We start from the raw sequence: 144,179 nt of genomic DNA, 5'->3' as shown, positions 1-144,179 counted from the left end.
TATAGGGAGACCCCACAGGGACTCCCTAACCAAAGGAACCCCTCCACAAAGATCCTCTAACTAAAGGAACCTGCATAGAACCCCCCCTAAGGGCAGATACTCCCAAACTAAAGGGGAGCCCCAGGGACCCCCTGACTAAAGGGATCCCCCCTGACAGATTTCCCCCCCTCCCAGAAAAGAGACCCTGTCTGGAAGCTAGAGAGTCAAGCACAAACATGAGTGATTGGAATGCACGTACCTCTCTTTGATGTGGTTGATGTTTGTAAATATTGGGATTTCAGCATTTAGAGTCACTCATCAATGAAGGGAAATTAATGAATAAAAACAGCTGCAGCTGTTTTGTGGAAACTAACAATCACAGCCCATTCCTTAAAACAAATGAATGACTTGCAGCTAATTGATCTGAGGTGTTGAAACAGCTCACAGCTGTTTTCCTTCCAGGAATGGACACGTGGAGCTTCCAGGTAAGTGTTACAGCTGAAATTGATTTAACTGCCCCTGTCTGGACTGCTCTCTAGCTTCAAGGCATGGGGTCTCTTTTCGAGGGGGAGCGGTCTGTGGGGTAGTCCCTTTAGTCAGGGAGTCCCTGCGGGGGGGGCGTTCCTCTTTAGTTATGGGGTCCCTATGGGTGGCATCCTTTAGTTAGGGTGTCTCTTCTGTTAGGGGGGTCTCTGTTGGGGGTTCCTTTATTTAGTGCGTCCCTGTGGGGAGGCTCCTTTAGTTAGGGGGTCCTTGTGGGGGGGGGGTCCTTTATATAGGGGGTCTCTGTGGGACATTTGTTCAGTTAGGGGGCCCTGGGGTGGTCTCCCTTTTAAGAGGGTCCTGGGGTTCTCCCTATTAAGGGGTCCGGAGGGGGAGGGGTGTCCGCCTATTAAGTGGGTCTCAGGGGGGACTCCCTATTAAAGGGGGTCCCTGGGGGGTCTACATAGCTAGGGCATTCCTGGGGGGGGGGGGCAGATCGGGTCACCCCAATACTTGGGGGAAGGGGGCACCCAGGCAATCCGGGGGTGGGGCTGATTTGAGGTGTGCGAGCGATGTTTTATTTTAAATGTCGTATGTGCTTTAACATTATAGATCCCACATTCCCTTTACCACATTTATATAAACACATAATTATAAAACAAAATGATTGGTTTTCCATTATAACATAAAATGCCACCTTCCAATGTTGATTCCCAAATTTCTTTCTCTGTCAGTCTGGCCTCAATAAAAGTTGAGATGGATTTGCACATAAAAAGAAGTTATTTATTTAGCTTGCAAGCTTAATTCATCTTACAGAAACATAAGAGACATCCAGTCTCTTACACTCCAGAAAGCGACTGAACAAAGAGACAAAAGGATCTCTGCAAAATCAATTCAAATGGTATCAAGTTTCACATACTCGACGCCCATAGGTCAGCCTATGTCCCTCCTGACCTGTTTGATCTATTCTGATTGGCTCACTTCCAATCCCTTTCTCTGGCCCCTATCAATGCTGCATCACTCTCATAGACAGACCTCTTCCTGCTTTTTCCATACGGTCTCAAATCCCTTTGTCCCTAACTGCCAGAATCAAAGTGGCTTATTTCTACATTACATTAACTAGTATCTCTAAAGTAACTATTTTATATCACATTCGTCATTCCCTCCTTTTATCATTCCATGATAACCGAACTATCCAATCCATAGCTACGGTTCCTCATCTAAAAAGATCCATCGCTGCATTTCCAATTCCTGTCTTAGCCCCCCTTCATCTGCCTCACCCTCATGGATTTTAACAGTTAAATTTTTTTTTTCGGTGATTGGGGCGGTGATCTGATCCAGTGCACCCCGCATTCTACCCATCACACATTTAAGGATGGCCAGGCCCACAAAGATGCAGCCGATAGCTACCACTAGATACATGGCCATATTTATCAACCAGTCCTTCCATCCTCCAAATCCCCAGTTACCCCAAGAGCCAGGATCCTACATCCCGTCCAAGTGATCCCGTATGCGATCCATAAATTTAGTGATGTTAGCGGTCAAGTCCTGAACTCCCATGATACACTTGCCCTGTACTATGGCGCATACCCCACCCTCACGGGCCAGAAGATAGTCAAGAGCATACTGGTTCTGCATTGCAAACAACCGTAGCTGAGACAACTCCTTAGTTATTGCCCCGAGGGCTCCCAAGGTTTCATTTCCCAAGATGGTAAGGCCGCAAATAAAATAATTCCGATCACTGACAGCCAAGGAACCCCCCACACCTCCCAGTGTCAATACACTCAGAATGCCCCACCCGGCTGAGTGGCCCCGGTTGGGTGCAAGAACCTGAGGTTTTTTCCAGTTCTCGCAAAATTCAGCAGAGACTGCCCGGCGTGCTAACTGATTATGCAGGTTCCACGCCGAAGGGCAGGGGACTGTGGTAGGGACTAGAGTCCCTATAGCAATTCGGCGGGGAAATGGGGGTGACAAAACGTTGGTCGCTGTGCCATTAAATAAAAAGTAGTATCCTTGTTCCGTGTGGAGACTAGCATCACAATCAGCATATCGGTTGCGTAAGGACCTCCCAGTAGCCCAGTTTATCCAACTTTGAAATGCCCATTCGGGCCGCCCAGCAATGCGGAAAGCCTTAGTCCCAACAGTGATATGAGAGACATTCGCCCAGCCACAGAGGAGCTGGAGGCCAGGGTTCAATGGAACGCAAGTGGTGTTGTAACAAACGCATTGGCCAGACGCCTGGGTGATATGGCACCTCCTGTCCGTACAGGTGGGAACCAGACATGTTATATTTGTGTCCACCTCTACCAGCAAACAGCCATATCCTTCACTGCTGAAGCAATTCTCGTACGACCGGGAATCCCTATTGGGAGTGAAGTGGCTAGGTATGTACGCCCTCCACCGTCGCAGCCTATCGTACTGTGAATGGGAATTATCCCGAGGAAGGGGAAGGCAAATAGCCGGTGGTGCTGAACCCGGATCGTAAGGAAGAATGACCTGATCGGGCAGTGGTTCGGAATGCTGACAATGAACCACCGTTTGGGGAGTGCCCCAAAGTGGTGAAACAGAAAATAACCTAGACACCGCTGCGGGGTTTGGGTAGCAGACAACCCGTCCCTGGCCATACAGGCGGTGGTAAATCTGGTAGAAGAGATTCATACTACCCGGGTTTTCCTCAGTTTGGCCTTTAATTAACTTAAGTGTATCTCCCGGTAACCTACGTTCTAGCTGTACTTCCCTTCTCATACGCCCCGTCCTCTCTCTAGTCCCTTTCTCTTTCTCATAGCCTCTTCCTACACTCTTCTGACAGCCTGATTTTACCTTTATTGTACCACTCTTAACACATCCAAAATCAAATTTACATGTATTCCAAAAACAAGGCAATGTCCATATAATGTTCCCTTCCCATCGCTGGGACCGGTGCAACTGCTTCATGACTCCTGCATTCTCCTTAACTTTGATGACCTTCCATGAGTCGATACCATGTCCTCGTATATGGGGGCAGAGAAGAACATCACCTTTGCATAGGTGATGTATCCTTGTAGATTGGTTGGGGCTACACAGATACATAATATTCCCCTTTTCCATGTCCATCGCCAATAACACGCCAAGCGAAGTGAGGCCAAATATCAGACAGACGATGCGTAGCCACTCCATCATGCTCCACACCTGTAAAATAGCACTGGAGAAGGGAGGCAGGTTAGTATCCGACCTTTTACAGTAGTGGAGATGGACTCAATTTGCAGTGATGTAGGTGGACCCAAGCACTTCGCCCCTCCACTTTAACTGCTGTGGGGGTGGTAAGGAGAACTTGGAAGGGCCCGTCCCATCGCGGCTCCGACCCCTTCCTAGTCCAATTTTTGACCATGACATAACTACCGGGCTGGACTGAAAGTGAGCTAGGTACTGGGGGCAATGGCTGGTGAGCCGCGCGGACTTGGCCATGGAGTTCCTTGAGCACTTGCGTAAGGGCTAGAACATAGGTGGTCATTTCTTCAGACATCTGATGAAACTGAACCCGTCTGGGAACCTGCAGGCTCCAAGGAGTTCTAAGAGGCCTGCCATAAAGAATCTCGGCGGGAGAGAGCCGGGCTGGTCCCGCAGGTGTAACCCGCAGCTGGAAGAGGGCAACGGGGAGCAACTTAAGCCATGTCAGTCCCGTGTCTGCTCTTAATTTAGCCAATTTAGTTTTGAGGGTCTGATTGTGTCTCTCAACCAACCCGGCCGCCTGCGGTCTGTGAGCACAGTGTAACTGCTGGCGTATGCCCAACTGGGAGCAAAACTCCTTGTTAATTTGTCCAATAAAATGAGGCCCATTATCAGAACTTAACTGAGCTGGTATACCGTACCGGGGAATGATTTCCCTCATCAAGACTTTAACCACAGTAGCAGCTTTATTATCGATAGTCGGATACGCCTCGACCCATCTGCTGAACACATCCACAATGACCAAAACATATTTGTAACATTGACACCTTTCCAACTCAATGTAATCCATTTGGAGCGTCTCAAAGGGACCACTGGGCAACGGGGTTTGCCCCTTCCCACAAGGGATACCTTTTCCGGTGTTATATTGCTGACAAATCAAACACCGATTACTGATACTTTGGGCCAACCCCTGCATTTTAGGGTGCCACCAAGTGTCCAGCAACAAATCACTAGTCCCTCGAGCCCCACAATGAGTTGTAAAGTGTACACATTCAATGACCCATAAAGCCAGCACATCAGACATACAAGTCTGATGTGCAGTCGTGGTCCATAAAGAGCAAACAGAATCATATGTACAACTTAACCGTTTCCACATTTGTTTATCACTCTCAGGAGCGTCCTCCTGTAACCTTATGACGTCTTGGATGGTTGGCATTGACTTGTCAGAAGCAGACATATTTATAGTAGATCGTTTAGTCTGACTTAACATTTTAGGCACCATCACTTGCTGAATTTGTGCGGCTGTGCGCGCTGCACGATCTGCTCGTTCATTACCAACGTCAACTGGGGTTGTACCATTCGTGTGAGCAGCGCATTTAATAACGGAAATCTGCGCTGGCAGAAGGAGGGCCTGCAGTAGGTCATTAACTAAACCCCGGTTGGATATTTCTGTGCCTGCCGAGGTAAGGAAACCCCTATTCTTCCAGAGTTGTCCGAAGTCATGAACTACCCCAAAAGCATATCGGGAGTCAGTGTAGATATTTACCCGGCGATCTCCCCCAAGTATACATGCACGGGTGAGGGCAAAAAGTTTGGCTTGTTGTGCTGAGTAAGGGGTCTGGAAAGCTGCCGCTTCTAAAATCAGACCATCCTGATCTACGAGTGCATAACCGGACTGTCTCCGGCCAGTGGGGCTTACTAATGCACTGCCATCAACATACATAATCATGTCAGGTTGTTCTAACGGAATATCACTCAGATCGTCCCTTATTGTTGTAGTTTCCTGAATCAAGGCTAAACAGTCGTGACCAGGCACATCTTCATGGACAGGGGGACCGCTAAGAAAGCAGGCTGGATTGATAGTGGTACAATATTTAAATGTCAGACGTGGATTGTTCAAAAGGTATATCTCATACCTATTCTGACGAGCTGCGGTAAGATGCTGAGTCTGCAGTTGCCCCAATAGTGCGATTACCGAGTGGGAACTATACACCGTAATATCCTGTTGGAGAGTGATGCTGGCAGCAGCCTGCAAACTATTGTATATCGCTGCCAAGATCTGGGTGCAAACAGGGTGGCCCAACGCCACTGGGTCGAGTTTGGAAGAGTAATATGCTACGGGCCGGTGCTTGTCCCCATGTTGCTGGGTGAGTACCGCTGTTGAACATCCTTCCAGAACAGTACAGTATATCTGGAATGGTCGGTCGTATAGGGGCCTACCGAGGGCCGGTGCTTGTAGCAAGGCCTGCTTCAGGCAACGGAAGGCCTCGAGTGCCTCGGTGGTGAGAATAAAGTTTCCCTCTTTACTCGTGTAAGGCGTCAGCAGCTTTGTATAGACAGCGATGTTTGGTATCCACTGCCGACAATAATTCACCATACCCAGCCAATGACGAACCCCCTTGGCTATTGTAGGGGCGGGGAATTGGCATATTGGTTCAATCCTACTGGGTTCGAGACTTCTTTCTGTGGCTGTAAGTAAAACTCCTAAGAACTTAACTTTTCTCTGAGCCACCAAGACCTTTGCTTGTGAAACAACATAACCCAACGAGGATAGGTGGTTCAATAATTGGATCACATCATCCCTATTACTGGGCTCGTCAGGACTTGCCACCAATATGTCATCTACATACTGCACTAGAGTGGAACCATGCTCCAATGTCAAGGCCTGGAGTTGGGTCTGCAGACATCTGGAGAAGAGTGTAGGTGAATTGACGAACCCCTGTGGCAGTCGGGTCCAGGTATACTGCTGTCCATTGTAAGTGAAGGCAAACAAATATTGACTTTCAGTCGCAAGTGGGAGGGCAAAGAAGGCGTGCTGAAGGTCAATTACGGCGAAGACCCGGGCTTGAGCTGGAATTTGAGCCAGTATGTGGGCAGGGTTAGGGACGAGAGCATGTAACGGCTGTGCGATGGCATTAATTGAACGTAAATCCTGTACTAATCGGTACTGGTCTGGTTTGGCTGGTTTAGGCACAGCAAGTATTGGGGTATTACATTCTGATTGGCAAGGGACCAAAATACCCTGTTTCAACAGTTCTTGAATTAATTTATCTATTGATGGAGCTGCTTGAGATTTCAGGGGGTATTGCCGAATGGAAGGTAGCTTTACATGATCCTTAATCATTACCTTGATAGGTGTAACATTTGTCTTTCCCACTTGTGGTGGGTATTCCGCCCAGACCTGTGGATTGACATATTCCAACACATCATGTCCCCTGTGATGCTGCAGTCGAGTGTTAACCGTTTCAGGGACCTCAAAATATTTTATGGTAGTGCCGTCCGGCATGACTTGAAGTGCGTAGTCTGTTGGATCTGAATGATCCACTGCCCTCCTGACCATTCGCCCCATATCCCTGGCATGGTACTGGTCATGGACCTGACGTGTAATATGAGGGCTTACCGAAGCTGACTGTGGCCATAAATGTGGTGATATTGTAACAAAATCGGCTGTACCTTCTTTTCCCGTGACTGTGGCTGTAACCTTGACTGGCCATTCGGTCTCAAGTAATGGCCGGTATTTGTCCTCCAACTCCCTGTTTCGTCCAGTTCTGTCATAGGCCAGGGTAACGTGATGCAGTGACTGTTCAACGTCTAACGTCCACCACTGGGGGGGTGATAGAAATATAGCACTGTTGTCTCATCCTCCATGATGTAACCGTTACCCCCTCATCTCCGCATTCTAGCTGTAGCTGGAAGATACACAGTAAATCTCGGGCCAACAAGTTACAGTCCAATCCAGTAGTCACTACAAACTGATGCTCTGCAGACGTATTCTCGTAAGTGACTGTCACAGGTTCAGAAATAGGATACTCACACACCTGTCCTTGGAACCCTGACAATTGCTGCGTGTGGTCGGATATTGGTAATTTAAGTGTTGATTGCACAGAAGACATAGCTGCCCCTGTGTCGATTACAAATGAGTGATGTTGATCTCCTATCTGCAGAGAGATAATAGGTTCCCTGTCGGATTGGAGAGTCCTTATGGCTAAATTAGCTAGTCAATCCTGTGTTGGGAAAGGGTTTTCCTGGGAGAAGTCAGTGTATCTCATCTGTCCTCCCCTTGGTGGGTACCCTCTCCTTTGGGTCGAATAATCTCCTTCTACTGTCTGTCTTTTAAAGGGGCATTCCTGTTGCCAGTGATCTACACGGCCGCAATTAAAACATGCATTGCTCCCTCTATTTCTGCCCCGTCCTCGTCTTCCAGTAGACCAATGGCCCCTCAGAGGGGGCTGCGGTTGTAGAGCTGTTGATTCGTTGGGTGGGCCATAAAAATGGGGTGAGGGTCGCTTTGGGTGGGTTTGGTATCCTCCTCTTCGCTGATCCACCCACCCAAAGTCACTATATTGGGGCTCCTGCTGGTAAACTACCATTTCTGCCGCTTGCTGGGGTCGCAGATCATCCTTTTTCATTACATACTCAGTCTTAACCTTTGTAACTGAGCCTCCTTCTTGGCCTACACCCTCCTTCCAGTAAAATCTGACTGCCCTTGCCATCTGGGAAGGGTCGATCTCTGTCCAATTCATGTTATTACATTTCACAGCAGTAACCACAGAAGGTGGTAGGCAATGCATTAACATAGCACAGTATTGAGGGGAATTCTGACCATTTTGATACAGCAAATCGCCTGACTGCCCCCGGTAGATTTCATTAAAACGCTCCAGAAATTCCTCTGGCTCTTCAGTCTTCTTAGGTTTTAGGTCTAAGATAACAGAAAGATTTATGGGCCTTTGAAATGTGCTATTCAACGCATTCAAGATCTGTGTCCTTCTATCGTCGTCAAACGCATAGGCCTGCTGGAGTGCGGCATGACTAGCATAATTCAGGTGGTTAAGATAATTGCGGTACTCTGCTGGGGTTAAAATCTGCTGGACTAGGGCCCAGAGGTCCCTTGAATCAGCTTGATAAATTGAGATGGTAGTTCTCAAGGAATCCACGAAGGCAGCAGGAGATTTTTTTCTATCTGTGATTGTAGCCATAATAGCCATCATCTCACTGGGTGTCCATGGGAAGTAAACGTCTATCGTGGGGTTCGCTGCCGCAGTCCCTGGGTCGGGGTTTCGCATCTTCCTAATCGGTAACTGTCTCCGAATGTCACCAGGGGGCACTCTAGCTATTTCCCCTGGTTGTTCCAAGACTTCAACGTCTCTCCCTGTCACTAGGGGCAGTTCTTTCTCTTCAAACGAAGTTGTTTCAGCTTTCTTTGTTCCCAAATCTTGTGATTTTTCCTTAGTTTGGGGAGACTTAGGTGATATGCTTAATTGTTTCTGGTGAGCGTCAAGCCCCTCTCTCGCTGTCCGAGATCTTGTCCTAGAGCTAACTGGGCTTGTGGGACAGAGTTCCTTTTGCTCTTTCGGTTGTGAAGTTGGTAAATCAGGACCCACACTATCACCCAAAAGGGCTTGAGTTTCTGGCATATTTGAAATCTGGGGAGCAATGGCTGGGTATATATTATTGTACTCTGGTGGTTCTGGAATGAGCGCAGACCATACTATGGGTGCAGATGGAACTTTTACTGACTTTTCCAAATTATTGAATTTTTCTTCTTCTGTCAATTCAAGGCCAGCCATTGAACTACGTAGTTCGTCTCTTGTGTGACCCGGGTCCTTCCTGTCTCTATTTGCTCTTTTTTTAAATGCACATTCCTTTTTCAAGATCTGTAATGTTTTTAGGTTACCCTGTTCACTAATTGAAATCCCCATTTTAAGGGCGTTATCCTGCCAGCTGGACAACATAATCTTATCTTTTTCCTCTTGACAATATTGCCTCCATAATCCAATTAATTCTTTAGTTTTCGTACCTTGATTTTTTCTCAATATTTGTCCCTGGATTTTCTTAACCATTTCTAGGTCTTTGGTTCCCCCTAGTGGCCATTCATCTCCCATTTTAGTTCTTAACTGTGCTGACAATTTTCTAAAATCCTTTGCTTTGTCCGGATACTTATCACATAATATTTGCAGTGGCATGCCTGGATCATTTGTGCTATCCAAGGAATTTCCCATAATCTCAACTAGTATTTGGAACTGCGTTTCTTCGCCACTACAGTCCAAAGAGAAAATTTTAGCTTAATCAACTATATTTTTAACACACAGACATATAGAGGTGAACCATTTTCAATTTCAAATGTTACATCTACCTCTCATAACGTAACCCAACCGAATTAACTCACAAATAAAGTTGAACCATTTATATTTTAAATGTTACATCAACAATACAGCCTACCCCAGCCGAATTAACTCACAAATGAAGTTGAACCATTTATATTTTAAATGTTACATCAACAATACAGCCTACCCCAGCCGAATTAACTCTATGAAATCCCATCAATTAAAATGCTAATCCCCAGACTGACCTGTGATTTCGTCGAGGCGGTCTTTCTGTGCCAACCGCGAGTGACCAGACTAATCAGACGATAAGAAGAGGGGAACAATCAATGCGCGGTCGTTTTCCAGTTCTACATTGAGGGCCCTTTGTTCCCCATCCTCCTGTTCATAATCAGTCTAATTCTGATTTCGCAGTTGGATCAGGATCGCCCTGAGAAATCCCAGTTTTCGGCACCAAATGTTGATTCCCAAATTTCTTTCTCTGTCAGTCTGGCCTCAATAAAAGTTGAGATGGATTCGCACGTAAAAATAAGTTATTTATTTAGCTTGCAAGCTTAATTCATCTTACAGAAACATAAGAGACATCCAGTCTCTTACACTCCAGAAAGCGACTAAACAAAGAGACAAAAGGATCTCTGCAAAATCAATTCAAATGGTATCAAATTTCACATACTCGATGCCCATAGGTCAGCCTATGTCCCTCCTGACCTGTTTGATCTATTCTGATTGGCTCACTTCCAATCCCTTTCTCTGGCCTCTATCAATGCAGCATCACTCTCATAGACACACCTCTTCCTGCTTTTTCCATGCGGTCTCAAATCCCTTTGTCCCTAACTGCCAGAATCAAAGTGGCTTATTTCTACATTACATTAACTAGTATCTGTAAAGTAACTATTTTATATCACATTCGTCACCAATACATTTTGCAATTTCTTGGAGCAGGCATTTCTTTTCATCAACCCATCGTATCTCAGAGATTTCCCTTCTCTCTAACATTTCTTTTATGCTAGCCAGGTCTATTCTTGGCCATTTTCCAGCGACACGTTTCACTGAGTGGACATTGTCCCACAGGGGTCAGTTATCAAACTCTGGACAAACATTTCTCACTTTTCCATTTGTATAGTACGTCTGTCAGTATACTTGAAGAAGTAGATCCCACATCAACTGTTTCAGGTGCTTTGCTCTACCCTTTTAATTTTTTTGCCTTTCCAAGCCAATGTGCTACATTTATCACTCTTTCCCATGAAGAATATGATGAACTCCACAGTGTCGGAAGATTGGCACGTGAAGCATCGCTCTAAATGACCAACCTCGCATCATCTGGTTCGCCAAAGACTGGAAATCTGAGTGTGCATTTCTCTAAATTCTTTCATAACAAGAACGGAGGATGCTGCAAAAACTCAGCAGGTCTGGCAGCATCAGTAAGGAGAGAGCAGAGTTAATGTTTGGAGAACTTTTGGATCTTCATCAGAACTGAAGAGAAGGAGAATGTATTAGATTTTAAAGTGTCGCTGTGAGAGATTGCAACAAAATGTAGCAACTTTAACAAGAAAAGACGGATGGCCTGGTGTGAGGGGAGGTTTGCATATATTCCAATACATGTATGGAATATTTTCAAAAGGGGGGTTAAGATGGAGGACAAAGAAGTTGATGCCGAAGGCTGCAACATGCCAACCAGAAGGTGTGATGCTGCTCCTCTAGCTTGTGACGGACTTCACTGGAGTACTACAGCAGGCCAAGGATGCACATGTGGGCAGGAGAGCAAGGTGCTGAGTTAAAATGGCAAGTGACAGGAAGGTTGTGGGTCATGCTTTCGGTCTGAGTGAAGGTGTTCCTCAAAGTGGTCACCCAGTCTGCATTTAGTCTCCCCAATGTAGAGGAGACCACAATGGGGGCAGGGAACACAATAAACCAAATTGAAGGCGGTGCAAGTGAAATGCTGCTTAATCTGAAAGAAGCCTTTGGAGACTTGACTGATGAGGAGGGAGGCAGTAAAGGGGCCAGGTGTCATACCTTCTGCGATTGCAAGGGAAGGTGCTGTGTGAAAGGGATGAGAAGTTGGGAATGAACCAGGGCTTCATGGAGGGAACGGTTTCTGTGGAATGCTGAATGTTTTATCTAGTTTGCCACATTGTCCTGTATCCTATGGGCTTTCATTTTCTTGACTGATCTGCCATGTGAGACTTTGTCAAACATCTTGCGAAAATCCATGTACACTACATCCACTGCACTATCTTCATCAACCCTTCTTGTCACTTCCTCAAAGAATTCAATCAAATTTGTGAGGCAAGGCCTTCCTTTAACAAATCCATGCTGATCATCCCTGACTAGTCCATATCTTTCTCTGACAGTTAATCCTCTCTCTCAAGATTGATTCTACTAATTTGACCACTACTGACGTAAGACTAACTGGTCTATAATTGTTTGTCATTTCCTTCAATCCCCTTTTAAACAATAAAACCACGTTTGCATTTCTCCAGTCCTCCAGTACCTCCCCTGTATCTAGTGAGGATTAAAAAATCATATTCAGAACACCTGCTATCTCCTCCTGACCTCTTTCACTAGCCTTGGAAACAATCCATCTGCCCAGTTGAATCATCAACTTTCAAGGTTTTCAACGCTTCAAGTACGTCCTCTCTCTTTATGATTTTCCCATCCAATATTTCACAGTGTTCCTCCTGGACAACGATATCTACATCACCCATTTCCTTTGCAAACACAAAGACAAAATATTCATTTAAAACCCTTGCCACAGCCTCTGCATCTGCATACAAGTTCCCCTCATCTCTGATGATCTGCTTCATCAAGAGACTCCAGGTAGCAGTTAATCCAGTCCACCCCACACACTGTGGGAACGCAACCACTATCCAAAACTGAAGATTGAATGAATCGGCCATCAAATTACTCATCACGAGATTCAAACTTTCAGTGACCAGTATTTTATGACTGTCCCATCATCATTTTGAGCCTCGGAATTCTCTGTTCCATACATTATTTGAAAAACTTGATTTCTTCACTGTGGACAACGCATTGGGTAATGAAACTTGGAATCACACTGATAACATTGATTAACCATTCCCCATGAATTTCTCAGGTTTAAGCATCTGCGGTCAACATTCCAGACCCGTTTTTCTTCTCAACTCTCAAATTGGTGAAAAGTACCACCATCTTCAGACCACCTATTAATCACCCCATCTTTGTACTGAAACCTGCATCCAATGATATGTCGCCTCTAAACTGGGCCACCTTCGAATACTCCATCCTTGGCTTTATCACACAGTCGCCTGTTTTCAAGTAAAGTAGTTGGAAATGATTGTCTTCCTTGAAATGTTTTGAGGACAGCAATTATCTCATCTAAACGAGAGTCTTCCTTCTGCGAACACGGAGATGAGGCCAGCCGTCTGCTGGCTCACCAGCTGAGAAAGCAGGCAGCCTTGAGAGAAATAGCTCAGGTTAGGGACAACAATGGCAGACTAGTCGCCACGTCAGAAGGGGTCAATGAGACCTTCGCAACTTTCCACCGAGGGCTGTATATTTCCGAGCCCCCCGAGGGGGACTCGGGAGTGAAATAGGTCCTTGATGCGCTGGACATGCCAGTCGTGGGGGAAGAGAAAAGGTGGGGTCTGGAAGCACCACTGGAACTGGGAGAAATCATGGAGAGTATCAGCTCTATGCAGGCAGGGAAGGCGCCGGGGCCAGATGGATTCCCGGTGGACTTCTACAAAAAATTTGCATTAGCACTGGTCCCGCACCTGCGGGAGATGTTTGCAGACTCAGTAGTAAGGGACTCCCAGCCACCAACACTGGCACAAGCCTCAATATCGCTGATACCCAAACAGGACAAGGACCCAACAGAGTGCAGGTCCTACAGCCCCATCTCACTGCTCAAAGTAGATGCAAAGTCCTGGCAAAACGGCTGGAGAGCTGCGGGCCAGAGGTAGTCGCGGAAGACCAGACAGGCATTGTCAAAGGCAGGCAGCTAACAGTGAACATCAGGCACCCGCCGAAGGTGATAATGACCCCATCCAGGCAGAGAACACCAGAAGTGATCATCTCCCTGGACGCAGAAAAGGCTTTGACAGAGTCGAGAGGAAGTACCCCATCGAGGTACTGGAATGGTTTGGATTCAGCCAGGGTTCACCTCCTGGGTGAAACTACTCTACAGTACTCCCATGGCAAGCGTATGGACAAACACCACCAGCTCTAAATACGTCCAACTGCACAGAGGCATGAAGCCAGATGCCCGCTGTCCCTGCTGCTGTTCGCTCTGGCAATCGAACCACTGGCGATTGACCTCAGAATGGAGAAGGGGTGGAGAGGTATCCAAAGGGGGGACAGAGGGCATAGAATTTCACTCTGCATGAATGATCTGCTCCTCTACATCTTGAACCCCCACGCCAGCATGGAATGGATAATGAAACTCCTAATAATGAGCCTTCTCGGGCAACAAACTCAACTCTCCCTCACAGGGAGAACACAGACGATCAAAATGAACGTACTGCCCTGGTCCCTCTAGCTGTTCAGATCCCTCCCAATCTGCACCCCAAGGCCTTCTTGCCTTCTTCAACACGGTGGACAAGCTAATCATGTGTGTGCGTGTGTGTGGTGGTGGTGGGGGGGGGGGGACTGTGCGGGCCAGTAGAGGCAACTGTTGGAGGAGGTACACTCCTCCCTGGACAAGACAAGGGAAAATCTATCAAAGGCTGATCAGACTTCATCTGCCTCCAGTAAGTCATCCTTTTTGCAGAATTTATCCAAAAACTGTAACAGAAGGTCCAGTCCCATTGAACTCTGAAAACACATTTTAAATAAAATATTTTTATTCAGATTTTCAACATTTTTACATTTTTACAACACACAAACCCAACACCAGCACCCCGCCACCCTGCCCAAAAAACTGTCCCGTTTCCCCTCCCCCCCACCACCACCCCTTGACGGCAACCAGATCCCCAAAATGAAAGACACCCAAACTCCATCTCTGGTGGAGCCCCTGATCTGCCTCTCTCAGAGCAAACCTCACCTTCTCCAAACACAGGAGCTCCATTAGATCCCCCAGCCACGCCGAGGCACAGCGGGGAGAAGCTGACCTCCACCCCAACAGAACACACCTGCGAGCAATCAATAAGGTGAAGGCTAAAACATCTGCCCCCGCGCCCGTCTGCAGCTCCAGCAGGTCTGTCACCCCGAATATGGCCTCCAGGGGACCCGGCTCCAAATCCCCCGTGCAGAATCTCAGACACGGGGCTGAAGAACGACCCTCAAAATTTCTCCAACTTCGGGCAGGACCAGAACGTATGGACATGATTGGCTGGGCCTCACCCACACCTCTTGCAGCTCTCCTCCACATCCTCAAACAGCCGGCTCATCCTCACCTTCGTTAAGTACATAACTTTTAATTGAAGCAACGCCAGCCTGCGCACGAGGTCGAGGCGCAGCACTTGGCACCATAGTCCTTTCTCCAACACCATCCCCAACTCTTCCTCCCACTTGGCCTTAACCCCTCCCATGGATACCTTGTCCTCCTCCATACTACTACCATAGATCACCAAAATGACCCCACTCTCCAACCCCCCCACTGACAGCACCCCCTCCAACAACGAGGAGGACAGTGCCACCGGAAATTTTGGGAGGACATTTCTTGTGAAATTCTACACCTGCAACCACCTGAAGCCCTCCTCCCACTGGAGCCCAGACTTCACCCCCAACTCCTCCAGGCTTGCGAACCGCCCCTCCAAAAACAGATTCTTCATCTCCTTCACCCCTATCTCCTCCCATCCCTGGAACCTCACATCCATCCTCTCTGGCTCAAACACACGATTCCCTCTTATCGGCATCACCCTCGAAACTGTCTTCATCTTGAAGTGCTGTCGGAATGGCTTCCAAACCTTCAGCACGGCTACCACCACAGGACCACCCAAGTACTTCTCCGGGGCCGAACGGTGGCCGCGCCGTTACCAGCGCCCGCAACCCCAACTCTTTGCAAGAACCTACCTCTATCCGAGCCCACAAAGTCTCCGTCCCTCTACTCCAGCCCCGCACCTTCTCCGCATTCGCCACCCAGCAATAGGACAACAAGTTCCGAAAGGCCAAACCCTCCGAGTGACGCCCCCTTTGGAGCGCCGCCTTTCTTATCCTGGCCACCTTCCCTGCCCAGACAAACAATGAGACCAGCCTATCCATTCCTGCGAAAGAATGACCTTGGCAAAACGATCGGCAGACCCTGGAACAGAAACAAGAACCTTGATAAAATGTTCACTTTTACTGCCTGCACTCAGCCTGACAGTAACAAGGGGACACTATCTCTGAAAATGACTGCTAAGTTTACTTTTTGCTGAAAATGAAAAAGGCAGAGACGTACCTTTCTCAGTCAAACATGGCATGGATCATTTATTTGTCACATCTCTCAATTTGCTCAAAATGCTGAGATCCCAGCGGAAGCCTAAAAACATTCCAAAGCACAAAAGTCAACGGAAAGGAAAGCGCCTCGGACATCAGAAAGATCGCCATCCTCCTCACCACGGCAGGTCAACACGCCATCCACGTCTACAATTCCCTGGTGTTCTCGGAAGGCGAGGACAAGACCAAATACAAGACGGTCCTTCTCAAGCTCGACCAACACTTCAATGTCGAGGTCAACGAGAGCTTCGAGAGGTATCTCTTCCAGCAGCGCCTGCAAGGTAAGGATGAGCCCTTTCAGTCATTCCTTATGCATCTCCGCATCCTCGCGCAGTCCTGCAGTTACGACACCACCTCCGATTCCATGATTCGGGACCAGATCGTTTTTGGGGTCACCTCGGGCACCCTACGCCAGCAGCTCTTAAAAATAAAAGGCCTTACCTTAGCCTCCGCAATCAAAGCCTGTGTCCGGCACGAAAACGCGACTAGCCGTTATACCCAATTTCAGGCAGCATAATCGGCGCGGCGGGGTCCTACGCGGTCGAATCGGCGAGGCAGGCGCCCTACGAGGCCGAACGGGTCCAGGCGATCGAGTTCCTCCCGGCCCGCGGCCTGGACGAGGGCGGACATTTCGCGCGCTTTTCGAGGCCTCCCGCACTTGTGCGCACCAAAACTACGGCAACACTGAGGGACGTGATGCGCAGGCGCGCTCGACGCAAGACCGAACCACGCATGCGCAGTGGCGCAACGAACGCCATGACGTCATGACGTGCGGCAACTGTGGAGCCGCACATTTAAAGCGGCAATGTCCCGCAAGAACCCGACAATGCCTCCGCTGTGGCAAGATGGGCCACTACGCTGCTTGCTGTCGAGTAGCTGAACCTGTCAATGTTCCCCAACTCCGACAACCTCGCAGGGACGTGTAGACCATTCAGCCTCCTTATTACGAATCGTGCCCAGACGATGTCCAGACCAGTGACACAGACGACCGGACGCCTTCCGTGTTGTGGTCATTGATGGGAAACGAATGTCTTCACCCAGGACCCACCAGCCGGTGCAAGTTAACACGATCAATCCGGGTGATGAATGGTGTGCCACCCTAACGGTCAACCGATCACCCATAACGTTCCGCCTGGACACTGGCGCCTCCGCCAGCCTCATAGCATGGTCAGCCTTCTACGCCATGAAGGTCAGACCATCAATTCGGCCGCCCCGTTGCAGGATGGTTGACTACAACGGGAACGTTATCCCGGCTATGGGATCCTGCCAGCTCCAGGTGACACACAACACACGCACGGCCACACTCTCATTCGAGATAGTCGGCTCATCGAAGGACTCCCTGCTGGGCGCACAGGCATGCAAGGCTCTCCACCTCGTGCAACGAGTCCACTCTCTCTCTCCAGACGGCACATCTGACTTCCCGGATGCAGAGTTCAGCGCACAGCTCCAATCGCTCCTCGCCCACAACCAGGAGGCATTCGAGGGCATGGGAACACTGCCCTACACCTACAGAATCCGGCTCAAACCGGACGCCACCCCGGTCATTCACGCACCTCGCAGGGTCCCAGCGCCACTCAAAGACTGCCTCAAGCATCAGCTGCAGGATCTCCAGGACCAAGGGGTCCTATCCCGGGTCACGGGGCCCACGCCATGGGTCAGCTCCATGGTGTGCGTTAAGAAGCCCTCCGGCGAGCTCCGGATCTGCATTGATCCAAAAGACCTCAACAACAACATTATGAGGGAACACTACACCATACCCAAACGGGAAGAGATCACGAGCGAAACGGCCCGGGCTAAAATCTTCACAAAACTGGATGCCTCAAAGGGTTTTTGGCAGATCCAACTGGATCCGTCCAGCCGAAAGCTGTGCACCTTCAACACCCCTTTCGGCAGGTTCTGCTGCAACCGAATGCCATTTGGTATCATCTCGGCATCCGAGGTCTTTCATAGGATCATGGAGCAGATGATGGAGGGCATCGAAGGGGTGCGCGTCTACGTGGACGACGTCATAACTGGTCCACCACACCACAGGAGCACATCTATCGTCTCCAGCGCGTCTTTGCGCGGATACGGGAAAACGGCCTGCGCCTCAACCGAGCCAAGTGTTCTTTCGGCCAAACCGAGCTGAAGTTCCTGGGGGACCACATTTCCCGGTCAGGGGTCCGTCCGGATGCAGACAAGGTGAGCGCCATTACAGCCATGCCGCAGCCGGCAGACAAGAAAGCAGTGCTACGCTTTCTAGGCATGGTCAACTTCCTGGGGATGTTCATTCCCAACCTTGCCTCCCACACGACGGCTCTGCGCCACCTCGTCAAGAAGTCTTAATAAAATTCTTAATAAAAACATATATATTTTTAAAAGACTATGTGTATGGTCTCCTTGGTTTACCGTTGAGACTGACCACCGCCCCCTGGTCAGCATCATTAATAAGGACCTAAACGAGATGACCCCTCGCCTCCAGCGCATCCTACTTAAACTTAGGAGGTATGACTTCCAACTGGTCTACACCCCAGGTAAGGACCTTATCATTGCAGATGTCCTATCCAGAGCAGTGAGCACGCCGCCAGATTCGGAGGGGTTCGTCTGTCAGGTTGAGGCGCAGGTGGCTTTCACATCAGCAAATCTGCCAGCTGACGACTCCAGTCTGGCCCGTATTCGCCGGGAGACTGCGGCTGACCCACTTCTACAACGTGTGATGCGCCACATGACGGGAGGGTGGCTCAAAGGGCAGTGCCCGCAGTTTTACAATGTCCGGGATGACTTGGCCGTCATTGATGGTGTCCTTCTAAAGCTGGACCAGATTGTGATTCCACACAGCATGCACAAGCTCGTCCTCGATCAACTACACGAAGGCCATCTGGGGGTCGAGAAGTGCAGACGGAGGGCCCGAGAGGCGGTATACTGGCCGGGCATCAGTGATGACATTGCCAATATGGTGCTCAACTGCCCCACCTGCCAAAGGTTTCAACCGGCGCAACCTCCTGAAACGCTTCTGCCCCATGAGCTGGTGACGTCCCCCTGGGCGAAGGTGGGTGTGGACCTCTTTCACGCGCTCGGCAGGGACTATGTCATCATCGTGGACTACTTCTCCAACTATCCAGAGGTCATACGCCTGCACGATTTGACATCATCCGCTGTCATAAGGGCCTGCAAAAACACCTTCGCTCGCCACGACATTCCGATGACAGTCATGTCGGGCAATGGGCCCTGTTTCGCCAGCCAGGAATGGTCATCTTTTGCTGCCTCATATGGTTCACACACGTGACGTCCAGCCCTCTGCATCCCCAGTCCAATGGAAAGGCGGAGAAGGGCGTTCACATTGTCAAGCATCTCCTCTGCAAGGCTGCTGCTGCCGGATCGGATTTCTGCCTAGCCCTGCTGGCCTATCGCTCGGCCCCACTAGCCACTGGCCTGTCACCAGCCCAGCTGTTGATGGGTCGCGCCCTCAGAACCACAGTGCCTTCCATTCTGGCACCCACAACCAACCATGCTCCGGTACTACACAGAATGCAACTGCAGCGCGGTCGCCAGAAGAGGGCATATGACACACGGGCAACTGATCTCCCGCCCTGGCCCCTGGAAATAAAGTCCGCATCCACCAACCAGAAGGTGGCTGGTGAACACCTGCCGAATTTCTCCGACGCCTGGCTCCCCGCTCGTTCCTGGTTCGCATGCCTGATGGATCCATTCGTAGGCACAATCGCCGGGCTCTTCGCCTACTTCCACGCTCGCTACGGGAACTTACACCGACACCGCGCCCTCCTGTTGTTCCTGACATCGACTTCGTGGAGCTGCCTGCCACCATGCCCCTTCCGACGTCGCCCGTGGCCAGGCCCATTCCTCAGCCGGTGGTTCCAGACCCACCCTTGAGGCGGTCAACCCGAATTCGTCACCCACCTACTAGACTGGACTTATGAGACTGCTTGTACATTGAACTCATACTACCACTGTGTTAATATGTTTATGTTCTTATCGTTATAGGAATTCGTTTTATTGTTCAACCGTTCCTTGTTTATGGTACAACCTCGGTGTTATGTCGCACCCAACATCGCCCCTTGTATATAGTTTAGCCCCATGTACATGCTGTAAATATTGCACACACACACATTTAGCTACACTCAGTACACATCTCTATTTATGACCACGTAGGCACATGTTCTTGTAAACAAAGGGGGATGTCATGATATTCAGATAAACATCATAGCACATACATACATACTGATGGACAGATCAACGGACCAATCAACACACACAACACAACAGCCAATCACAGGCAAGAGCATACACAGTACAAAACAGGGAACACAACACTTCCTGGGCACTGGAGCAGGAGACAGCTCAGGGTACAGAGCTCATTGCAGGCCACTCAGAAATGATGAAAATTGCTTATTGTCACAAGTAGGCTTCAAATGAAGCTACTGTGAAAAGCCCCTAGTCGCCACATTCTGGCGCCTGTTCAGGGAGGCTGGTACGGGAATTGAACCGTGCTGCTGGCCTGCCTTGGTCTGCTTTCAAAGCCAGCGATTTAGCTGTGTGCTAAACCAGCCACTATGTGGTCCACCATGTGGACAAAGACATCCACCATGTGCTGAATGCCACTACAAGATAGAATTAGGAATAGGTCCACAGAATTAAGGGTCACGATCGAACCTCAGTAAACAGTCTACCAATGTAAATAGATGTTTGGAATAAAACTGCGTTGTACCATTCACAACCGTGTTGGTTCATCTAAAGTACTTTAGTAATGGAGAGGGATAGGTGCGTACAACAGGGCAAGGTTTACAATTGGGGGAAGGGTAAATATGATGTTGTCAGACAAGAATTGAAGTGCATAAGTTGGGAACATAGGCTGGCAGGGAAGGACACAAGTGAAATGTGGAACTTGTTCAAGGAACAGGTGCTACGTGTCCTTGATATGTATGTCCCTGTCAGGCAGGGAAGAGATGGTCGAGTGAGGGAACCATGGTTGACAAGAGAGGTTGAATGTCTTGTTAAGAGGAAAAAGGAGACTTGTGTAAGGCTGAGGAAACAAGGTTCAGACAGGGCATTGGAGGGATACAAGATAGCCAGGAGGGAACTGAAGAAAGGGATTAGGAGAGCTAAGAGAGGGCATGAACAATCTTTGGCGGGTAGGATCAAGGAAAACCCCAAGGCCTTTTACACATATGTGAGAAATATGAGAATGACTAGAGCGAGGGTAGGTCCGATCAAGGACGGTAGCGGGAGATTGTGTATTGAGTCTGAAGAGATAGGAGAGGTCTTGAATGAGTACTTTTCTTCTGTATTTACAAATGAGAGGGGCGATATTGTTGGAGAGGACAGTGTGAAACAGATTGGTAAGCTCGAGGAAATACTTGTTAGGAAGGAAGATGTGTTGGGCATTTTGAAAAACTTGAGGATAGACAAGTCCCCCGGGCCTGACGGGATATATCCAAGGATTCTATGGGAAGCAAGAGATGAAATTGCAGAGCCGTTGGCAATTATCTTTTCGTCCTCACTGTCAACAGGGGTGGTACCAGGGGATTGGAGAGTGGCGAATGTCGTGCCCCTGTTCAAAAAAGGAACTAGGGATAACCCTGGGAATTACAGGCCAGTTAGTCTTACTTCGGTGGTAGGCAAAGTAATGGAAAGGGTACTGAAGGATAGGATTTCTGAGCATCTGGAAAGACACTGCTTGATTAGGGATAGTCAGCACGGATTTGTGAGGGGTAGGTCTTGCCTTACAAATCTTATTGAATTCTTTGAGGAGGTGACCAAGCATGTGGATGAAGGTAAAGCAGTGGATGTAGTGTACATGGATTTTAGCAAGGCATTTGATAAAGTTCCCCATGGTAGGCTTCTGCACAAAGTAAGGAGGCATGGGATAGTGGGAAATTTGGCCAGTTGGATAACGAACTGGCTAACCGATAGAAGTCAGAGAGTGGTGGTGGATGGCAAATATTCAGCCTGGATCCCAGTTACCAGTGGTGTACCGCAGGGATCAGTTCTGGGTCCTCTGCTGTTTGTGATTTTCATTAATGACTTGGATGAGGGAGTTGAAGGGGGGGTCAGTAAATTTGCAGACGATACGAAGATTGGTGGAGTTGTGGATAGTAAGGAGGGCTGTTGTCGGCTGCAAAGAGACATAGATAGGATGCAGAGCTGGGCTGAGAAGTGGCAGATGGAGTTTAACCCTGAAAAGTGTGAGGTTGTCCATTTTGGAAGGACAAATATGAATGCGGAATACAGGGTTAACGGTAGAGTTCTTGGCATTGTGGAGGAGCAGAGAGACCTTGGGGTCTATGTTCATACATCTTTGAAAGTTGCCACTCAAGTGGATAGAGCTGTGAAGAAGGCCTATGGTGTGCTCGCGTTCATTAACAGAGGGATTGAATTTAAGAGCCATGAGGTAATGATGCAGCTGTACAAAACCTTGGTAAGGCCACATTTGGAGTACTGTGTACAGTTCTGGTCGCCTCATTTTAGGAAGGATGTGGAAGCTCTGGAAAAGGTGCAAAGAAGATTTACCAGGATGTTGCCTGGAATGGAGAGTAGGTCTTACGAGGAAAGGTTGAGGGTGCTAGGCCTTTTCTCATTAGAGCGGAGAAGGATGAGGGGCGACTTGATAGAGGTTTATAAGATGATCAGGGGAATAGATAGAGTAGACAGTCAGAGACTTTTTCCCCAGGTGGAACACACCATTACAAGGGGACATAAATTTAAGGTGAAAGGTGGAAGATATAGGAGGGATATCAGAGGTAGGTTCTTTACCCAGAGAGTAGTGGGGGCATGGAATGCACTGCCTGTGGAAGTAGTTGAGTCGGAAACATTAGGGACCTTCAAGCAGCTGTTGGATAGGTACATGGATTACGGGAAAATGATATAGTGTAGATTTATTTGTTCTTAAGGGCAGCACGGTAGCATTGTGGATAGCACAATTGCTTCACAGATCCATGGTCCCAGGTTCGATTCCAGCTTGGGTCATTGTCTGTGCGGAGTCTGCACGTCCTCCCCGTGTCTGCGTGGGTTTCCTCCGGGTGCTCCGGTTTCCTCCCACAGTCCAAAGATGTGCGGGTTAGGTGAATTGGCCAATGATAAATTGCCCTTAATGTCCAAATTGCCCTTGGTGGTGGGTGGAGGTGTTGAGTTTGGGTAGGGTGCTCTTTCCAAGAGCTGGTGCAGACTCAAGGGGCCGAATGGCCTCCTTCTGCACTGTAAATTCAATGATAATCTATGATTAATCTAGGACAAAGGTTCGGCACAACATCGTGGGCCGAAGGGCCTGTTCTGTGCTGTATTTTCTATGTTCTATGTTCTATGCTCTATCTGTGTGGCAGAGCACCCTACACTTCACTTATTACTTGCAGTGTGGCTCTCTGGAGCAGTTTTACAGCAGTTCTGGTTGGAGTATGCAAACTAATTATATCAGGGGTCCCTTTATAATTTGCACCCAAGCAAACAGTGCACCCCTGATGCGCATGTTCTTTAGTCTGTAGTTTCTGGCGGTGTGTGTGTGTGTAGTGTGACCTGCCTGGCATCCTTCCAGTTGCTCTCCTGACATTCCTGCAATCGGCAAAGATACAAGAGGATTATCATTGGGAAGCCTACAGTGGCAATCTTGCAGCTGTTGGTCAAGATGTTAGGAGAGAGGGAGGGGAGCGGGGGGGACAGCAATGGCAAGCAGTATAATCGACACAAGGCTCCTGAAAATTTAATAAAGGGAAATAAAACAAGCAAGACTGCTGATAAATTGCTTTACAACTTGGCAATTGTTTATCTCCTTATACTTATTTCTTTATAAGCTCAGTGTCTAGCAGCCTATTTTGTATGAAGAATGGTAATATGCTGGAAGTATGAGAGAATGCCATAATTTTAGCTTTATCTGCTTCTATCTGGCCACAAGCTGCCAGATGCTTCCTGCACAGATTAAAAATTGGAGTGAAAATGCTGACAGATCCAAAGGTGGTTGGAAATTCAGTCTAACGGACATTTCCGAATGAGGTTATGTGATGCTTCATGTTGAAATAATCATACAAAATAACTACTGTCCTAGGTTCTTTGATGGTACATATCTACCGTTAGATACTTTTTCCAGCATGTGTCTGATGTGTTGGGTAGGCTGGGTTGATGTAAACTGCACTTGATGCAGTGTGGCGAGAGTCAGACCTCCAACACTTGATAAGATGCAACACAATTTTATTTAACATCTAAACTATTATACATGTTCAACTGTGGGTTGACACTATGCTGACTTGACTGGAGACCTGATACTAGCCTAACCAGACTTACTAGCTACCACATGGTGTTTGCACTGGCCAGCTCACTAACTCTGACTGTCTCAGAGGCTGGGTCCCGAGAGAGCTGGAAAACTGGTGCCCTCTGGCTTTATAGTGGCCGTGTCCTGTCTGGTGATTGGCTGCTCTGTTCTGTGTGCTTACTGGTCATCCTGTGTGTCAATCACTGCCTGTCTGCACTCCATTGTATACATAGATGTATATTATGACAGTGTATTTTCTATATCTACTCGCAAGGACAAAAATGGGCTTAGCAGAAGTCAATACCTACAGGTTGGAGGAGGGTCCCCCAAGCTGCAAACTCGAGTGTCTTTGAGAAGCATCAACATAGCCAATAGAAGGGGAAGCTCCTGACATCCCAAGTGTAGACAGCCTCATGATATAATGTACCAGAGCATTTTAAAAATTCAATAAAGTTCTTAACCAGAACAATTGTTTAAGTTCAAAATTGTGGGATTGAGGATTAATATAAATAATGTATTAAACAATTAATTGAAGGTTATTGAATAACAGGTACTTCTAACCATCTCCTACTTATACGTTTTCCTCATGGCCCCCTTTTCTCATTGCTTTCCTTGTTCATTGTCCATACCCTTTCTTAATACCCTCCATCTCTGCTCCTTCCATCACCACACTTTCTCCTCCCTCACTTTCTTCTTCCACATCAACGTCCTTCACCCTCTTCCACCTTCCTCCCTGTTGTGTTATGTAATTTGGAATAACACGAGCTGCCACTTGATGCAGTTTTGAGTAAAAGATGCTCCAGAATTTTGTTGCCTTTTTTTACCTCCTGTATATATGGCAGTCAGTGAGGTTGCCGTCCTTCCTTTGGATATCAATATTCTAATGCTCAGAGTCGCCAGGTATCGAATGATACCACCTCAAGGTTCAACCGGCGACCGATCAAAGAGCCAAAAACCAGTTAGTTAGTTCAAGATCAAGGGTACTTTATTTACCCACTATTAATCATGCAACATAAACACTACTAGTTAAACTACATCTGTCGAATATGACAACCTGTACTTAACTTCAGGCACTCGGCTTAGGTCAGAGGAACAGTGGCCGTTGTTCGATTCTGGATCTATCGGGTCTGTAGAAGTAACTGCTGCACAGCTAGGCTCATCCGTCTGGTAGCGGGCGTTGAACTTGAACTTGCTTCTGGTGGTGCTGCACTTGGAAGTAGTCGTTGCCGGAGCGCCAGGTCCAAGAGAGGCTGAACACATGGTGGTCTCTCTTTTTATTCCTGGGGGTTTTCGCGCTCTTTTGGGCGGTCCTTCAGTTTGGACCCCACTAATTGGGTGATTCCTGATCATCGTGTTCGATTCAAACCAATAAATGGGCGGGTGCCTTGATGGCTGGGCATGTCTCTAGAGGTCATTGACCCTGTTGTTTACGCTTCCCTAGTACAGGGGACGCGATTCTCCGCTCCCGCGGCGGTTGGGAGAATCGCCTGGGTCGCCAGATTTTCCCGCGATGCCGGTCCGACGCCCTCCCGCGATTCTCCCAAGCGGCGAGAACGGCCCCGTCGAGTTCCGCGCGGCGCAGGCCAGAGAATTGCCCGAGACATCCAAAATGGCGATTCTCCGGCACCCCTGCTATTCTCAGGCCCGGATGGGCCGAGCGGCCAGCCCAAAACGGCGGGTTGCCCCCGGCGCCGTCCACACCTCGTCGCTGCCGGCGGGAACAGCGCGGGAACGCTGGGGGGGGGGGGGCGGCCTGCGGTGGGGGGGGGGGGGGATCCTGCACCGGGAGGGGCCTCAAATTGGGTGTCGCCCGCGATCGGTGCCCACCGATCGTCGGGCCGTCCTCTCTGACGGAGGACCTCCTTTCTTCCACAGCCCCGCAAGATCCGTCTGACATCTTCTTGCGGGGCGGACTCGGAGAGGACGGCAACCACGCATGCGTGGGTTGGCGCCGGCCAACACACGCATGCGCGGGTGACGCGTTATGCGGCGCCGGCCGCCCCGCGCATGCGCGGGTGACGCGTTATGCGGCGCCGGCCGCCCCGCGCATGCGCGGGTGACGCCAGTTATGCGGCGCCAGCCGCATCATGTATGCGGCACCGCCTTTACATGGCGACAAGGCCTGGCGCGTGTAAATGACGCGGCCCCGCTCCTAGCCCATTATCGGGCCCTGAATCGGTCAGGATGGGGCCATGGGCACTTCGGCGCGGGCGCGAAGAATCCCGCCCAGGGAGTGGCGCCGAAATGTCTGGGGTTGTATCGTCCGCTCAAGAATCTGTCCTTTGTCTGGCGGAGATGGGTCATCAAATGCTAATTGGTTGGAGTTTCGATACCGTCTGGATTCCTCACTCGCAAATATACATTCAGGCTCTGAGCCTGCCTGAATCTCACATTGTCCATTTTTCCCGCTATGCTTTGCGACCTTCTCTGTTCCTGGTTGTGAGTGGCCATCCCAGATGGCTACACTTTGAAGTGAGTTCAATGTGTTTTATTGAACTATTAGCACAGATCTCAATGAGTTTGACTCTCTGCTAATCTAAATGTAGTAACTCAGTCTAACTGCACCAGCCTTGCTCTGAGCCCCGTGCTGGGGTGTGATGCTGAGGATACACCCTGTCTCACTCTGTAGATGTTGCTCTGTGGAAAGAGGCAGGGTGTGAGTGCCTCACCCTTTTTATAGTGAGATACCACCCCTGAGTGTCCTGACTGCTCATTGGTCATGTCCAATTCTATGTGTTCATTAGCTGCATGTTTGCATATCATGACACTCCTGTCCTTTCAATCCCCCCTTCCCCTCTTACCCCATGCAGAAAGCAGGCAAAGGGAACTGCCAAAAAAGAAGAAACAAACGACCCTCTGATCTTTTATTTCTCTCTTGGCCCGTGCTGTAAGGAGCTCTGGGTACATTGACACACACTCACGCAGAAAGTTGTTATAATACAAAAAAGGACGAAAACACTGGAAAGAGGGCAAAATGACTTACAGAGATGATAGCAAAACTGAGAGATTCCAACGGTCGGTAATGGCTGATCAGGCTGGGTGGGGCTTTTCCTTCTGCAAAAGAGATGACTGACACATGCCCAAAGTTGTTCAAATGATGAAGGGGTTCCACAAGGTAGATATGGTGAAGATGTTGTCACCCGTGGGAAATCCAAAACAATGACCATGATTGCAAGAAAGTCATCAGTAAACTCAGTAAGGAACTCAGAAGAAATATGTTTTACTCAGAGGTGGGTGAGGATGTGGAACTTGCGGCAAAGAGCAGATGAGGCGAATCATACTAATGTAATTAAGGTGACCATAAGGCCATAAGATATAGGAGCAGAATTAGGCCACTCGGCCCATCGAATCTGCTCCACCATTTAATCATGGCTGATATTTTCTCAACCCCATTCTCCTGCCTTCTCCCCATAACCCCGATCCCCTTATTAATCAAGAACCTATCTATCTCTGTCTTAAAGACACTCAGTGATTTGGCCTCCACAGCCTTCTGCGGCAAACAGTTCCACAGATTCACCACCCTCTGGCTGAAACAATTCCTCCTCATCTCTGTTTGAAAGTATCTTCTCTTTAGTCTGAGATGGTGTCCTCTGGTTCTAGTTTTTCCTACCAGTGGAAACATGCTCTCCATGTACACTCTATCCAGGGCACAGGGTGGAGAGGTTGATCTCCATCCCAACAGGCTCCGCCTTCTGGTGATCAACGAGGCGAAGGTTACAGCATCTGCCTCCTCACCCGTTTCCAACCCCGGCTGGTCCGACACCCCGAATATGGCATCCCGAGGGCTCGGGTCCAGTTTCACGTGCACCACTTTAGAGATTACCCTAAAAACCTCCTTCCAGTAATCCTCCAGCTTTGGACAGGCCCAAAACATATGAACTTGATCCCCTTCTCCTCCCATCTCTGAAAATTTCCATCCCACTTCCCTGGTTCATAATTTTCAGAAGAATTCTTGGGTGTGGATCTGTAGCACTGCTGGAGATGATGCTATGTAAACAGATTGTTACCTGGGGTACGCACTTCGACCGCCCCCCAACCCTCCAGTAATTTCTGCTGTAGCCCACACAGCTGAGAAGGGTTCTCACGCGGGCATCCCTGCAGTTGCCAGAAGCAGCAGAAGTGGCAGATCTGATGCCGATTTTGCACATCTGGACAATGCAGGTCCATTCTACAAGTTCTCTTATCACTCACCAAAGACCAAGTATTTAGCTGCAGGAGGGGCCCAGCGCTTGTGTTACTCCAAGGACCAGGCACCCAACTTGCAGCAGAGGTGATTTTGAATAACCACTGCCATTATAAAGTTTCTGTAAGTACTGGGAGGTGAGTTTCTGGATTTGGGTGGTGTGTTGCTGTTTGCTCGCAGCGAGGGTAGAAGATCTGATGGCCAGTTCACACAAAGGCTGCAATGGGTATGGGGGCTGACTGGCAGAACCTCTGGATCTGCAGCATGGCTGCGAGATGGAGCCTAGGCTGCAGAGAGAGCAGATTCTGTGCAATATCCTGTGCCAGCCTGGAGCAGTGATAGGCAGCTGTCTGGCACCCAACATCTTGGTGTGTACATCCATCAGCTTTCCCCTTTGGATACCCTCATCTGAGGTTACGTTAAAATAACTTATCTGTGACCTTGCTGACTTGAACTGGCACACTACCTGGCCTGACCGTAGCCCACTTATGTCCAGTGATTCACTATATGATGATCCCAACTCTGTGAAGGGGCTGGTTTAGCACAGGGCTAAAGAGCTGGCTTTTAAAGCAGACCAAGGCAGGCCAGCAGCAAGGTTCAATTCCCGTACCAGCCTCCCCGAACAGGTGCCGGAATGTGGCGACTAGGGGCTTTTCATAGTAACTTCATTTGAAGCCTACTTGTGACAATAAGCGATTTTCATTTCATTTACAGGTCTCCCAGGTATGTACAGTGTTAGTATCTGAGCTGGTGGCTGCAACTGTCGTACCATGTGACGCAGCCTCTCTAGCAGTGCTTGCTGTTAATTTCACTCCTGGGGGAAGTGCAGTGGCTGGGTAGGTGGGTGGCAGCTGTTTGGTGTCTGAGATTAGATATCAGAATGGGAATGTTGGAGTGAGGGAAGGGGGTCTAGGGGGGTGGTAAGAGGTCCATGGAGACAGTATTGTGCATGATAATAGCCAGCGGGATGATGGTAGGCTGTGAGTTGAAAAGGGGCATAAGGCAAGGTGTAATAACCTTAATGAGACCCACGGGGATTACCCAATTGATCTCTCCATGGGGGCTCGTGGAATATGAGCTCTCCCTCTGAGGGGCGGAGACCTAGCAGCTGGGGCTCGTGAAATTAACACTTAAAAGCCAGCTCAGATTGGGTCCGGCATGATTGGTAGTCCTGGCTGGGACCTATATGCTTTATGCCACATTGTGACCTTTACTTGCGCCTTAATAATAAACCTGTGTTCCTATCCCCTTCTCAGGTCTCCTGAAGATTTTGGGTGGGTTTCTCCGATCCCCCACCGGGTCGGAGAATCCCCGGGGGACGGCGCGAATCCCGCCCCGCTGCCGAGCCGTCCATTTTTGGGCAGGCCCGCCGGCGTGAATCACTCAACTCAGGCACCGGCGGGACCTGGCAGGTATGTCCGGCTGGGCGGTCCTCGGGGGTGGGGGGGGGGTGGGGGGTGGGGGGGGGGTATGAACCCGTGGGGCCCACGATGGCCTGGCCCACAATCCGGGCCCACCGATCTGCGGGAGGGCTCCGCCATGGCCGGCGTGGGGAAGAGAACCCCCCGTGCTTGCGGCAAAATACGCCGCCTGGTCTGCGCATGCGTGGAATCATGCCGGCTGTTCCGCGCATGCGTGAACTCGCGCCGGCCCTTCGGCGGCGGCTGGAGCGGCGCCAACCCCTCTGGCATCCACCAGAAAAATGTGGGGAATTCCGCACTTTTGGGGGCTGTTGGCGACGGAGTGTTTAGCATCAGTTCTCCCGCCGGCGTGGGGACTTAGTACCTGGAAGGGAGAATCCCGGCCATAATACTGGCGATGAGGAAAAACTACGACTGCAATTCTGGACGTCTGGATCGCACTTGAATTCCTCAGCACGAGAGCAAGGTCAGAGCAAATTTAATAATGCCATTTTTTGAAAGGCTTGAAACTATTTAAGCAGGCGTGGAGGATTGGGGCCAGTGTACTGGACAGATGCAATCGTACTTCAAAGCAAATGCTTGTATAGAAGACAACCAACAAAAGGTAATATTCCTGACCGCCTGCAGAACCCAAATGTGATCAAAGGCCTTACTTACCCGGCAACCCCAGGTTCGAAGACCTTTGTTGAGCTGGTACCGTTTGTTACAGACCAATATGATTCCAAACTGTCAGTGCTCGTGCAGAGGTACCAGTTCAATATGGCCGGATGAACCCCGGGGGAGTCAGTCACGGGATTCCTGACGTGCCTTCACTAACTGGCCAAGCATTGCGACTATGGGCCATCCCTCCCAGAGATGTTGCGAGACCGCCTAGTGTGTGGCATTAACAGCATGGCAACCGAACCTTCTTTGGACTTAAAGAAAGCCATAGAATTATTCCTCCTCATGCGAAAACGTGGAAAAGGGAGTCCAGGAACTCCAGGGCTCCATGGATGTACATAGCACTGGCTGCCTCCCTTCCAGAGAGTAAAACCCCCAACAGCAGAGCCTGTGGGACCCGGTCGCCACTCAAGCAATGTTGTTGTCAGACCCATTGGCCAACAGTCACTGCAGCCCGTCGAGACACCTCTCCTGAGCTTCAGAAAGAAGACTCATAATGGTGCTGCACTTACGGTCGCAGAAACCATAGGAGTTAGGAACCCCAGAATCGACAGTGAGTGGGTCTCCTTGGTCGGATGAAACAGGTACCCAAAACCAGGGCTTTACACTTAGCACAGGCCGTGAGAATGATTTTATGCGACTAAATTGCATTACGGCACCAAATATAACCCCCATTACAAGATCGCCATCCAGGTAAAGGGCCACCTATTAGAGATGGAAATAGGTACAGGGGTTCGATCATTCGACAACAAAAGCACATGACCGTTCATATGGGGATCCAGCCCCTGGACCTTAGGGACACTAAGGCATGGTTGGCGACATACATGGGAGAGCTATTAACCATCCTTGGGACAACGGCGAATCCGATTACCTACGGGCAACAATCAGTTTGCCTACCACTGATAATGATGCAAGGGCCCAGGCCCAGCCTTTTGGACCTCGGCTGATTACAGAGACTCTGCCTAGACTGGCAGCAGATCTTTAGAATGGGTACAGGTGGAGTGTATGAGGAGCTGGAGGTTTTTCCAAGATGGAAGAGAAAGGGAGCCAGGGTGCCAGGCTGACATTGCCAAGATGCCATTTTCTGTGCACGCAATTGGGCGTGGGTGTTGGGGGAGTGGGAGTGCGGGGGGGGGCGGGGCAGGACTGGGTTGGGATCCTCCCTCCCATAGTGCGTTTTGACTCAGGAGGGCGGGGAGGTGAGGGTTGGAGATCGCTTTGGGAGCTTCCCGATCTCTCACTACACTGCGGGGTTCCAGCGAGCGGAGATCTCCAGTGTACAAAACGGGGCTGTGTGCGGCCTTGGCCGCGTGTTCCCCGCTGAGGACCCTTATACAGCATGAGTCGCATTGTATAAAGGGCCTCAGCCCTAAACGAGCTCACTATGGGACTTTGTTCCCATTTAGTTGAATCAAGCCCAAAGTGTCATTTGATAGCAGCAGAGCCGACGGGAAACCCCCCGAAAAAACCTGCCACAAACAAACTTACAAAATGTTCCCATTGAATTCCGCCCATTACTTTGAATTTTAACACCAGCACACAAAACAAAGCCAAACCTTGTGGTTGAGGAGAGTCGATCCTAATTATTGAATTCTTGAAATTGTTTGGATTCTTAGTCATTAAAAATGGAGTTGAACAGTAATTGTTCACTGGACAGGTTGAATCCTATTTCCCATTACACAATCCCTTTATTTGTGCATTATTGGCCGGGCATTGTTCATTGTACATCCCGAATTGAGCCAACTTTTTGTAATATATCGAGCTTGCCAGGGCATTTCAGATGGAATTTTGGAGTTAAGTGAATTGTGGAGGCTCTGGAGGCAAAGGCCACTTGATGAGGCTTTCCTTTCATAAAGGACATGAGTGAATTGAATGGATTTTTAGCTGACCAAATGGTGGTTTGATTATCGCTAATGCTACCAATTTACTACCAATTTACTTGCAAATTGACATTATTGTAGTGGGATTTGAACAGTCACCAGGTTTCTGGCTTACTGGTTCCGAAATAACCACTGTACTACTGCATTCATTGTTTTTAGGTGTGCTATGAAAACAAAATTTACTCTAAAAAGGGCAGCACGGTAGCACAGTGGTTAAGACGGTTGTTTGACCGTTCCAGGGTCCTAGGCTTGGGTCACAGTGAGTCTGCACATTCTCCATGTGTCTGCTTGGGTTTCCTCCGGGTGCTCCGGTTTCCTCTCACAAGTCCCGAAAGATGTGCTGGTAGGTGATTTGGACATTCTGAATTCTCCCTCAGTGTACCCGAACAGGCGCCAGAATGTGGCAACTAGGGGCTTTTCAAAGTAACTTCATTGCAGTGTTAATGTAAGCCTGCTTGTGACAATAAAGATTATTAATAAAAATAATGTAAAAAACAAAATGATGGTGAACAAGACATCCCACTTAGATTGGTACCCAATGCCGTACGTGGAGTCCCTCTATGCGAAGTTGTCTGGGGGAGGGGGCGGGGTTATTCTTTCTCCAAGTTGGACATGAGCCACACATACCTCCAGTTGGAGTTGGATGTGGCGTCCAGGAAAAATGTGACTATCAATACCCACAGGGAGACTGTATGAATACACCAGGCTTCCATTTGGAGTATCATCCGCCTGTGCACTGTTCCAGCAGGTTATGGAGCGCATTCTTCAAGGGTTCCCAAGGATGTCGGTCTACCTGGACGACGTGTTGATTGCAGGAGCCACTGAGAAGGAACACTGAGATAAATTAGAAGTTCCCCCGTCATATTGCAGAGGGAGGTCTCAGCCTGAAAAGGGGCAAGTGCATCTTTGAGGAGAGTGAGGTCACAGGACTGGTACAGGTTTGGAGGGCTGGAGGGCCAATTCCTGTGCTGTATTGTTCTTTGTACCTGAGGTAAAGGGTTGGCAAGGACGGTTTACACCCGAAGGAAAAGAAGGTTTGAGCTATTCTCTGGGCACCAATGCCAGAGAATATGACAAAGCTATGGGCATTACTAGGGCTCACTAATTATTATGGAAAGTTCATTCCAAATCTGCCGACCATACTGCCATTGTTGCATGCGCTCTTAAAGAAGCAGCAGGAATGGGCATGGAAGGCGCCACAAGAGGAGGCATTTGCCAAAGTAAAAAACTAACCGTTATCCTCTAAGCTACTAACATATTACGATCCTTCTAAACTGCTCATAATCACGGTGATACCTCCTCATTTAGCATTCAGGATGATGCTGTCCTATTGGTGGGATGATGGGCCTATGCTTGAAGAGCCTTGGCTGACACAAAGCACAGGTACCCTCAGATTGAAGAGGAGGGACTGGCAGTGATTTTAATGGTGAAAGAGTTTAGTCAGTATGTCTATACATGGTGTTGCTAAATGTAGTTCTCTTTATTTGGCTCTGAATATGACGGTCAATGTGGTCACCTTCCTTAATTCTAATTACGTTTTGCTCTAGAGTCGCCATGTATCTTTCGATACCCACAAGGTTCAAACCGAATATTGATCAAAAACTCGATACACCAGTTAGTTAGTTCAAAGTCAAATGCTTATTTATTTACACACACAGTTAAATCTACTCATGCACAATTACTACAGACTAAACTATCACTACTGCTAAAGCCTATACTTAGCTTCGGGCGCCCACTCAGTCAGAGGAACAATGGCCGTTGTTCGGTTCTGAGGCTGCTGGGGTCGAAGTGGTGAAGGGGAACAGCTAAGGTCGTCTGTCTGGTAGCGTGCGTTGACCTTGGACTTACTTGCTTCTGGTGCAGCTGTTGGACAGGTCTCTCCTCGGTGAGAGCCGGGTCCAAGAGAACGACTTTCTCTTGGGGGATCCTTCTTATACCCAAAAGGGGCTTCGCGCGCTTTTGGGCGGGCCTTGAACTTGGCCCCAATTAATTGGTCCGTTTCTCGATCGTTCCTATTGATTTCCTCCAATAAAGGGGTGGGTGCCCTGATGGCTGGGCGTGTCTTAGGTGGCCGTTGGCCTGCTTTGTTTCGGTCTCCTCTGGCTCCGGGTTGTCTGCCTTAGTATCGGTTACTCAAATGTTACTCTTTTGTTCCCGGAGATGGGCCATTATTATGCTAATGGGTTTGCTGTTTAGGTCTTGTCTGGGAGCTGCGGCTCCAATCAACAGACAAACCCTGAACCTGCTTGTTTTCTCAGTATTGCCCATTTTCCCTGCAATCTTTGCAAAGTGTCCATTTTGTAATCGGGAAGTGGCCATCCCAGATGGCTACAATGGCACTTCGCAATCAGCACTGACCACAAACCCTTACTCGGCCTCTTCAAAGAAGACAAGGTGATATCACCAACAGCGCCAGCCAGGATCCAGCGATGGGCATTACTGTTGGCAGCGTATGAGTATACCTTCAAGTGTGCAGATAGCTCATGTAGATGCCCTTAGCCGACTCCCATCGCCTTTTCACCGCCACCCCACCCCCGCACCCCCCCATCTCCGGGAACAAAAGAGTAACATTTGAGTAACCAATACTAAGGCACTCTGCTGTGGGGAGCTCGCGTATTAGGCATGAGGCAGGGCAGGAAAACCATTCTACAGGACCTGCACCACGGACATCCAATATTCTGGTTCAAATGTGGAGGCAGAATCCTCCATAATCTCGGATGACAATTTGGTCAGGGAGACACTGCCGATGGGACCCCTCCAACGGTCACGGTGGAAGCAACGCTCCCCAACCTATTACCCCCTGTTACCACACCCCCGCCCCCCTTCCCCCCCCAGACCCATCCCACAGCTGTTGGAAGTGCAGCCGCGGACAAAGCAGTGAAGGATACCACCTCTGCCTCCAACAACAGAGGAACTGCAGACTTCAGGGGGTCTGAGATGTCATAACCCTCACGAGACCCACGAGGATGATCAAATTGAATACGAGCACTCCCACTGAGTGGCGGAGGCCTGGCAGCTCCGACTCTTGAAACTAACACTTAAAAGCCGGCCCGGATTGGGACCGGCATAATCGCTAGTCTCAGCTGGGACCTACGTGCTGTATGCTACAATGCGGCCTATACTTTCGCCTTCAGAATAAACCTGTGTTTGTATCGCCTTCTCGGGTCTCCTGAAGATTTTATACAAGGTCATCCTCAATGTTCTCATCAATGCTGGAATGTTTCTGGCTCTGTCACAGTCGCCCTTGATGCAGAGAACCAGCTGCTCTGTACAGCTCATGGGCTGTTGCCATCCATCCCTCCCAGCTTGGTTCTGCTCTTTTCTCTTCTGCATCGCTTTGTTATTCAAGTGAGTCATTGCTTCGGTTGCACTGTTTGGGTGAGGTACCAGCAAAAAAAAAGAGTAATAATATTTTAAAGCAGAGCAGTCTTGTCTGAAGACAAGGAAGAGGCTGAAACAACTTAGTTGAAGCAGATATTTGAATATATTCAGCCAGAGTCTGAAGGGGTTCCAACCAGAGCCAAAGCAAGTATTACTCTATGCCCTGCTAATTTTAAGATGGATCAAAAGCTGTATGTATCTCTTCTTGTTGTTTAATGGGAAATGATATAGTTGTATTAAGGGGTAAGCTGTTCTTTTCAGGTGTGAAGTTGAAAGTTTAATATTGCATTCATAATAAAGTTTTGTCTTAGAAATACCAAAGCCCTATTCTTTCATGCAATCACCCCTGGAGTGAATCATTTTTTCCACACAGTCTTAAAATAAATTAAAATATTGGGGTTTCAGTCCAATATCCTAGCCACTGTTGGTCTACGATCATAATAATATTGTACTGACATCATGTTGATACGCTGAAATCATACAGATACAAGACTGATATCATACTGATATACAGATACACTGATATATTGATATCATACTGATATCATAGAGATATACTTATAGCATACTGATACAACACTGATATAATACTGATATCACACGGATACACCAATATCATATTGATGTCATACTGATATACAGATATACTTATATCGTACTGATAAACTGATATCATATAGGAACAACACTGATACTATACTAGTTTCATACAGTTACACTGATCGTATTGATATCATGCTGATGTCATACAGATATACTGATATCACACTGATACAACACTGATATCATACAGATTTTACATGGATACACTGATATCATACTGATATCGTACAGATATACTGATATCATACAGATAGTAAAAGTAAAGTCGCCATAGTCCCAGATGGCCATAGACCATAGACCTTTTGAGGGGGAGAGCTGACAGGTGCTGATTTAACCTGAGGATCACAACTCCTCAAGCGAGGGGCAAGGCTGAGAAGATGGAGCCTTCATGAATAACCTCAGCCAGTAGGGGAATTGAACCCGTACCTCGCTCGTTCATGAACCAGCTGTCCAGCTAACTGAGCTAATCCAGAGATATGTGTTCAATAATCCAGAGATATGTGTTCAATAATCCAGAGATATGTGTTCAATAATCCAGAGATATGTGTTCAATAATCTAGAGATATGTGTTCAATAATCCAGAGATATGTGTTCAATAATCCAGAGATATGCGTTCAATAATCCAGAGATATGCGTTCAATAATCTAGAGATATGTGTTCAATAATCCAGAGATATGTGTTCAATAATCCAGAGATATGTGTTCAATAATCCAGAGATATGTGTTCAATAATCTAGAGATATGTGTTCAATAATCCAGAGATATGTGTTCAATAATCCAGAGATATGTGTTCAATAATCCAGAGATATGTGTTCAATAATCCAGAGATATGTGTTCAATAATCCAGAGATATATGTTCAATAATCCAGAGATATATGTTCAATAATCCAGAGATATGTGTTCAATAATCCAGAGATATGTGTTCAATAATCCAGAGATATGTGTTCAATAATCCAGAGATATGTGTTCAATAATCCAGAGATATGTGTTCAATAATCCAGAGATATGTGTTCAATAATCCAGAGATATGTGTTCAATAATCCAGAGATATGTGTTCAATAATCCAGAGATATGTGTTCAATAATCCAGAGATATGTGTTCAATAATCCAGAGATATGTGTTCAATAATCCAGAGATATGTGTTCAATAATCTAGAGATATGTGTTCAATAATCCAGAGATATGTGTTCAATAATCCAGAGATATGTGTTCAATAATCCAGAGATATGTGTTCAATAATCCAGAGATATGTGTTCAATAATCCAGAGATATGTGTTCAATAATCCAGAGATATGTGTTCAATAATCTAGAGATATGTGTTCAATAATTCAGAGATATGTGTTCAATAATTCAGAGATATGTGTTCAATAATCCAGAGATATGTGTTCAATAATCCAGAGATATGTGTTCAATAATCCAGAGATATGTGTTCAATAATCCAGAGATATGTGTTCAATAATCCAGAGATATGCGTTCAATAATTCAGAGATATGTGTTCAATAATCCAGAGATATGTGTTCAATAATCCAGAGGTATGTGTTCAATAATCCAGAGATATGTGTTCAATAATCCAGAGGTATGTGTTCAATAATCCAGAGATATGTGTTCAATAATCCAGAGATATGTGTTCAATAATCCAGAGATATATGTTCAATAATCCAGAGGTATGTGTTCAATAATCCAGAGATATGTGTTCAATAATCCAGAGATATGTGTTCAATAATCCAGAGATATGTGTTCAATATTCCAGAGGTATGTGTTCAATAATCCAGAGATATGTGTTCAATAATCCAGAGGTATGTGTTCAATAATCCAGAGATATGTGTTCAATAATCCAGAGATATGTGTTCAATAATCCAGAGATATGTGTTCAATATTCCAGAGGTATGTGTTCAATAATCCAGAGATATGTGTTCAATAATCCAGAGATATATGTTCAATAATCCAGAGATATGTGTTCAATAATCCAGAGATATATGTTCAATAATCCAGAGATATGTGTTCAATAATCCAGAGATATGTGTTCAATAATCCAGAGATATGTGTTCAATAATCCAGAGATATGTGTTCAATAATCCAGAGATATATGTTCAATAATCCAGAGATATGTGTTCAATAATCCAGAGATATATGTTCAATAATCCAGAGATATGTGTTCAATAATCCAGAGATATATGTTCAATAATCCAGAGATATATGTTCAATCCCTCCATGACTTTTTCTGAATTTGAATTCAGTTAACTTTATAAATTTGGATTGAAAACCTAGTGCCATGGATTGTCCTAAAATTCCAACTGGCTCATCAGTTCTCTTCAAGGAAGGAAAACTGCCTTAGGTGTGGCTCCAGGCCCACAGCAATGTGATTGACATTTAATCACCTACTGAAATGGCCTCGCAAGCCACTCGGTTCTATAAAACTGCAACAAAATGTCATACAAGAATAAAACCGAATGGTCTACTCAACATCAACTTGGGCATCGGACTCAGCAAAAACACATCCACGCAATCAGTTCTGCAAAATCCTGCTTATCAACATCTGAGGACTTATACCAAAATTGGGAAATCTGTCCTATAGACTCCCCAACAACAGCCTGGCACAGTCACACTCACAGGATTATACCTATTAATCATTGTCCCAGATTCCTCCATTCCAATTCCTGGGTATTTACTGACCCACTAGAGCTTGCAGCTTCGTGGCACTCAGCCTGGAGTGCTCAGGTTTGACTCTGGACCCCAGGAGGTCTCAAAGCAACAGGTCAAACACTGGCATGGAAGCCTCCTTGCTTCCATGACCAACACCTATTGCCCTGACCCAGCCCTCAACTGGCAAACCAGTATTTCTCCATGTTGAATGCAACTCGAAAGAAGCACTGAGCGACAGCACAGAAGGGAACTGATCAAATGTACACAAGAGACATAATATGCAGTTACGGTAGCACAGTGGTTAGCACTGTTCCTTCACAGCGCCAGGGACGCGGATTCGATTCCCGGCTTGGGTCACTGTCTGCGCGGAGTCTGCACGTTCTCCCCGTGTCTGCGTGGGTTTCCTCCAGGTGCTCCGGTCCTCCCACAAGTCCTGTTAGGTGAATCTGACATTCTAAATTCTCCCTCAGAGTACCCGAACAGGCACTCGGAATGTGGCGACTAGGGGATTTTCACAGTAACTTCATTGCAGTGTTAATGTAAGCCTACTTCTGATGCTAATAAAGATTATTATTAAAAAAACAATGAACAGAGGTAAGTGGTTCCATAACTAATGGATCGGATCAAAGCTCTGCAGTCCTGGGGTCCAGTGTGAATTGAACAACTAACAAGAAGAGGAGGCTGCATGAACAATTTCATTCTCAATAATGGTGGAGCCCAGTAAGGAGCACAAATAACAAGGCTGACACATTCACAATCATCTTTTGCCAATTACTGCCTCATCAGCTGACTCATACCAATCTCTCCCTGGCATTCAAAGGCAAAACCATCATCGAATGTTCCACCACCAACATTTATGAGGGGCCGCTATTGATCAGAAACTTAACGAGACCTGCCACAGTGGCTACGAGAGAGGGCCAGAGGCTGGTTATCCTGCAGCTATTGACTCCCGAAAACCTTACGACTACCTACGTGGTGGCACAGGCCAGGACTGATGGGTTGCTCACCACTTGCCTGAATGAATGCAGCTCCAACAACACCCGAGTGTAATGATATGTATATATGTAGACAAGTGAAGGGTTAATTATTACATCTCGGTGTAACACAACCACTAGAGGGCACCACTAGTTGCCAGTATAAATATAAGAACTCAGGGAATATTGGGTATTCTAGCCAGTAGAGTGAAAGCAGAGAGAGATAGATCACAGCACCTGTACCACTGAGAAGGACAAGGGCAGCAGGCAAGTGGGAACACTAGCATCTGGAGCCCCCATAATCACACACTACCCAGACTTGGAGACACATCACCATTCCTTCAGTGTTGCTGGGACTGAACTCTGAGATTCCCGACATAACAGTAACAAGAGGGTACCATCACCATGCAAACTGCAGCAATCCAAGAAGGCAAATCAACCATCTTCTGAAGGGCAATTCGGGATGGTCAATAAATCCAAGCCTCACCAGCATTGTCCACATCGCATGACTGAACAAGTAAAGAAACTTGCAGAAACAAAATCTCCATTTCATGTGATAAAATATTCTCTGTTTTTTATTATAATCAGAAACTAATGAGAATGGAATGATTGCCGTAACCAAGGGTACGCATTTTGCTTGCGGCTGAGCAGTAATAAAATGAAATAATTCAACGTAAGTAAACCAGTATCTACATCAGCACAAGGCGTGCCTGTTATATAAAACATTATGTTGCTGATTTATTTCAGCTGTTGCAAAAATTCTGTGAAGAATTGGTGCCCAGATATGTTTACACTTTATTGGGCGACTCTGGCAAATGCAGAAAAGATTATTAGTATCAAAAAAGCGAAAAATGCAGCTACCCAGATTGGAAAGACTAAAGCATAGCATTCCATAAACATTTGACACTTAGGCTGGTACGCCATCAGTGAGACTGTGTGCAAAGCAGTTGACCTAGGAATTTAAAAAAAAATTAATTTACTGGATGTGGATGTCGCTGGTTAGGCCACCATTTATTGCCCATCCCTAATTGCCCTTCAGAAGGTGGTGGTAAGTTGCCTTCTTGAACCGCTGCAGTCCTTCGGGTGTAGGTACACCCACTGTGCTGTTGGGGAGGGAGTTCCAGGATTTTGGCCCAGCGACAGCGTAGGAATGGCCGATATATTTCCAAGTCAGGGTGGTGAGTGATTTGGAGGGGAACCTCCAGGTGGTGGGGTTCCCAGGTATCAGCTGCTCTTGCCCTTCTAGATGGTAGCGGTCGTGGGTTTGAAAAGTGCTGTCGAAGGAACCTTGGTGAGTTATTGCAGTGCATCTTGTAGATGGTACACACAGCTGCCACTGTTCGTCGGTAGTGGAGGGTTTGAATGTTCGTGGAAGGAGGGAGAAATCAAGCGGGCTGCTATGTCCTGGATTGTGTTGAGCTTCTTGAGTGTTGTTGGAGCTGCACTCACCCAGGGAAGTGGAGAGTATTCCATTACACTCCTGACTTGTACCTTGTAGATGGTTGATAGTCTTTGGATGGGTCAGGAGGTGAGTTACTCGCCGTAGGATCCCTAGCCTTCGACCTGCTCTGGTAGCCACAGTATTAATGTGGCTAGTCCAGATCAGTTTCTGATCAATGGTAACCCCCCAGGATGTTGATTGGATCCTCCATATCTCTTTGAGCTTTGAAAGCGATAATTTCCCCTCTTACTATGGCCTTTAGCGCTTCCCAGAACCTGGAGGGTGAGACCTCCCCATTCTGGTTGTTCTCCGTGTACTCTGCTGTGGCCTGCAATATCTTTTCCTTGTCAGCTAGAAGGGCGATGTCCAACCTCCATGGGGGGCATTGGGCCCTGCCCGTCTCCAGCCTCACATCTATGTAGCGTGGAACGTGGTCTGATATCACAATTGTGGAGTATTCCACTTTGTCTATTCCCGGAAGCATCGTTTTCCCCACCACAAAGAATCAATTCTGGTGTATACGTTGTGTGATGGGGAGAAGGAGGAGAACGCCTTCTCTCCTGGGTGAGTGAACCTCCAGGAGTCCACCGCTCCCAACTGTTCCATAAAATGACTGAGTTCCCTTGCCATGCTTGAGGTATTCCCCCTTTTGGGTTTGATCTGTCTGTCTTTGGGTCCTGTACACAGTTGAAGTCCCCCCACTGATTAGTCGATGCGTCGCTATGTCGGGGATTTCTGCCACGGTCTTTTTGATGAAGCTCGTGTCATCCCACTTGGGTGAGTACATGTTAACTAGTACTACCGGTGCCCCATCCAGTGTCCCGCTAACCATGACGTACCCCTGGGTCCATAACCCCCTTCGTCGCCCTAAACATCGCCCATTTGCTGATCAGTATTGCCACCCCGCTGGCCCTCGTCCTGTAACAGGAATGGTAGGTCTGTCCCACCCAGCCCTTTCTTACCTGCAGTCGGTCCTGCTCTCTCAGGTGTGTCTCGTGTAGGAAGACTATGTCGGCCTTCATATTTCTTAGGTGGGTGAGGACTCTGGATCTTTTCACTGGGCCATTGAGTCCCCTTACGTTCCAGGTGACTATTCTGGTGGGGGGCTTCTGTCCCCTCGCTCCTGTGGGATTAACCATGCTGACCTGGTGGACGCGCCCCTGCCCTCCGGGGTTTCCCTATGTTAGGGGGCCATCCAGGATGGCCGCTGGCACTGCTCTCTCCATGCGGGTAGTCCCCTGCACTCTGGAGTCTCCTTTCGCCCAGAGACTTTACTGTGTGGATGCTTGCAGCGACTCCTTGTTCCAAGCCCTTGGTTGTGGCAGTTTGTAGCCCTTTTGTTATTCCCTTTCTAGCCTTGTTTGTCCCTCCTTCCCTGTGTCTCCCCCCCTCCACCCCCCCCCCAGTCCCTCCCTTTCCCCCCCTCTTTCCCCCCTCTCCTATATACCCCTCTTTTGTCCCTATTTCCCCTGTTCCTATCCCCGTTTGCACTCCCGCCTCTGTTGAGTGCCCCCCTCCCTCCCCTGCCTGGCGCCATCCCCCCTGTTGGGGGCGCGCTGCAGCCCTGCTTTGTTGCATGTCCCCGGCGCTAGCTTTCCTGCTAGTACGGTGGCCCCCGTCTCGGGAGTTACTGTCTCGTTTCTACCTTGCCCGGCCTCTGCCGTTTTCTGCCCGCTCTTCCCCTATCCTACCCTGCACTCCTCTCGCTTGCTCTCCCTTCTCCGCTACTCTCATTCCCTCGGCTGAGGCCTGATATCCCACCTGAAGCGGTCCCTTGGGCAGTGGTTTGCTTTTTGTTCAGGGTGCGCTCGCCGTGGCGGGCGTGGGGGTGGTGGGGCCTGGCGTGGCCTCACCCCTCCCCTCCCCCTGTCAGTGTGCTCTTGCCCCTTGCCAGGGGCCCCTTATTTCTACCCTTGCTGTTGGCTTTCCAGCCTGTGTTCCTCGACAAACTTGTTTGCTTCGGCGGGGGCTGTGAAGAACTATTCTCTTTCTTGGTATGTGACCCAGAATTCCGCTGGGTACAGCATACCAAAACGCACTTCGTTCTTATGAAGAGCTGCTTTCACTCTATTGAATTTGGCCCAAGTCCTGGCTAAGTCTGTCCCAATGTCCTCGTAGACTCTAATGAAGTGTCCTTTCCTTTTGCAGGTTCTGTTTTGCCTGGCCCAGCGCAGGATTGTTTCCCTGTCTTGGTACCGGTGTAGTTTAGCAATAACTGCCCTCGGTTGATCCCCTGCCTTGGGCTTCGGGCGCAGCGACCGGTGTGTTGCGTCCATTTCTGCTGGGTTGGGGAAAGTTTTCCTCCCCACTAAGTTGCCCAGCATCTCAGCCACGTATGGCGTGGGGTTTGTACCCTCGATCCCCTCTGGTAGGCCCAATATCCTAACATTTTGCCTTCTCGAGCGGTTTTCCTGATCGTCCACTCTGCCCTTCAGGCTTCCCTGCGTTGTGACCAGTCTCGCCACCTCCTTCTCCAGGGCCGTGACCCGGTCACTTATGTCAGTCGCTGCTTTTTCCAGCCCCTTAATGGTCACCTCTTGGGCTTCCAGTTTCTCCTCTGCTCTGCCCAGGGCGAGCTGCACCGCTGCCAGGGCCTTGGCCATTGCTGCCTGCACTGCGGCCTTCATGTCTGCTCTGGCCTCTGCCTTGTTTTCCTGCTGATGTTCCCTCAGCGCCTCAGCAAAGGCTGCCTTCCAGTTCCAGTTCCCCCCACCTGGCCCAAGGGGAAAGTGCTCCTGTCCGCCCAGTTCTTTTATTGCGGCAAACTTTCCGTTCTGCCGCTTCGGGGGCCGGTTGGCTCGTCTGAGCTGGCTCGCCCATGGCCCCTTCTGCTTGTGGTGCCCTTTCTCCCTCTGCTTTGGCTCCCTTCTGGCATTTTTTTCTTTTTTTCCCCCCGTTCCCTCTTTCCCCCTTTTTCTCCCCCCTCTTTTCTTTCCCCCTCCCTTCTCTCCTTTAACCCTTTCCCCCCCCCCCTTAAACCCCTTTTTCAAAAAATGTAAAAAAAAATAGTTTAAAAAAAAGGTTCTTTCTCTTTAAGAGTCTTCTTTTTCAAAAATATTAATATTAAAAAAAAGGGGAAGTTTGTTTTTCCCCTCACTCGCCCACACACCGGGTCAGGAGGGTCGAGAGAGAGAGGCTTCTGGTCGGGCCGGGAGTCCTCCTTTGTTCCGCCGCCTGCCTCATGGTCGCCGTCGTGGGGGGGGGGGCGGGGGGATGCGGTCAGCCACTCCCGTGGCTCGGTCCCCGCTTTGGTCTGGGCCGCTTGTCGTATCCCACGTTCATCTGCCGTGCGGGGGGGGGGGGGGCGTGCGGTCGGTCAGTCTCTGCCGCTGGCTCGTTCCCTGCTTTGGTCTGGGCCGCCGCTCGTCATGTCCCGCGATCTCCTGCCGTGCGGGGGGTGGGGTGGGACAAACCGGCCGGTTTGTGCGGTTTTTTTTCCCACCCCTGTGGAACGAGACGCGACTGCCAGAGGAGCTCCGTTGCCCGCGACCGCTCTCCTCCCCTGCCGGGAGTCGAATCCACCATCAGGAGCATTGACACTCAGAGGGACCTGGGCGAGCAGGTCCACAGATCCTTAAAAGTGGCAGCACAGGTGGAAATGGTGGTAGAGAAAGAATACGGCATGCTTGCCTTCATTGGACGTTCATCGAATATAAAAGTTCACAAATTATGTTACAGTTATATAGAACGTTGATTAGGCAACATTTGGAATACTGTGTCCATTTCTGGTCACCACACCACCAGGAGGACGTGGAGGCTTTGGAGAGAGGACAGAAAAGGTTTACCAGGATGTTACCTGGTATGGATGGTATTAGCTATGAGGAGAGATTGAATAAACTGGGATTGCTCTCCCGAGAAAGACGGAAACTGAGGGACGACCAGATAGAAGTTTATAAAACTATGAGGGGTATAGATCGGGTGAACAGTTTGGAGGCTTTTCCCCAGGGCGGAAATGACAATTACAAGGGGGCACAAGTTCAAGGTGAGCGGGGAAAGGTTCAGTGGAGATGTGCTGGGGAGGTTTTTTACACAGAGGGTGGTGGTGGCCTGGAATGCCCTGCCAAGTGAGCTGGTTGAGGCAGATATGTTAGCGACCTTTAAGACTTATCTGGATAGACACATGAACAGACGGGGTATAGAAGGATACACGCGGTTGGTCAAGATAGGACACATGATCTGCGCAGACTTGGAGGGTCGAAGGGCCTGTTTCTGTGCTGTACTGTTCTTTGTTCAACTCAAGTCTTTCATCTCCCACAGATCCTTCACGGATGATTGAGGTGATGATGAGGGGAAGAGGAGCACACTGAAGATGCACTGTTGCATGACTCCTGTGTACTCTCCACCAATGCAGGTATACACACACCTTGGTGGATCCTGCATTACAGCTAGATAGGGTGGTTCATGATGAAGCGCACATCACATGTGAGCAGGAGCAGGTGTTGGAGACAGGGAAAGCGGTGGGGGAGTCCCTGTTGAAGAATGCAGGGCTGTCCAAGTTTTGCTCAGTTGGACACAGGTGCTGGGTCTTGGGTGGGTCACATACAAAAAGAAACTTGTGGGAAATGTGTGTGCTGCTGTCAGCATTTCCAAAGGCACCGGATAACCTTGGAGGAGTCCATCTCTGGCATGAATGCCATGATGTCTCAGGCATTAATGGCCACCTGTATGGAAAGAGTGGCCACCCCTGTGGAGAATCAGATGAGACAGGACACGGAGTGCATGCTGGACCTGACCAATGGCCTGCCCAGGCGGACTGCCTCATTACACAGGATGTGGTAAAGACTCATCTCGGTGACACGCAGCCAAATGCTCTCCTTATTTTGACCAGCCAGTGGGTGGGCCCTGACAGAGAGGGGCAACATGGCAGTGAGGTATCTTCTCAAAGCTCCCCCACTTTCCCTGCCCTCAGGCAGAGTCACACATACTATCTCGGAGTCTGCCCCTGATCCTCAAGAGCTGCAAGAATGTTCACCACCAGCATCTAAACCATTAGAGCCGGTTAACAGACAGCCTGCCTCCAGCTCAACTAGAATTGAAGGAAGTATCAGAAATAGGTCTTAGGGATTCACTTGTTTGCTTACCAGTGTATTTGATTAATGCTCTTTATTTCAATGACAGCACGCGTTTCATGGGAACTCTTCATAGTTGTGGCCTCTATATTGTTGCATCCCTCATTCATCCTGGACATCAGCTGTCTGGTGAATGCTATGATTATCCTTTATGGGAAGTAGAGTGTGAATTTGATTGTTAATGTTCGCAGCTTGACTTTTCATATGAGGTGTTAGGGCAGAATGGGGGAAGGGGTTGCCAGAGGGTTTGTGATGGAACTCAAGACGCACATTACGTTCAGTGCACGAGTCCACTGCAGGCTTCCCAGCGGCAGCTAGATGTGCAGCTACAGACTCCAGTTCCTCAGAGTGAGCAATGACTCCGTTGATAGCACCCATTTTTGAATCACTAAGTTCTGGGTGCAAGTCCCTCTTCAAGGTTTGGGAACAAATATCAGGCCCAAGGTTCCAGTGCTGCATTGTTCGAGGCTTCAGCAGCTCTTCTGGGTTGGGTTCAGAGATGGAAAGGCTGACAAAGTAGCAGGTGGCATCTTGCCACCAAGCCATTTTGCCAGTGGCAGGGAAGGTGGTAGACAATTTACCTGCCTGGAGCCCAATTGAGCCATTTAAGTAACCAATTAAAGGTCTCTTCCAAACTGTGTGGGCATTTTGCCTACTTTCGGAGGGCTCACTAATGTGGGGTCAGATTACCAGGTAAACTCTGGCAGCTTTCCTGCCTATTGTCAGGGTTTAGGGTGGAGTGGAAGTCCTTTTGTTAATCTTGGTGCACCTTTATTTGGGGTAACTCTTGGTCCACAGAGGGGTTCCTGGTGACAATGGCGGACATTGTGGTAATGACATCACCTATCCTCAGTGACACCCCCTCCACGCTCCCTCCCTCCATCACTGGGACCTGACCAACTGATTCGGACTCCTCCACAACCCCAATTTACAGACTTTGAAGGCCCTCTGATTGGACATTTGAGGAAGGCACAGTCCTCAATAGTGGCTGTTGCCAGCAGAACTTGGTGCCAGGTTATGCCACCGAACTGGGATCGATCACCACCCCCCTGCTTTCAACCAGTGATCTAGGAACATCTTCTGCCTCCACTTTGGCACATTGTCTTTTGGATGAGGCATTAAACCGAGGCCCCATCTACCTGCTCAGGCGGATATAAGGAGCTGCAGCTGAAGATTTGCAGGGCTGTGGTAATCTTGATAAGTCATTGCTATCGTATGGCCACCTGCTCCTCTTGGGAGGAAATCTGCTTCCTGAAGCCTGAGCTTCGTGATGCACTATTGCTCTGACATCTTGAAGAAGCTCACCCTCCACCCATCCTTCGAGCTGGAGCTGAAATGTGGGGCAGCACAATGGTTAGCACTGCAGCCTCAAAGCGCCAGGGACCCAGGCTCAATACCAACCTCTGGTAACTGTGTGGAGTTTGCATGTTCTCCCCGTGACTGCATGCATTTCTGTGGGTGCTCGTTTCCTCCCACAATCCAAAGATGTGTGGGTTAGGTGGATTGGCTATGCTAAATTTACCTTAGTGTCCAAAGGTCAGGTGGGGTTTACAGGAATAGGGCCAGGGATTGGACCTAGGCAGGGTGTTCTTTCGGAGGGTCGGTGCAGACCAATGTCCATTTAAAAGTTTTCAAACAAAATAATTGATCACTCCCCACTATACACTCACCTCATCCATCCAAGCACTAGGTATTAAAGACAGAATGCATTGGTTAAAGTGGGACTTAATGATCTCTTTGGATATCTTAATTAGTTGTTTTCAAACAGCTGCACCAGGATTCCTTGCTCAGCTCTGAACTTACCTGGATCAAACCCAGATATGGATGATGCGGTGTTCCTGCTGTAATGTCACTTTTCAGGGATTTTGCCCCATGTCAGCACCAGTGGCCACCTCCCCTTTCCCACAAAAACCCCTCTCACCACCATTGACTGCCCATTAACAATGGATTTATGTGGATCTTTGTAAGAGAGCCCTTTCTCCTGTAATAAAAGTGGACTTACTTGCCTTGTCTGCATTCCTTATCTTCTTCCAATATTACAAATAAAAGATTCCCTTTGGGACATCAATTTTGTTAATGGTAACAATGATTAAGCCAAAAATCTCCCATAAACCTCCTTGACCTGCAAATTATAACGGAATAAAAGAGGTAAAAATTATCCAGTTAGGAAACTGGGACTGAATTTCCTATCTACCAGTCAACTTCAGTGGGATCAAAAACACAAAATATCTTGGGTGGGTGCCATGATCAGTAAGCACACTATTGGAAGGAGGGAGCACAGTGGCTAGCACAGCTGCCTCAAGGCGCCGAGGACCCGGGTTTGATCCCGGCCCCGAGTCACCGTCCGTGTGGAGTTTGCACATTCTCCAAGTGTCTGCGTGGGTCTCACCCCCAAACCCAAAGGTAGGTGGATTGGCCACGCTAAATATCCCCTTCATTGGAAAAAGGAGAATTGAGTACTAGGAAAATGCTGCTCCATTGCTGGTCTGCTGATCCTAGATTTTGGACCTTAAACTTAACAAAATGCTTTCAGTCGTGGCAAAATATTTGAACCGGCCTAGTGGTTACAAGTTGCCTCGTGGCAAAACTCTTCACGCTTCCCTAAAATAAGACCCACTTGATGCCGAAAATGGAAGTTAGCAGGAGGAATCGAAAGCTCTGAAAGTTATGGATTTCAAAGTGAGTGAACATACATTATGAATCCATTCTGAATTTTGCCATAGTCTTGGAAGTGAATTATATTCCCTATAATGACTATTTCATTAGCTTTGTTGTTATTTCCTATTTCACAGGCCCTATTTCAACCAGGTGGCAGAAATATATGACATCTTACATTGAATAATTAAAAGGCAGGAAAGGACAATGAAATAGTTTAAACTTGGGGATTTTAGTTTCAATGCTCTGCATTCATTGCAATCACAGTACAAGGAACCATATGTGTTTAGAAATTTCTATTAATTTGATAGGAATTTATGGCCATCTTTAGCCACTTTGACTTAGACAGCAAAGTGAATAGTCTTCAACCAGTATTTCCTTATGCCACCAGGGAAAAAAAAGCTTTAATAAAAGATTTGATGTCAGTACATAAACTGTGCATACAGTAACATTTTACAAAAATACAACTGATTTGGCATCAACATAATAAACATAATGCACCACATCACTGCATTAAAATGTAAAAGCATTTGTCATATTTTCTTTTATAACAAATCAATTCTCCAACACACAAGGTAAATTCTGATTGCTTAAACTGCAATTCCACAAGTGCAATTACTCTGTCTTACAGAAAAGATCACCGTCTAAGGTGCCCATGCACCTTCCTAGTAAAGCAGAAGTACTACACAAAAGTAACAATGTTGGTTATTGTCAGAAACAATGCAACATTGCACCAAGAATTATTCAGTGCTACCCAAATGTAATACTGTACTAAAAATTTACATTTTAATTGAGTGTCATTAGCTTAGTCTGACTCGGAAACAGCTCTTTAAACAGTATTTTAAACGAACAAGTTTATTGCAATAGGATTTGGAACTTTACCGGAAACTGGGTGTTTACTATGTCTATATCCAGTAAGAAATTTAATTATGAGCTAAAATCTACTCATTTGCCATATTTCACCTACTGCAAAAAAATATACAAACCTACACGTAGGTGTTAACATGTATGTTAGTGGCAGTTTCATTAATAATATTGTGCTCAAGATACTTCAAGAAGTAGTGTCAAGACAGACATATCGTCAGAAACTTTAACTAATTTGCAAAGTACCTCGTTCCAATCAGTTTTGGCTTTGGTCTTAACATCTGAACTCACCATACTATTTACACAGTATACCATGTTCAACAAGACAAAGACAAAGGCTCAGGTGTTAGCTTAAATGCCTCCATGTGGGCACGTCAATTGGGTTACAGACAATACGCAATAGAATACAAAACTATGAATAAATATTGGTCACTGTCATTCTACCTCATGCACAGAAAACTGACAACAGTAGCACTCAAAGTTCACAATGCAGTTGTCCTTGAAATTTGCGAATGAAACTACAAAGTAGGCTGCCGCAGAAATATGTCAGGAAGTGACATACTGGAGTTGAAACTGAGCTTCAGCAAGAGAACAGAACATGTGATAGCAAACTGGCTGCCCGTTAAACATCCTGCCCCACTCGCTTTAACTTGGCTGAAAGGAAAATTGGGTTGGGCATATAATGAGCAACTAATCTTCCATTATGCATTTTGGGTTCTTGCCAAAACCGTATTTCACCTTTTTTATGACTAGTTTTGAAGCAGAAGAATACTTCTGCCAATTCTTTTCAGAGATTTGGCTGCAAATAATACAGGTTCCAAACTCACTAGCAACATATTACCTTGCTTATTCTACAGTTTGTTATTTAGAATCAGAGAATAACAACGTTAATGAAATTGTATTTTCTCAAAAACTGAGGCTCAACTACATAATGACGAACAAAGAAAGAAACCCCATAAAACCACTGCAACTTAATATCCCAAACTATGATTTTTTTTTCTTATCTTCTAAACTATGACATGTCAGAAAAAATTATCATTCTCAACTTTCCATATCAGTCTACCAAGAAATACACATTATTCGGCTATCTATTGCCAGAGTTCACATTTTCTCCCCTAGCGGCATGCTCCATATAAGATCAAAATAAATGTAGGCACAGATTGGCACCAGCTAAAAACTAGAGATTACCCAAGTGTATGTAATGCTACTCATGGAGTTTAACAGGTTAAAAATGTGCAGATTGCAGCACAGTTCATTGAAAAATATTCCGGTGCTTAAGTAGCTAGGATCAACCCCTCCCCCACCCATTTGAGTCCCATCAGTCAGCTAACTGGTCAATCATCAACAGGGTCATTGGTACTACTGCCCTGTCTGGCTCAGATATCAGTCTGTTATATTAGAACAGCTTGGTTCCAATATTCTTTCACCAGCCATGTCATTATTAAAGCAAAATTACATTGTGTTGTACATCCAACCTCAGCTTCAGGAGGTTTACCGATTTTCACATTGTACTACATATAGCGATGAGTCTGTCTTTTAATATAGATTTCTAGGCAAGTACTTCCAGATTTTAAATCAACTTTTCTCTCTCTCTCTCTTTACCCAAAAGTTGTTTTGTCAACAAAAATAACACAGAACATGTAAAAAGCACTTAAAAAAGACAAGTCACATTTTCCAGCCAGAGGAGGATTTTGGTGTACACTACCTAATTGTTCACTAAACATCTACTTTAACAAATGAAGCTCAGTCCGGAGAATTAATTAGCAATTTTGTACCGGATTAATATTACTGCAGTTTTCAAAGTTCTATTCACAAAGCAAGTTCTGAAAGAGTAAACAGGCCTTCATTTTTGCAGACCATAAACTTATATTTTTTGTCTTTAATTCTACAGATCCATTTTCTAAACTTCTACCACATGAAACAATTCCACGCAGTCCATATCTCTGCTGAACACTGCTGGGGTCTTCCATAGTCAACTCTTGACACTTAGTTTTGCTTGAGTCTTCGTCTTTACTCGACTCCTCCCACGTTTTCCCAATCGTCAAACGCCGAGCTGTTTCTTCTGTTCGAAGTAAGTTTCAAATCTTGCTAAAGCATAATCCTGTGAAAGAAATGATTTAGTTAGCAGTTTAAAATACATCAGAATGGAAATTCACGCCTCACTTATACCCCGTCTCCTATTATCGAGAAAACGTTTTAACGCAAGAACAAAGAGACTACAATTTTGAACAATAAGTGTACGAAGGTAAATGAAAGCCACGTGTGCTTTCTTTCCAAACTTGTAACAATTATATTTCACTCACCAAATATCCAAATTCGATTGCTGAAATCCGAGCCTGAATAATGGACCACAGGCCCCAAAAGAAATGTGACGCAAGTGCATATCTGCAAATTTTAAATACATACAATATCAATAAATGTGCCCAGTTGAATTAATAGATCAGAAAGGAGTAACTTTACTTAACATGGCAATATAGGAATATACAGGTATACAGGACTATTAAATACCATGACATATCATTTCACTAGACCAAAATATAATGGGCTGCATTCTCCGGCCCCCCAGGCGCGTGTTTCTCGGATGCGCACCATTCACTGGCGGTGGGATTCCATCTTCCCACCACTTTTCAATGGGATTCCTCACGCCGCCAGGAAACACGCGGGTGGCAGTGCTCTTCCAGCAGGAAAAGTGAATGGCAATGACTGGAGAATTCCAGCCGTTTGCATTCTCTCACTGCCCTCATTTCAAGAAAAAACTAATCGGGCGAGATTTAACTAAATCAGTACAAGGTCCCACGGCGAGCGTGTTTAGCCGTGTGTATCCTGGTGCTCACAGCGCTGAGAAACACAACGGTATGTGACAGCACTGACGGCCTCAGCGGGGAACGCGCAGCCGTGGCCGCACATAGCTCCATTTTGTGCACTGAGGAGCTCCTCGCTGGAGCCCCTGAAGCGACCCCCAAGGCCCAATGCATTTTAACAGAAGTGTTATTGCACCCAGGTATCTGTCAAGTTAACTGATTCATACAAACTAATGAATTAGGAGCAGGAATAGGCCAGTTGGCCTTTTGAGCCTGCTCCGCTATTCAGTAAGACCATGGCTGATCCGATTATAACCTGAACCCCACATTCCCGCCCAACCCCGATAACTTTTCAGCCTTTTCTGATCAAGAATCTACCTACCTCTGCCTTAAAAATGTTCAAAGATTCTGCGTCCACCACCTTTTGAGGGAGAGGTCTAAAGAATCTCTAGCCTCAAAGAAAATAATTCTCCTCATCTCTGACCCAAATGGATGATTCCTTACTTTTAAACAGTGGTACAGTGACCCCCCACTAGTACTGGATTCTCCCACAAGAGGAAACATCCTCTCCAAAGCCCTGACAAGACCCCTCAGTATCTTACATGTTTCAATCAAGTCTCCACTTACTCTTCTAAATTCGGAAACAAACCTAGCCTGTGTAACCTTTCCTCCTAGGACAACCCACCCATTCCAGGTATTAGTCTGGTAAATCTTCTTCGAACTGCTTCCGATCAATCTTTCCGTAATTTAGGAGATCAATACTGTACACAGTCCTCCAGATGTGGTCTCACTAATACCCTGTACAACCGAAGTATAAACTTCCTACTGGTGTTCAATTCCTCTCACAATAAACAATAACATTCTATTAGCTTTCCTAATTACCTATATGCTAGCCCTTTGATTCATGCACTACGACACCCAGATCCCTCTGCATCGCCGAGCTCTGCAACCTCTCACCATGTAGATAATATGCTTTTAAAAAAATTCTTCCTGCCAAAAGGGACAATTTCACATGTTCCCACCTTTTACACCCATTTGCCTGGTCTTTGCCCACTCACTTACCCTATCTATATCGCTTTGGATTCATTGGAATGTTTCCCCACTTTGGAATTTGGTTTTACCATACAAATTCATGATGGAGCAGGTTGCACTTTTTAACCATACATGTGTATACTGAACTGCAGAGGATGAATAAAAGTTATTTTTAAGATAAAGTGTCACCAATTGTAATAATTACCTATTTATTTCTTCTATCAGTTGATCCTCCGTTTTTGCCATCTGTTTGTCATCCAAGTCGTCAAATTCATTCTCTAACTCAGCACTGTAAACTCTGATAAAATGGAGCTGTCATAGAACAATAATAAAATAGTTTTTTTCAGTGAGAAACCAGTCTGGCACACATGTGGTCTGCAACAAAGATATTCAAATTAAATAAAGAAATTGCAAAAGTTGTACATTTTATTTGTTGGTCTGACCTCATTTGATTGATAAAGTCTATATCAGAACATTTAATGTAAGTAAGCGAGTGGCTGAAATTGAGGACGTGTGCAAATTTTGCAGAGTAGGAAATATTAATTCCGAACTCTATTTTATGTTAAACCACAGCTGCAATATAAAAAGTTCAAAGGCACAAACTTGCAAAAAAAAAAAAAAAATTTAGGATTGACGTTCGGAGGTACTTTTTCAGACAACATATTAATTATCCAGAATGGTTTTCCAAGTGGAAGGATAGAGGCAAACCCTCAAGTTGAATATTTAAGGAAGAATTGGGTGTTTTGACATGAGTTGAAGGTTATGATGGGAGTTGAGGTAGATGGGCCAATTGTCTTTCTCATCCAAACTCACCTTCTGACTTTGTGGAACAAAACATGCAACTTACATTGCTTTTTATTAACCACAGGGAATTTTGGTAGAATTTTTGGATGCTGCATGTAAAAGCTTTTCATAAAGCTGCCATCTTGAAGACCTCGAAGGTCATTAAAATGGTGCCATACAATCAATGAAGCAGTAGAAGCTCCACTCATCCAAATTGGGCAGGGCTAACCCTGCTGGAATTTCCAAAATCAAAACTCACTTAAGTGGCAAGGCAGGCTCCCACTTAATGGCTCAATCCTGGCTGGCTCCTCCCCAATTCCCTACTCGAGTGGCTGAAATGGAAGAGACGAAACAATCTGCCTCATCAGCGCACCTGAATTCTTCTGCAGTCTTTTCAAAGGGTGAATGAAGCAAAAGAATTGACTAATTTTAAAAAAGCAGTGCAGGATAGAACGAATATGGAAATAGGAAACGGAGCCTGTGAGCAAATGACATCACGATTCTCATAAGTTCATAAGACACAGGAGCAGAATGAGACCATTCGGCCCATCGAGTCTGTTCCGCCATTCCATCATGGCTGATATGTTCCTCATCTGCTACCTACAATGCTACAGACCAAGAACTGGATTGCAAAATCAGCCAGAGCATCGCCTCCCTAGAACACATGACCTAGGAGCAGGAGTGGGCAATTTAGCCTCCCGAGACTAACACCCTCAATGTGATCATGGCTGATCCCACCCTGGCCTCAAGTCCACCGTCCTGCCCGTTCTCCAAAACCCTTCAACCCATTACCAATTAAAAATCTGTCTAACTCGTCCTTAAATTTACTCACTGACCCTGCATCCATCGCACTCTGGGGTAGCAAATTCCACAGATTCACAACCCTTGTCTACTGGCCAAGTCTACTGGAACTTCCCAATTCCATTAACATTACCTAGATGGAAACCCACCCCTCGGCCTCAAGCTCAGATGTCTCAAGCCTTGTTCCGAGCTGCTATGTGCACCTTTTCATAAACAAGCTGACCTTGATAATGTGCACCTTGGTCCTAGCATGTAGGGGTAGCACTGTCGTCATGGGGAAGGACCTCCTGCATCAGCAGCCTGCAGAGATCTGTTGGTCCTCTGGCCACCATTTTGTGGGGTTGCTAATGGTGATGATGTCACCATGTCAACCATTTTAGGCCAACATGCTCATGGGCAGCTAAACCTGGGAAGTTAGAGCCACATATATAAACTCTACATCTTGCAGTGCCTATTTTCATTGATTGGTTGTTATCTTCCTCAAGCATGCCAGATACATGACAGAGAGAGCAGGGTCCATTTGATGAGATTGGCATTATACAGTGATCAGTGCATAACAACAAGAGTAGGATCCAGATGGGCACCAGAAAATATAGAATCTCAAAACTGCATTTGAAATTGATCTTACTTTGATTTATCTAACTGTTAAATGTGACCATCTAGAAATAAAACAAGGGTTGAGGGATTGAGATAGTCATACCAACAGTAACTCACGGAAATTAATGAAACCTTAAAATGTAGAATCATTGCAGATTGTGCTTTGGAATTTAATGGTTAAATAAGAATTCATTGGAAATTAAAGAACATACCTGCTGCATTTTGGAGGGGTAATTCTTGATATCAGTTTTGAAAAATGGATACTCGTCACAGTTGTAGTCATACATCCATTCACAGAAGTGATTTCCAAAATCAAACCCTCTACAATTAAAAAAAGAACATTTTTGGTAACTGGAGTGCTATTTATTTATTCGACATCTCAGTTATTAATGCATGCGATAAAGAACTAAGGATTGTCACAGCCAAATATATATGATAATGTATCAACGTTAGGATTTCTTTTGTGAGCAGTTTCCTCTTTCTATAAATGTGCGACCAAATTTGTCTATTAGCATCTCCCAGTAATGCTTACTTTATACATAGATCATATTTTCCATCAACTGAAAACCCATTTAAAGTATTCTTCTGTAATATACCTTTTATGATTCAGATTTGGAAAGAGGTGATGAGGTGTGCCAGAGTGTGTACTCATACTTACGATATATGGTTACAGCACCGAAGGAGGCCATTCACTGCGCCAAGTCCATATCAACTCTTTGCAAGAGCTATTCAGCTAGTTCCACGCTCCCTGCCCTTTCCCCTGAACCCCACATTCCCTTTTGCAAGTCACACTTTAAATCTGTCCAGTATATACCTCATGAATGGAAAGTCACAATTATCAAAATTTTCAGAAGATATCAAATTGGTTGGAGGCACGATGGCAGTGGTTAGCACTGCTGCCTGACAGCGCCAAGGATCCGTGTTTGATTCCGACCTCGGATGACTGTGTGTGGAGTTTGCGCGCTCTGTGTCTGCATGGATTTCCTCCGGATGCTCCGATTTTCTCCCACTGTCCAAAGATGTGCTTGTTAGGTGGATCGGCCATGATAAATTGCCCCTACGAGGGTATAGATATTCTAGCAGGTGGCCAGAGACACATAGTTTAAGATAGAAAGATATGGTGCGAGATTGTCATAAAATGGGAAGATTTTAAACTGAGTAGAGGGACAATAGTGGGTAAATACAGGCCATTAAAAGCCAGCAATGCAGGTAAATAAGGCCACATGTAGGCAAATTGAACATTTAGTTTTGTATATAAGAGACAAAGAATGCATAGACACGGTGACGTTGAAGGCCGTGGACTGAAGATAATATTATGCCATTTTGGGCACATCATGTTAGAATGGGTATAAAAGCATTGAAAGAGACGCACTACAGGTTTGCTAGCATGGGAGAGTTACAGCTACAGAGAAAGACTCAGTACAGTTTAGGTTTGTTTTTACTTAAGTTAGTCAAGCGTGGTGTTGATGTTTAAATTTTCATTCTGGTTTTGAAATCCCTCCTAAGCTCTGGAATTCCCTCCCCACATTCTTCTGCCTCTCGAGCTCACACCTTCCCACTTTAAGGCATTCCTTAAAACCTACCTTTCTGACTAAGCATTTGATCAGCTGACCTAATATGTCCTTATATGGCCTGTCATGTTATGTTTTATCATGCTTCTGTGAATAACCTTGGGACTTCTTATTACACTAAGGGTGCCACAAAAACAAGTTGTTGAGCGGAGTAGCTTATAATTAACTGATGATTCGTCAAGATAGGAATTACAATTTAAGATCAATGGAAATGTCTGGTTTCTACTTATCCTCCTTTGTAAATATGAATTTTCATTAAAATAAACAAGTACAAATACTATAAATGTGGTGGAGAGAGGGCAGCATGCTGGTGCAGTGGTTAGCACTGCCGCCTCACGGCGCCGAGGTCCCAGGTTCGATCCCGGCCCTGGGTCACTGTCCGTGTGGAGTTTGCACATTCTCTCCGTGTTTGCGTGGGTTTCACCCCCACAACCTGGGCAGCACGGTAGCATTGTGAATATCACAATTGCTTCACAGCTCCAGGGTCCCAGGTTCGATTCCGGCTTGGGTCACTGTCTGTGCGGAGTCTGCACATCCTCCCTGTGTGCGTGGGCTTCCTCCGGGTGCTCCGGTTTCCTCCCACAGTCCAAAGATGTGCAGGTTAGGTGGATTGGCCTTGCTAAATTGCCCTCAGTGTCCAAAATTGCCCTTCGTGTTGGGTGGGGTTACTGGGTTATGGGGATAGGGTGGAGGCGTTGACCTTGGGTAGGGTGCTCTTTCCAAGAGCCGGCGCAGACTCGATGGGCTGAATGGCCTCCTTCTGCACTGTAAATTCTATGAAAAAAAATCCAAAAGATGTGCAGGGTAGGTGGATTGGCCACGCCAAATTGCCCCTTAATTGGAAAAAATGAATTGGATACTCTAAATTTATTTATTTTAAATGTGGTGGAGAGAACCAATTGATACACCGGATAGGGAGGTACTGCATTAAATGACCTGGAAACTTGCCAGTAAGGAGACACATGAAAAAGAAAACAAAATACACAAATAGTGGGTTGGGTATCTGGCGTCCTTTCAACCTGTCACTCACTTCCCCATTATGTGCACTAATTTTCTTTCTATTTAAAAGTAATGGCATGAGAAATAAGAGTAGGCTCATGGCTCCTTGCACTTACTCCACCAATCAATACCATGACTCATCTACTTCAACTCTACTTTCCTGGGCCTTATTTCCATACCCCTTGATTCCCTTGTGTCAAAAAATCTTGTGTGATCTCACCCTTGAATACACTTAATGATCAAACATCCACAAGCCCTCTGGGATGAGAATTCCAAAGATTCACAATCCTCTCTCCGCCTCGTCTGCTGTTCTAAATGGATGACGCCTTATTCTGGATTGGATTTGTTTATTGTCACCAAGGTACAGTGAAAAGTATTTTTCTGCGAGCAGCTCAACTGATCATTAAGTACATGGGGGGAAAAAGGGAATAAAAGAAAATACATAATAGGGCAACACAAGGTATACAATGTAACTACATAAGCACCGGCATCGGATGAAGCATACAGGGTGTAGTGTGAATGAGGTCAGTCCATAAGAGGGTCATTTAGGAGTCTGGTAACAGCGGGGAAGAAGCTGTTTTTGAGTCTGTTCATGCGTGTTCTCAGACTTCTGTATCTCCTGCCCGATGGAAGAAGCTGGAAGAGTGAGTAAGCGGGTGGGACTGTAATTCTGAGACTGTGATTTGTAGGTCCAGACGCTCCAGCTGGAGGAAACCCTGACAACTGGAATGGATGGTCATAGCCCTGTCAACATCCCAGCAATAGCACTAAAGACAGGTGATCCAGAATTAGTCGACCCCACTCGCCAGCACAGTAACAACACTGGAATCAACCTGACAATGGGGAATGCTGTCCAGGTATGACCTGTCCACAGAAAACAGAGGTAATACAATCCAGCCAATTCGCATGCCATAAGCTTCCTCTTTATCATAAGCACAGTGATGGGTCATCAACAGTACTGTCAAGCAGCACTTACACAGCAATCGCCTGCTCACTGATGCTCAGTTTGGGTTCCACCTGAGCCCTTCAGCTCCTGATCTCATTACAGATTTGGCCCAAACACGTAATTGAATTCCAGAGGTTAGGGGTGAGCGACTACCCTCAACAACAAGGCAGTATTTGACCAGGTGTGGAATCAAACAGCCCTGGCAAAATTTAAAATCAATAGGAAGAAGAGAGGAAACACTCTACTGGTCAGAATCCTACCCAGCACAAAAAAAACCAGCTGTGGTTATTGGAGGTCAATGATCTCAATCCCAGGACATCACTGTCGGATTTCGTCACGGTAATGCCCCAGGCTCAACAATCTTCAGCTGGTTCATCAGTGACCTTTCCTCCATCATCACGTCAAGTAGGGGTGATCATTGATGATTGCACAATGTTCAGCGCCATTTGCAATTCCGCAGATAATGAAGCAGTTCACATCCACAGTGAAGTCAGGTGTAATGCCTGGATCTGGTATTTCTCTCTTGTCGGGACCATGATTCAATTTGAATTGGCTTTTGGAGGAGGCAAGGAGCTGGATTAGGGGTTTGCCCCTGTCCATACTCCGAGCTCTGCCTTTGTAACTCTGATAAAGTAATTTTAAAAATCCTAGACAACATTAAGGTTTGGGCTGACAAATGGTAAACTACATTTGCACTACATAGATGTCAGGCAATGACAATCTCCTCTTAACATTCAATGGCATTATCATTGTTGAATCCCCCATCATCAATAACAATTGACCAGGAACTGAACTAGACCCGTCATATAAATAATGTGGCCCCAAGAACACAACACAGGCTGGGAATTCAGAGGCAAATAACTCAGATCCTGGCTCGCTAAAGCCGGTCCATCTACAAGGCACCAATCAGGTGTGTGATGGAATACTTGCCTGGATGAGTATAGCTCCAAAAACAATCAAAAAGCTCGAAACCATACAGGACAAAGTGGCCGGCTTGATTGGCACCGTAGCCAGCAACTTAAACATTCCATCCTTCCACCACCCGTGCACAGTAGCAGCAGTGTGTGCTACATACAAGATGCAGTGCAGTAATTCACCAACACTCCTTCAACAGCACCTTCCAAACCTGCAACCTCTACAACCTAGGAGGGCAGTAGATGCAAGCCACACAACATCCTTTTTTAAATTTTTCTAAATTTAGAGTACCCAATTATTTTTGCCCCAATTAAGGGGCAATTTAGCGTGGCCAATTCACCTACCCTGCACATCTTTTGGGTTGTGGGGGTGTGACCCACGCAGACACGGGGAGAACGTGTAAACTCCACACGGACTGTGACCCGGGTCCTCTATGCGCCACCATGCCGCCCATCACACACCATCCCGACTTGTAACTATATCGCCGTTCCTTCACTTGTCGCTGGATCAAAATCCTGCAACTGCATTCATAACAGCGGAGTGAGTAGATTTTACACCACCATAGACTGCAGCGATTCAAGGTGGATCACCACCACCTTCTCAAGGGTAATTAGTGATGGGAAACAAAGGCTGGGCCTGCCAGCAATGCCCATCCTGTAAAAATAAGAAACCTTGCAAGAATTCTAAAAATTTACATGGGTCACTCGTCATTTTTCTAAACCCCAGAGAACATAGACTAATTTTACGTAATCTCTCCTCATAGGACAAACTCTCTTCCCGGGAATCACTCAAGTGAACCTTCATTGTGCCTTCTCCAAGGCATCCTTCCTCATGTCAGGAGCCCACAATGGACACAATAGTCCAGATGTGGTCTCACTAAAACCCTATACAACTGCAGGAAGACTTCCTTTCTCTTATATGCAAATCCATTCAATATATATCTATGTAATCTCATTGATGATCTATTATAATACCTGCTTCAGTTTGCAGGTCATTTAATGCAATAAATGTTTATTTGCAATTGGTATATTCATCGGATTCTCCCCATCACCCATTTGCTCCTTTATCTGTTTTTTCAATCTCACTAAAATGCCAGTTAATCTCCTGGCCTTCAGTACGGTGAAACACTATAACCAGTCTCTTTGCTTTGCAGATGATGACAAATGTGATGTGCATCAAAAAAATGTTCTATTTTTACTTCTAATGTATAATCAACCTAAATCTGTTATTGCCAACAGCCTGCTGACTCTAATCCCCAAATTTAATGAGGATAAGACGCATCTGTGAGTTAGTCATGTAGTCGTAATGCTAAAGTGAACACTATCTCAGAAACCAATATGTTCCTTGCAGTAATATTCTCAATCCAATTACCTGTACTGATGAAAAGGTCCAGTCAATCACTTAGTAATTCACTTTCTAACCAGGAGCGATTCAACATCCAAAAGGAAATGCCACAAATACTCACAAATTTTAAGGGATAAGAATAGGTTGTGCAGAACATGCTAAAAGTTAAGATTTCATGAGATGAGGTTATGTGTAATCAGGGATGATTGGTTATCATCAGACACCACAGGAAGACTCCAATCACATATCATAGAATTTACAGTGCAGGAGGCCATTCGGCCCATCGAGTCTGAATCAGCCCTTGGAAAGAGCACCCGACTTAAGCCCACACCTCCACCCTATCCCCGTAACCCCACCTAACCTTTTTGGACACCAAGGGCAATTTAGCGTGGCCAACCCACTGAACCTGCACATCTTTGGACCATGGGAGGAAACCCACGCGGACACGGCGAGAACATGCAGACTCCGCACAGAGAGCGACCCAAGCCGGGAATCAAACTTGGGACTCTGGAGCTGTGAAGCAACAGTGCTAACCACTGTGCTACCGTGCCGCCCCTTCAGCTACCTTCCATTAATTTCATCTTCATTTTATACAAAACTACAATTACCTGAAGTTATAGCTGCTGTATTCAAAGTCAATGAGCATCAGTTTCTGATCACCAGAGTTCTCAGTGTGTTCCAGTAGCAGGAGATTACCTGGGATAAAAAGCAGAAGTCAGATGAGGTATTGGACACAGGCTGAACTACCACAAGGAATTTACACTTTGGCCTAATTGGGCACTGCAAATAATTCCAAATTAAAATATCTTCCAAAAAGATAATAAACATTACGGTCAGCCAACTGAAACAACTTTTATTTTTATGCATAAAATATAAGCCATCTTACCTTCCTGACAGTCATTGTGACAGAAAACAATTGGCGAAGGAGTTGCTTGAAGCAAAGACCTGAGCAGAATGAAAGAGCGACAGTAAATGATAGCGTAAAGCTCGAGTTTCCAATGCTAGATTCACAAGTACAACAGATACCACTCTCTCGGAATACTAACTGACTTGTTTAAAAGGAACTACATTTTACCATCGATGGCGGGGGAAATGTACTGATGCACCAATTTGTTCGAGGGTTGTGTAGTAAAACATGCAAATCTCGCTAGTTGAACGTTGTGTTCATTAGAAGCAATTTTGCAATTTAAAATATTCAAGCTATCTTCTTACGAAAGATAAAAATGTGTTACGACTGCGAAGTGCAACACCAGCATTCACAGTAAATTGCAACGTTGCACTTTTATAAACAGAGCATTAAATAACTAACAGAGACCTGCAAAACAGTTACAGTCAGGTTAGTATCTTTATTATAACAATACTTCTTTAAATACGGCACTTCTAGTTATTCTTTCACCAAAGATGTTAACAGAATTAAAATATTTTGTGTATGTGTAAAACAAATCTAGGGATACAAATACAAATTTTGTCAAAAGTCTGACTTTGTGGCCTGTTTATGGTCATAGAATATGAAAGCCTAATTAGGAAACATAAGACCATAAGACATAGGAGCAGAATTAGGCCACTCGGCCCATCGAGTCTGCTCCGCCATTCGATCATGCTGATATTTTCACATCCCCATAACCTCTGATCCCCTTATTAATCAAGAACCTATCTATCTCGGTCTTAAAGACACTCAGTGATTTGACCTCCACAGCCTTCTGCGGCAATGAGTTCCTCTGATTCACCACTCTCTGGCTGAAGAAATTCCTCCTCATCTCTGTTTTAAAGGATTGTTTCTTTAGTCTGAGATGGTGTCCTCTGGTTCTAGTATTTCCTACAAGTGGAAACATCCTCTCTACGTTCACTCTATACAGGTCTCAGTATCCTGTAAGTTTCAATAAGATCCCCCTTCATCCTTCTAAACTCCACGAGTACAGACCCATAGTCCTCAACCGTTCCTCATATGACAAGCTCTTCATTCCAGGGATCATTCTTGTGACCTCCTCTGGACCCTTTCCAAGGCCAGCACATCCTTCTTTAGATAAGGGGCCCAAAACTGTTCACAATACTCCAAATGGGGTCTGACCAGAGCCTTATAGAGTCTCAGAAGTACATCCATGGTCTTGTATTCTAGCCCTCTTGATATGAATGCTAACATTACATTTGTCTTCCTAACGGCCGACTGAACCTGCACCTTAACCCCAAGAGAATCGTGAACAAGGACTCCCCTTTGTGCTTCTGATTTACTAAGCATTTCCCCATTTAGATAATAGTCTATGCCTAAATTCCTCCTTCCAAAATGCATAACCTCACACCTTTCCACATTGTATTTCAGCTAAAGAGCTGGCTTTGAAAGCAGACCAAGGCAGGCCAGCAGCATGGTTCAATTCCCGTACCAGCCTCCCCGAACAGGCGCTGGAATGTGGCGACTAGGGGCGTTTCACAGTAACTTCATTTGAAGCCTACTTGTGACAATAAGCGATTTTCATTTCGTTTCATTTCATTTCCCACTCTCCTAGCTTGTCCAAATCCTACTGGAGCCCCCTTGCTTCCTCAACACTACCTGTCACTCTACAGGGCCGGGATTCTCCGACCCCCCGCCGGGTCGGAGAATCGCCGGGAGGCGGTGTGAATCCCGCCCCCGCCGAATTCTCCGGCACCGGAGATTCGGCGGGGGCAGGAATTGCGTCGCGACGGTGGGCCGAAGTCCCGCTGCTTCTATGCCAGTCCTGCTGCCGTAAATTGAACCAGGTCCCTTACCGGCGCCAACCACTCAGGGGCAGGCCTAGCCCCCAAGGGTGCTGAGGATTCCGCACCTTTGGGGTGGCCCAACGCCAGAGTGTTTCACGCCACTCTGTCTCGCCGGGACCCCCTGCCCCGCCGGGTAGGGGAGAATCCCGCCCCAGATCTTTGTATCATCTGCAAACTTAGCAACAGTGTCTTCAGTTCCTTCTTCCAGATCATTAATTTATATTGTAAAAAGTTGTGGTCCCAGCACAGACCCCTGAGGCACACCACTAGTCACCGGCTGCCATCCTGAAAAAGATCCCTTTATCCCCACACTCTGCCTCTGCCAGTCAGCCAATCCTCTATCCACAGAGTTGAAAAGAGAGATTTACATCGAATGGACTCAATATTATTCAATGAAAAAACACCATTTGCTTGAAATCTGCCTGTTAATAATTTCAGCATCTATCATTAACGAAAACAGGTTCCTGTTTTTGTTTCACGACCAAGTTCTTGTTTAGGATTCAAGTTTCGCAGCAACATCAAAACTGCTCCTTCCTCGAGTTAATGACATGCTCACTGGAGTTAGACTATGTAGAAACTCTGCAAAGTATAGACTGTTATCATCATCTTCTTCGTCTACAGAATCAATGCTGATGTATTCTTAAAACTCACCCGATGGTTTTTCTGAATCAATTTCATTCTAACCTAGTGAATCTTAATTTTTAGCACAAAGAATAGCTTTTGAACAATAGGTTGTGTCAAATAGTTGTGTGAAATGTTCTCTCCAGCCACAGTAACTGTTGTTGGGCTCCCAGACCTTCTGCAATGCTTCTTTGCTCCTCCAATTACCCTACCCCACTGCTGCCACCATCAGCTGTTGACAGTTGCACGAGCGTCACGTACTCCAGTCTGCCGTATGTCCGTTGGTGTGGCAGGCACCATCCACTAACAAACATGCCCCTTAAACTGACAAATCAAATATATCCAGACAGACACAAGCTGAGTATTGCTATTTTAGATTTCTATGAAATAAAAGATCGCTCAACTTCCCCTGTTCTGGACATTTTTAGCATTCCTCAAATATCTGAGGGAATACTGGCTTGTGTGTGTTTCATAGCTGTTACGGTATATTCCAATTTCATGAGCACGTACCCCTAGTGCGAGGCCTCAACTGCTGGGGGGAGGGCAATGCCAAGGGGAGTGCCATGGTACCACCTCCTGCCCTGTCCCCCACCACCCAGGGGTCTCCAATGAACTGGGAGATCCCCTACATGAGCTGTTATGGCTGGTCCACATTCGTGTGAATCAGCACTAAATGATGCCCTGACTCGCAGGCGAGGTCATTGAGTCCCGGGCAGCGTGTCAATCCGGTGTCCAGATATTTAAAATGAACCATTCGGCTCATTTAAATATTCAGCTCTGGATCTCGCCCAGTGAGGGAGAGATCCAGAAGATCATGCCGGCAGAGCGAGTTGGGTGACTCGCGATCGGCCAGGCGTGGAGCCCGATTTGGGGTTCTTGCGTGATTCACCCTGCGCAGGGTCGCACCCATTGTGTCAGGGCTGGTAAATGTGCAAGCACTGGGAAATTCATATGGCCTGTTTAGAACAGAAAAGTTTGACTCAATAAGAATTTATCCGAGTTTCTTCTTTTGAAATGTAAAGTTTAATACTTTAGATTTTAAAAGCACAAATGTAAATGTTATTAATTCAATAAAGCACTACCTCAGCTTCGCCATTTCCTGCGGCAGGTTGTAACTGAGAAGTTTGTGGAACATTCTAGCGTGAGACTCTCTTGTAAAGCTGATTCGCAACACTTGCTGTAAGTACCTATCATTAATGATAAACAAGCACAATGTTGTGAGAAAAGTCAACTGCACATAGGCATACAAATGGTTTGTTCTGACAAGCTTGAAATGCAGGAAACAATACCACAATACATTATTCTTAAATATAAAGCCACAATCCGCAAAATATGCATCAATAGAGTGAAGCTCTAGAGTATTTGGATGGTTTACAGATTGCAAACTTTAATTTGCTCAAAATGAATTGCACAAATAGCTGAAATATACTTCTTGATGGGAATTGTTTTTCTGAGACACAAATTCCTCAGGCTGCTATTTGTAACACCTTTATAAATGTGTTTGTGAATATCTTTGTTCAATATCTGTGCAAAATCATTAGAAATAAAAGCTGAAATCTTCACATACGTACGTACATTATTACTACATAGACTATTCTGAAGAATTCTTAACATTATGTTTTATTAAATGCAATTAAAACATCTGGATAATCGGACTGCCAAATGGCAAGTGATGAATGTCCAAATTCACTGTTTCTCTGCAATAAATCTCAAACAAATGTTGCCTCAATTTATTAAAGTAGGTGGTCAAATCCCTGGTTAGAGTTTGGGTTGTTTGGGTGGGGTGGGCAGAAATATTTGTGACAGTTTCCTCTCCTGATTAGTGTTGACTGATGAAAGCCGTATTTGTGAGAAAGAGGATTCAGATAGGATTAGGACTTGGCATGGATGATCTCTCCAGGCAAATTTCCCAGCAACAATGATCTTCCTAGTTCTCACATAAATGATGGCCACTTACAGAGAGGGAGCGTCAAGCCAATATCCTACATGGAACCACGAACCACTAATTTCAGGAGAGGCAGGCAAGGGAACCAAATTGGTGATGGGAAAGGCGAGAAGAAAAAGGCTGGAGGCAAGTATGTCTAATCCACATCTTTAAGATGCTTTTATGACTGCCAAACCTAGGGTGCAATTTCTGCACAACAGTCCCACACATGTCAATGGCAATAGAGTCGCAACCATTTATTATAGATGTAATGGTGTTAAATTACTCTGCTCAAGTGGTGAATGGTAAAATGTAATTCCTAAGCTTGAGGGGGTGGAAAGAAAGAGAGAGAGAGAGAGTTAGGATATACACAAGGCACCAGTGGGCGAGTATCCAAAATTGCACAATTCCACAACAAAAACCCAAATAATCCAACTCATGACGCAAAATATCTATTTGAGTGTTTAATATCTCTCCCAGAAAATTTGAATTAATGTATTATTTTGTTCTAGTTCACAGTACAAATAAGATATTCGACTTCAAAAGAAAATCGTAGAATTAACTAATCCATTGCGATGAATATTTCATATTTTATAGTTTACGATTAGTATTTTTCCCTGTGATTGCAAAGGGGAGAGAGTCATTAATTTTTGCAGGGGCAATGTAACTTTTTGTAACAAGACACAGGAATGTGGTGGGCTTTTGGATTACAGGTGGCACAGTTAATGGGAGGGGCCAGATTTGCCAGTTGCTTCTGCAACAGCTAGCTGAAAGACATGGTTCAGTTTGGTTCAAAGAAATATCTCTCTCCCAAAGTTGTCGAAAGGTAAGCAAATAAAACCCGATTATTAACATAATTCACGAGTGTGGTATTTTAATATACATGGGTTTTCCATAACACCATGCAATCAAAATGTTATTTTTTTATTCAAGTACAAATATGGATAAATATTGTAATTTGAGAAGTCTGGTATTGAGGTTTCTGTTCAGTAAGTAATGGTTCCTGTTGATTTGTTTAATTCTCTCTCCCCCTCCCTGGTGGCATTACCACTGGAATGTCAGGATATTTTAAGAGGGTTTCAGTTAACATGGAAATCTGTCAGTGTTTTCATAGTGAATTTATTCCTTTCAACCCACAATGATTAGAGCCATTAAACAGTAGGTACAAAAGACAGAGCAATCGCACGCAAATGGTGCAAAGAGCTTAATGAATTGCTGAAAATAACGGAGCCTTTGTAATACGTGATGGAAATGGTTATTGTTAGTTGCCAATGATAGCTGAGTGCAGTGTAAGTGGTGGGAACTGTAATCACATTCGGAATAGTTTCCTACTTAAATTCACAGGGTACAATTGGAACACGTACAATCAACCAAGCCAATCCAAATTATCCTTCAAAAAGATGTAATTTCTTCACCCGCAAAATACAGTCCAAGTTAAAAACGAGTCTACTTATCACTCAAAATATTGTTTATAGGTAGTGCCCAAGTTAAATGCGCCGGCTAAGTACTCACTTCTCCATAGTGCCAAACAACCACGTTGGTTCTTTGTTAAATGGCATTGTCATTCTATGGAATGTGGCCATCTTTTTCGCTATTTCTGCTGAAATACTTGGAATAGCCAATTCCCTGGTCTCCAATTTCCGGCTCTAGAGTAAAGTGATAAAACATTTGTGTAGCAAGTCAAATACGTACAATATGCTGAATGTTATTTTACACCAATATGCAAAACTGATACATGACAAATTGCCAGTGTGTAATCTGAAAACACTTTGTTCATTTTCAAATTCACACTTTCTATATTTAACTGCAAAACGTTTTTCACAGCACAAGTCATTACCTTTGTTAATTGTGCTTGCACACCTTCTATTTACCCTGTAGATAAAGACTGGAAAGTGGAATCTCAAATCTGGAGAGAAGGGCAAGTATCTTTTACGGTTTCTTAATGTTCATTTAAACAGATACCTCGGGAACATATATACATGTTCATTATTACATACTGTCTCATGAAGATATTGTGAGCAATCAATTTGTTGATGTGCATTAAACTAGTAACAAGGGATATACACATCAAGAAGCTAGGCTACAAGCCCTGAAACAATTACAAAGCTAAGTAGCTGAACATGATCTTTCCCAACTAAATGTGGATATTTGGAAACACTTGCAATACACGGACAAACCCATGAAATGCTAATTATTTATACTGAGGAGATTTAATTGAAATGCCGGTTCTTATGCAAATCCCATGAAATTTCACTCAGTCAGTATGTAAATATCCTGTTGACTGCAAATTATTTTTGAATTTAAACGGTGTTCACTGGTGTTTCAATATTTATATATCTTTTAGGATGTCCATTTTTATTCATTAATTTTGCTGCTTAGTCGTTCAGTACAAAAGACGAGGGGTGCGATTTAAACACCGCCTTGCACCTGGCGTGGATCTGGGTGTGCCGGTTAAATAGTGGGAAAGGCCAAAATCGAGATTCGCGCCAGACGCAAATCAGTTTGCTATCTGAAAATCGCTTATTGTCACAAGTAGGCTTCAATGAAGTTACTGTGAAAAGCCCCTAGTCGCCACATTCCGGCGCCTGTTTCGGGGAGGCTGGTATGGGAATTGAACCGTGCTGCTGGCCTGCTTTAAAAGCCAGTGATTTAGCCTAGTGTGCTACTAACCAGCGTCTGAGCCCAGTTTCCCCAATGTTCCTGGTGGGGGCCTGGGGTCTGAGGGCTCGTGCTGTGGCCGGAGAAGGCAGGACACGCAAGGATATGGGGGAAGGCTTGGGGGATTTGAGGGTCCCGGGTTGGAAGCCCTAACTGATTGTCGGTCTCCCTCCTTCTCCAATTCCTTACAGATATACAAACTATGGCTGTTTATGTCGGTCCCGCATGGGGTGCCCTCACGGTGCTGGTGGCATCCCAGGCAGCCAGATGCCAGAGAAAGTGGCAGCAGCGCCGATACAGTCTGCAAGCGGCACCCCATGTGCAGGGGGCCGCCAAACCACGAGGATTTGGCCGCCCATCAGGATGTAGAGGAACCATGGGAGGGCGCCTGTGACAGCCCAAAGTGTACAGGCATCATTGGTCTCGAGGAGGTGATGGATAACATGTGCCACAGTAGACGCCCGTCTCAAAGAGACGATACAGCACCTTGCCTCATCCTCGCGGACGTGGCATCCCGTGGAGGAGGGGGACACCCACTCCCTGCGGCCGTGAAAGTCACAGCAGCTCTGAACGTCTATGCAACCGTTTTGTTCCAGGCCTCTAGTGGGGACTTGTGCGGCATTTTCCAAGCTACAGGTCACGGATGCCCTGTATGCCTGAGCATCAGAGTTTATTAACTTTGACCGGGACCAGGCCCACCAAGATGCCCGGGCTGCAAGATTCTCCACCATCGCTGGGATGCCCCAGGTCCAGGGGATAATTGATGGCACTCATGTCGCCTTGCTCGCACTGGGGCATGAGAGTGCCCTTCATTAATAGGAAGGGTTTCCACTCCCTGAATATTCAACTCACGTGACCACCATCTCCGGATCATGCACGTGTGCGCACACGTCCTAGAGGGCGTACATGACAGAACCATCCTGGGACACCCAGACCCCGGCATCCTTGAGGACCACCCCAGAATGACAGGTTAACTGTTGGGGTTAAGGGGTACCCACTGAGGTCCTGGCTGATGGTGCCAGTGGGGAGGCCGGAGACTGAGGCGGAGACTCGATATAATCAGGCCCATGTTGCCACCTGTGCTGACATTGATCGATGCATCAGACTTCTTAGGATACAGTTCCGATGCCTGGACCACTCTGGTGGTGCACTGCCCCCCAGAGGGTCTCTCGCTTTGTAGTGTTCTGCTGTGCCCTCCACAACCTGGCACTGCAGCAGGTCGACACGTGGCCTCGTCTGAGGAGCAGGGCCAGGAGTGGCTGGAGGTCAAGCCCGGGAAGGAGCTGCAGGACGTGCCGGTGAATGGAGGATGGAGGACAGGTGGTGGTGAGGCTCCGGCATGTCCAGAGGACCAGGGAGACCCTCATCCTCACCCGATTCTCATAGGACAAAGCTTTGTCCGTCAGCTCATTCCCTTCCCCCCTCCAATCACTTCCTCGCCCCTCAATCCCACTCTCCCCACCCTCCCTCAATCCCTCCCTCCCCACCCCCCTCAATCCCACTCTCCACCACGATCCCACTCTCCCCACACCCCCCCACGATCCCACTCTCCCCCACCCCCCTCAATCCCACTCTCCCCCACCCCCCTCAATCCCACTCTCCCCCACCCCCCTCAATCCCACTCTCCCCCACCCCCCTCAATCCCACTCTCCCCCACCCCCCTCAATCCCACTCTCCCCCACCCCCCTCAATCCCATTCTCGCCCACCCCTCAATCCCATTCTCCCCCACCCCCTCAATCCCACTCTCCCACACCCCCCTCAATTCCACTCCCCCTCCCCCTTCAATCCCACTCCTCCTCCCCCTTCAATCCCACTCTCCCTCCCTCCTCAATCCCACTCTCCCTCCCCCCTCAATCCCACTCTCCCTCCCCCCTCAATCCCACTCTCCCTCCCCCCTCAATCCCACTCTCCCTCCCCCCTCAATCCCACTCTCCCTCCCCCCTCAATCCCACTCTCCCTCCCCCTCAATCCCACTCTCCCTCCCCCCTCAATCCCACTCTCCCTCCCCCCTCAATGCCACTCTCCCTCCCCCCTCAATGCCACTCTCCCTCCCCCCTCAATCCCAATCTCCCTCCCCCCTCAATCCCACTCTCCCTCCCCCCCTCAATCCCACTCTCCCCACCCTCCCTCAATCCCACTCTCCCCACCCTCCCTCAATCCCACTCTCCCCACCCCCCCTCAATCCCACTCTCCCCCACAATCCCACTCTCCCCACCCTCCCTCCCCACACCCCCTCAATCCCACCCTCCCTCAATCCCACTCTCCCCACCCCCCTCAATCCCACTCTCCCCACCCCCCCCACAATCCCACTCTCCCCACCCCCCCCCACAATCCCACTCTCCCCCACCCCCCTCAATCCCACTCTCCCCCACCCCCTCAATCCCACTCTCCCCACCCCCCTCAATCCCACTCTCCCCCACCCCCCTCAATCCCACTCTCCCCCACCCCCCTCAATCCCACTCTCCCCCACCCCCCTCAATCCCACTCTCCCCCACCCCCCTCAATCCCACTCTCCCACACCCCCTCAATCCCTCTGTCACCCCCCTCAATCCCACTCTCCCACCCCCCCTCAATCCCACTCTCCCACCCCCCCCTCAATCCCACTCTCCCACCCCCCCCTCAATCCCACTCTCCCTCCCCCCTCAATCCCAATCTCCCTCCCCCCTCAATCCCAATCTCCCTCCCCCTCAATCCCACTCTCCCTCCCCCCTCAATCCCACTCTCCCACCCCCCTCAATCCCACTCTCCCACCCCCTCAATCCCACTCTCCCTCCCCCCTCAATCCCACTCTCCCTCCCCCCTCAATCCCACTCTCCCTCCCCCCTCAATCCCACTCTCCCTCCCCCCCTCAATCCCACTCTCCCTCCCCCCCTCAATCCCACTCTCCCTCCCCCTCAATCCCACTCTCCCTCCCCCCTCAATCCCACTCTCCCTCCCCCCTCAATCCCACTCTCCCTCCCCCCCTCAATCCCACTCTCCCTCCCCCCCTCAATCCCACTCTCCCTCCCCTCTCAATCCCACTCTCCCTCCCCCCTCAATCCCACTCTTTCCCCCCCTGCCCCAATCCCACTTCCCCCCCCTCCCCCAATCTACCCTGTACCCTCCAAGGGTTTGTGTAACATCGCCTCAGGGCGATGTGCCTGTGTTAGCACTGTCAAATGTTGCCCTGTTGCCTTCTAATAATCTTTATTTGTGTCACAAGTAGGCTTACATTAACACTGCAATGAAGTTACTGCGAAACTCCCCTAGACGACAGACTACGGCGCCTGTTCGGGTACACGGAGTGAGAATTCAGAATGTCCAATTCACCAAACAAGCACATCTTTCGGGACTCATGGGAGGAAACCGGAGCACCTGGAGAAATCCCACGCAGACACGGGGAGAACCTGCCCCACCCACCTCCCCCAGCTGGCCGTGCAATCCTCGGTTAAATCAGGCGGCAAGAATAGGCGGCTATGAACCCGGGGGGGGGGGGGGGTTCACGCTTCTTTCCTCGTTTGATCCAACAGTCTGCAATTTTGGGGACAATTCTGCCCTAAGTTGCTTTTTAAAAAAACGTGCTCAAGTACGATTATTAATTTGGAAGGGATGCAAACTTTGTACCGTGAACCATTTCATAACAACATCGAACACACAACTAATGGCCTATTGCCAAAATATTTTTCCCACGTCTTTCATTTTCATAAGTGGCAGTAGCTCAAAGACAACACAATACAATCGACGATTGACACAGCCAGAGACAATCAGACTCACTGCAATGAATTGTTCCAGGCGACCCTGAGGAAAGATTCCATATAGCTTCGGACCAAGGGAACGTTCTGCCAGGATAGCAAACATAACACTTTCCAACACCATGGCATCCGCTCCCTAGTGAAAGAGACAAATGAACACCAGTTAATATTTTGTTACTTAAGCAATTGTGCCTTTTAATGTGCATTAACTATCAGATACTTTGAAGTGACTGGTGGATGTAACCAACAACAGATAATGCTGGATAAACTCACCAGGCCTGGCCGCATCTGTGGAGAGAAACGGAGTTAAGGTTTCAGACCTGAAACTCCACAGAACTGTGCAACTAACTAAACTTTAATTCTCCAAAACAAAACAGAATTGAATTTGGGAATCTCTTGTGCTCAACAAGCGGAATAAAATATGGGTTAAAATTGCAGGGTTTACCTCTTTCCGTAACATGACACTTTTTAATCCCAGTTCCAAGAACAACCTGTTTTACCACATCACTGGGATATTACCACTCTATCACGGACATGATGCACATCCTTTGAGAGGGAAGCTAAACTCCGACGAAGGTGAATTGTGACCAAGTTAGCGATAGTTAATTGGGACCCTGTTGATAGCTGCTGTCAGACATGGCAACCCAATACCCGAGTCAGGCATGTCCTCCAGAATATAAAACAATGCTGATGATGAGTAGTTGGTTTAGCTCATTGACAGTGTGGGAGAGAGATGGACAATTGGTGTGGCACAGGAATAATTCCCACGTAGGATGGCCCTAACAAGAAGAGTAGCAAGAGGTTTCTCAATACTCTACTCTTGTAGAATGCATGTTTAGCTAGTTAAACTCGCAAAAATATTCCTCCTCACAATTAGTGATTCCTGAACTTTCGTACTTGTTAACCTGTGCCTATTTTTAGGTTCTCTAAATTGACAAAGTGGTGGAATCAATGGAGGTTCCTGGGATCTCGCCCATCAGCCGCAGAGTTGGTTAAAGTCAATCATCACCTATTTTCTGGAAGGTCCGCTCAACTGAACGTTGTTCAGGCATTTTACAGGCCAGCAGCGGGTCATCCCACAGAATCAAGGACCCTGGGGGTGAAAGTTCTGCTGGGCGAGTGCTGCCCTCCAATCAGAAGCCATCAGGTAGGCATGGCTGCTGCTGGTACAGCACCCACCCACGGCTTAGGATCGAGGGACGACTCAGGCACAGGTGAGCAATGCTGGAAAGGGAGGGTCACAGGGAATGCTGAGGGGTGGCTCTCAGCATTCCTTCCCCCCCACCAATCCGTCCCGATGTCAGGACCCTCGATCTGGCACTGAGTGCTTTCGAACAGGGCCCCTCCGCTGGGAACCCACAACCACACATGCAAGGGTTTGGTGGCCGTACTAACTGCATGGTGAGCCTCCTGCTAGCGATTAGCAGTGGCGGTGGGATAAGGACCTCAATTAGGAACGGGTTGGGAAAGCCGTCCATAGGCCTTTCTACCAAGGACATAATTGGGGCGCAGACAGAAAGGTGGTGGGATCCCCTCTCACCAACCTCCCACCCCTTTAAATAACACGCAGCTACCAAATTCGCCATGGGGGAGGGTATATGATTCTGCCAAAACGTGCACAACTGATCAGCCACACAGGAACTCTTACATGAATTTCTCAATAGTTTGCTTTGAAGGCTCAAACATCAAACACATGGATGACACAAACTGCCTTCATCGTTGACTGGAATCCTCCTTGTAACACATGTAAATATGTCAGAAAAATTGGACGCCAATGTAAGTCAATGAAAGTTGAATCATATTTGACATTCATCCAGGTCAGTAAGTAATCATTAATTAATGAAAACAAAAGTCTCCATTATATAATTGACATTTTTTCACAAGGTCTCCAACAAATAAAAGGATTAAAGCTGAGTGAAATTCCAAGACATAAAAAGACTTTGCAAAATTAATACAAAGTAGGCTCAACGGAAAACAGACTGTACTAATGAATAATAGCTACTGAAACTGGCAATTTATGATAAGCAGAATCTCGCAGAGATTAGAGTATCTCGACTATTTTCACTTATGGCCATAACAGAATAAAACCGTAGAAATCTTACAGTGGAGAAGGAGGCCATTCGGCCCATTGAGTCTGAACCAACCCTCTGATGGAGCACTCGACCTGGGCCCATTCCCCCTCTGGAGCATCTGGAGAAAAAACTTACACAGACACGAGGAGAACGAGCAAACTCCACAGTCACCCAGGGCCGGAATTGAACCCGAGTCCCTGACGCTGTGAGGCAGCAGTTCTAACCACTGTGCCACCCCTTGAATGTTAAAAGTTTCAGGCAACATTACATGGGGCGAGATCTAGTGCCCCCATTCGCCACGGGTCACATTATGGCTGCTAAATCTCACCAGAGGGCCAAAATGGGATTTGCGCCAGCAAGTTCTCAATTTGAGATCTCCCCCATCCCCCAACCAGTGTGCAAACCCAATTTCCATGAATTTGAAGACATTTTAATGAAATCAAACGGCTTCACACCATAACGTTCGCCCAAGACATATCCTCCCACCCCCAGTGGTGTAACGTCACGCTGGCATGAATCACTGCTTGTTTTCAAAAGCGAAAACCAGCCGTGATGACCACGCTGGGGTGCCTGGTGATTGAGGGAACCAAGCTGGGCATTGCCCCCTGGCAGTGCCCCTTGTATTCCTTTGGTAGGTACGTTACTTTTCTTCAACATACCACCTTGGCTTAGCACAGAGTAAGATAGGTTTGTACAAAAGGCATTTTCTTCTTACTAGGAGTAATCTGTCTTTGTAATGACACTGTTACATCAATGCAAAAACATTTGTTCCTCATCACTCAAATTCATAAGCACTATTCACGAGATACATTTAAATGAAAGCAACATGTGCCTTTATCCAACGCAAGCTCTATATACATCATTAAAATTTCTGGTTATGGCATCAGTATGTTTATTGCAGCTCCAATCACAAATTGAAACGCTTTCAAACAAATATTTTTAAAAACAGGATAAACACCTGCTGCCAAAATGTAACAAATGTGCATGCATTGACACACCATTGCACATTGAACCTTTGAATAATTTTCCAACCGGTCAACCTGACATTTGGCACTGGTTTGAGGTAAAGGATATTCCACAAATAAGGATGTTACAGAAAGTGACCTATAGCTTTTTGTCATGTTTCTTTTCTCAATAAGATAGCTTCGGACAAGAGATTAAAATACCGATCAGTGTTGATTCCTTCATTCGAGGGGAAAGCATTCACAATAGTCAGTTCTGGCTGTTCTCCCACGCTCACGGATGTGCACCTCTCAGTAGTAAAGAAAGACTCCCATTTACATGCCGCATTTCATGACTACCAGACATCTCAAATAAGTTTAAGTCGTCACTGTCGCAGGAGACATTGCAGCTAATCGTGTTTAGCAAAACTCCCACAAACAGAATGTGATAAAACTGATTTTGAGATATAGATGGGGGGGGGGGGGGGAAGAAATAAATATCGTCCAGGACACAGGGGGCAACTCTGCAGGCAGTTGGGGCCTCCGTTTAGTGTTTAATTAGAAAGACGGCACTAACCAGTACAGCATTGCCTCGGTGCTGTATGGGGTGTCGGGCTTGATACCTGTTACTCAAGCCCTGGAGCGGGACTTGAATTCAGAATCTTTTATGTTTAGAGGCAAGTGTGCTACCAATCGAGCCACACTTGACACTAGGCAAGGTAATTTAATTTAAACGTATCAAATGGACTTTCTGTATTCCCCTGAGTGTGCAGGGGGTGAGTGCCGTGTCAACATGCGAGAAGAAAATAAAAGAGTCCGGCAGTTCTTAAAGGGTGGCTGGCCTGATTGTGTGGAGCCTGACTGACTAGACATAAATGACGGATGTGTGAAAAGCCCCTTCACTGAAGAAAGTCTAGGTAGGCTAACGGGTACGAAGCAGAAACTGTTGTCCGTTTTTATGGCTGAGGTGGCACTCTCCCACCCAATTCAATGTCGAGCCAGCATGACAAGAGGTGGGGCGCGATGCAAATTGCAGTGTCCATGTCTACCAGTTGTGGGGAAAAAGCAAGAAATCAATTCTCCAGTCTGCCGAAAGTACCAAGCTGTGTTTTTTCAGAATTATTCCCATTCATAAAGAAAGTAATGCTTTCACTGTGCATGGGGTGAGCATCCACCATGGTACATCAACAGCATAGCCTACAAATCACTGACCCGGCCTCTCATGTTACCCGTAGATGAGCAGCACGGTAGCAGTGGTTAGCACGGTTGCTTCACCGTGCCAAGGACCCGGTCTCGATTCCCGGTTTGGGTTACTGTCTGTGTGGAGTCTGCACGTTCTCCCAGTGTCTGTGTGGGTTTCCTCCGGGCGCTCCGGTTTCCTCCCACAAGTCCCGAAAGACGTGCTTGTTAGGTGAATTGGACATTCTGATTTCTCCCTCAGTGTACCCAAACTGGCGCCGTAGTGTGCCGACTAGGGGATTTTCACAATAACTTAATTGCAGTGTTAATGTAAGTCTACTTGTGACACTAACAAAGATTATCTCTAGAGTTATCAAGTCTGTTCAAGTGTGGATTCCAAGATAAAAGTCATTCTTTGTCTTATCTAACCATTGCATATTTTGCCAAAAGGTGCCTGTCGGCCTCTCAAACTACTTTCACAATCTGTTATTATTCTTCAAAACCTTTGCTAGACCAGCAATGGAGGTGCAGCTCTTGTCATTCTTAATGCTAAAAGCATTTTTGTCTGGGTTTTCAACAAGGCTGCTCAAAATGATCACCCCAGTGGCAGATATAACGACTGGCAATGGCTTCACCCACCAAATTATTGGATGGAGGCCCACGGCGGGAGTGGGCGAAGGCTTTGACGGCTACATGTGCAAATGAAATCCCTGTACCCTGGGGAAGGCAGACACTTGGTTAGAAGGTCGGGCACCCACCCTGTAAGACCATGTCCTCCCTTCCACAGGGCAACAAAGGCATTCTCTCCGACAAACAATATTGTTCATCGCACGATGCAAAAGTCAAAGTCTGACTAACTAACTGCTAATCGCTGTAAGGTTCCAGTGCAATAGAAGTTCAATCCTGTAACAACTTTCACCGTGACATGCAGGGCTAGCCACGTGTTGGATCCAGTCTGCCAAAAAAGATAGCAAAGGCGTGACCACACTTCTTGTGATGCTGACATGCTAGTGTCTGGATGCCAATTGCAATTAGGCATAGCCTAATTTTTGTTACTTACCTCTTCCTTTTCTACATCCGTGATAGCCTTTGGCAGGTGGAATGGAATGGCAACCCTGAATACAGTGGTCGGAGCCGAGGTTGACAGCTCGTGGCAGCAACAATGCTGAGGCTGGAGGTTTGTTCAAAGGGAGCCTTGTGTTACAAAAACTCAGCAGCAAACAGCTGAAATAACTGCTGTCGAAGTACTAATTCAGAAATATCTTGGTGGCAGGCAGGCAGGAGAAAAACCGATTAGCCTATAAAATTGGCTGGCTTCACGCGAACAGTATGGAAATCACCATGCACCCATTTCAAACAAACGAGCATGTACATAGGAGGTTAGGAAATTCTAGTTCTTATATTCAAGAAGCTCCCGTTAAAATTTAATAGAGCATATTTTCCTGTTCCGGCTTCTGAAACACCTGGGCCAGAATTTCCTGGCCCCTCCCGCCGACAAGACCATCTCGTCCCGTGTCTCGCCGTATCTGCCACAGGGAAGCCAGTGAGTCCACAACCTATATGGAACCAGTCCAATCTTCTATTCATCTGAAATGAATGGATGGGGAATTGTCTGCCTGCCTTGTGGGTATGTGATCCTCCTCACCCGATTTTTCTCGATGCTCTGTACCTGGATGATTCAATGTACCCAAGTTGGGAACACAAAAGATCTGCACCAAATTTTATTTTTAATTCACTGAGTTTAATAATATATAATCAAAGGGTGAGATCTTCTGGTCCCTCTGTCACGCATTTCCTGACGGCGTGGGGGTGGATACAACGGGAAATCCCATTGCCAGCTGCAGGGTCGGAAGATTCCACCTCCGGCCAATGGCAAGCCAGCGAGGAACACGTGGCGGGAGGCCAGAGAATCTTGCCCACGTCTCATCTAACCTCAAACTCGGAGTGGTAATTAATTTTTATGCATCAGTGTCTTCCAACGTTAGCAAGATTCAACTTGACAGAACATCACTAAAAGGTGCTGCAGGGAGTGGAAGTCACAAATGGCATGCCAATGTGCCATTCTCATCATTATAGTTTCAAACATGAGACACATACTAATGTATCTAGGGACAGAGCACTAAATATACTCTTACTGCAGGGGATGAGTGGAGCAATACCACGGCACAATCCGCCTTCTGAAAACCTAACCCAAATCGCTTGCTAACAGAATCTTTTGTGCATGTATTGGCATCACATAAAACAATTCATAAAAGGTTAAGACAGGGAATTTTATATTATTGACAGCTGCTGAAGGGCTCTGCACAAGTCAACAAAACGTCAATTCTTTCCAATAATTTAGTTTCTCACTGCCAGTTTTCCCCTTTGATCTATTTAGCTGCGCCTGCTTTTCACACAAGTCTAGTCACACACAGTGTTTTTCCACTGCGGTTTACTGAAGCAGGCTAAATGAGATTCTGTGCAAACATCATTGACTCCCCAGGGTGACACAGGCTATTGATGAAAATGGGACCTGAAAATGGGAACTGCTATCCTGAAGCACTTGAACTGACAAATTCTTAATTTAAATGTTCCAGGTTTTACCCCAGCCATAACACGGTAGGACACAATCTTACAGTAACAGCATGTAGTCTGGATGCATTCCAGAGATGTATCCGTACACTGAATTCCAACATCTGTTGCCAAGGTTTGAATATGGCCTTGTCGAGAAATACAATAAAAACACTGTTAGCATGTTGGGTCTGATGTAAAGAAATCTTACCCGTTTTAAAAAACATCTCAGCCAGCTTTAGTGCAGAAGGAGTGCAAGTGACCCAGTTTTCTAACTACCAGTTAAAACCAGCCACAGCAATTTAGACCTCTTTAGAGTACTTTTCATTAAAAAAAATTGTTTTTTTAAAGTAATACATGGCGTAACAATTTTTGATGATCGTTGTCTCGAGAAACTGAGTGCAGATCTTTTGCAAATTCTTCCACTCAAACATCATTCTCTGTGGAGGCTGTTTAGGGCAGGGACCGCATTGATGAGTAAAATATGCAGATTTTACATTTGAGGAGTTTTTGCGCAGCCATGGTAAATTTTTGACCTCAACATATTCTACAAAAACAAAATTAAAATGTAAGCAATTGACATGTGAACAAACTATAAGCTTCAAATTGAGTCTAACAATTATAACCCTTCTATGTTATCACAATGTTTGTTTTAGAGACTAGGCTAACAGCAAAACAATACTCAAAATAAAAACAGGGCACCATGGACTTTGGACTGCAATGCGGTAGAAAGTGGACTCCCAATCCAGTCAACAAAATAATGCAATAAATCTCTGCGGTAAGGAACCAGGTGCTCCTCAACATCTCATATGAATTGTGCACTTCGGTTGTTCCAAATAAAACATCACAAAAGCAAGACAGTTGTCTCAAGTATTTGTCAATCTGACCAAAAAAAACACCCTAAAAATATCCTAGCAGAGTTAATATTTCTTAATCTAATTTACTCCCTGTTGCAAAGAAGCTACAAGTACACATCCCGCTTCAAACAAAAAAAAGAGATGCCTATTCAGACTGAGTTCCATAAACTACAAAGTGATCACATAAGAGGTTCGTTGATAACCCAAGATAAAATTCTCCACAGAGCAGGATTTTAAACATGGGTGAGCTCTTAATTGGCATGGTCACACGTCCAATGGGAAAGTTCTAAAAACTGGAGAGCCAGAGACCTTCCAGCTTCAGAGAAGCACCCGGCTGCAGTACAAGGTAACTGGGAGAGCACTTCAACAAGGTGCCCTCCCAGCCGCTTCTTAAAAAAAATTAAAAAATCATGAAAAGCAGCCAGGCAACATACATGCATTCATGGATGGGTGTGCATGCATGAGGGAGGTGGCCTTCTTCGGCTGTACCCTCACCAAAGCAGACAAGCAAGGCCTGGAAGCCTGCCAGAAGTGCTGGTACCGCAGCCTGCCACTGGGTGCCCACCTTCAGGTAGTTAATCTGCACCCCCCTTCTCTTTCTCCCCCCCACCCCCCCGCATTGGCAAACTGGAGGTCTCTCTTCTCTTCTTCCATCCCTGCTCAACAAGGACTGAACAAGATTAGTCTCCTGCCCACCTCATGCCCTTTCTGGGCCTCAAACCTCAGGTCAGCCCAATTGGCTGACATCAGAAGCAGCAAGCTGGTTGGCCTTATCATTTTCAGGCTCTATCCACCTCCATTTCTGATGTCAGCGGGAGGGCCTGAAAATTCAGCCCAACATTTCACTCAAGCAGTTTATACAGTATTACCAAGGCACATACTATTAACATAACAATTACACTTTCCTTTGAAGATCTTCCCTAAAGTTCGACACTATTTACATCTGCTTTCTTTTTACTTCTCCCACTGCACACCAAACCTCTTCACTCAACACCGCCACACACAATATGGCAACCTTTCCATGCCTGCAATCGCAAGTCTGATCGAATTTTTTCACAGTAACTTCATTGAAGCCTACTTGTGACAATAAGCGATTATTATTTCCACTCTCCGTAACAGATGTGATTCTTTTGTTTGTTTATGTTAACGTATTTTGATTTATGTTTTTTTCTAAAGTTCTTGAATTTAGCACAATAGTGGCGCTTCTACAAAAGATCCTGTGCGTAATGCTTCAATATTATGGAATAACCATTGGCCCAGAATTTCACACCTGCTTTTATCGGGACTCAGGCGGGCTGAAGAAAAAGGCGGCGAAACCCATGCAGATGCAAAGTCCTGCCCCCATTTTTGGCTATGCAAATTATCTGGGTGGGAAAACAGGTGTAGGAGTTCAGAGGGAAGATGGCAGAGCCATTGCTTGTAGTAGAAAAAGATTTCAGACCCCATTTTAATTGAGTTCAGTGCTGCAGTGAAAGACTTCAGAAACACCTCCCTAAGGTGTCGCGAATGCTGTTGGGGAGCAGACCGAGGTTGGTGAAACTTTATACAAAGTTATTTGAACTATTGATAAGTTTGTTCAAACCACCTGGACATCGAAATGCTGACTTTAGTCGGGAGGGAATAGTGCTGGGTCACCTCAGGAGCTGCAACATTACCTGGCAGCAACGTGGGCATGAGGCACTCCTGCCTGGCTGTCATAGAAACTGTCTCTCTCTGAAGGAGACCTCCAATGCATGTTAGGCACAGCTACCTAGATGTGGCAGAGCACCAGTCGCCAGTGTAGAAAGCGAAGAACATCTAGGCAGATAGTCAGAGACATCTATGGAATCAGGCAAGAAGAATGGACACCTTGAATCAACAGGCAATTGTAGCAGTCAAGATTACGATAGCCCCAAATCCTTTTGCAGCTGGTTTATTCCAGGTCCCTGTCGCCAATCTATGTCGCACTTCACAAGCAGCAGTCTGCTGCAGAACCAGTTACAGATGCCCTGTTTGCATAGTGGCAGCACACAGCACCTGTCCCACGAGCGTGGACTCCAGGCAACAGATAACTTCCCCAGGAAGCATGGGGTAATTGATTGCACACGTGACCATCAGGGCCCCCACCAACATATGAGCAATTTATAAATCAGAAGGCATTCCATTTTATTTATGTGCAGGTGGTATCTGACAAGATATTCCTGCAGGTGCTCGTTTGATTTTCAGGCAGATGTCACAACGTCCTAATCTTGCAGAAGTTGGCATCAGGGGCTGGCCTTATACTGGGTCTGCAATACACTTTGCCTGCACCTGGAACCTTCAGAATCTGCGGGTCAGTCTCAGGAAAAAAACCTCCTCCATATCATGGGAATACAGGCAGCACGGTGGTTAGCACTGCTGCCTCACGGCACCGAGGACCCAGGGTCGATCCCAGCCCCAGGTCACTGTCCATGTGGAGTTTGCACAGTTGCGACGTGTCTGCATGGGTCCTAACCCCACAACCCAAAAGATTGCCCCTTATTTGGAAATATTGGGTACTCAAGTTTTTTTTTTTTAAATCATGGAAATAGGGTGAGTAGGTAAATCCACAATGGAAATGGAATTTTGGGCATGGGAAATTCCTGACTCAGGAATGAAAATTGGATCTATGGTGTGAAGTATTTCAATTTTAGTAAAGCTTAATAGATCAGGTCAAACTTGCAACCCTAGTAAACAAGTGGAAAGGACATGAACAGTGCCAGGAATCCTCATATTTTCCATTCAGGATTTCATAAATCGGCTTACAGCACTGAACATTCAAATTAATTCACAACCATCTTGCTCAGTCCATGTTCCTGTAAGACTGGGGTTTTTCTTTCTTTCTCCCCCTCCCCCCCCTCACCCAGCCTCAGAATAAGGGGCAGGGCATTTAAGGCAAGTGTTGGAACTAGAAATGCTTTTGTGACAATTCAATTTGCTTGTAAACTGCTCATTTTCTATATTTTAAAGACACTTTGTTCATACTTTTGTAAATTGAACAGAAATAGAGTAGGTCTTGAATAGTAATAATAATCTTTATTATTGTCACAAGTAGGCTTACATTAACACTGCAATTATGTTACTGAGAAAAGCCCCTGGTGAGAGGCTCAAGTGTTGAACTTCAAAGGGACTTGGGTCTCCTTGTTCATGAGTGGCGAGCCCGTGGAATTTGCTACCAGAGAGCAGTTGAGGCCAAAACACTGTTTTCAAGGCGTTCTAGATATAGCCCTTGGGGCTAAGTGCGTCAAAAGACATTGGGGGGGGGGGGGGGGGGGGGAAGAGAAGCGGGAACAGGTTATAGAGTTGGATGATCAGCCATTATGGATGGCGCAACAGGCTCAAAGGGCCAAATGGCCTACTACAGCTCCTATTTTCTGTAAATCACTGAAAGCTAATACACAGGTACAGCAAGGAATTAAGGCGGCAAGTGGTACAGTGACCTTTATTACAAGACGTTAGGAGTCTGGGGACAAAGATGTCTTACTGCAATTATATAGAGCCTTAGTGAGACTGCACGTTAATAATCTTTATTAGTGTCACAAGTAGGCTTACATTAACACTGCAATGAGGTTACTGTGAAAATCCCCTAGTCGCCACACTCCAGCACCTGTTCGGGTACACAGAGGGAGAATTCAGAATGTCCAATTCACCTAACAAGCACGTCTTTCGGGACTTGTGGGAGGAAACTGGAGCACCCGGAGGAAACCCATGCAGACACGGGGAGAACGTGCGGACTCCACACAGACAGTGGCCCAAGCCGGGAATCGAACCCGGGGCCCTGGCGCTGAGAACCAACAGTGCTAGCCACTGTGCTACCATGCTGCCCATAAAGACCTGAAGTCTTGTGTGCAGTTCTGGTTTGCTTACCTAGCGAAAGATATACTTGCCCTGGAGGGAGTGCAACAAAGTTTCTTCCCAGGATGGTGGGATTGTCTCACAAGGAAAGATTAAATCGACTGGGCCTTTGTTCCTTGGAGTTTAGACGAATGAGAGATGACATTTCCCGAGGCTGGGATTCTAAAACCAGGGACACAGTGGACGGAATTTTCCCAAAATTGCACGTGTTGGGATGGGAGAGAAAAGCGGCACAAAACTCATTGGCTCCACAGATGCCTTTTTCCGCCTGATTAAGCAGCAGTCTATGCAAATTCCAAGTGCTAGCGAGGATTACACAGCCAGCTTTTGGGGGGGGGGGGGGGGGTGCGCTTAAACACACCAGGATTCAGAGATCGGGGTACTCTCAAAGTTAATTAAGGCCCCCCCTCTCAGACAAGGGGAGCACCCATCAACCCTCACACGCAGACGGGCAACTCTTTCCACCACTCAAAGATCAGGGCACTCTCTGAGCACACCTCCTTCAGTCTTATCCCCCTCCCCCAACCAATGTATGAACAATGTGCTCCCCCACCCACTGCCAGGGTGTCAAAACATTGCCCCACCATGTCCCTCACCACCCAGGACCTATACTGACCTCTGGACCCCTGGCATGGTCAACACGATTGGTTTTAGTTTTTGAAAATCAGTCGTGATTCGCACCAGCCAGGTGGGCAGGAGGATAAGGCATGGGCTGACGTTACAGCACCAAGGCCAGTAAGTATGTGTTAATGGGTTTTAAAATCATGGAAATCAGGTTCACGCCTTATCTGGGTGGCCACAACAGGATTTGTGCCTGCAGCAAATGGGACCACTAAATTCCACCCAGCCTCAGAATAAGGGGCAGGGCATTTAAGAATGAGATGAGGAATTTCTTCACTCAGAGGGTGGTGAATCATTGGAATTCTCTACTCCAGAGAGCTGGCATTTAGTGCGTTCAAGACCGAGATCGATAGATTTCTACATATTAAAAACATAAAGTTTTACATCAAGTGCAAGAAAATGTTGAAGTAGAAAGTCAGCCATGATCTCGTTGAATGTGGAGCGAGGGCTGAATGACCTACTCCGGCTCCTATTTCTTATGTTTTAACTTTAAAACAATTCCATTCTCCTACCTTCTTCTCTGCCACGGTTCTGATTGCACAAACTTCCACTGAAACATCGGAATTGAAATACGCCGTGTTGCCGACGAAAGGGACAGAAAGGCACTCAACATAACTGGTCCTTAACTACTGGCACGTTAATGTTTAAAAAAAAACTCCCAAGGGCAGAATTTCATGGCCCCATTGTGGCAGGGCAGGGCCATAAAAGTCCATCGACTTTGGCAGCACCAGGAGATCGTGCTAGCAGGCAGGTTGGTAAAATTCCATTCTAGGAATCTAAATATTTGGGATTCTAAAATATACTCTGGGAATACAGTCCAGGATGGACATTCCATCAACAACAAATGAACTGCTTACATTTTGTTAAAACAGAAAGGCCCAGATCTTCCAGTCTCCAGCTCATAATTGGAATTGCCCGGAGGTTTGAAAGTCCGATGGTAATTCCCCTGCTCCCCAGGTCCTTCCAAAAAAAGTCTCCAACTCCGACAGTCAGAGACTTTGGACGGTTCTGACTTTCTTACACAGGAAGTGTTGAACAGAAACATTCCAGGCCAATTAACTACTGTTCCCCTAAACATTCAGCGACTCCCCTCTCTACCCCTGACCATTCCTCGAAACCCCCTCTTGAAAACCAGCCCCCGATCAGAGTTCCCCCAGCTAACATGATCTTACTAGTCCACACCACCCAACTCTCCCCGACTGCCCAAATTCCCTGACCCGATGTGATTAGCGACCCCGACAAGACCGAGCTGACAACCCCTCCTAACCTGACTACCTCTGATCCACCTAACCTAGCTGCCACCCTATCCACTCACCTCATCTACCATTTATACACCTACATATCCCCCCATGTATTAACACTGAAAAGCTGTTTAAGTGTCCCAGAACACTTACTTGAATACAGCAGCTAGTGCCATCAAAAGAGGACTTGGCTCGTTTTCCCTTGATGATCCAGTGTTATGAAGAAGCAGCTGGGTTGAAAGTACGCTCCGCACTTCTGAAGAAGCAGAGATCGGAGGACCAGAGCAGAAATGCAGAACTCCGGAGTAGGACAGCAAAGTAGGCGCAGCGTGACAATCTTCCTCGGAGATACAGGCCGAATTAGCCACCTTCCCTAAATAGTTTTATTACTTTCTATATTGTAGTTCGAAATTATTTTGCCTTGATGGCCCAGTGAGTAAAGTAACAGCAAGCATTAACAGCAAAAAAAAGTGTAGAGCCAGTAGACTCCAGAATCAAAATCTGATCTTGGTTGATTTAACAGATCTCAGCTGGGATGGGTTGTTGGGTTTGGGAAAGTGGGAAAGAAGTCAATCCTTATCAACACCTCAATTACCCGGAAAGTTCATGGTTGGGGGGGGGGGAACTCTGGTCTGCCAGCCAAGCAGCCCCGCAGGCAGCGGGATTTTCCGTTCCCACAGCCGACCAATGAGGTTCCCCATTGTGCCCACCCCACACCGTCGGGAAACCCTCGGGTGTGGGTGTGCTACTGGCGGATCCCACCTACAGAGAATTCTGCTGCATACGTGCTGATATTGGATGAGGGCAGGTTTGGATTTTGCTGCAATGCCTGTCCCCTATAGTTGAATAACTCATACATGAAAAATACAATTTGGCTTATAATCCCTGTGGAAGTCGATAACCGCAGGAAATGAGAAGAAAAACTGGAATTTAGATATCTATACAAGGTATGATAATGTGCACATCATATAATGGCTATGTTTGAGACTTCGCTCAGTGGTGGTCCTCTTGGCTGAAGTCAGACGGTCATGAGTTCAAGCCCACTTCAGGACTGAAGCCATTTTTCCATGCTGACACTGGCAAGAATTCACCCATCGTTCAAACCAAATGGCAAATTTAGACCCCATCTAAAAGATCCCGTGGCACAATTTGAAAAAGTGAATTGGCCAGACAATATTCACTTAATGCAGGGGAAACACAGTGGCTAGCACTGCTTCCATACAGCAACAGGGACCCAGGTTTGTTTCCGGCCTTGGGTGACTGTGTGGAGTTTGCACCTTCTCCCAGTGTCTACGTGGGTTAACTCCCATGTGGCAGGGCAGGTGAGGTGGGGTTGCGGGGGACAGGGGAGTGGGCCTGGGTAGGGTGCTCTTTCGGACGGTCTGTGCAAACTTGATGGGATTCTACTGATATAGCAATTGCATAGTTGCCAACTGCTGGCACGAAGATGGGCCATAAAGTAATCAGTACATGGAGAGTAACAGATGCCAAATAGAGACCAATATTGCTCATCCTAGATGTTTTGCAAATGTCAATATAAATCTAGCGGTAACGATTACTAGTCAGAAAGGAACAATATAGAAATTAATATAGTGTGTACTGATAAAAGTATTAACCATAATTGTGTCTGTTAGAATTACTGGCCCTATTTCCATAAGTTCTTTGCATACCAAACATGCTGGTAATGAATTCATCACATTTGTGATTCATTAACTTCAGTGGATCATGCCACGCACCATGATGGCAGATAGTGATTTAATTCCTCAGTCACAAAGATCAGAGAACAAATGTCAACAATTTGTGGAAACAAGTTGTTACTGATGTGCAAATAAAATAATGGATGAATCTCAGATAAATGGATACTCAAGATTTGTATCGCCCGACCTTCAAAGATTGCACAACTTCATTAATTTTTTTAAAAATAAGAGCCACAAAATCTGGCTTCATGGCTTCAGCGCAACAGGTGCCGTTTTGGTTCCAAATGCCGTCTGATGTACATGCACACAATTCTGCCACAGCAAGTGGAGATCTCTCTCTGTTGGAGCAGGGAGCATCTCCCAGCTTGCTGTCCAGTGTTGCACAAGAGAGGTGACTGACATTATGCCAGTGAGCTCCTGCTGCTTCCAGTGTATGACATCTTGTCCTGAAAGAGAGAGGGAAGTGTGTCCATGAGCGAGTCCTTTAAGGAGGTGCAGACCGGTTTTAAGCGGTGCAGGCAAGCTTTAAGTGGTGGTAGCCTAGCATGAACCTGTATCTCAGCAGGGGCATGCAGCCATGCAACAGCAGTCAGCAATGGGCTGCATGCAGAAATCATTTAAAGGAGCAAGCAGCACAAAGTTTGCATGCTGCCTGTATTTGAAGAAATTGGCATAGATTAATCCCAACTCTTATTTGCCATACCTATTTATGGGTGGGTGGCGGGGGTGGTGGTTAAGGAGCAACTTAAAGGAGTCAGAGGTGGAGCCAGTTATGAAGGGAATTCCAGAGCTTGGGGCTGAGACAGCTGAAGGCACAGCAGCCATTGATGGGTGAAGGAAGTGGGAAAATGGAAAGAGGCCAGTATTGGTGCAAATAGGATTTCTCCAGAGGATTGGAGGAGTTGACAGGATCTAGCGAAACATCACGATCTGGATCTCGCCCTCTCATGGCAGATCCAGATATACAAATCTAAACGAGCAATTAGGCTCTTGCATGCCGTGCCCAATTCTCCCGAGGCCCAGGATTGGACGCCCATGTGGATGATCTTGCCATGGCGCCGTTTAGCACTGGTCCACACAAACATGCATAATGGCACCCTGGGGGCAGGCGGCACGGTCTCCCAGGCCATAGGCAGCCCCCCGGTGGTCTGACTCTGGGCAGGGTGGTACGCTGGTACTCCTGCCACCTGGTCACCTTGGTACTGCCACCCAGGCAGTGCCACCTAAGCACTGCCAGGCTGACTGGGGCACTTCCAGGGTATCAGTGTCAGGATGCCCATGCTAAGGATTGGGCCCAGGGGTGCCCTGCCCTTACAAAGTGGGGCGGGGGCTCAAGGACCCCCCAACAGTACATTGGGGATCCGGAGGCCACCGTGGAGATCGGCAGTGCAGAAAATGAAGTAAGTGTCTCTCAGCAGGGTGCTCCTTGCCAAGGCCAGAAAAAAAAATGTCCCGTTTAATAGTGGGGCTGCTTAGGCACCGAGAAACACCCCGTTAAATGTGCCTAGAATGGGTCTCTTTTTTGGGGCCTTAAACTGTTCCCAATCCTCCGACAGAAGGCAAGAAATCTGCCATTTTCAATAGATTGGATGAACTTGAGCATTTGCTTCTGATGGTGCAAGAGTTCATCGCAAATCACAGCAGCTAATTTTAATCTAACATGTAGCATAACCATTACAAGGCTTCAACTGCCTAATCACAATACGCTTTAAAATGGACAAGTGTCAAAATAAAACTTCCACAGGAAGTTTGACTCCAGACCTTCGCAGGAAACTCTTCTGCCAGATGTGTTATCTTTTTTAAAAATAAATAATCACAGCAAAAACAAAACTTATGCAATAATCACAGCAAAAACAAAACTTATGCATATTTGATGTTCATATTTCCGAATAGTACACCTGATAGAACATTGTGTATAGCTGTAGCTAAAAAGGTCAGAATTACATGTCTCATTGCACTCCCATTGTAATCATTTCCGTTCCTATTTCATGCACAAGACCACAGGGTTTCACTTTTTTTGCAGAAAAGCAAACTTAATTGTCTCGTAGTGCTAATAAAAATCCTGAAATCCAATCAAGTGTTGCAATTTAATTTATTCAATGAACTTGAAACAGTGACCTTGGTCACAAACCTTTATTCAGGGATATCAGAGTTACACATTGCTTTGTGGCTTGTCAGCTTTTTAGGATACCAGATTAGCTGTTTAGAAACTGTTCGTCAGCTTTTCTCTGACTTCTGTAGGTCGGCAATAAAAAAAAACTGCTCTAACTGGAAACGTGTGGGGGGAAAAAAAACCAAGTAGCAGCGGCATGCTCAGCCTTATTCAGAGCAAAAGATTTTCTTTCAGCTAGATACAAAAGCAATTACAATTTTCTGATTTGCAGGTTTCAACATTTCTAATAACATAGAAGCAACAAGATGATGATTCAGTAACAGATGTGCAAGGAATAGAGTAATAAAAATGAGATGACCATGAAGCAGAACAACTATTTAAGATCAACCATCTTAAAATGTGCCTCAGGTAATAAAGCAGAGCCATCTTAATTGTGCCAAACATGATTCTGTGCTGTAACCGTTACAGCTACATTGAATGGTTAAGTTGGAATCAATGTGCCAGCCTGCAGATTATGCTACTATTGTCAGGAGAGATAGAGGACTAAGCACAGTTCCTGCATTTAGAGTTATTGATGACCTCAGCAGATAGTGTCACCGTGACAACGGCTTAGCTTGTTCGACACTGTAACCACCACAATATTAACACTGCCTCTTCCCTTTCACAACCCAGTTGAAATATCTACAATTTTTGATGATGGCTCTCTGGAAGTGACTTTTTAAATCTCATCTCCAATGTGGTCAGCCTTTAGTATTACCAAAATAGATTAACTGGTCTCTGCGCCATTATTGTGTGTGGATCCCTGATGTGCACAAATTGTTTGGCATGTTTGCTTACCTGACGATGGCTATACTTATGGGTTGGGTTCTCCACTGGCAGGATTCTCCGTTGCGCCGGCAGCGCACCCACGCCCAGGGATTTCCCGACAGCGTGGAACTGCCCACAATGGGAAACCCCATTGACCGATTGGTGGGAGGGAGAATACCACCGCTGGCAGGGGCGCACCACACCAGAAAACTGGTGTGGCGGGACGGAGAATCCTGCCCAATAACTTTTGGCTGGGAAGTCCTGTGGGACAGGCTGAGATTGCAAAATGCATTACTTAAATGTTTTCTTTTTGTTTTCAGGCATAGTAATTTCCTCCGACTGTAAAAGGTGGCGGATCAATATTGAAGTTTAATGACTGCTAGAAAATTTATAGCTTTCTTACAAAATAGAAAGAAACATGCTCATTGCCATCTCTAAAAAATTCAAGCTGGACCAAGACTCTTCTCCATCCTCCCCCAGGCCTCTCTCCCCCTCCCCCCCATGACAATGGCGATCATCGGGTCTCCCCCCCCCCCCCTAAAAATGGGGAGGGGCGACTCGTTAAAATTAACATTTATTTAAATATATTACAATTAGGTTCTCACACTTTGATGGCGGCAACATCATTATATCATCGGTGAAGGACATGGAGAAAATCGGGAAGCACGATCTTTCCAGCGGGAGTTTCCCGATTCTTGGGGGATTTTGTGCCCGCATGCTCATCTCACTGAAGGCTAATATGGGCACAAAATCTCCCCCTTTGACATTTGTCACATCTCAAATTTGCTGTGGGGTTAGACTAGAAAATTGGATCATATGAAAGCTGGGGGGTTGGGAGATACGCCACTGCTCATTAATTGGGGGCGGGGGAGGGGTGGGGGAGGAGAGAAGGGGAGATAAATCTGAAACAGCTTTCAGTTTACGGGCATACGGCAAGAGCAGAAATTAATGCGAAACGTTCTGATCACACAAGCTTTTGGTGCTGAGTAAAGGAACATTTATTTCAAGTATTTAGTCTCCACATCATGCAACCCCAGGTAAAGCGTTGCATAGGTTAGACTCCCACTGCTCTAGCTCAACAAAAGCCTCAAAATTTGAATCTATATCAGTTTCACATTTCTGACAGCAGTCAAAGAGGTGGTCAACTTAATGAAAATTAGGTGTCATTTTATGCTTTATATCAATGTCCACTCAGAACTGGACTGAGGCAGTCCAACTCATTTTACATAAACTCCTTACAATCAGACAGATGAAATTATCATCCTAATTTCACTACTTTTAAAACATGCAAGCTATAATTGGATATCAATGGACTATAACAACAATTTGCATTTATACAGCACCTCCATAAATGTTCAAAGGCACTTCACTGGAGTATTATCAAACAAAACGCGACATCAAGTCACAGAGAAACATCAGGCTGGATGACCAAAAGCTTGGTCAAAGCGGCAGTTGTGAAGGCATGTCTTAAAAAGGAGCAGAGAGTTAGGGAGGCAGGAAGAGAATTCCAGAGTTTGTGTCCTTGGCCGATAAAGGCATGGCTGCCAATGGAGGAGCAATTAAAATTGGGGATGCACAAGTGGTCATAATTGGAAGAGCTCAAATGCAAGCTTTATAGGGCTCCATGTGGTTAGGGATAGGGTGGCGAGAGGTCATTTGAAAGGATGAGTGTTTTAAAATTAAGGCATTGCTCAACCAGGAGCCAATACAAATTAGTGAACAAAGGAGTGATGGGTCTACTGAACTTGGCACGAGTTAAGAGTATGGATAAAAGGGATTTCCGGTTGCGGCGATGCGGAGCTAAGCCGCACATTTCGGCGGCTCCCGCTAGAACGGACTTTTGTGCTCTCCAGATGAGCCCCAACGGAAATTTTTCGACAACTTCCCGTGTGGGAAGGTGAGAGCAGGGTCTCCCTTCCATAGTATATGGAGTGGACCAGAAGTGGAGCGGTAAAAAAGCGGCTTTGGAGCAGCGAAAGAAACGAGGGAGAAAAAACAAGATGGCGGAGATCGAGCAGCATGGGGGCCGGAGGAGCAGGAGTTTCTCAGGCGCTGTGTGGAGGAGCTTAAGAAAGAGGTGCTGGCGCCACTGCTGATGGCGATCGAGGGGCTGAAGGAGATCCAGAAGGCCCAAGGGGTAGAGATCCGAGAGGTGCGGGAAAAAGCCACCGAGAACGAGGATGAGATCTTGGGCCTGTCGGTGAAGATGGAGGCGCACGAGGCGCTGCACAAGAGGTGGGCGGAAAGATTAGAGGACCTGGAGAACAGGTCGAGGAGAAAGAACCTTCGGATTCTGGGTCTCCCTGAAGGGGTGGAGGGGGCCGATGCCGGGGCGTATGTGAGCACGATGCTCCATTCGCTGATGGGTGCGGAGGCCTCTCCGAGTCCCCTGGAGCTAGATGGGGCTCATCGGGTCCTGGCGAGGAGACCCAAGGCCAACAAGCCGCCAAGGGCGGTAGTGGTGAGGTTTCATCGTTTCATGGATAGAGAGTGTGTCCTGAGATGGGCCAAGAGGAGCAGAGCAGTAGATGGGAGAATGCGGTGATCCGAATCTACCAGGACTGGAGCGCGGAGGTGGCAAAGAAGAGAGCTTGGTTTAATCGGGCCAAGGCGGTGCTGCATAGGATGGGGGTGAGATTTGGAATGCTGCAGCCAGCGCGACTGTGGGTCACATTTCAGGATCGACACCACTACTTTGAAAAGCCTGAAGAGGCTTGGACCTTTATTCATACTGAAAAATTGGACTCAAACTGAGGGTCTGTGGTTATGGGGGGGGGGGGGGGGGGAAATGTCAGTTGTATACAGGGTTTTAACTATGTATAAGGAATGTTCCACGGGTGGGGCGATGGATGGGGATGGGGGAAGAGATTTGATGGGGAGACTGTGGGGAATGTGGGCGTCGGTGCTGGAGGGAGAGGAGGCCCGGGGATGGGGGAATTGGGATAAGGCCGCAACAGGAGCTGCGCCAGAGGGGGCGGGGCTGGCTCAGGAAAGCGCAGGCTTTTTCCCACGTTAGGGAGGGGCGGAGGGGGGAATGGAGGAGCGCACACCGATTGCTGAGGAGGAGATGGGGGATTCCCACACCGGGGGGCGGGGGTCAACGGGAAGGCGGGGGAAGCCGGGGTCAGCAGGTGTCAGCTGACTTACGGGAGTGTTATGGGGGAGCAAAAGAGCTAGATATGGATCTAGCGGGGAGGGGGGGGGGGGAAATAGGGTTGCTGCTGCATTGGCCGAGGGGGAACCGAAAACAGAAGAGGTAGTCGGGGCGGGGGTTCCCCGTCTGGGGGACTGGAGGGGGCGGGAGGCGCGGGCACGGGACTGGCCTAAAACAGGAGATGGCTAGTCGGTCGGGGGGGGGGGGGGGGGGGGGGGGGGGGTGGGGCAAAGCCCCCCAATCCGGCTGATAACGTGGAATGTGAAGGGCCTGAATGGGCCGGTTAAGAGGGCCCAAGTGTCCGCGCACTTAAAGGGACTGAAGGCAGACGTGCTTCAGGAGACACATTTGAAGGTGGCAGACCAGGTCAGGTTAAGAAAGGGATGGGTAGGCTGGATGCGAAGAAGAGGGGTGGCAATACTGGTGGGGAAGCGGGTGTCGTTTGAGGCCAAGAACATAGTAGTGGACAATGGAGGTCGATACGTGATGGTGAGTGGTAGGCTGCAGGGGGCGTGGGTGGTATTGGTAAACGTATACGCCCCGAACTGGGACAATGCTGGATTTATGAAGCGTATGTTGGGGCGCATTCCGGACCTGGAGGTAGGAAGCTTGATAATGGGGGGGGGGGGGGGGGGGGGGTTTAAACACGGTGTTGGACCCAGCATTAGATCGTTCCAGATCTAGGACCGGGAAGAGGCAGGCTGCGGCAAAGGTGCTTAGGGGGTAGGAATTCGACCTGTTGACCAAAGGGAAGGCAGAGGCACAGTGGAGGAAAGCACAATGGGCGACGTATATGAGTATGGGGAGAAGGCGAGCCGGATGCTGGCACATCAGCTCCGTAAGAGGATGGCAGCGAGGGAGATAGGTGGAGTCAAGGATGGCAAAGGAACTATGCTGGGAAGTGTGGTGAAAGTAAATGAGGCATTTAAGGCCTTCTATGAGGAGCTGTACAGATCTCAGCCCCCAGCGGGGGAAGAGGAGATGCGATGATTTTTGGACCAGCTGAGGTTCCCGAGGGTGGAGGAGCAGGGGGTGGCTGGCTTGGGGGCACTAATTGGGTTGGAGGAGCTGATTAAAGGACTGGGGAGCATGTAGGCAGGGAATGCCCCGGGACCAGATGGGTTCCCGGTTGAGTTCTACAGGAAGTACGTAGACCTGTTAGCCCCGTTGCTGGGGAGGACTTTCAATGAGGCAAGGGAGGGGGGGACCCTGCCCCCGACAATGTCTGAGGCGATGATCTCTTTGATCCTGAAGCGGGTTAAGGACCCACTGCAATGTGGGTCGTATAGGCTGATTTCGCTCCTTAACGTGGATGCTAAGTTGCTGGCAAAATTGCTGGCTACGAGGATTGAGGACTGTGTCCCGGGGGTGATTCACGAGGACCAGACAGGATTTGTAAAGGGCAGGCAGCTAAACACCAATGTGCGGAGGCTCCTAAACGTGATAATGATGCCATCGGTGGAGGGAGAGGCAGAGATAGTGGCAGCTATGGACGCGGAGAAGGCCTTTGACCGAGTAGAGTGGGAGAATCTCTGGGAAGTGTTGCGGAGGTTTGGGTTTGGGGAGGGGTTTATCAGTTGGGTTAAGCTCCTATATAGAGCCCCGGTGGCGAGTGTGGTTACGAATCAGCGAAGGTCGGAGTATTTTCGGCTGTATCGAGGGACGAGGCAGGGGTGCACCCTGTCCCCCCTGTTGTTTGCATTAGCAATTGAACCTTTGGCCATGGCATTAAGGGAGTCCAGGAAATGGAGGGGGGTGGTCCGAGGGGGAGAGGAGCATCGAGTGTCGCTGTATGCAGATGACCTGTTGTTGTATGTGGCAGATCCAGTGGAGGGGATGGTGGAGGTCATGCAGATCCTAAGGGAGTTTGGGGACTTCTCGGGCTATAAGCTCAATGTAGGGAAAAGTGAGCTCTTCGTGGTGCATCCAGGGATCAGGGAAGAGGGATAGACGACCTACCGTTGAGGAGGGCGGAAGGGAGCTTTCGGTACTTGGGGATCCAAATAGCTAGGAGTTGGGGGGCCCTGCACAGGCTCAATTTGACGCGGCTGGTGGACCAGATGGAGGAGGACTTCAAACGATGGGACATGGTGCCATTCTTGCTAGCGGGCAGAGTACAGTCGATTAAAATGATGGTCCTCCCGAGGTTTCTTTGTGTTGCAGTGCCTTCCAATTATGATCACCAAGGCCTTTTTTAAGAGGGTAGGCAGGAGCATTATGAGTTTTGTATGGGCAAACAAGACCCCGAGGGTAAGGAGGGGGTTTCAGGACGCAGTAGCGATAGAGGGCTGGCATTGCCGAATCTGGGTGGCTACTATTGGGCAGCCAACGTGGCGATAATCCGTAAGTGGGTGATGGAGGGAGGGGGCGGCATGGAAGAGGTTGGAGATGGCGTCCTGCAAAGGAACGAGCCTGGGGGCGCTGGTGACGGCACCGCTGCTGCTCTCACCGACAAGGTACACCACGAGTCCGGTGGTGGCGGCAACGCTAAAGATCTGGGGGCAGTGGAGACGACACAAGGGTGCGATGGGAGCCTCGGTGTGGTCACCGATCAGAGATAACCATCGGTTTGTCCCAGGAAGGATGGACGGGGGGTTTCAGAGCTGGCATCGGGCAGGGATTAGAAGAATGGGGGACCTGTTCATCGATGGGACATTTGTGAGCCTAGGGGCGCTGGAGGAGAAGTTTGGGCTACCCCCGGGAAACGCTTTCAGGTACATGCAAGTGAGGGCGTTTGTGAGGCGGCAGGCGAGGGAATTCCCGTTGCTTCTGGCACAGGGGATTCAGGACAGGGTGATTTCGGGGGTATGGGTCGGAGAGGGCAAGGTGTCGTCGATATATCAGGAGATGAAAGAAGAGGAGGCGGCTTTGGTAGAGGAGCTGAAGGACAAATGGGAGGATGAGTTGGGGGAGGAGATTGAAGAGGGTCTGTGGGCTGATGCTCTAAGTAGGGTTAATTCCTCTTCCTCGTGTGCCAGGCTTAGCCTGATACAGTTTAAGGTTATTCACAGAGCGCATATGACAGGGGCGAGGCCGAGTAGGTTCTTTGGGGTGGAGGACAGATGTGGGAGGGGCTCTGGAACTCCGGCGAATCACGCCCATATGTCCTGGTCGTGCCTGGCACTGGATGGGTTCTGGAGGGGTGTTGCGAGGACTATGTCTAAGGTGGTGAAAGTCCAGGTCAAGCCAAGTTGGGGGCTAGCACTATTTGGAGTGGTGGACGAGCCAGGAGTGCAGGAGGCGAAAGAGGCCGGTATGCTGGCCTTTGCGTCCCTGGTAGCCCGGCGGAGGATCGTGCTATTGTGGAAAGACGCAAAGCTCCCCAGTGTGGAAGCCTGGATAAACGACATGGCAGGGTTCATCAAGCTGGAGAGGATAAAGTTAGCCTTGAGAGGGTCTGCGCAGGGGTTCTCGGGCAGTGGCAACCGTTCCTTGGGGGGGGGGGGGGGAGATAAGGGTGGGCGGGGAAAGGGTTTTTTCCTAGGGGCACTTGAAAAAGGAAAAACATAAACATATGGGAAAGTCAATATGTGCAGGAGGAACCCATTATACAAGTTCTGTATTATGTTGGATTGATATGTTTATGTCTTGCTCTGTTACTTTTTTCTTTCTTTTTGTTACGGGGGGCGGGGGCGTTGAATGGTTGAAAATGTGTGTTGAAAAATTCGGAGTAAACAGATTTTTAAAAAAAAGAGTATGGATAAAAGGAATCTGACCAGGAGTGCAACAAAATAGTTGAATCTAGCGGTAATAAAGGCAAGGATGCAGGTTTCAGCAGTTGTTCTGAGCTGAGGTAAGGGCAGTCAGGCAATGTTATGGAGATGGATGTAGGTGAACTTAGTGAGGTATGGGGAGGTGGTGGCGTAGTGGTATTGTCCCTGGACTAATAAATCAGAGACTCAAGAGTAAATCTCTGGGGATCCAGGTTCAAATCCCACCACCGCAGATGGTAGAATTTGAATCCAATAAAAATCTGGAAATGAAAGTCTGATGATGACCATGAAACCATTGTTGATTGTCGTAAAAACCCATCTGGTTCACTAATGTCCTTTTGGGAAGGAAATCTGCCATCCTTAGCTGGTCTGGCCTGCATGTGACTCCAGACCCACAGAAATATGACTGACTCTTAATTGCCCCCTCAAGGGCAAATAGGGATGGGCAATAAATGCTGGCACAGCCTGCAATCCCCACGTCCCATGAATGAATTAAAAGAAAATATGTGGTAGGATGTTCAACTCAGTGCCAATAGGAGAAGAGTCTGGTTCAGCCTCAGATACTGGCCATAGAGAGGGATGGAGTCAGTGGATAGAGAACAAAGTCGGTGGTGGAATCCATAGTCAATGACTTATGTTTTTCTACTATTGAACAGGGAAGGCATTTCTGCTCATCCTGCATCAGATAAGCAGTCTGACAATTCTGATCCAGTGGAGCAGTCAAGTGAGGTGACAATGAAGTACAGTTGGGAGCCATCATAAAATGTGTGGAATCAGTTGTGTTTTCGGATAATGTTGCAGAAGGCAGCATGCAGAAGAGAAATAGGAGGGGTCAAGGATAGATCCTTGGAGACATCAGAGGTCACAGTGTGAACAGCAATTGAAAGTTTTGTAGGTGATTCTCTGGATAACTGGGTAGATGTGAGTGGGACCAGGCAGGTGGAGGATTGAGAAGTGATGTTGGAGGAGAAATGGAGTGGAGAACACATCAACAATTGAAGATCAGTTGAGTAGGACTTGAGTAGGACAGGAGGAACAGTTTACCATGGTCATGATCACTTAGGATATCATATGTGACTTTGATAAGAGCCAATTTGTGATTTTGACATGGGTGGAAACCCAAGCAGAAAGATTCAAAGTTAAACACAGGAAAGACTGGGATTTGGTGGGCGTGTTCAAAGACTTGAGGAAAGAGGTTGCAGACGGGGCAGCAGTTTATAAAGAGGGATGTGTCAAATGTTAATTATTTGAAGAGAGGTGGGTTGATGGCAGGCTTGAAGGGTAAAAGGACAATACCCGAGGCGTGAGAACCGTTAACATCAGTTAAAATGGGATCAAGAAAGGAAGTTGGGTGGTCAACAATTTATTGGGAATAGGATCGAGTGAGCAGGAAGTGGGTATAATGAGGTGGCAAAGACAGCTGAAATGTACCTGTCCAAGATTTGGTGAAAAAGGAACCCCCCCCACCCCCCCATATAAAGATTTATTAATTTCTGAAGATAATGTAAAATTAAGACAAACTTACCCGAATAGCAAATGTTTCCTGGTTAGTCTGTTTGGACTCCCCTTTATTACAGGTCATCTATCAACAAGAGAGAAAGCAACTCATTTTTAAAATAAAAAAGTGTAAATTAAGCCTACATTCCACTTATATTCGCTGTCTCACTCCCCCCTCCACCCAATCCTCACCCCACCCACAAAAACCCATTAATATAGCTGCTAAAACCTGATCTGAGATTCAACATCTAAAATATTAACACTAGAGCACAAATACAATGCTGGGCCATTAGACGCAAGTTACTTTACTACAAATTTTGTAAAAAGTAGTGCCATCTGGGTTTAAGCTGGATCCTTTGGAGAAAGAAGTACATCAACATCTTACTGTCAGACTACTTGTCTTATACTCCTAGAATTTTATGGTATATTTGGCAAAAATTGAATATTTGGCAAAAATATTATGACAAGCACAGAATGCGAGGGAGAGAAATACACACACACACCTCAAAGGCAGACCTATTCTAGAAGTTACAGGTTTATAAATTCCTGAATTTGAAACGATAGAATAAACCAGACAGCCATAAAAAGTGTGTTCCAGAAAGATAGACAAACAAACTACCTACAGAGAGATAGATGAACGAGTGGGTGGTAAAGACTGGAACTTAACAGGGCAAGTATACAAAAGAGATACACGTAATTATAGGCAGGGAATCACACATAGTAACATTTATATGTTTGGATTACAATCACTTTGAGGAGGGGGGGGGGGGGGGGGGGTGGGGAAAGAGGAGAGAAAGAGGAGGAAAGAGACTTATTTTTAAATAACCATGAGGTTTGTGAAATGGTGAATGAAACAATTTGGCCCAGATTTTAAATAGCAGAAATTGCTACCACCCTCAAATACGGCATTTCCTATTTTTGTGGGGACAGGTCTGGAGTTGGGCTGAGGTTTACACGTGTTTTATGGAGGCCGCATGGCATATAAATCATCATCTCCTATACCAAAATGGGATTTTGGTAAGCTGGAGTGCAAAACCTGGTGTGTGCAGATTAGACCAGCCAAGAACCGATGTGAACTTGGTGGATTTGTTTTGATAGCCAGGGAGGTACAGTGCACCTTTGGATACAGTCCTGTCAGTACTTGGAGAGGAAAGGGGCCCTTAGCAAGGGGAAAGGCAATCTTTGGAACTGTTAGAAGTAAACAAGATTTTGCATAAACTCATTGGAATGGTCAAAACTGTCAAAGAATTGTCAAACTGTCAAAGAAATAAGAAAACTCATTGGAACTGTCAAAGCTGTGAAGGGATTCAACTCTGCTGGGCTTTAAATTTTTACAGAAGTGTGTCATTAAAAAAGTATCAGTCCTGGTTATTCCCAAGAGTGGTGGGCCTGCTGTATAATCCAGCCCACTTCCTGGAACAAATAAATGAACTGCAGGCTGCCATTTTTAAAGATCGGGTTTACAGAGCCAGGTATTTTCCAAACTCTGCATTCCCAATCCAGGAACAAAAAAAACTGAATCTCTCTATTTCAAGTAGTAAGGACTTTTCAAATATCTTTAATGGAAATGAGAATGAGAAAAACTAAATATTACACAAGCATTGTTTGTACTGTCATATAGGAGAAATTATTTTGCGAGCCTTTTAATGAAGTAGTTGAGATTTATTCAAATATGTAAGTGGGATGACACAGAAAAAAAAATCCTATTCATTTATCACCTCTGGAGGAGAAAGTTACGGGTGAGATTATAAATTAGAAACATTATAATAGGTGCAAGATATTGAGATGCTTTTCAATTCTGACAATTAATCGGTTGTGTCAATTCACAATATTCAGTAGCAATTGTAAACAGCAGTTACCCATGAACCCCACTGATCTGAGTAGCAATACAGATTCCCCATAGATGGAAAGGCTTTTAAATGCATAACGCCCTGGAAGCATGTTGTTAATTTTTTTGCCAAACATTCAGCACTAATGAAATTTGGGCATTATTTGGTTTTCCATGATTTACAAATAAAGCTATATTAAATGTAACCAGTCATCCATTATTCTTTGCATGCATAATGTTTTACCATGTTTAGCTTTTCCCTAGGTGGCACATTGCTTTTTACACAAAAAATATCTTTAATTCATACGTTCTCCTCTTTTCCTTACAACAGGGCGCATTTCTTTAACTTGCCGTCTGTCACCCTCAATTATTCTGACCGAGGCCACCAGGCACCCTGCTCCCAGGGCTCTACCAATGCCACTCTTGGGTCAGCTAAAGGAGCCACATGACAGCAGCCCAGGCTGACTTGCTCTACAATATAATTTCCCATTGGAAGGAAGTGTCATGCTTTCACTTGGCAGTTCTCCTCCCTCGAGATTGAGAACTCATGGTAAGGAATCACAGGTTAGGGCCTGGTATCTGACCGTTCTTTAACAAGTCAATGCATTCTTCTACATGGCCATCTGATTTTTTGAAGTTTCAAGACCGCAAGGCATTTTTTTGGGTGCTAAACCATACTGTACTGTCTGCTATCAAGCACATTCCAAAACCATTACGTAAGCCAGTTATACAAAAGCCTAAATAGAAATTACTTCCAAAATAAAAAACATTACAGTTGAGCAAATTTTTTTTTTTTTTTTTTTTAAATATAAAAACAGTGAACTTAAAAAAGTCCGATTTAAATAGAGACAAAAATTAATATAGTAGGATTGTTTACAACTGCAGAAGATGCTGCAACGTCAGAGATCAGATACTGTACCGTGAATCGTGTCTGTCACCTGGAAACCAGAGTGCTCAAGGCACGATCGCAAAGGCACGATCGCATGGGAGCCTGCAGCAGAGAACATATGCAAGTACAGCCAAGGTGGTATAGAACCCCCACAACAAACGCAACTCCACACATCAGACATTACGGCAAAGACTCGTCACAGATTGCGATCTGGTTTCTTTCACAACGGTAATTTTAAATGATATAATTTTACAAGATATATTAAAATCTATCAATATATTAACCAGCTGATTTTGCCTAGTCAGATTTCACCTGGTCATATTTCAATTCTTGAGGGATGGCCCATCACGTTAGATAGGACTAATTTGCAAATCCAGATGGCTTTTTGATGGTAAATTAACTGAATCCAAGTTGGTTTAAAATTGCATTACTAACATAAGCAGATGCGGCAAGTATAAGTCTGGACATCATGTCGTTTATTTGAAGATCAAATTTGTAAAAATATAAAATATTTGCTATATTATACAAAGAATTGCAGCCTTGCCATTGTATTGTTTTTGTTTATATTTTGTCATGTTCCAGGCAGATACAATTGATTCTTTCCAAGTATTTTTAACTTGAAAAAATAGAAAATAGTTCGCCACTGGACACTGCAGTTGGTTTGAATAGTGGAGCACAAGGGCACAAAACTACACAAGATGTTCAGGTTAGGGAGGTTGGCCATGAATTGTCCCTTAGTGGCCAAAATGCAAGTCAGGTAGAATTACGGGGTTACAGGGTTAGGGTGGGCGAGTGGGCCGCTCTTTTGGAGGGGTTGTGCAGATTTGATGGGCCGAATGGGCTCCTTCTGCACCATAGGGATTCTATGGATTCTAAGAGATGTTGCAACAGCAAAAGATTTACTATGTCATCTAAGCTGCTCCATTGTGCTTTCGTCTTTTCACTCACTATCCAAACAGCAATTTTCACATCTTTCATTTTCTATCCAGAGACCTGGTTCAGCAACACTACTACATTGACATGGAGTTTCTCCCAAGCCAATACAACTCTAGCATTGACCAGGTGACATGATAGAGGTGAAATAAATTTATGCTTTTTATCATGTTCCGTAAGATGGCATTAGTTAGAAATCTACAATGAAATGAATTTGGTTAACCATTTTAACTGCTGGCCATCAGAAGAGGGCTAGATTTACTTAGCAGTGCCTTAAAAGTTATAACTACACTTCATATTTTAGTACACTTGCCAATTCATACATTCTAGAAATTCACCATTTTTCCCACACCACACAAATATAATTAGGTTTAAAAGCTGTGCCAGAATTTAAAATATTTATCACAAATTTGTTGCAGACATTATGCAACTCAGAAGTAAAAGCTGACTTTGCATCATATAACCACTACATTCCTTTTTCGCTCTAACCTTTTGGCTTGCCGATTTTTCTCCCAAACATGTTTCTATAGGCACCAGGCTCTCTCAGATAGCATTGCCAAAATAGCTATTCTCATCATGTGCTAACGTAGCCATGAGTGTCAGCTGGCTATTTAGTGTGTGATACAGTTGAGATGGCCCAGTCATCATATGATGTTGAAGTTCAACTTCTAACTAAATCGTGGTCAGGAGCAGGAACCTACAGGTATAATCTCCTACCCGAAATCAGCTAACACTGCACAGATTTATGACTGAACCTGTGGTCTTCTGCTTTGCTTAACTTGCTATTCACTGGATAAACCTGCTGAGCCTTCAGGTGTGTCATTTGTTTTGTCAATTGTAATGTTATTTACCTGTACAGAATTATACAGTTAAAATAAAATTACCAGTTGAGTGTTGAGATCTACTGGAAACATAATTTATCTCATGACCTCCGGAATGACATAACTCACTCACCCTTTGGGAATGTTGATTAAGTCTCAGCACAGCTCTTTCCCAATCAGAAATCTTCTGCAAGTGCTCAACAAAAAAATGACTTTTTCATCCTAAACACAGACTGTAAGCACTGACAGCTTGCACAAATATTCTACAACTATCCCCATTTTAGATTTCAGCAATTAAAAGAGGTAAATTGATCATGACTGCCTTGGTTGCTACATACCAGCACTGGGATATATATTCTTAAAAGCAAAGTTTTACATTGCCTGACAAATCCAAATTTCATAAGGGGAGCTAGCTATATGCTTCCCAATGTCTCTCAACAGTGCTTGTTACCACATTTTAATGTTTCAAAGCAACCTGGAAGAAGATAATCTATACAGAAATATTTTATTCCTCAAGCAAAATTATAAAATTCTGCTTCATTGAGATCAGGAACATTGACCGCCATCCACTGAAAAGCAGGAGGGGTAATTCTATACAAACTCTTTTCTTCCAATTGGCTTCTAGCCAGCAGTCATAAAGCATTAAACAAGAGAACAAGAAGTTGTGGCGAGACACTGGCAAGTCGGACAAATATATCTAACATTTATGATCAACTCATTGGAATATTTTTACTATTTTTAAAAAATAAAGCAATAGCTCAACGAGGCACAGCACACAATGGAACTGATGATCATCTTTCATACTGGAAGATCAAGTATTTGAATACCAACTTGTCCTGTAGCATATACACAAAAAGTAAAAACCAATATATACACCTATGATTTTCACGAATAGGTTGACTTTTTTGGTTATTGGTTGAATTAATTACGTAGCATGATATTAATGATGACTATTATCACAAGTTTTTTTCAATTTAATTTTGAACCTTTATTGTTCCTGGAGATACTGGACCTTTAAGTATTAAGCAAAATCTACAAAAATCATGTACACAGCAAATTAAATATATTTTAGTTCAAACGTGGCCATTAGGAAACAGATTCGGATAAGCAGCCAGAACTGAAATTCTACATAAATCACAGTCAAGCATGTTCCTTTGACAATAAAAACAATACTATTTGCTCAAATTCAGTTTTGAATATTAGCTTTCCCTTATAAAGATTCAATATTTAGAAAAACAAAAGATATTCCATTTAAATAATAAAACTGAAACATTGCATTGAAAGTTCAATGGCATTTGCAGTTTCAGGAGCATTTGACTCAAGTCAAGGATTCCAGGTTAAATCCCACTTTCTGTGGAGATAGTTAACCTAATCCTGAATGAGAACACGAGAATGGGGTCATAATTGAAAGAGAAGCAAAAAAAAAAATCTTTATCACTACCCAGAAATTCGGAAAACGTGCATTTGGGCAATGGTTACGGCGAGATCAGACTCAGGGCAAACAAGCTGGTAGCTGGAACATGTTAACGGTTTAGAGGCATACCTGAATGAGGGCTGCCAGCGCCCACTGAACCGCCTGTATGAATCATTCAGGAGGTGGTTTTGGAACTGGTGAAAAAAGTTGCAGTTGTAATTCTGAAACCCCAGTATTTAGTAATCTCAATGTTGACATGGATTTTCACAACACAAGTTACAGAAAGAAAAAAATACTTTATAAATATTTTCAATAGAGCTGTTCTTTACTAATCAAAAACCAATCTTACGTTTGACTGCAAAACAAGTATTAGATGGAAGTCTAATACTCATTCTGAGACTTCAATAATGGATTATTTTACTGGCTCCAAAAGGGAAAAGGAAAAATATGATTATTAGGTTTGTAGAAGTGATCAAGTGACGGTAATTTGACACCATTGAACTCTGCTCTTCATTTATAATGCAAGACAGGGAAATCTATTCCTGACAAAATAACTAGCGTTTTGAATGTTGAGATAGAGTACTGGGGGTTGGGCCAGGTGGAGAGGGGACTCGGAAACAATGCAAGAAATTAAACAATTATTCGAAACAAGCGGTCTAGTGAATAAGCTGAGTCACCTCAAGTATGAGATTATAGCTATTACTGAAAAATGGTTTGCAGGAGAGATGGCAGCTTAACAGACCTGGTTACAGAAATTTGGGAAGCAACAAAGATGGGGCTAAAACATGACGGCAAATTTGCAATACTGGTTGCAGAAATAATTACATGTGTCAGAAGGGATAATATACTAGAAGAAGCATTAAATGAGGCCATAGAAAAACAAAATATGGGTTTAACCAAGGAACAAAAACAAAAAATGGGGCAATCACACTGCTGGAAGTATACAATAGATCCCGAGCAGCCAGGGAAGATAGAAGAGCTAATATTTCAGTTACTCTAAAAGTAACTGGGATAAAATCATTGTAAGGCTTACTGATATAAACTGGGAGGATGCAGAATTCTTAATTTAATTCAGGAGCACTCTTTTTTAAGCCATTGCATTGCAAGCACAAGAGATCAGACAATTCTGATCTTAGGGAATGAAGCTGGGAAGGGTGATCAGTGGTAAGCATTTTACTGATAGTGACGGTAATTCAGTTGATTTGTCGGTTGTAGGAAAAAGGATAACAAAACAAGAGTAAGAGTAAAAGTTTTCAAATCTAAAATTCCAGCATTTTGTTTTTATTCATGAATTGTTTTTATTTCAGATTTCCAGAATCTGCAGCACTTTTTCTTTTATTTTACTAAGTTTTCAATTGGGAAAAAGCCAATCGATTTTACGAAGCCTAAATGTGATTTGCAAAACTTGATTGGAAATTGTCACTTGGAAGGTAAATCCAAGCCAGTTTAGTGGGTGGAATTGGAGGGAGAGGATAGAGCTCCCACAAAGGAACAAGGTGGGGCATCCAAATCTGGACCCTCCTGGATATCAAAGAGTCAGAAACACTTGTGGCAAATACTGGAAGCTCAATGCTTCAGAAAGTTTAAAAGAAATTAAAATGGAAATTAGGAAAGCATAAAATATTGGGCAGTGCAAAAGCAAAAAAGACAGATACATAAAAAGCAAGACGAATGACTAAAGAAAGAGTAGGGCCTGGATTTTTGTAACAGCAAAGAGCCACTTTGTTCCAAAAATGGCAGAGGAGCCAAAAGTCTGGTTCCCCATGGGATTGTTTAAATCAGACATAGGTTTAAAAATGTCAAAAGGAATGGTCACTTTTTAAATATGTCACAAGTAACTGTCAAAGTATTAAAACTCCTGCCCTTTATAAAAATAAAATTTTAAAAATCTTTTTAAATCGCTTGCTATTTCACGGACTGTTGACATAAGCCTGAGGGTTGTCATTACTGAATTTGTCCAACGTGACTGATTTCACAACTTCCATTTTCACAATGAAGCACCTTCTAGTTTACTGTTCAATTAACAGCTACAAGTGGTTATAGACTTTTGAAAAGGGGCTATAAAGTCCATTGTTTTTAATAAAAGGATTAACCATTGAATGAAATGTTTGTTTTTATAATGGTTGTCATTGAAGAAATGTAAATGTACTGAATTATTTATACGAATGAGTGTCTTTTTTAAAGAAGTCTGCAAGATACCTCAAACTATATTATTTAATCTCAGCATGGGTCCCGAGGTCTGCCTATGGTGGATACTAGGCAAGCTTGCATGGAGGGTGCCAAAAGTGGTATGGGAGGGGGGGGGGGGGATTGGTTAGCATGTATTGGCACCTAGTGGGCAAGGGGCTATATGGGACCATGTGGGGTGGGTAGCAAGGCATAGGTTATCATGAAAGTGGGTAGAAGGCATAAGGTGGGATGTATAGGGAATTGGGTGTGTAGAGTGGAGCGAGAGCTTGAGGGGCTGTTTTTTGTTTTATTGCTTTAAAAACCATTAACCAAGGCAGGCCTTCCATCCATCCCGCAGCCTCCATATTGCTCCTATTTTCATCCAACTACCCGATCCAACATTCTGGGGCACTTACTCCCAGGTTGGGTTTGCAGAGCTGGCAATTGTCCCAACTCTGTGGTCTCAACCTGTAAATGAAAATTCAGGCCGGGGGCTTAATGGAGACCAAAATGTGACCTATATTTGGAGGCAGAGGCTGGGGGCTTTGTGCACAATGAATACTTTACATCTGTAAACAGAACAGGGAATGAAGTTTGAGTCTAATAGGGAATGGCTAAGAAGCTTGCAGATGATACAGCATTGGCCGCATGGTTGATAGTGAGTAACAAAGCTGTTATAGACTGCAGGACGATAACAATGAACTGGTCAGGTGGACAGAAAAGTGACAAGCGGAACACAAGTGCAAGGTGATGCATTTGGTGAGGGCAAACAAAGGCAAGTGAATAAACAATAAATTATAGCATACTGAGACGTATAAAGGAACAGAGGGATCTTTGGAGTGCAAGTCCACAAGATCCTTAAGGTAGCAGGACAGGTAATTAAAGATGGTTAAGACATATGGCATACATTCACCCCATTTCCACTTGTGCTTTTTAAAAAACCTCCTTTCTATTCACCGCACCTTTCCAATATCCAGTACAAGATAAGCAGAAATTTCTCCCATTAAATATTGGAAAGGCTGAAGCTATTGTCTATGGCCCCTGCTTAAAACTCCATCCCCTAGCTACCGACTCCATTTCTCTCCTTGGCAGCAGTCAAGTCTTTCCCTGTTCACAACCCGTGTATCAAATTTGACCTAGAGATTAGCTGCCACCTACATTTTTGTGCCATCAATAATATTGCCATTTTCACCTCCATTACTGCACCCATCTCAATGCATCTGCTACGGAATCCCTCATTCATGCCTTTATTACCTCTAGACTTCACTAGCCAAGGCAGTTTTGCCTGGCCTCCTACATTATAACCTCCATAAACTTGAAGTCATTCAAAATGCTGTTGCCCTAACTCGCACCAAATCCCATTCACCCATCACCCCTGTGCTCGTTTGTCAAGCAACAACTTGATTTTAAAATACTCGTGGCGTTTTCAAATTTCCCCAAATCTCGTCCTTCCTATCCCTGTAATCTCCTCCAACCACACACCCCTCGTTATCTGCACTCTTCTAATTCTGGCCTCTTGGGCATACCAAATTTTCGTCAATCTGCCCTTGGTGGTTTAGCCTTCAGTTAGCTAGACTCTTAAGCTCTGCAATACCTTCCCAAAACCTCTATACCTCGCCTTCCTCCTTTAAGCCCACCTCCTTGACCATGTTTTTGGTCATCTGACCTACTATCGCCTTATGTGGCTTGGTATCATATTTTATACTCTTATGCTCCTGTGAATAACCTCGAGATGTTTTAATAAGGTGCTACATAAATTTGTTATTGTAATTGGTCAAGACATAATTGAGCAAGAAGGTTCTGCTGGAATTGTATAAAGCACTAATTAGACCACAGCTAGACGACAGAGTACAGTTCCGATCATTACAAGGATCCAATTGCACTAGAGAGGATACAGAGGAGATTTAAGAGGATATTGCCAGGAATGAAGAGTTTGGAACAACTGTATAGGTTGCACTTGTTTCTTTTGGCAGAGGATGCTGAAGGGAGATTTACCTGGGGTGTATAAATTCTAAGTGGCCTATATAGAGTGTATAAGAAGGACCTATTCCCTTGACAGAGGAGATCATAACCAGGCTGGAATAAATTTAAAAAATAATTGGCACAAGGATTAGAGGGGAACAGAGGAGAAATGTTTTCATTCAGAGGTTGGATGGGGTCGGAAACTCATTGGGTGAAAGAGTGGGTAGAGGAAGGAACCCTTATTGAATGAAAATAAAGTTCTTAGAAATGCACCTCAAGGACTGTAACCCGCAAAGCTATATAGACCAAGAGCTGGAAAGTGGGATTAGATGAGACAGTATGGGTCGAATGGCCACCTTCTGTGCCATACATTTCCAATGTTTTTTTTTTAAATTTGAACCTTCTAAGCCCAATTTTACACAAGTTTCAGTACATTTTGCATAATTGCTCAACTTAGTAGACACTCCAACAATGTAAGCATGTATTATATATAATTAGAAAAATAATTAAGTCATTTCCGTACCTTTTTTCAAAACATAAAAAGGTCATCTTTCTCTACCTTCTCATACCAATCAATACCACTGAATGACTAAAAGTACTGGTTGGCACTTTGCTCCTATGCCTCCTCCATACTCAGATTGGTTGCGTAGTAATGGATGACGAGGCCAGGAGTAGGAGGCAAATATTTGGTCACAGCCCCTTAAAGTTTCCTTTCCTCTGGACAACCATTTTGTTTCCAATTTACACCTTCCTAAACACAGCAACTAAGACCAGATATTTACTGAAAAGAAATATGGAGAAAGTATACATCTTTTTTTTTTTTTTAAAAAAGGCTGCATCATACTGCAATCACCCGGTTTTCAATTTTGCATGATACAAATCAAAAGGAATGTGCAGTTTGAACTGCAGCATGTATGTGACATGCCAAGTCTTGGCACATGAAGTTCGGAAACTATCCAGAAGTTCTGCAAAAATATTATTTTTAAAACAAAGATATTTTGTAGAATACTTACTGCATCATTCTGTAGAGAATGCAATCAGGAGATCAGCATAAAATATAATCTACAGCTGTATTAACAAAGTTTGTGCACATTGACTGACTTGCTTTTATTTTACTGTCAGTTTCATTTGATCACAGCAAACATTAGCAAAACTGAAAGTAGGTCTGTTAACAAATTGAAAAGCTGAATGTTGGTTTGAAGAATTTTAACTACTCAATTTTTAAATTGTAGATTAACCAACCTCGATTTATTCTAATGACACAGCTTCAGTAACTTAGTATCATTGTCATCAATTTTGTATTTAATTTCGAAGGAATTTCTAGCACGAGTTCTCAAAGAACACCTCCTTAAAAGTTTCCACAAATATGACTAAAAACATAACTATTATTTCAGTAGGCCTATGCATGAATTGTCAGCTATTTTGGACAATTGCAGAGGAACAAGTCTTTATTTGGACTTCCTCACACTTTGGCTAGGGCAGACTGTCCAAATTTTTGAAGCAATTTTGAGTAAATTTAAACGGATTCGTTAAATTCCTGAAAACTAAAAGGTCTGTTAAGGTTGTTTGGGGTATGTTGTAACACCAGTTTATTTCAGCTTTCTTATTAGTACTGTCATGAGGAACAATATAATAGATTTAGAATAAAGCTTCAGGGTATGGAAACTTCACTTGGTCGTATGATTGACTCTCTCTCTCTGCCTCCTCCCCCACAGATGGAAGTGTTTTCTCTAGTGCATGTGTGTTTTTGTTGGCAAGGTCCAATCTAAATGACAAACAGGAGCTCTTAAGTGTTCAGAAGAACTAAGTTGCAGCAGTCTCATAAATTAATTTTAGATCCTAAGAAAAAATTTAGTTTTTAATTCAGCTTTTCTCGGTGGGTGTGAAGCTGCTGAACAAGTTAAGGTTTCCAATGAACATGCATGTTATTTCAAACTCAAAATTCATATACATTGCTAGAATGTATCTGAATAAATTAACAGCATGATTTTTTACAAAAGGTGCAGAATGAATAAATAAGTGGCAGTGGACATACAGATCTGGCATTTTGACTCTGACAACTCACATTTAAAAATGTTATCAATGACTATTCAAAGATAATCAGTAGTAAATATTTAAACTGCTCTAGCGTACTGCAATACAAGAACCTCAGCTTTCCAATGTGGGCATTGTGTGGACTATAAAAATCTTCAACCACAGAGAATGAACATAGAACATACAGTGCAGAAGGAGGCCATTCGGCCCATCAAGTCTGCACCAGCCCACTTAAGCCCTCACTTCCACCCTGTCCCCGTAACCCCTCCTAACCTTTTTGGTCACGAAGGGCAATTTATCATGGCCAATCCACCTAACCTGCACGTCTTTGGACTGTGGGAGGAAACCCCGCAGACACTGGGAGTACATGCAGACTCCACACAGACAGTGACCCCGCGGGGAATCGAGCCTGGGATCCTGGCGCTGTTAAGCCACAGTGCTATCCACTTGTGCTGCCCAAGTGAAACAATGAAGTAAAATGCCATAAGTATTTCTTCCAAGTTAATTATTAATCCCCATACATTTTTTAGATGGCATTGGTAAGAATTTTAAGATACAGTTGTTTCACTTTTAAATTGTAATTTACAAGAAGAATGTCAAAGTTACTTTAACTTTTAGTTTCATGGTCTTCTTAATTCTTAGCGAACTAAATAAGGCACTGGCTAGAATCAGAGAATGGAGACTGTAGCCCATTTGAACAAAAAAAAAACAGTATAAACAGGTGACAATAGATTATTATTTTTTTAATTCAGAGTACCCAATTCTTTTTTCCCCACTAATTAAAGGGGCAATTTAGTGTGGCCAAACCCCTATCCTCCACATCTTTTTGGGTTGTGGGGCGAGACCCACACAGACACGGGGAGAATGTGACCTAGGGCCAGAATCAAAACCGGGACCTCAGCCCCGTGAGGCAGCAGTGCTAACTATTGTGCCGTCCTGGGTGACAATAAATTAATCCCTCATCAATATTCAGTTATTTCAAACTATCAGAGGAAATAAGAATTATCAGCAAAGATGTTGCTGTATTCTGTATAATACTTTTAACAGGAAAACAAAAAACGTGTTTAATTTGTGCTTGACACGCTTAGGCAAGGATAGATAGAAATAGAGCTCTGAAATAAATGCCAACATCTACTTAAAAGATGCAAAAGGCTTGCTGAAAAATGCCTAAAAATTTGTTAATTATTTCTGTTTGACATTTTGCTGTACACAATTCTTATAAGGATTGTACAAATGAAAATAATGTTGGTACATGACAGTGAAAAAAACTTGACATACAGAATCAAAACCTGGAGTTTTAATTGCCTTCAAAACAAACTTAATGAGTTAGCCACCACTTGGATCCAACATCCACAGGTTTATGCTAATAAATTGCATTCAGTTCTGGCCCAGCACCTCAGGAGTAATATATTGACATTGGAGATGGGTGCCACAGATTCACCTGAATGATATTGGGGTTGAAAAGGCTGAATTATGAAGACAGGTTATAGAAGACTAGGCCTGCATTCATTTAATTAAAACAGGTTAAGGGATCTAATCAAAAGATATTTAAGCCGATTAAAAGATTCGCTGTTCAGATATTTCCTCTGGTGGGGGAGTCCAGAGCAAGAGGGCTTAAGCTCAAAATTGGTCTTTCAGGGACGATTTGCACTGTCACTGCTATACAAAACATTCAGCACTTGTGTTTTTGCTAATTGATAAACAGAAATCACAGTAAATTTACACACTCTCACAAACACACGTTTACTGGCTTACTAATAATCGAGGGAGCAGTATCAAAATTCTTCATGAACTGTGGGGAAAATCATCAGCATGTTAATTATTTTGATCACCCTAAAGTAAGTGGGATTGGAGAGGATCATAGTTTTGAACCTCATTTTGATAAAAACGTGGATTTAACATTTCTTAATGTCATTAAACATTAATTGAAAATGCGCCATTCGGAGTCCACATCATCACATTAAAAACAGCAGTTTACCAAATTACACTTTCCACTTACTTCAGTGAGCAGACTATCAAAAGTTTTAAAGAAAATGGTGCTCGTGTTCTACTCAGTGGTATAAAGGATTAAATGTTCGTTTTTAAGTTGCCGAAGAAGCTTTGCTACACCTCAGGGTATGATCCACAGAAAAATATTTTTCTGTTCAATAATTTCAATATAGAATTCTTACCGTCATCCTAGTGCAATAAATATTCTGGTGCCATGTTTTTAAAGGCAGGATTTGTTTTTAAAAAGTGCAGTTGCAGTTGTACTCCCAGTCCCACCACTTTGTTCGAAGGTTGAAACTAAGCCGCTTTTCTTCCCCTCCTTCCAGCCCCCAAATATTACCTCTTCTGCATGATTTTGGCAACGTTATTTTTTTTAAATATATTTAGTGCATTTAGATGGGCCACGCTATTTTACATGGTGGATGTGGTTGTTTGATCGCTTCATTAAGTGAAGTTAAACTTTTAAAATATTGATCCCATCTATATATGACATTCCATTTGATGAAAGATATTGCAATCGTATGTAAAATAGTTGCTACAAAATGGACAACGATAGTTGATGATTTAGTCTTCTAACTGGATGCTTCAATTTTTGAAAATGTGTACATGCCCATTCCATTGATTAAATTTTTTCCTGATTATGAATGTCATAAATGTTAGGGTATCAACACATGCAGCTACCAAAAAACAAGCCATTATTGAAAATCATCATAAAGTACACATTATTGAAGGTATGTAATGCTTTCAAAGGTAATGTTAATGTGGTAATTTGAAGCAAAGCAGCTAATTTTTCAATAATTCCTTCGTAGATTCATAAAAGGCATCAAGTCAAAAAAAGAAAATCAAGATTAATTTGCCACAAAGATCTATTAGCTACATGGGGAAATTTGGGATGCTCTCCCCCAAGTGGCTGTAGATGCTGAATTAATTTCGTGACAGTGACAGATTTTTGCTAGGCAAAGGTTTCAAGTACGGAACAAAGTTGGATGAATGGAGTTGAGGGACAGATCAGCCATAATCTAACTGAATAGCAGAATAGGTTTGGGAGTCTGAATAACCTGCTTGTGTCTATTACAGAATTACTACCAAAATAATTGAGATATTTATAAATAATGAGGTCTGGGGTAATCACATTAAAATCATAGAATTTACAGTGCAGGAGGCCATTCGGCCCATCAAGTCTGCACTTGGAAAGAGCACCCTACTTAGACCCAAGCTTCCACCCTATCCCGGTTACCTGACCTAACCTTTTTGGACACTAAGGGGCAATTTAGCGTGGCCAATCCGCCTAACCTGCACATCTTTGGACTGTGGGAAGAAACTGGAGCCCACGGAGACACGGGGAGAAAGTGCAAACTCCACTCAGACAGACACCCGAGGCCAGAATTGAACCTGGGACCCTGGAGCTATGAGGCAGCAGTGCTAACCACTGTGCCGCAATTGTAAGATCTTGTAAAATGGTACTTCTATTTCTGTGGAGTATATGAGAACGGTCTTGTGAATGTAGCACAGGCAGTTATTTTTGCAGTCCACCAAAGTTAGATGCAATAGAAACAATAATAAATTTGGATGGATAGCTCCTTTGGTGGTCAACCTTACATTGAGCAAATTTATGTTTTCACTTTGGAACAGATGTGCATGCTGAACGCACATTTCAGGAGGCCCCAAGTTCTCATTTACATATTCTCAAACATGGACACTCCACCCCAGGACATAAAAGATGAAAAATTACCAAGCGACATCGGTCTCAGCTTTACTCAGCAAGACCACCTCTGTATTACATCAAATCATCAAACAGAGAATCAGGAGTGACATGACTTGCGAACAGTGCACCAGATTGTCAACCTGCACTTCTGTCAGATGAGGTTCGAGTGGAGCGCCGCTGATTTTACGTTTGCTTCTCTTACTGGTCAACAAATAGTAAGTATAGCTAGCTGGTTGCAAGATAGGAAGCCAAGAAGAGGGTATGGGGTACCTACACTCAGTGGCAAAAGAGGAAGAGTGGGTCATACAAGGATCAATCCTGGGCCCTGCTGTTCACTACGCATATTAACAATTCAGACTTTGGAATGAAAAAGTACAAATTTCTAAATTTGTGGACAATGCTAAATGGGAGGGATGGTCAACATGGAGGTGGACTACAATACATTACAAGGTTTCCAAAATGAATAAATATGAGTATTAAATGAATATCAACATTTTGGTAAGAAAAATAAGGAAGTCACCTATCACTTGTAAAATAAATCTAAATGAGGTAGTTAAGCAAAGGGATCTCGGACTACAAATACACAGATCACTGTGAATTCTGACTAGGGTCAATAAGTCCATAAGAAAAACAAATCAAACCCTAGGGTCCTTTCGGGGGGGGGGGGCAGAATTGAAAAAGCAGAGAAGTTATGATAAACCTTGATGGAACTTTTGTTAATCTACACTTGGGAGTACTGCATACAGTTCCAAGCACCATATTATGGTAAGGATACAAGGTACTGGAGAATATGTAATGGACGACACCATAAATGCACGGATATACATATCCAGAAAGGATGAACAAATTGGATCTCTTATCTCAAAAATTTAAAGCGGAGGGGTGACCTAATAATTATGACCAATTAAACAGTGTAAGGGCAGGAATTTCCAGCCTCCCCCACAGCAGTCTTCCCAGCGGTGGTACCGGTTCACCATTGGCCACCGGCAGAATCAGCTGGCTCCACCGATGCTCATGTCTTGTGTGGCTCACCCATCCAACAACCAGGGAACCCTGCCTGGAAGGCTCCACCCCACTTCTACTTGTGGGGAAGTGAAAAACTGGAGGCCGTCACTGTAAGTCACCAAGATATCAAATAGGGAATTCAGTAGAAACTTTTTTAAAACCAGAGGATTGTGAGAATGTGGAATACCCCATCCCAGAAAGTGGTGGAGGTGAATAATTAGATGCATTTAAAGGGAGGGTAGGTATGCCTATGAGGGAGAAGGTAACATAGGGTTATTCTAATAGAATTAAATGAGAAAGGCTGAGAGTTAGCTCATATGCAGCATTAACGCCATCATGGATTAGTTAGATAATGGCCTGCCTCCGTACTGTATATTCTATGTAAATCTATGCATGCTCAGGAAAAGAGGGATAAAAGAAAAACGAAGATTATATTTTGCAAGATCATTTTTACAATGATTAGTGCAAAGTCCATCCAATCACGACTTGAAAATAATTTCTTGTTTTATCACAAGCACGGTTTTAATTTGAGCCATGAAATGGCTTTTCTGTGACAAGTTAATTACAACAACCAGAAACTGTTCAATGTATTATATTTGTGTGTATAAATAAGACAATTGTCCCATTATCATTGCTTCCATCAGTAATGTACAGGGATAAATTAGGATCTGTGTGCATTATTGTATCTGTGGTGATCTGCAGATCATTTACCCTACAAGAGGAACATTCAAAATTGTCTCAAATGACAAATAACATTAGTTGCTGATTGCATGACAAACACTGTAAGTTAAGGCAATTTGCACTCCTTGTAATGATTAACTACGATAGTCATACACAACGGTCACCAGGTGAAAGGAACTTAGAAGATTAAATTGTCTTTGATCTTTTCCCTCTTCACATGTCCAATAATAAGTACACTACCACAAATTTTTAGAACACTCAGCATAAAGTTCAATAGAGCTCTGACGTATAAGTGTAGAATCCTACCTTTTGATCATGTGTAACAGGTGATTCTTCTAAACTCTTAAGTATTTGTTTACGGTTCTGTTCTAAAGAACATGAACTAAACCAAACAGTTCTATCGCAACGACCTGATGTTTGCAAAGCCAATAAGTGACATGTCTAGCAGTTTACAGTATTGAAAAGGAAATATTTTTAAAATGGATTTTCCTTTATATGCACTTTCATGATTAATGTTTCAGTAATCTGCTGGGAAACAGGTCATTTTCAGTTGCACCTTTTCTGAAAAGAAGCAGATTTCTTATTAGCTACTATATTTCTCAATTCCAGTGAACTACTAAATGATTCATTAAGCTTTACATCAATCTAGATTGCCATTTACTCTATTCTACACTGGATAAATATTCTGTCACACAAAATTACTAATCTGCATTATTTTTCTCTGCAAACTGGAAAATTCAAATCTTTAATTATGAAAGAAATTTTAAGCATCTCAAATGTATTACATCCACTGTTTTCTGATTCTGCTTATATTGTAGATTAAACGAGAACTGTAGCTCAGTATATTTTGTTTTATTTACAAGAAATTTCAACAACGAGAAGCATTTGTACCAATTTATTGGGTAAAACACATTTACTCTTGCTCAGAGCAAAGCAAGATTAGTGCAATTTTAACACCATATTTTAAAACTTTATTGTTGATGCAGAACGGTTTCGATTCACATGGAGACACGTTAATAAACATTAAGTTAATAGAAATGGTGCTCAAAATGAAAATGCTTATTCAATCAAATTGTTTATTTCATTACAATTTCTCACTAATTCCTAATATTTAATGGAGACATCTTTAGCTCTCAGACAGACGTACATCATAAATGAACATCCCACATCGGGAAACACAGTCTCACCTGAAGAATTGCACCATACAATCGAAGGAGAACACACCGTGGTTCATCCTTTATACAGCTTTTAGTATCAGGCAATGAGCATTGAAAAAGTAGATTACTAAGACCACCCCTGCAAAATAAGAAAGAAAATATTACAAAAATAGAATACAAAACCAAAAATAGAATGTTTGAAGATTTGCAGCCAAATCAGTTATAAATCATTTGGAAGGCCAAGAAATATTATTTAATGGTTCAGAATTCAGATCTTGCCTTACAGATATTCTCATAGGTACAGCAACACTAGCCGTTCCTATAAGTGGCCTAAGTATTTTGGGGTAGTTTCTCCCACAGTTGCTTTGGTTATTTTCAATGAAATGTGACCCACACGAATAATCACAATTATAAATTTATATTAAAATGATAAACTATGATCGCTCTCATTCATTTTAAGATCTTCAGGCAGCACGGTGGCGCAGTGGTTAGCATTGCTGCCTCACGGTGCCGAGGTCCCAGTTTCAATCCCGGCTCTGGGTCACTGCCTGTGTGGAGTTTGCACATTCTCCCCGTGTTTGCGTGGGTCTCACTCCCACAACCCAAAGATGTGCAGGGTACGTAGATTGGCCATGCTAAATTGCCCCTTAATTGGAAAAAATGAATAGGGTATTCTAAATTTAAATTTTTTTAAAAGTCTTTCTTTTCTTATAAATTTTCTGACCTCGATCTTCTTTGTTTACTCACTGGTGTGCATATAAACCAGAACGGAATAACTCCGGTTGACAAGAATCTTCTCAGTCCTTCCTGAAAAGTCTTAACGTTTGACCACAAGTGTCTGTGATTGGTTAACATAATTACCATTCTTTTAATTTGTAAAAATGAAGATTCATTCTGAATTTTCTTTTCTTTTTAAAATTGTCCCGAATTTATAAATGTGTAAAAAAAAACTATTTCAATCAAATTTGTCCAACCATTCTATTTTATTTAAATGTGACGTGTCATGTTTCTCCTCAGTTTTCTTTGAGAGAAAAGACCCAGGATAGTTAATCTTACTTCAAAACATTATTCCCTTAACTTATGGGATCAACTATGTAGATTCTTGAAATTGAAAAATTGCATGCATTATTCAAAATTCAATCTCACCAGGGCCAATTAGCTTTATAAAATTAACTCTTTGGATTTCTACCCCTTGCAATGCATTCCAAAATTATATGGGCTGTTTTAGAAAACATAGCCTGGGAACTTTGTGGTGGTGTAGCAATCATTTGCAATCCATTTTAATACGCTTATTCTGTCTCATGGGCTCATACCTACTTCTAGGGTTTTTTTTGAAAAATGTTTTTTAGTTTTTCAACAAAGAGGGACATTGTCTCAAAGAATGCAGAACCTGACAAGTCTGGGCATGCACAGAACATGTGGGTATGGTTGACCAAGCTTCCCTGACACCGTTCACATTAGTCTTCCACCTTCAGGAAGACTCTGCTCATTCCGGTTCTGGTTAGGTGCACTCTGTGCACCACTTTCAGCTCCATTAGGCTTAGCCTTTCGCATGTGGAGGTGGAGTTAACTCTGTTCAATGCTTTGCTCCAGATGTTCCACCCTATTTCAATCCCTAGAGCTTCCTCCCATTTTTATCTCGTCTCATCCAATGGGGAGTGTGCTTTCACACCTACTTTTAGGAGTGTTAAATGACATTTAAAACCTTGCCATTTTCCCGTAACAGCCTCCCCGAACAGGCGCCGGAATGTGGTGACTAGGGGCTTTCCACAGTAACTTCATTTGAAGCCTACTTGTTACAATAAGCAATTTTCATTTCATTTCATTTTCACCTGAGGAAGGAGCAGCGCTCCGAAAGCTAGTGACATCGAAACAAACCTGTTGGACTTTAACCTGGTGTTGTAAGACTTCTTACTGTGCTCACCCCAGTCCAACGCCGGCATCTCCACATCATTTAAAACCTGGGTAGATAGCAACAGCTCTTCCCCATCTACCAAGTCCATCATCTCCTCAAAGAAATGCAAAGAGTTAGCCATAGCTACCCCCACTCCTAAAATCACACTCGCCCTCTGATTAGCTCATACCCCTCAAGATACTCCTTTATTATCCGTCATGATACTTTTCCAACAGTGGAATAAAGCTAACAATTTGGTGGTTCTGCCCTTGCCTCTTTCTGAGCAGAAAGGTGGCGTTTGCTACTTCTAGAGCTCACTGCCATTTGGCCTGTGAGAAAGGAACTCTTGAAAATGTGCATTAGAGGAACAGCAATTGTCTGAGCCAATTCCTTTGGAACCAGGAATAAATGTTCTTTTTTGGTACCCCAGTACTGCTCAACAACTAAATGTAATTAAAATTTGTCTGTTGGCTGCACAATAATTATTTGAAATGCTAACAGATACAAATCAAAAGGTTGGGGAATTAGACAATGTTTATTATCTTCTAGTTATTGAACTATCAAGGAAGTTTTATTCCAAGGAAAGTGACTGATACGTACAAACTGGGTACGATGCAATTTCACATATTGGCAGCTGTTAAAAGCAAACGGACAACGTGTCGGGAGGTCACTCTTCACACCTTATTTACTTCAGTGTACAAATTAACATCCCAATTCCCTTTACCATTGAGAAGAATTAATTTGGATAGTTCAGTGCACCCACTTTAGTATCAAATGCATACATATATCATTATGCAGCAATCTTGTGGTCTGCATTTTCCCACTGCCTACTCCATATGGGAAAGTTAAGAGAGGATAAATGGAGTTATATCCAATGTGACAGGCTGGAGATGCAGAAAAAATACTAAGAAGTTTTGGAAATCGTGCCTTTTTAAGACAGATTATGTATTTAAATCTAATATTGTGTGGTTTTAGTTTCTTACCATTTTATGTGTATAACTTTATGTATATCGTGGGCTGATATCTGAAGAAGTCATATTGGACTCGAAATGTTAACTCTTGCTCCCTGTTTGTAGTCAATTAGGCCAAGGGGAGGGGGGCAACCTTCAGAGGGACCAGACACCAACAAAAAGGGAGAGGGGGGGGGGGGGTTAAAAGGGTGACGCGACACCCCCCACCCACCCCCACCCTGGGCCAGACCGAAAGTTTGTAATTACAGACAACTAAGAACAAGCTACCACAATGTAACACGAGTCGCTACACTACCCAACCATGTACAGGATTGATGAACCAGTGAATTAAAAAAAACACGCCTGATAGCAAGGGGAGGGGGATCTCTGGGAAGGAGGAGCTGGGATTAGGACGCTAATTCAAATGCAGGGCTTCTGTAAATTGTTAACTAATGTGTGCAGATTTGTTTGTTATTTTTGTTGTGTATAAAAAGAAAAAACTAATGAAAACATTTTTTTTTAAAGCTTCTCTCTCCAGAGTGTCAGTGCATATTCAATGGGCCAAATGCCCTCCTTCTGCACTGTAGGGATTCGGTGGATGACCAGCATCTGCAGCATTCTTCTTTAATTAAAAAAAAATTGGTATCCACAGTGTTTTCCCAGAATTCAGAAGTAACTGGTGGTTCTGTGGCTTGCAAAATGCGTTAGATTACAGGTTGCAATTCAAAGGAGACTTGGCATTCTTACGAAAACTATCTCTATTGTGATTGCAAGGGGGAAAAAAAGCACTGGGAGAAAACCTGAACTGTTACAATGTTCAAATATAGTTTCTGACCTTCTCCAAAAGAACTCATGTTTCGAATTTGACCATGCTTAAAAAAGTGAATGCTCCGCTTCTGAAAGAAAAGACTCTGGCAAATGTGTCACAACTTGATGCAATTTTTTTGTGATCTGAAAACCTGGTAGTGTGAAGTCTGGATTAACACAAGTGATGTTTTGAAGCATTCGCAACAACCAATTACAATATATTTCAAGCTTTCTGTGCCCCCCCCCCCGTATTGAGCAATTCAACGCTGCAAGCATTCTGTGTTACATGGTGCTACAATGTATTCTGCAAAACATGGATATTATACACCCCATAGCCATACCTGGTAATTTTCTAACGTGAATGTTTCCACTTACCAGAGTCGTGATTTTTATGTTGGATCGCAGAAAACTAGTGGTACTTGGGAGGGTTAAATTATTAGAACAGATTGCCTAAAGCTGGCATTTATTCCCTGGAGTATAGAATATTGAGGATGAATATGTTATTGAGGTGTTCATAATGTTAAACAAGATTTCATAGGATAGATATTGAGAAACTATTTTCTTGGGTGGCAAAATCAACCTTAATGTTATAGAGCTAGGTCATGCAAAAGCAAAATCAAGGAGTCCTTTTCCGCACAAAGAGAGCAGAAATTTGCAACTTTCCCCACCAAATTGATGCAAACTCTACTACAAAGTGGAGCTCTCAAGACAGATTTCTTTTTTTGGCGGCGGCGGCGGGGAAGGTGGCAACGGTATTCCGGGATTGGGAATAAAAGGTGAGAAAATGACACCAAGTTGCAGATGAGCCACAATCTAGCTGAAAAGCCGAACGAGCCCAAGGAGCTGAATGGTCCATTCCTGCTTTCCTGCAACCAGGCTGATGCATCTGTTAATTTACTTGCCGCAAAGACAATCACATGAGTTTTATGCAATATATTTACTTTACTTACACTTCAAATCTGGGTGGAATGTTTTACTCCAAATCAAATGAGACTAATTAACTCCAATCATTTGTATTTATAATTGGATTGAATGGATAAACTTTAAAATTGACATCAAATAAGCATCCCGTCTCATAGAAATTGGCTTCAAGTGGAATACATTCTGAACACCCAAGCATTCTAGCCAAATGGGTTGAACCTGACCGGGGGTAGAACTGAGTTTCTGGCAGGGCATTTTGTAACTGCCTTTGGGGAGGTTTGAAACTACCTCGGCAGGGACGTGCAAACCAAGAGGTAATATGAGAGAGGAATGCCAAGGTGCACAGAATATTGGTAAAGATAGGTAACACTAACGTAGGGGGTAGTAAGTTAACAGGTAGGGTCAGAGAAAAAGAGAACAGGCTGAATTCTCTGTCGTCAGGATTCTCCATTTTGCCGGCAGCCCGGGGGTTTCCCGACAGAGTGCGGCTGCCCCACAATGGGAAACCTCATTGACCAGCCAGCGAAAGAGAGAATCCCGACGACATGCCGCAACAGAAATCTGCATTTAGGTGAATGCACAGATGTGGTAAATAAGATTGGCGAATTACAGACAAGATTGCCATGTGGAAATATGATTGTAGCTATAACGAAAACGTGGCTCAAAGGACAGGATTGGGCGTTAAATATTCCTGACACAAGTTGTTCAGGAAAGACAGGAAATGAAGAAAAGGAGGAGTGGCAATATTTATTAAGGAGAGCATTGTAGTGCTAGTGAAAGGTGACACCCCAGAAGTCAAGGACTGAATTTATTTGGCTAAAGCTGAGGAACAGAAGAGGTGCAATTACATTGCTCAGTGTAGTGTGTAGGCCACAAACTAATGGGAAGGATATAAAGGAACAAATGTGCAAGGAAATTACAGAGGTGCAAAAATTATAGAGTACTTAAGGGACTTTAATTATCCAAATATAGACTTGTACCGTATTAATGTAAAAGAGCAGAGAAGGGCAGGTTGTGTTCAGGAAATTTTTCAGCAGTTTGTTTTCAGTCCAATGAGAAAGAGACACTGCTAGAGTCAGTTCTTGAAAATGAGCCTGGCAGTAAAATATTCAGGGGGCAGTGGTCATTGGATCATAAAGCTGAGGCTATGGAAAATGACAAGGAACAAGCCAGAGTAAGAATAATTAACTGGAAGAAAGCCAATTTTGAGGGGCTGAGAACAGATCTGGCTGAATAAACTGGAGTCAAAAGGTTGGCAGGAAAAATGGTACCTGATCAATCGATTATCTTCAAAGAGGAGCTAATTTGGGCACAGTCAAGGTATATTCCCTCAAAAAGGAAAACGGTAGGGCAAACAAATCCAGGGCTCCCTGGATGACAAGGGAGATAAAAATTAAGATAAAGAAGTGGTGTGCTTATGACAGATGTCAGGTGGAAACTAGAATTGAGAACCAAGTTGAATGCAGATGGCTCGGAGAGCAGATGGAGGAGGCAATAAGAGAAGCAAAAGGGAGAGTATGAAAAGAGACTGGCAGCTAACATAAAAGGGAATCCCAAAGTCTACCAGCACCATATAAACAGTTTAAGGGTGGGAAGAGGAGGGATGATGAGGGACCAAAAATTGAATTTACATATCAGCAGAGGGCATAGCTGGTGTACTAAATTAGTACTTTGCATCTGTCTTTATCAAGGAAGATGATGCTACCCAGGCCATGGTCAAATAATTCAGACACTAGAAGGACTTAAAATTTAAAAAGGAGGTATTGGATAGGCTATTTGTACTTAAACGGTTGATAAGGCATTGGGACCAGATGAAAAGCATGCAAGAAAGGAGAGTGGAAATTGCAGAGGTAGTGTTCATAATTTTTCAGTCTTCCTTAGGCTGGGTACTTCCCAAGGTCTGGAAAATTGCAAACATCACACCCTGGGTGAAGCCACAAAACTATTAATCAGTTTAACTTTGGTGGTGGGAAACATCTAGAAACAATACTTTGAGACTAAGTTAATAGTCACATGGACAAACGTGGGCTGATTAAGGAAAGCCAGCATGGGTTTCACAAGGAAAAATCATGTTCAACTAACTTGAAGTTCTTTGAAGAGGTAACGGAGAGGGTTGATGAGGACAATGTGGTGTACATGGACTTCCAAAAGGCGGCTGATACCATGCCGCGCAACAGACTTGAGCAAAGTTTAGCTCATGGAACAAAAGGACCAGTAGCAACATGGAAATGAAATTGTTTCCTGCTACTGGGCCAGAGGCTAGTTAATGGACATTTTTCAGGCTGGGGGAAGGTTTGTAGTGTGTTGGAACCCTCACTTTTCCTGATACATAGAACATAGAACGATACAGTGCAGTACAGGCCCTTCGGCCCACGATGTTGCACCGAAACAAAAGTCATCTAACCTACACTATGCCATTATCATCCATATGTTTATCCAATAAACTTTTAAATGCCCTCAATGTTGGAGAATTCACTACTGTTGCAGGTAGGGCATTCCACGGCCTCACTACTCTTTGCGTAAAGAACCTACCTCTGACCTCTGTCCTATATCTATTACCCCTCAGTTTAAAGCTATGTCCCCTTGTGCCAGCCATTTCCATCCACGGGAGAAGGCTCTCACTGTCCACCCTATTTAACCCCCTGATCATTTTGTATGCCTCTATTAAGTCTCCTCTTAACCTTCTTCTCTCCAATGAAAACAACCTCAAGTCCATCAGCCTTTCCTCATAAGATTTTCCCTCCATACCAGGCAACATCCTGGTAAATCTCCTCTGCACCCGCTCCAAAGCCTCCACGTCCTTCCTATAATAATAATAATAATAATTCATTTTGGCAGCAAAAACATGGAGAGACAGTATAAAATGGGGGTAAAACGCTAAAGGGGGTGAAGGGTATCTCAGTGAATCTGCATATTAGTCATTGAAAGTGGCAGGTCCAGGGGAAGAGAACAGTCAATAAAGCCTACAGTATTCTGGGTTTTATTAATAGGGGCATAAGTGTAAAAGAGCAAGGAGCTGATGTTGAATTACTATAACTGGTTCAGCTTTAGCTGGAGTATTGCATCCAGTTCTGGGCACCACACTTTAGGAAAGACATGAAGGAACTCAAGAGAATGCAGAAAAGATTCAACAGAATGGTGCTTCCTAGGATGAGAAAATTTAGTTAAGAAGATAGATTGAAGAGGATTGCTTTCCTTGAGAGAAATGTAGGCAAAGAGGTGATTTGATAGAGAAATTCAAAATCCCGAGGGGCCTGGATGGCACGGTGGCAAAGTGGTTAGCACTGCTGCCTCACAACGTCAGGGACCCGGGTTCAATTCCACCCGTGGGTGTCTGTGGAGTTTGCACATTCTCCCCGTGTCTGCGTGGGTCTCTTCCGGGTGCTCCGCTTTCCTCTCACGGCCCCAAAGATGTGCAGGTCAACGAGGGTCACGGGGGGGGGGGGGGGGGGGAGAAGAGTTCTTTCGGAGGGTCAGTGCAGACACAATGGGCCGAATGGCCTCCTTCTTCACTGTAGGGATTCTATGGATTAGCAGATGGGGAGAAACCATTTCTATTGATGAAAGGATTGAGAACGAAGGGTGGGGGGGGTCACAGATTTAGAATAAACAGTTAAAAAAAAGCAACGTTAATAGGAGGAAAAGCTAAATAAAAAAACGCAGTAAGTGGTTCAGGAATGTGGAATGCTCTGCCCGCGTCTGGTGGAGGAAGGTGCAATCGAAGCTCAGACCGTTATCCGAACGGGAGGGATTGTGGAAGGTTACGGAATGGGGTGTAGGCGGAGATGCAGCAGACCACGATGGGCCCCCAAGTGGCTTCCTTCTCCGTTGCACCAATTCGGCGATTGTGACAAGAAACCTGCTGGGTCCAAAAAAAACCCCAACCCCTTTCTCGGTAAATCCGAACTGGCTTCATTCTGTGTCGTTCCACCCATTCCCTGCACGATCCGACTTAGCATTTGGAACTGTCGGTCATTAAAAAAAAAAATCCAACATTTTTCTTCCCCCCCCCCCCCCCCCCCCCCAATTTCCTTCAACCATTTGGGACTTATCGGAAGCCTTACCGACCCTTCTAGGTTTTCCTTTCATTGAGCACTTTGCTACTGGGGGGGGGGGGGGGGGGAAATAAATCACAACTATCCAGATTGGAGGGGAGGGGGTAAACATGGAATGAAAATTATTGACCGGATTATGCTGCAGCTCTTTTTTTTTTTGGATCCTTCACCCCCCCCCACGACGTCTCTTCTGCAGGATGTCGCATCGCCTCCATTTTTATTCAACACGTTTTTTAAAAAAAAGATTTCGTGGCCCCGAAGTGTCTTCAGATTCAAGACTACTCCCATTTTTTTTTCAAACGCCACCAAGAAGAAGAAAAAAAATCAGAAACAATTCCGTCAACACTGAAGGAAATAAACATATTTTAAAAGCACACACACACGCACAAACCTTATGATGCTAATTTGAAATTCATCCTCGGACACGGTTTTCCAAGCACCTCGAAGGAACTCTTTGCACCAAAGATAAGCTTTATGCTTGACTTGGGGCTCGGGCGCGTCTTGTCTTCCCGCTTTGTATTCCGTGCTCTCTTCGTGCTGAACGCGGATGCCGTTCTGTGCGATTAGCAGTCCCATCCCAAGAGTGTCCACCGCGCTGGAGAATTTGGTTTTCATTTATATCGACGGAAAAGAATAAAAAAATTGCAATTATCACGTTAGCGCGGTTTTTCTGGAGAGGAAAAAAAAAGGACTCCCCTTCTCACGGTTTTGAATGAATCCCCTCCCCTCGCTCTTTACTCCAGCAACAAAAGGTTTTTTTTTGCCTCCACAGCTAGAAGACAAAGGGAGGGAGAAAGAGGAGAGAAAGAGAGAGGGGTAAGAGAAAGAAAATAAATCAAAGTCTATTAAAACAACCACACCTTAAAAGCCCGGTATCTCTGCGAAAGAGGGGAGGGGATCAATATCTTAAAATTATTTCTTTTGAAGTGTCAAAAAATATAATTTTAATATATAGATATAATTAAATGCAAACGTCGGCTGATAAATCTACAGGTCTTGAATTTCTCAGTGATGGCTTAAAGTTAATAGCTGCAAATAATAATAGTGGACGTCTTCCACTTGTTTTAAAAACAAAATCCCCTTGCACAGACTAACAGCTCCGAAGGCACCACTCAGTTGTGCCGCTGTGAGGATGTGCAGTCAATATAACACACTCATGACGTCTTTACCAACAAGCGCAAGAAATGTGATTGGAAATGCAAGCCTGCCTCCGCCCCCATGCTGTCCAATGGGCCTACAGCAGTGACACCCTCAGCTCAGGCCCGGTACAATCGCTCGTCATCCATTCCGCACAAGGCCTTTTCTGCCCCAATCGTTTCTTGCTCTGAAAACTGCACTCACTCAATGCCCTCCTTTCCCCTGGCGGAGGCCCCACAGAGTTTTTAACCCAGAGTCCCGCAACAGCAACGGGTCCCCTCGCTTTATTTTTCGTTGGGGGTTTTGATTTGGGATGTGCATTTATAGTAATAATCTTTATTATTGTCACAAGTAGGCTTACATTAACACTGCACTGAAGTTACTGTGAAAATCCCCTAGTCACCACATTCCGGCACCTGTTCAGGAACACTGAGGGAGAATTCAGAATGTCCAATTCACCTAACAAGCATATCTTTCAGGACTTGTGGGAGGAAACCAGAGCACCTGGAGAAATCCCACGCAGACACGGGGAGAACGTGCAGACTCCGCACAGGCAGTGACCCAAGCCGGGAATCGAACCTGGGACCCTGGAGCTGTAAAGCAACAGTGCTACCCAATGGGCTACCGTACCGCCCTCCCAGAGTGCTGGAAAGGCACAGAACATCAATCAGCAATTGGGATGAGAAAAGAATGGTTTGCCGATTGGGGTCAGAAGAGGCCCAGATACGTTTTAGAATTATTGCATGTTTAGGTTTAGGAGTTCCTCTTAGGCCATGAAGAGAAGGGCTGCTCCCTCAGGCCCCTTAAGTGGAAGTCTCTGGCTCCCGACCTTGCCCGCCTGCCTTCTCGGTTGCTGTCATCAACAGGATCCCACCACCTCCCAATTGCGACCATCAGCCTTCCTCCTCCTCTCCCTTTCAGTTGCAGCCTCAGCCTTCTTTGCTGCAGCCCTCTGCCACTAAATCTCTGCTTGTAACAAAGTGACAGACTGTCACTGAATTATTTAAATGAGGCCCTGCCGTCAGGTGCAGCACTGCCTTCACATCACTTTGCCTTCATCCGTTTTGGCTCCCCAATACTTACCACATCCCCATTAATATCTGGCCCTTTATTTCTGCACATGTGGGGCCCTGCTATACCTGCAATGACCTAATATTTGTGGTGTGGGAACAACTCCGGAATCTCCTGGCAGTTAACTCCAGGAATAAAAATGACCTGTAAGAAGTTGGAAAGAGATTCAGTGAGAATGTGTTTAATGCCAAACCAGAAAGTCATGAAACAACAAATCTGAAATAATTGACATTAGCAGAACCATGGGTTACAGATAGGAATATATAGAAGGTACAACACAAAACCAGGCCTTTCAACACACCAGCTTGTGTCAACATTGCAGGAGCAAATAGTTTGAATTACATTTATCCATTGTTCTCCCATATTCCTTCAATCCACCTACAGAGTTGAATCTTATATATTGACAGAGCTTCTTTCAGAACCACCAGACTGGAAGCGATTCCACATCCTCACAACTCTGTGTGACAAAGTTCTCATACTCTGGTCTAAATTTCTTGCATTTAATCTTGTACCTACAGCCCCTTATGGTGCAGTGGCTTCCAGATTTTTAGGTAACCTGAAAGCTGGCGGAGTCTGATGATGATTTTGGTGGCACTGCCATTTGATCTGTCAAATGCTAGTTTGACAAATGCTACCTCTTTGTACAATACATCTGTAATGGAAAATGCCAGGCACCATTCATGTATAGTTCAAGTCTTGTATGTGTACCTGCTATGCAACACATAATATATTCCACAAGGCTCTCTGTGTTGCATTTGATACTAAACACAAAATTCCAGTTGGAAAACTTCTGCTACCAGTGATTCTTATCCAGCAATGACCCTTTATTATGCCTGTTGCTGTCTTCTTTCACTTGATTTTTCTATTGTTTAAACCCATTTTCTGGACCAAGCAAGCAGCAACCAAACTTTGTACTCATACTTTGGCTTTAATATAGTACAATGTCCCAAAATATTACACAAGAGCATTATCAACCAACATCTGAAACAGAGCCTCATCAGCAGATAACACGAGAGGTGACCAAATGCTTTGTGAAAGAGAGGTTTTCAGTAGTGCTTTAAAGGATAAAGGAGGTAGAGAGGGAGGGAATACCTGAGCTTAAGACCCTCACAATTGAAGGCACGGCCACCATGGTGGAGTGATTAAAATCGGGGCGAGAATCGGAGAAGTGCAGAGATTTTGGGAATGTTATTGATCTGGAGCAGGTTACAGAGCTCGGGAGGATGAGGCCATGGATGGATTTGAAATAAGAATAAAAATATTATAATAATAACAATCTTTATTAGTGTCACAAGTAGGCTTACATTAACACTAAAATTAAGTTACTGTGAAAATTTTGAGATTTTGGGAATGTTATTGATCTGGAGCAGGTTACAGAGCTCGGGAGGGTGAGGCCATGGATGGATTTGAAATAAGAATAAAAATATAATAATAATAACAATCTTTATTAGTGTCACAAGTAGGCTTACATTAACACTAAAATTAAGTTACTGTGAAAATCCCTTAGTCGCCACATCGGTGCCTGTTCGGGTACACTGAGGGGGAATTCAGAATGTCCAATTCACCTAACAATTTGAATTGAAATAGAAGTATTGCCAAGCTGCAAGTCAATAGAGGTCAGTGAGCACAGGAATGCTGGGTGAGTGGGAGTTAATGCAGGTTAAGATAAGGCCAGCAGAGCTGTGGATGTGTTTAACTTTACAGACAGTACAAGGTGGGAAACTGGCCAGGAAAACATTAGAATAGTTGAATCCAGTGGAAACATAGTAATGGATGAGGATCTCTGATGCAAATGAACTGAGGTAGGGAGGAATAGTGCAACATTACAGCGATAGTACAAAGGCAGGAAGTAGCCGGTTTTGGTATTGGAAAGGATATGGATTCAGAAGCACAGCTCAGGATCAAACAGGACACAGAGGTTGCAAACAATATAGGTTAGCCCCCAAACTGGTCTGGGAAGATGATGGAGTCAATGACTAAGGAACAGAAACTTGTGTTCTATCATATTCTTGGAGACTTTGGCTGGGTTGAGCGGTACTGTAGTATATCCCTGCTTTGGCCAAATAACCAAAGCTCTGTACTGCTAGCATCCTAATCAAAGCTGATCTGTACCTCTCATAAGGTCCTGGTTTCCTCACCAATCCTCTCTGCAGTCTTCCCATCCCTTCAGATAATGCTGATGCCATTGACTCTCTGAGAATTCACCTGAGGAAGGAGCACTGCTCCGAAAGCTAGTGATTTGAAACAAACCTGTTGGATTTTAACCTGGTGTTTTAAGACTGAAGGAATCATTGGAGATGTAGGTTAATGAGTGTGGATAATTCTATTCCTTCTTGCATATCAACTACACATGCATAGACTGGGGCATTAAGATCGAGTTTGGGGGCATTTGATGGGGTATGGGTGGAGGGGAGCACTGTAAGTTATGACTGGGACACAGTCAATCAGATGTCTAAGGTTGTGATGGATGTTACAAGCATTAGAACAGTGGAGTGCAGGCTTTTCCCATTGATGTGGCGGGACTTCAATTAAAGTATTCAAAATGTAATTAAACCCAAATTTTATGGCACATTTCTAATATTATCAATGGATCACATGGGTCATGGGGTTTCAGAGCATCACCTGGTTAAAGGAGAATCTAAGCAGACAAGAGTTCAGTGCTTCCTCTGCCAACCGCACATCCAGAGGGTCAATGTGAGGTGGAAGGGAGGGCAGTGGCATGGTGGCACAGTGGTTACCACTGCTGCCTCACAGTCTCAGGGACCCGGGTTCGATTCTGGCTTTGGGTCACAGTCTGTGTGGAGTTTGCACATTCTCCTGTGTCTGCGTGGGTTTCCTCCAGGTGCTCCTGTTTCCTCCCACAGTCCAAAGGTGTGCAGATTGGGCGGATTGGCCATGATCAATGCACGGGTTCCAGGGTTATGGTGGGGAGTGAGCCCAGGTCGAGTGCTCTTTTGGAGGGTTGGTGCAGGCTTGATGGACCAAATGGCCTTCTTACTGCACTGTGGGGATTAGAACATAGAACATAGAGCAGTACAGCACAGTACAGGCCCTTCAGCCCACAATGTTGTGCTGACCATTTATCCTAATCTAAGATCAACCTAACCTACACCCCTTCAAATTACTGCTGTCCATGTGCCTGTCTAAGAGTCACTTAAATGTCCCTAATGACGCTGACTCCACCACCTCTGCTGGCAGTGCATTCCACACACCCACCACTCTCTGTGTAAAGAACCTACCTCTGACATCTCCCCAATAACTTCCTCCAATCACCTTAGAATTATGTCCCCTCGTGACAACCATTTCCACCCTGGGGAAAAGTCTCTGGCTATCCACTCTATCCATGCCTCTCATCACCTTGTACACCTCTATCAAGTCACCTCTCTGCCTTCTTCGCTCCAGTGAAAAAAGCCCTAGCTTCCTCAACCTTTCTTCATAAAACATGCCCTCCAGTCCAGGCAGCATCCTGGTAAATCTCCTCTGTACCCTCTCCAAAGCATCCACATCCTTCCTATAATTTGGCAACCAGAACTGGACACAATATTCCAAGTGTGGTCTAACCAGAGTTTTATAAAGTTGCAGCAAAACCTCGCGGCTCTTAAACTTAATCCCCCTGTTAATGAAAGCCAACACACCATACGCCTTCTTAACAAACCTATCTATTCTATGGACTCTATGGAAAGGAAAGGATGGATGACATTGCTGGATATTGGCAGAAGGGGATGAAGCTGCCAATGCTAATGGAGGAGGAATGTTGCCAGGATCACAAAGTGGCACTTGCTCCCAAGGGACTAGTCAGGGAAAGGTGCGAGGGGACATGGGCTGGAGAAACATGCAGGAGTAGACAAGAACCCACGTTGGGGGGCATGGTAACACAGTGGTTTGCACAGTTGCTTCACAGCTCTAGGGTCCCAGGTTCAATACTCGGCTGGGGTCACAGTCTGTGCAGAGTCTGCACGTTCTCCCCGTGTGTGCATGGGTTTCCTCCGGGTGTTCCAGTTTCCTCCCACAGTCCAAAGATGTGCAGCTTAGTAGAATGGCCATGCTAAATTGCCCTTAGTGTCCAAAAAAGGTTAGGTTGTGTTACTGGGTTCTGGGGTTGTGGTGGAGGTGTGGGCTTGGGTGGGAGGCTCTTTCCAAGGGCCAACCCAAACAGTCTGGTGGAGTGATCAAAAGCACTATGAAAACTAATAAGACTAAGAGCTGACAAGTCCCCTGGACTTAATGGCCTGCATCCTGGGATCTTAAAAATAATAGCTGCAGAGTGAGTGGTTGCATTGGTTGTAATCTTCCTAAATTCCTTAGATTCTGGAACGGTCCCAGCGGATTGGAAAACTGCAGATATAACACTTCTGTTCACGAAAGGAAGGAGACAGAAAACAGGACATTATGGGACAGTTAGCCTAACATCTGTCATGAGGAAAATGCTGGATCTCATCATTAAGAAAATTTCTAGAAATCTAGTAAATCATAATGCAATCAGGCAGAGACATCAAGTTTTCATGAAATGAAAATCATGTTTGGCAAATTTATTAGAGCTCTTTGTAGATGGAACAAGCATGATGGATAAAGGGGATCAGGAGATGACATGAATTTGGATTTCCAAAAAGCATTTGATCAGGTAATAATAGTAATCGCTTGTTGTCACGAGTAGGCTTCAATGAAGTTACTGTGAAAAGCCCCTAGTTGCCACATACCTGCGCCTGTTTGGGGAGACTGGTACGGGAATTGAACCCGCGCTGCTGGCATTGTTCTGCATTACAAGCCAGCTATTTAGCCCAATGTGCTAAACCAGATGTCACAAGATAAGAGCTCATGTTGCTGGGGTAATGTATTAACATGCACAGAGGACTGGCTAAGTAACAGAAAACAGAAGGTCAGGATAAATGGGTCATTTTCAGGTTGGCAAACTGTAGTTAGTGGGTTGCCACAGGGATCACCACAGGGGGGGGTTCAACTATTTACAATCTAAATTAAAGACTTGGATGAAAGGACCAAGTGTATTGGAGCCAAATTTGTTGACAATATAAAGACACGTAGGGAAGCAAGCTGTGAGGAGGACACAAAGGGTTGGCAAAGGGATAGAGATCGGTTAAGTGAGGGGCAAGAATATGACAGACGGAGCATAATGTGGGGAAAATTTGAGATTGTCCACTTTGGCGGGAAGAAAAGCAGAATATTATTTCCCGTTAGTCCTTTGAGGTGAAGATAACCATGTTTATCATCTGGGGTATTTGGTAAAGTCACAGTGGGACATAGGTGACAGCTAAGGCCTATCTGCGCACACAGAGTTTGCTTCAAGTATTACTGTGTTATGAAGATTGTTAAACAGAATATTAATTTGTAATTTCATCAGCTGGTCATTTATACACACACATATATATATTAAAACTTTATTTTTCAAAAGACACTTTTACTAAAGAAAGTACGGTGTCTTGAAGTAGCTGCTAATTTACATCTATGAAGTCACATTCCATTCCATGCAGAACCAAAGTGTACGGAGGCCAAAACAGAGACAATGGCACCTCTGGAGACATGTACGGCTCCTTCCTAACTCATCAAGATGGAGGGTGGATCATTCAAGAGTTAATGGCTAGGACATTAAAAAATTATTACCTCAGCGAAAAGAGACAATGACTAATCATCAGTCCAGACATGGGTAACCAATTTCCTTCGGAATTAACAGTTGATTTCTTTGAACTGCTGTGACTAAACCAGAGAGAGGTCATGTGACCCAGCTCTTGTGTGCAACTGCTGGAGGTTTGAACAAAGAGGCAGAAATGTTCCAGCAGCTGGAGAACACGGCTGCTTTTTTTTCCTCACTCTAATGTATTCCACCCAAGCTTTGAACCAGTTTTACTGAGATAAAAATGTGTCGATATTCCTGCAGCAAACAGAGGCTCCATTAAAAAGCCATTGGATTTTCTGCAGCAGTGACTCCAGTAGGAAAGGGGATCAACCAGCCACAAATGAAAAGCCGAGAAGAACCAGAGTGCGGACACAATCAGTGAATTTTTGTTGAGTTGATCTTTTTAACCTGCCATGGTTAACATCCGATACTCTGTAAAGTTATATTCTTTTCTGCGTGCTTGGGGTTGGAGTGTGAGTTTGCACCGAGTAGTGGGGAGTAGGACATTTTTGTATGTTCTTAACATCTTTAATGTTTTGTACCTGGGTGGGTTTTAGCACAATAAAATGAACCCCTTATGCGTTTAATTCAAGAATAATTCTTGCAAACTGCACACAGTCGAGTACACACTGAATTGGTAATAAAGCATCCGTTCTAAAATCCAAAATTCTGCTCTCCAAAACCTCTGCTGTAACCAACTTTTGTGAGGGCCACGAAGAACCCAGCACGAGTTTCAAGGATACAAAGAAATAACATTTATAACATGTGTATATATACACAACAGCAGCAACCTCGCTTGCTACTTACTCCTTCCTGCTGGTTCCAAACTGGCCAGCTTTATTTATACAGGGAGTCTGCTAATGATTTCTCCGCCCCCCTCATTGGCGAAGCTCATACTCCCATTATTAGTCCCCAGCCAATGGTAAGCAGGCAGGTTATAACATCCCTCCCCCTCAAACTCCAAGGAATCCACCGAAGACCCTGGCGAAGGAGGGCGTCGGACTCGTTTTGCCGCAGGCCGGACACCATTTGCACGAGGCGCTGGATCGGGCGGCGTGTAATGAGACAGAGACCGGCGCTTCCGTGATGAACGGCTTAACGGTTGTACATCCACGGCCCGTGGGCCCGAGGATTCCCTCTCTGATGCGTCCTGTGTCTCCATCTCGGAGTCAGAGTCTACTGCCTCTGTCATCTTGGCGTCTCTATCTCCGCGAGGTTCTGTAACGACCTGCACATGCTTTGAGTAAGGCACCAGAGGAAGATTGTGAGGACTACTTTCCATTGTCTCTGGTCTCTGCGGCTGTAGAAATGAGCTCCGGGGGCTGGGAATCTTTGGAAGGGATAGTCTTCTGGACCGAACGTGGTCTACATGTTTGCGCTGGAGACAACCCTGGGCTTGCACCTGGTAAGATATAGGGCCCATTTGGCGAAAGATTACGCCAGGGACCCACTGGGCACCACCAGCAAAATTGCGAACGAACACTGGGACACCGGGCGCAAACTGCCGAATCGGCCGATGCCGAGAAAAACCCTGTCCCTGCCGTTCTTGTGTGCGGCGTACTTTTGCGCCAATGTCCGGGAAAACCATACTAAGGCGGGTGCGAAGTCTCCGGCCATTAGGAGTTCTGCGGGAGCTACTCCAGTCACCGCGTGGGGGGTAGTCCTATACGAAAACAAAAAGCGAGCCAGTCTCGTGTCCATTGATCCAGAAGACTGCTTCTTTAGGCCTCGTTTGAATGTCTGCACTGCGCGCTCCGCCAACCCATTTGAAGCCGGGTGGTACCGGGCAGTGCGGATATGGCGTATGCCGTTCATCTTCATGAACCTTGCAAACTCCTCACTGGTGAATGGAGTGCCATTATCCGTGACCAGCACCTCGGGGAGGCCATGCGTACTGAAAGACAAATGCATCTTCTCAATTGTTGCGCAGGACGTTGTCCCCTGCATCTTATGCACCTCTAGCCATTTAGACTGGGCGTCAATTAATAAAAGGAACATGGATTCTTGAAAAGGACCGGCGAAATCTGCATGCAAGCGCGCCCAAGGCCGCCCTGGCCATTCCCAGTGATGTAGGGGCGCCGCCGGCGGAGGCTTCTGATGCTCCTGACAAATGGAACAGTTTTGGGCCACCTTCTCAATGTCAGCGTCAAGGCCTGGCCACCAAACATAACTCCGGGCCAACATTTTCATTTTGGTCACACCTGGATGCCCATTGTGCAAAACTCTTAGTATCAGCTCCTGTCCTTTTTCCGGGACAATCACACGCGTCCCCCACAAGAGGATGCCGTCTTCCACGCTGAATTCTGACAGCTTGGAGGAAAATGCCCGCAACTCGCCTGGGAGCTGTCTATGCTACCCACCATACAGGACTATGTGTCGAACCTTTGATAGGACTGGCTCCGTCTGGGTCCACTCACGGATTTGTGATGCCGTGACAGGCAAGGTGTCCATAAAATATAGGGTTGCAACCACCTCACCGGTCGTGGGGGTCGACATGGGGCTGGTCGATAAAGGCAATCGGCTCAGTGCGTCGGCATTCGCTACCTGCGTTCCTGGTTTGTGCTCCAGAGAATACTCGTATGCAGCGAGCAACAAAGCCCAGCGCTGGATCCGTGCGGAAGCAATGGGCGGCATTGGCTTATCCTCTCTGAAAAGTCCCAGCAGAGGCTTATGATCAGTCACGATAGTGAAGTGGGGGCCATACACGTACTGGTGGAAGTGTTTCACCGCAAAGACCCCTGCCAGGCCCTCCTTCTCGATCTGCGCGTACTTTTTTTCCACTGCTGTGCGGGAGGCGAAAGCTATCAGCCGCTCGGCCCCGTTCTCCATCTTGTGGGACAGGACGGCCCCAATACCATACGGGGATGCATCACATGTGACGAGCAAATGCTTTCCAGGATCATAGTGGGTTAGTAACCCAGATGACGACAATTGTTGTTTTACCCGCCGGAAAGCGGTTTCTTGCGGCTGACCCCAAACCCAGGTGTGATTTTTCTTTCGCAGAAGATGCAACGGGGCCAGCGTAGTTGCCAGATTGGGGAGGAACTTCCCGTAATAGTTTATGAGGCCGAGAAAAGAACGAAGATGCAAAGTGTCAGTCGGGGCGGGGGCCTGTTGAATCACGCGCACCGTCTCTGCGACGGGGTGCAAACCTTCGCGGTCCACCCGATAACCCAGGTAGACTACTTCCTTTTCCCTGAAAGACGCACTTTGTGCGACGTAAACGGACTCCAGCCTCCGAAAAGCGTCTAAGGACAGCCTCCAGACTTTCCAAATGTTTCTACTCCGATGTCCCTGTGATCAAAACGTCATCTAAGTAGACAGCGACACGCGGTAAACCTCTCAAAATGCCCTCCATAACGCGTTGAAAAATAGCGCAGGCAGAGGGTACTCCAAAGGGCAAACGTGTATATTCATACAGGCCCCGGTGTGTATTAATCGTTACATATGGTCGGGAGGCAGAGTCCAGCTCCAACTGTAGGTAGGCGTGACTCATATCTAATTTTGTGAACGAGAGTCCACCTGCAAGCTTTGCGCAGAGATCCTCTATGCAAGGCATTGGATTTTGGTCGAGTCGGGAAGCCGTATTCACTGTAAGTTTATAGTCGCCGCACAAGCGAACTGTGGCATCTGGCTTCATTACAGGTACAATTGGTGCTGCCCAGTCAGCGAAACGGACGGGCCTGATAATACCCAAAGTTTCCAAATGAGTGAGCTCCCCTTCTACCTTCTCAAGCAAGGCGTAAGGCACCGGGCGCGCCCGGAAATAGCGCGGCGTGGCTCCTGGTTCGACTTGGATATGGGCTATGGCCCCTTTTAATTTCCCCAAACCGGGCTGGAATATATCTGGGTATCGTCCTCGCACCCAGAAACTGTTTGGAGGATGTGCAGCCACTGCAAGCGCAAATGGCGCAACCAGTCCAGACCCAACAGGTTGGGCCCATGGCCGCGCACCACGATAAGTGGGAAACACCCTCCTGGCGTCCATAAACAACAGGGGTCATCGTAGTTCCTGCAATGTCCAATGGTTCCCCCGTGTAGGTGGCCAACCTGGCCCTGTGTGTCGGTTAATGTAAGGGTCTGTATACCCTGCTTGATGCGGTCGAATGTCCTCTGGGCGATCACGGAGACCGCTGCGCCAGTGTTCAACTCCATCTCAAGCGGGTGACCATTGACCCGTACTGTCACCTTAATTGGGGCCACACAGGGAGCTGCCACACAATGCAGCTGCAGGCAGTCGTCCTCCGTCTCCACGTCCTCAGGAGTAGTCGCCGCAGGTTCATCCACATGGAAGGTACGGCCCCTGCGCTGGTCCCAGTTTCAGTCGGAATGACGGCGCCTCTGGCGCTCCCAGGACTGGCGTCCGCGACAGGGTCGGCGCCTACTGACACGGACATAGCTCCTCATCCATTGGTTCTGGAGAAGGCTCCCTTCGGGGAGGAATGTCCAACGGCCACTGGCGTCGATCTGGACATTGTCTCGCCCACTCGTGCAGGAGTGCAGGGGGACGTTTTCGGACGGAAGGGGTTGCGCCCCAAGGCATGCACTTCCATTCCCTGTATCTCCTGCACGCTTCGTTCTGCGCTCTCTCGGGACAATACTATTTGAATGGCCTGTTGAAAAGTCAATGTTGGCTGAGCTAACAACTTTCTCTGGGGGGCCGCATTGTTAGTACCGCAAACCAAACGGTCGCGTAACATTTCTGACAAGGTCTCACCATAGTCACAGTACTCCGCAATCCTGCGTAGCCTGGATAGAAAGTCGGCAAGGGATTCTCCAGGTGTCTTCTCAGCGGTATTAAACCGGGAACGTTGGATTATCGTGGACGGGGTTGGGTTAAAATGCTGCCCCACTAAATTCACAAGTTCATCAAACGTTTTGGTGTCCGGCGCAGCTGGGTACGTAAGGCTCCTAATCCCCCCAAACATATGCGGGCAGCAGGCGGTGAGCAATATGACCACCTGGCGCTCGTTTTCGGTGATATTGTTTGCCCGGAAATAGTAATGCATCCGTTGTGCATACTGGCTCCAGCTTTCCAGCGCAGCATCAAAAACATCCAAACCTCCGAACAGAGGCATGGTGTAATAGAAAACAACTTCCAACCTGTATCCAACAAAAATCCAGGGAGGTGGCTTCAGCAGTGTAGACAGCTATTCACTTTAACCCTCGTTGCCAGTTTTGTGAGGGCCACGGAGAATCCAGCACGAGTTTCAAGGATACAAAGAAATAACATTTATTTACAATAACATATATACACAACATCAGCAACCTCGCTTGCTGCTAACTCCTTCCTGCTGGTTTCAAACCGGCCAGCTTTATTTATACAGGGAGTCTGCTAATGATTTCTCCGCCCCCCTCATTGGGGAAGCTCATACTCCCACAGGATTGTGGGATTGTCATTAGTCCCCAGCCAATGGTAAGCAGGCAGGTTATAACACCAACCAAGGAGTGGGAAAAGAGGAAAGTCGGCCTATCTATTCTCACCTGTTTGTAACAATAGGACATCTCAGACATTTGAGCTTTGTATGAGTTCCTCTCCTTGATGTTCTCTAAGCAGTGATCCTGGACAAGCCTCTTCAAGGACGCAAAATCGATATCAAAACTCCTAAGTGAAGCCTTCAGAGCATCCTTTACCACCATGAGAGTGCATCCCTACTCAAGCTCTCCATAGAAGGTGTGCTTTGATAAGAGAGTGTCAGGCATTCTGGCTACATGGCCAGCCCAACTCATTTATGACTGTTTCAATATGATGTGGATGTTTGGCATACCAGCTTGGGTGAGCACCTCTGTGCTTGTTATTTTGCCCTGCCATCTGATCTTCTAAAGCTTCTGAAGACAGCTCCGGTGAAATTGCTTGAGTTTCTTGGCATTACACTGATACACAGTGATGCACGATCAATGACCACTAAAGCGAGGTTGTAGTCCAACTGAAGGCTTTAATAAGCTAGATGTTTCCCCCAGCAGCTCAGGTACAGAAAGAAGGCTGCTGGGCCGGTACGGGCTCTTATACCCCGCCTTGCAGGGCGGAGCTACCATACAGCTTGCCCAATAGGACACATACAATATCTACAAATGGTGTTCCAGCATTACCAGGTACCGTAATACCTCGACACAGACTACCACATTCACCCCCTGTTAAAAAAGAGTCCGGTGCGGGTGGTGGCTTGATATTACAACATGGTAACGTGGTAGAGATTATAGTTGTGGAGGTACCGTTATACCTCCTTACAGCGTTTTGTAACTATTTACAGATTCATAATTAACTATACACGTTAAAATGAAGCAATCAGTCGATCGGGGGCCCTGGTCATCCTCTGTGATCGTCGAAGCTTCGGTGGTGACTCCGGTGGAGGCTCGGGCGTCTGTGACTCCGGGAGCGTGGCCTCGATCTCTGTGGCAGCTACGACACCCCTAGACGGCGCTGGTGGGGAAAACGGTTGACCTGTGAAGGGAACGTCTGCGGGGTGCGTCGGTGGGTGGGGGGGGCCTAGACGGGGCTGGCGGAAGGACCGATCCTCCTGTAAGGTGCACTGGTGGGAGGGAGGGTGGGACTGGTGGCTGGGGTGTGCGTGGGGCTTCGGCGGGCGGCAGGTCTCGTAGGGAGACCGTATCTTGTCGGCCGTCGGGGTACGTCACGTAGGCGTACTGGGGGTTAGCATGGAGAAGGTGGACCCCCTCGACCAACGGATCCAACTTGTGCGCCCGCACGTGTTTTCGCAGCAGGATGGGTCCGGGAGCTGCTAGCCAGGTCGGGAGCGAGGTCCCAGAGGAGGACTTCCTGGGGAAGACAAGGAGACGTTCGTGAGGTGTTTGGTTGATCGTGGTACACCGCAGTGACCGGATGGAGTGGAGGGCATCCGGGAGGACTTCCTGCCAGCGGGAGACTGGGAGATTCCTGGACCGTAGGGCCGGTAGGACGGTCTTCCAGACCGTTCCGTTCTCCCTCTCTACCTGTCCATTACCCCGGGGGTTGTACCTGGTCGTCCTGTTCGAGGCGATGCCCTTGCTGAGCAGGAATTGACGCAGTTCATCGCTCATAAAGGAGGACCCCCTATCACTGTGTTTGTAAGCTGGGAACCCGAACAGTGCAAAGATGCTATGGAGGGCCTTGATGATGGTGGTTGCGGTCATGTCGGGGCAGGGGATGGCGCATGGGAACCGGGAGTACTCGTCAATCACGTTCAGGAAGTACGTGTTGCGGTCGGTGATGGGGTGGGGGCCTTTGAAGTCCTTGCTGAGGCGTTCAAAAGGACGGAAAGCCTTTATCAGGTGCGCTTTCTCTGGCCGGTAGAAGTGCGGTTTGCACTCCGTGCAGATTTGGCAGTCCCTGGTGGCTGTCCTGACCTCCTCGATGGAGTAGGGCAGGTTGCGGGTCTTGATAAAGTGGAAAAAGCGAGTGACCCCCGGGTGGCAGAGGTCCTCGTGGAGGGCTCGGAGGCGGTCCACATGTGCGTTGGCACATGTGCCGCTGGACAGGGCATCAGGAGGCTCATTTAGCTTCCCGGGACGATACAAGATTTCGTAGTTGTAGGTGGAGCGTTCGATCCTCCACCGCAACATCTTATCGTTCTTTATCTTGCCCCGCTGTGCATTATCAAACATGAAAGCAACCGACTATTGGTCAGTGAGGAGAGTGAATCTCCTGCTGGCAAGGTAATGCCTCCAATGTCGCACAGTTTCTACTATGGCCTGGGCCTCCTTCTCGACTGAGGAGTGGCGGATTTCGGAAGCATGGAGGGTACGTGAGAAGAAGGCCACGGGTCTGTCCGCTTGGTTGAGGGAGGCCGCCAGAGCTACGTCAGACGCGTCGCTCTCGACCTGGAAGGGGAGGGACTCGCCGATGGCGTGCATCGTGGCCTTTGCAATGTCTGCATTGATGCGGCTGAAGGCCTGGTGGGCCTCTATCGACAGGGGAAAAGCTGTGGATTGGATCGGGGGACGGGCCTTGTCTGCATAGTTGGGGACCCACTGGGCATAATAAGAGAAAAGTCCTAGGCAGCGCTACAGGGCCTTGGAGCAGTGAGAGAGGGGGAACTCCATAAGGGGGCGCATGTGTTCAGGGTCGGGGCCTATAACTCCATTTCGCACTACGTAGCCGAGGATGGCTAGGCGGTCGGTGCTAAACACGCATTTATCCTTGTTGTATGTAAGGTTGAGGATCTTTGCGGTCTGGAGGAATTTTCGGAGGTTGGTGTCGTGGTCCTGCTGGTCGTGGCTGCAGATGGGTGACATTATCGAGATACGGGAACGTTGCCTGTAAGCCGTACCGGTCAACCATTCGGTCCATCTCACGCTGGAAGACCGAGACCCCGTGACACCGAAGGGAACCCTTAAGAAGTGGTAGAGCCGCCCATCTGCCTCGAAGGCAGTGTATTTTCGGTCACTAGTGCAGATGGGGAGCTGGTGGTAGGCGGACCTAAGATCCACCGTGGAGAAGACCTTGTAATGCGCGATCCTGTTTACCAGGTCGGATATGCGGGGGAGAGGGTACGCGTCCAGCTGCATAAACCTGTTGATGGTCTGACTGTAGTCGATGACCATCCTATGCTTCTCCCCGGTATTTACCACCACTACTTGAGCTCTCCAGGGACTGTTGCTGGCTTTAATGACTCGTTCCCTCAGTAGCCTTTGGACCTCTGACCTAATAAAGATCCGATCCTGGGCACTGTACCGTCTGCTCCTGGTGCCAACGGGTTTGCAATCCAGGGTGAGGTTCGCAAACTGGGGAGGCGGATCGACCTTGAGGGTCGTGAGGCCGCAGAGAGTGAGGGGGGGGGGGGGTATAGGGCCGCCGAATTTGAAAGTTAGACTTTGGAGATTACACTGGAAGTCTAACTCTAGGAATGTGGCCGCGCAGAGGTGGGGAAGGACGTAGAGCCGGTAATTTTTAAACTCCCTTCCCTGGCTTGTGAGGTTTGCGACACAAAACCCCTTTATCTCTACTGAGTGGGAACCGGAGGCCAGGGAGATTTTATGATTAACGGGGTGGACGAGGAGAGAACAGCGCCTTACCGTGTCGTGGAGTATGAAGCTCCCCGTGCTCCCAGAGTCGATTAAGCAGGACGTCTCATGCCCGTTGATTAGTACAGTTGTTGTAGCAGTTGAGAGTGTTCGAGGCCGGGACTGATCCAGGGTCACCGAGGCTAATCTCAGCAGTTGGGTGTTCTCTTCAGGCGGTGTGTGGTCAGCCGAGCTGGGGTCCTGCGAGTCCATCCAAGATGGCGGCGTCCAGGGCCCACACATGGCCCTGGAGTAGGAAGATG

At 45.8% G+C, this 144,179-nt stretch overlaps 1 protein-coding gene across 3 annotated transcripts; it reads right to left on the bottom strand.

The window, feature by feature from the left end:
• Positions 1-49,624: 49,624 nt before the first annotated feature.
• chka (choline kinase alpha) lies at positions 49,625-128,219 on the bottom strand. 3 transcript variants are annotated; one of them, XM_072466542.1, is made up of 13 exons: positions 127,940-128,219; positions 127,471-127,674; positions 118,483-118,591; positions 99,894-99,950; positions 73,594-73,707; positions 68,694-68,827; positions 66,340-66,444; positions 62,790-62,848; positions 62,512-62,599; positions 56,341-56,449; positions 54,153-54,259; positions 52,418-52,499; positions 49,625-52,215 (listed from the first exon to the last, which is right to left on the bottom strand). In XM_072466542.1, the coding sequence occupies exons 2-13, from the start codon at positions 127,653-127,655 to the stop codon at positions 52,156-52,158; spliced, it is 1,209 nt and encodes a 402-aa protein (XP_072322643.1). In that variant the 5' UTR covers positions 127,656-127,674; positions 127,940-128,219; the 3' UTR covers positions 49,625-52,155. The 3 variants fall into 3 exon arrangements, with proteins under 3 accessions (XP_072322643.1, XP_072322642.1, XP_072322644.1); XM_072466541.1 differs by having other exon boundaries at positions 127,471-128,219; XM_072466543.1 differs by lacking the exon at positions 99,894-99,950 and having other exon boundaries at positions 127,471-128,219.
• Between the last annotated feature and the right edge of the window lie 15,960 nt (positions 128,220-144,179).

The sequence above is a fragment of the Scyliorhinus torazame genome, chromosome 10 (assembly GCF_047496885.1).
Source record: "Scyliorhinus torazame isolate Kashiwa2021f chromosome 10, sScyTor2.1, whole genome shotgun sequence".
NCBI classification, from domain to species: domain Eukaryota; kingdom Metazoa; phylum Chordata; class Chondrichthyes; order Carcharhiniformes; family Scyliorhinidae; genus Scyliorhinus; species Scyliorhinus torazame.
The sequence above is the reverse complement of the archived record's forward strand: the minus strand, read 5'-3'. Positions and strand labels throughout refer to the sequence as shown.

What these genes read in the sequence shown, in the direction of transcription:
- chka (XM_072466541.1), bottom strand. Translation starts at nt 127,694, where the DNA reads ATGAAAACCAAATTCTCCAGCGCGGTGGACACTCTTGGGATGGGACTG. An exon ending in GCCTGGAACAATTCATTGCA is followed by an intron (nt 68,828 to 73,593) that starts GTGAGTCTGATT and finishes ACTTTACTCTAG; the next exon opens with AGCCGGAAATTGGAGACCAG. An exon ending in TTGTTTGGCACTATGGAGAA is followed by an intron (nt 66,445 to 68,693) that starts GTGAGTACTTAG and finishes CATTAATGATAG; the next exon opens with GTACTTACAGCAAGTGTTGC.